The sequence below is a fragment of the Sphaerodactylus townsendi genome, linkage group LG16, assembly GCF_021028975.2.
Source record: "Sphaerodactylus townsendi isolate TG3544 linkage group LG16, MPM_Stown_v2.3, whole genome shotgun sequence".
NCBI classification, from domain to species: Eukaryota; Metazoa; Chordata; class Lepidosauria; order Squamata; family Sphaerodactylidae; genus Sphaerodactylus; species Sphaerodactylus townsendi.
In genome coordinates this window covers 7171096-7314294 of record NC_059440.1, presented here as the reverse complement: position 1 = coordinate 7314294, position 143199 = coordinate 7171096, and the positions used below count along the sequence as shown (strand labels likewise).

At 48.5% G+C, this 143199-nt stretch overlaps 2 protein-coding genes across 13 annotated transcripts in view; both read right to left on the bottom strand.

Moving 5' to 3' along the window:
* The window catches only part of ALDH3A2 (aldehyde dehydrogenase 3 family member A2), a 41126-nt gene extending 5582 nt beyond the window's left edge, over nt 1–35544 (bottom strand). For 2 of the 12 annotated variants that reach the window (XM_048519035.1, XM_048519038.1), the window contains exons 1-11: nt 35390–35544; nt 35156–35206; nt 24029–24203; nt 22452–22683; nt 20230–20315; nt 18119–18327; nt 12107–12224; nt 10478–10619; nt 7207–7373; nt 5715–5814; nt 1948–2129 (exon numbers count right to left, since the gene is read on the bottom strand). In XM_048519035.1, the coding sequence (XP_048374992.1) occupies nt 1948–2129; nt 5715–5814; nt 7207–7373; nt 10478–10619; nt 12107–12224; nt 18119–18327; nt 20230–20315; nt 22452–22683; nt 24029–24190 (1398 nt within the window). In that variant the 5' untranslated portion in view covers nt 24191–24203; nt 35156–35206; nt 35390–35544. Of the gene's footprint in view, nt 1–1517; nt 1604–1893; nt 2130–5714; nt 5815–7206; nt 7374–10477; nt 10620–12106; nt 12225–18118; nt 18328–20229; nt 20316–22451; nt 22684–24028; nt 24204–24845; nt 24942–29430; nt 29546–31504; nt 31626–35155; nt 35207–35389 lie in introns of those variants that run through there. The other 10 variants (XM_048519028.1, XM_048519034.1, XM_048519030.1 and 7 more) reach the window with 10 other exon arrangements.
* A 15287-nt stretch (nt 35545–50831) lies between these two features.
* Nucleotides 50832–140492, bottom strand: ULK2 (unc-51 like autophagy activating kinase 2). The gene is made up of 27 exons (XM_048518821.1): nt 138984–140492; nt 136483–136575; nt 130397–130438; nt 111390–111422; nt 109303–109339; nt 106412–106585; nt 104629–104702; nt 101965–102066; nt 101160–101218; nt 99445–99527; nt 87913–87963; nt 87305–87393; nt 85382–85553; nt 83742–83802; nt 79425–79562; nt 77314–77459; nt 76144–76224; nt 72126–72406; nt 71658–71857; nt 68865–68974; nt 66094–66246; nt 64532–64740; nt 62590–62768; nt 60089–60207; nt 57015–57172; nt 53279–53414; nt 50832–52732 (listed from the first exon to the last, which is right to left on the bottom strand). The coding sequence occupies exons 1-27, from the start codon at nt 139074–139076 to the stop codon at nt 52665–52667; spliced, it is 3141 nt and encodes a 1046-aa protein (XP_048374778.1). The 5' UTR covers nt 139077–140492; the 3' UTR covers nt 50832–52664.
* Nucleotides 140493–143199: the final 2707 nt, after the last annotated feature.

Below are 143199 nucleotides of genomic sequence, written 5' to 3'. Positions count from 1 at the left end.
TTGAGACTGTGCCTTCAGAAATATGCGCCTTAAACCCCATTGACAGCAATGCAGAAAACTCACTGCAGAACAAAGATATTCTTAAAGTGTAAATTTCTGGAGCAGATGGATGCACACACCAAACTTAGGCATCTGAGACTGCCGGTGATGGTGCATTTCTCAGTTTGTATTAGGTTTCAGTCCATGGCTGATCCTGCAAAGGGTAGCCCCCATCTCCTTAGCAAAGAATGGGGGATGGAGCACCCCCTTTGAAGGTCTATAACTTTGGACTCCCTAAACCAAACTGCACCAAACTTGGGGGGTCCCATAAAGACAGTTTCCAGATGATACCCTGAAATTTTGGTGCTGATACGTCCAAAAATGCGTCCTGGTACAAAAGAAAATTTGGTCGTGGTGGAGTGACCACCCATGGGGGGGGGGGGGGGGGCGGCAGCATCCAATTCAGGTTTTGCCCAGGGCTACAGTTTGCCTTGTTATGCCCCTGGTGCTTCCAGAAGACACGGCGCCTTCTGGAAGAACTCCCTGCCGCTGCTCACTGTCCGGCTGTGGAAGGTGGATGCTGGGGGTGTGTGCGTGCGTGCGTGTTTGCTCTCCCCTGCCACCTCCAGTTAGGCCTCTTTAAATTACCAGCCCTCCCACGCCTGCACTTGTCCATCTTTCCTTCCAAAGCCCATCTCCAGAGCTCGTGCAGGCGGCCCACGCAGAAAAACAACAAAATCGCAAAAACTGTACAACATCACTAAAATTACATTTAAAAAACGCAGCCGGGGCATAAACACGGGGCATTAAAACTTTTAGCAGGCTAAAACGATCCTCGTAAAAAGAGTCCACAGTCCAGAAGCAGACTATAGAAACAGTTGGCAGGATCTAAATCTTTTTAACTATCAGCCTGGGTTAAAAGAAATGTTTTGGCTTGCTGCCTAAAATGGAGTCGAGTAGGTACCAGACCACCATCCATAGGGGAATGTTTCCACATCTATGGGGCCATCACTGAAAAGGTCCTGCCTCCAGTGGCCACCAGTCTCATCTTGGCAGGTGGGGGCACAGACAGAAGGGCTAGATCAGGGGCCTGCAACCTGTGGCTCTCCAGATGTTCATGGACTACAAATCCCATCAGCCCCTGCCAGCTTGGCCAATTGAACATCTGGAGAGCCGCAGGTTGCAGATCCCTGGGCTAGACAGAGGGATCTTAACTGGCACTGCCCAGCCCACAAGAGAAGGCCATCTTTCCCACACACCCAAACCATTTCAAGCCCTTGACGGTTAAGAGTCAGCACTCTGAATCGTGCCTGGAAACCGGAACAGATCAGCACAGGAGTGACATGACCCCTATATCCCGCTCCTAACCTGACTTGAAGTTTCCAGACAGCTTTCAAAGGCAGCCCCCCCCCCCCCCCCCCCCCATGTTGGGCACCTTCCATGGGGAGGCATTAGTGAGGAAGGCAGAAAAGAACAGTCAGCCGGTGACTTAAGGGGAAGACAGTTCAACGCAGCCCCAGAGGAATCGAGGAAGCTACCTTGCATCAAGTGGACGGGTCTAGCTCGGGGTGGTTCGCTTGGAGTGGCGGCCGCTCCTGAAGGCCTCGGAAGCCTTTCCTAGCACCTGGAATTGGAGACGCTGGGGACTGAGCCCGGGACTCCCTGCATGCACAGCAGGTGCCCGTCCGCTAGCCAAAACCCAGCCACAGAAGGCCACAAGGCCGTGACACACACCGAGCCCAGCTCAGAATCAGCCAGTCCGACCGGCTGCTGAACTCCAGGGTCCCGGGCAGCAACTGGCTTTGCCTCGCACCCACTCTGCCAGGTCCTTCGCTCGGGATTGGCGTTCAGCCCCTCAGCCCCAGCAGCTCCCCCTGCAGAGCCCCAGATGAGCCACCCCTCCCCCATGTTCACCTTGATGACAACAGCCAACACGACTCCGAGAACGGCCAAGACAACGAGGCCAACCTTGCTTTTGCCGAACTTCTTCAGGACGAAGAACTTGGCCCAGTCCACCTTTTTCTGGCTGTTGGGCGGGTAGCGGAGCTTGTTCATGGCTTCCATGTTGAGGGACCTGACGAGGCAGGAGCGCTGGTGGGAGAAGGTCTTGAAGCTGAAGCGGCCGTGGTAGGCCCCCATCCCGCTGTTGCCTGGGCAAAGATCAAGGACACGCTCCGGTCAGCAGGGGCAAGGAGCAGAGGGGCCAGGGGCAGACGGGAGGGGATTTTGCTGTCGAGTCACAGCCGACTTGTGGCTACCCTGTAGGGCAGTGATGGCAAACCTTTTCGAGACCGAGTGCCCAAATTGCAACCCAACACCCACTTATTTATCGCAAAGTGCCAACACGGCAATTTAACCTGAATACCGAAGTTTCAGTTTAGAAACGCGTACTTCGGGAGTAAGCTTGGTGAAGCAACCGTGCAACACTTCAAATGGGTGAATCACGACCCTGGGAGGGTTTACTCAGAAGCAAGCCCCATTGCCAGCAACCGAGCTTACTCCCAGGTAAACGATCGTGCCCAGGCCAGCCTAGATATGTGTGTGTGTGGGGGTGGGTGGGTGGGTGATTTTCCGCCCCTCCACATGACAGACTCTGGGCACGTGTGCCCACAGAAAGGGCTCTGAGTGCCACCTCTGGCACCTGTGCCATAGGTTCGCCACCACTGCTGTAGGGTTTTCGAGGCAAGACTTTCAGAGGTGGTTTGCCCCTGCCTACCTCTGCTTGGGCTGGGAAAGTTCGGGAGGAACCGTGAGTGGCCCAGGGTCACCCGGCCAACTGCAGGCCTCTTCCCCGTGTCACTCTCCCAGTCACCTGGGCCTGTCTGGTCCTGAGGTTGACTGGTGGTGTCCCTTCAGACTAGTTAAGAATAGGCTCTTGGATCTTGATTTTCATAATTTGACTCTTGCTGCCAAGACAACCTGTTCTCCGACTACATTATTAATCCCACGCGAGCGTGGAATTATGGCAGCATATCTTCGTCTGCTGATTAATCCCACCCAGAGGAGAGCCTTGGCTACTGCAAGATGTAATGTGCTGCCATCAGCTCTGCTGGAGGGAAGATTTAAGAATATGGAATGTGCTAAAAGAGTTTGTTCCTGTGATATGACTACGGTCAAAACACTTGACCATTCTCTGTTTCTATGCCCTAAATACAATAAGATACACATGAAATACATGAATTCCATTTTCTTGCAATGTTCTCAGTGGCATGAGTGTTATAAGATACCCAATCTCCTGAACGGCTCTGATGGGCTCTTTTGTGAAACTGTTGCAAGTTTTATACTGGAAATCAGTAGTTTTAACTGCATTTCTTAACCTTGTTTGGTTTTAAAATTTTGTCCTGTTTTATATGCCAATAAAGGCTTGTGTTGTTGTGACTGGTGGCATCCAGACTCCGCCTCCGGTCTGTCTGGGTGATCAGGGCCCTGTCGGACCTCTTGCCACCTTGCTGGAGATCGTCGGTGTTGCCTGGGGCAGTCCCGGCGGCTGCCGGCCCCATCCAGGGGCCTCAGGCGAGCGGGGCCACGGGGTTACCCCTGCGGGTGCCCAGGAGCTTGCCCGACACTGCGGCGCTGGCCCCTGAACATCCAGCCAGCCTCTCCTGGATAAGCCAGCTCTTCTCCCCGGCGTCCTGGGCTTGCCCCTTGGCCCTGGGTGAGTTGCGGGGGGCTGGGGGGGCGGTGCCAGGAAGGCGTCCAGGGAGGGGAGGATCCCCGACCCCAGACACGCAGTGCGTAAAGATCATAGAAAATTCCAGTGGTGGGATCCAAAAATTTTAGTAACAGGTTCCCATAGTGGTGGGATTCAAACAGTGGCGTAGCACCCATGGGGCTGGGCGGGGAACGACAGGGGTGTGGCCAGGCATTTCGGGGGAGGGGCATTAATAATTTTTCTGTTACTGTAAAAAACTCTTACTGTAAAAAAAGTTCCCAATTTCCAGCTGATATCTTTCTGTCCATAATTTAAACTCATTATAGCAAGTCCTATCGTCTACTGCCAACAGAAACAACTACTTCTCCTCTAACTGACTGCCTGTCAATTACTTAATACTTTCAAATAATTTTGTTTCTAGAAATCAAAAGAAGGATACTTTCCTTACACAAGAAACTTTACCATATTTCTAAAACATGTTTTTAAAACAGCCCAACAGGGAGAATTATCCCGTTTTCTACCTTCGCTAACCAGCCACATAGGAAACAACAGGACCTAATGGAATTTCTAACGGAAAAGCGGACCCAATGAGTAACCCCCTCTCGGCACACACAAATAATTAGTAACCCACTTTCGGGAACTGGTGAGAACCTGCTGAATCCCACCTCTGGATAATTCTCACATTTGTTTGGGACTGTATCCTAATCATACAATTTTCTCGACCGCTGCACCTAAATTGTCCATGCAGACATCTTTTTCTGAGACAGAGCGTAGTACTCAACTTCTTTTTTAAAAATTAATTGTTGACAGTGTGGAAGGCAGAACGGTATGGCCCGCTCTCGCCAGCTCCAGGAAGGTAAGCAGGGTCAGAAGGGTGACCACAGGGAAGGCTCTGCAAAGGGAGGCCATGGCAAAACCTTCCTGGAGCACCTTCCTTATGAGGAGAGGCTGCAGCGTTTGGGACTCTTTAGTTTGGAGAGGAGACGTCTGAGGGGGGATATGATTGAAGTCTATAAAATTATGCATGGGGTAGAAAATGTTGACAGAGAGAAATGTTTCTCTCTTTCTCACAATACTAGAACCAGGGGGCATCCATGGAAAATGATGGGGGGAAGAATTAGGACTAATAAAAGGAAACACTTCTTCACGCAACGTGTGATTGGTGTTTGGAAGATGCTGCCACAGGAGGTGGTGATGGCCACTCACCTGGATAGCTTTAAAAGGGGCTTGGACAGATTTATGGAGGAGAAGTTGATCTATGGCTCCCAATCTGGATCCTCCTTGATCTGAGATTGCAAATGCCTTAGCAGACCAGGTGCTCGGGAGCAGCAGCAGCAGCAGGCCATTGCTTTCACCTCCTGCACGTGAGCTCCCAAAGGCACCTGGTGGGCCACTGCGAGTAGCAGAGTGCTGGACTAGATGGACTCTGGTCTGATCCAGCTGGCTGTTTCTTATGTTCTTAAGGCCATTGCTTTCACATCCTGCGTGTGAGCTCCCACAGGCACCTGGTGGGCCACTGCGAGTAGCAGAGTGCTGGACTAGATGGACTCTGGTCTGATCCAGCAGGCTCTTTCTTATGTTCTTAAAACCGCCTCTTGAAATCCCACTGATGGGGTTGCTAGAAGTCGGGTGCAACTCGATGGCACTTTAGACCAGCAGACAGACCCCACACGGAATGCCACCACTCCCTCCCTATTCTGTCCACAGCAGCCCTCTCTTCTCCCCCCACCAACTGGGGAAGGGGCTTTCTAAACATGCTCTGCTCCCAAAACCCAGCAAAATGCTCCACCAGGGACCACTGCAAGGCTCATTCCGCACATGCAGAATAATGCACTTTCAAACTGCTTTCAGTGCTCTTTGAAGCTGTGCGGAATGGCAAAATCCACTTGCAAACAGTTGTGAAAGTGGTTTGAAGACGCATTATTTTGCGTGTGCGGAAGGGGCCCAAGCTCCAGAGCAAATCGGCCTTCCTGTGGCACAACATGCAAGATCCAGGGAAGCCGCAGCTGCCGATCCAACAGGGTTTGGCAAATAGTGGGGGAAAGGTCCCCCCCCAACACTGCCCCACGGGCTGTCAACTCACCAACGCCCCCAAAAGGCAAGCTGTGCAGGGTAAAATGCATCATGACGTCGTTGGCCGTCACGCCTCCGCTGGAAGTCTCGGCAATCATCCTTTTGATGACCTAGAGAGAAGAAGAAGAAGAGTTTGGATTTATTTCCCCCCTTTCTCTCCTGCACGAGACTCAAAGGGGCTTATAATCTCCTTGCCCTTCCCCCCTCACAACAAACACCCCGTGAGGTGGGTGGGGCCGAGAGAGCTCCGAGAAGCTGTGACTCGCCCAAGGTCACCCAGCTGGCATGTGTGGGAGTGTACAGGCTAATCTGAATTCCCCAGATAAGCCTCCACAGCTCAGGTGGCAGAGCTGGGAATCAAACCTGGTTCCTCCAGATTAGATACACGAGCTCTTAACCTCCACAGAGAGAGAGGAAGAGCGGCAAGCAGAGGTCAGTTTTACATCAACAGAGCAATCGCCCTGCCTGGGGAGGGGGTGTCATGGTCCCACTGACAACATTCGGGTCATAAGAAATATCAAGTTTTGGGATGTGCAACACAAAACCCAACCAACCCAACCCCTCGGAAGAAGCGAGAGCAATTTACGACGCTGCCTGCACTCGTGTGTCCTTAAATAGCTTTAACAAATCTACACGGAGAAACCAGCAAACGTGCATTTAAAACATCCGTGAAAGAATCAGAAGGCAAATGACTGAACAAAAATCCTCCAAGCGGAAGTATTAACACCATTAAATCATCTCTCCGGCTCAATTAACTTGTCAAGCGAGTTTCAATAAAAGTTGGCTCAGTTTCACAACCATCCCTGCCAGCGGGGTTACTGCTGAAATTTGGGGGAGGAAACAAATCCAGAGGCATCGGTCATTGTCGGTGGGTCATGAGATTTTTTGGCATGGAGATCCAAGGGGAAGCCCAAGGGGGAATCTTTGCATGCGGGCGTGGGAGATGGCAGCAGATTTCTCATGCCCATTTTACAGAAGATGCTAGGAAAGTAAGTTGCCCAAGCAGAGGCGTAGCTGGGCCATATTGCACCCGGTAAGCACTTTGTGTTTTCCGCCCCCCTCCTTTGCGGCACCCAACGCCCCCCCCCAACTTATCTTAGTTCAGCGTGGAAAAGCAGCCTGTTCCCTTCAGGCTGAAAACGGCCTGGTGGGAACTACACTTCCCATGAGACCTTGGGGCTTGCAAGGTCTCCTGGGAAATGTAGTTCCCACCAGGCCGTTTTCAGTCTGAAGGGAACAGGCCGCTTCTCCAGCCTGTACTGTTTCAGTAAGGTAAGTGTGGGGGCAGAGGGGGTGCTGCGGGGGGGTGGGGGAGTAGAGTGCTGCGGGGGGCGATCCCCCCCAGGCATGCACCCAGTGCAGCGCGCACCCCTGGTAGCTCCGCCTCTGTGCCCAAGGCCACTGAATGAGTTGAGGAGAGACTCCAACCAAGACGGATGTAATTAGAACCAAAACCCTGGCGCTGGGGCAGCCCCTTGCCAAACCTGAGGCCCCAAACGTACCGCCTTGTCTTTGGCAAAGACATACAGGGCCAACGGCTTCTCCCGGTGGTTGATGAACTGGATGGCCTCGTCAATGTTCTTCACAGAGACAATCGGGAGGATGGGGCCAAAGATCTCCTCCTGCATGACCTTGGAGTTGGGATCCACATCGGTGAGGATGGTTGGCGCTAGAAGGACAGGCAGATAGTGAACACAGGATACAAAATGGGCAAAGCAGAGAAATCGGGAATGGTTTTACAGGGCCGGGGAGAGCCCTATTCAGTTAAGAACATAAGAACTAGCCAGCTGGATCAGACCAGAGTCCATCTAGTCCAGCACTCTGCTGCTCGCAGTGGCCCACCAGAAATTAACCCCAACATAATCTTTCCTTCCTTGCAGAGGATCATCTGGCCTGAGGTGTTGTGTGGCACCGTGGGCAACATTGTCAACGGGATTGCGAACTATGTCTTCCTGTATGAGCTGGAGATGGGGGCCAGGTGAGGAAGCCCCGAGACGCTTGGAGAGCATCGCACAATGGTGTGGTTTTTCTTCCTTTGCCTGTGGGATCGAGGAATGTGGAATGCATACCCTCATCTGATCAGATTTCAGAAGCTAAGCTGGGTCAGTACTTGGAAGGGTGATCTCGAGAGAGACTGCGGAGGAAGGCAGTGGCAAACTATCTCTGCTCAGGCACATGCCTTGAAAAGCCCACCAGGGGTCACTATAAGTTGGCTGTGACTTGACAGCATTTTACACACATGTGGGCTCAACGTCCATCCCCAAATCTTAAGAACATAAGAAAGAGCCTGCTGGATCAGACCAGAGTCCATCTAGTCCAGCACTCTGCTACTCGCAGTGGCCCACCAGGTGCCTTTGGGAGCTCACGTGCAGGATGTGAAATCAATGGCCTGCTGCTGCTGCTGCTCCTGAGCACCTGGTTTGCTAAGGCATTGGCAATCTCAGATCAAGGAGGATCCAGATTGGGAGCCATAGATCAACTTCTCCTCCATCAATCTGTCCAAGCCCTTTTTAAAGCTATCCAGGTTAGTGGATAGTTATGGCGCTTAGTATCAAATCTCTACATGATGCATTGGGAAACACACTGAACTTTCCATTGCTCTGATTAGAAGAAAGAGGAGGGGGGGGATTTGGATTTATACCCCACCTTTCTCTCCTGTAAGGAGGCTCAAGGTGGCTTACAAACTCCTTTCCCTTCCTCTCCCCACAACAGACACCTTGCGAGGTAGGTGGGACTGAGAGAGTTCCGAAGAACCGTGACTAGCCCAAGGTCGCCCAGCAGGAATGCGGAAACACATCTGGTCCACCAGATAAGCCTCCACCACTCAGGTGGAGGAGTGGGGAACCAAACCCGGTTCTCCAGATTAGAATTCACCTCTCTTAACCACTACACCACGCTGGCTCTCATGATATTGCCAGTAAACCTTTCTCTAGCTGTCACACTCTCCCGATATCCTTAGATGGGCCATATTGACATCTCATGCTTCCAGCCTTCTCTATGAAAACTCTCTGCCCTGGATTAACCGCCAATTTCAGGGAGTGACGGAAAACATTCTCACACATGCAACAGCAGTCTCCAAAATGCAAATTTGTGTTGTGTGAAAGTGGCCGCAGGTAGCAACAGATGGTGTTCCAAACTGCTCACCAAACTTTCAACAATTCATTCTGGGGCAATGGACCCAACCACTTGGGTCATCTTTGGAGGCCCTGATTTGGGGGTCTCTGCCACTTGAAACTAGCTGAGTGGCAACCTGAGAAAGGGTATTTTTAGTTGTGGCACCAAAACCTTGAAACTTCCACGCCAAGGAGATCTGCCTGTCTGTCTCTATGGAGCAGCGGTGGCGTAGGAGGTTAAGAGCTTGTGTATCTAATCTGGAGGAACCAGGTTTGATTCCCAGCTCTGCTGCCTGAGCTGTGAAGGCTTATCTGGGGAATTCAGATTAGCCTGGGCACTCCCACACACGCCAGCTGGGTGACCTTGGGCTAGTCACAGCTTTTCCAAGCTCTCTCAGCTCCACCCACCTCACAGGGTGTTTGTTGTGAGGGGGGAAGGGCAAGGAGATTGTCAGCCCCTTTGAGTCTCCTACAGGAGAGAAAGGGGGGATATAAATCCAAACTCTTCAAACTCTTCTTCTTCAAACTCTTCCGCCAATGGGGGTTTTGTGTGTATTTTGTTTGGACTTCCCTCACTAACTCGTTACCCCTCCTCCCGTTTGAATGTTCTGACGCGTTTATTCATTTATTTCATATACTTCATTTCTACTCTGCTTTTTTTCTCCAACAGGAGAGAAGGGACTGGTTTATACGCTTTTGAAGTGTTTCAATCATATTTTATTTAAATGTTATATATTTATTTGTCCATTCAATGCTTTTACGTTTCTCAAGCGCGTGAATGTTCATCACCTCGAGGACGTTGAGGTGGGTGGAAGCGTAACAGAGGATGTCTCCAATAAATAAAATCAATAACTTGGTGCTGACTCTCGCCACAGGGAGGCACTCCTTTCTAGCCTAGCTGCCCAGCAAAGATGTAATGCACATTTCTTGCAGTTCAGCTGGTGACCGACAAATGTTTCTGTTACCGCCCTTTCAAAAGGGCAGCACAAGGCAGACTGCAGAACTGGTCACCTTGCAAATATTTGGTCATTAAGTCAGCCGGGAGACGTCCCCAGCTGGAGTAAACACCACTGTTGTCCGATTAGACCAGGGGTAGGGAACCTTTAACACTCAAAGAGCCATTTGGACCCGTTTTCCATGGGAAAAGAAAACACTTGGAGCCGCAAATAATTTTTGACATTTAAAATAAAGATAACACTGTATATATTGGGGTTTTTTTTACCTTTTATTCCACTCATTCTGAGAAGCGCATGGATGCACCCGCCCTGCTGCCTGTAGGGCGGGCAAGGATGGGGCCAGTGGCTTGGCCTTGCCGGCCGCTGGGAAAGCGCCCGCCCCGCTTGAACGGGGTGGGCAAGAGGGGAAGCCCAGCCGGCCACGGGCAATTGGTGCGCCCGCCCTGCTGCCTCGGCTCGTGGAGCTGCAGTGCAAGGGCAGAAGAGCCGCAGGTTCCCTACCCCTGGATTAGACGGTTGGGCAGACCAGAAGACTAATCAACAAAGCCATTTCTCCAAGGGCACCCCCATTCCTTCCATTTCTCCTCCGTTTGCACACACAAAATACCATCTCAAAACACATCCCACTGAGAGAGGCGTAAAAGACTGCTTTTTCCAGCCAGCCACTCGCGATCCACAGAATACCCAACTGAGCCCGGCCCTACCTATAAACCGGGTGGTTTCATCCGCTTCCCCGCCATAGGTGATCTTCTGCCCTTCCAGCAACCCCATGAGTCTCTTGAAGTGCCGCGTGGTCACTATCCTTTCATAGTCTGGGGACTTCTTTACGTCTTCGCCGTAATATTCCTGCAAAAGGAGGAGTCGGTGATTACCGGGACCGAGTCTCCTGCTTGTTTAGTCGCATCACTTTGCTACTTGCCTTCCCTATGGGATAGGCCAGTGGTGGCTAACCTATGGCACTCCAGATGTTCATGGACTACATTTCCCATCAGCCCCTGTGCCAGCATGGCCAAGAGAACAGGGTTTGCCCTAAGGCAATAAATGAGCTTTGTCCACATTGGGTGTTTTGGCCCCGAGGCTAAATGTTTCCAGTAGCTCTGCAGGTGGCTGGTCTTTCAGCCCCTTTGATGACACCCATCCAGGGAGAACAGCACTGTCTCCATTGACCAGGAAGGGCCTCTAAGCCCCTCCCTGGGCGGGGGGGGGGGGCACAGAAAAGCTTTTCCAACTTTGGTTTCCCAGGAGCCGTTTGAAGGGTGAGAACCTGCCCCATCAACGGGAAAACACCAAAGAGACTTCCGTGCATGGACGTCGTCAAACTACTTTGCTCCTCCACAAAGGAATTTCGTCCATTATTATTATTCATTGTTTATTTGATTTAGAACCTCGTCCTCCCTGGCTAAAGCTGGACTCAGGGTGGGCTAACGTGCCTGTTTAAAACACAGCCGTGAACAACGTCGAGAAATAAACAATTAAAATGTTCCCAGAAAATATCAACGACGGCGACTGAAAACATCTTACCCACATCACATTTCCAATCCCTCGCCCTAGTTTTGTAAGATTGTGTGGGCGAGGAAGGTGGGGTAGGGTTGGACACTAGTCCAAGGGAATACGATGTTACTACAGATTAACTTAATGTGAAGCCCCAGATCTTTAGACAATCACCAAACTCTAGATCAGGGGTTTGCCACCTGCAGCTTTCCAGATGTTCACAGACTACAAATCCCATCAGCCCCTGCCAGAATGGCCAACTGACCAGGATGGCAGGGGCTGATGGGAATTGTAGTCCATGAACATCTGGAGAGCCGCAGGTTGCAGACCCCTGCTCTGGATATTGGACCAGAAGTCTTTATTGGCAGACATCGGATGGCATAGCTAGTGAAAGCCAGTTCTGTCTTTGGGTAGAACCTTTTATCACCCCGTTCCCTTCTTTCCATCTTCCCCCCCCTTCTCACGCCATATCAAAGACAGTGTGAAACAGAACTGGAATGTTACAGCCACTATTCTCCTCAAGGCCAGCGTGAAAGAAAAGAGCAGTGTCCAACACAGCTCTTCCTGACACAATGTCAATTATAAGTCCGGCAGAATAACTCGGTCTTACAGGCTCTGTGAAATTGATTTATATCTCACAGGGTCCTGACATCTACCGAGAGTGAGCTCTACCGATGGGAGCCAGGGCTGAAGAAGCCCCGGCTTTGGTGGACGACAGCTGAACGTCCTTGATTTTATGGACAAGCCCCACACGGTATATGCTAGAAAGGCACAGGCCGGCCAACCTTCACAACGCAGACCCCCATGGACACCAGCAACGGGCCTGCTGAGCTGACACTCACCGTCAAGGCCTTCTTTACCCCCTCCACTATCCGGCCTTGAAGGGACTGGTCGCAGAGGACGTAGTCGGGGGCAATGCAGGTCTGGCCACAGTTCATGTATTTCCCCCACGCGACCCGTCTGAAAGGGAAGACAAGAAAACAGGAAAAGGGGATGACATTCTGCAAACACAGAAGGAGTCGCCAACTTGGGTTCTGGAGGGCCAGCCCGAGACTTACCACCTCCGGTGGGCACATAAGAACACAAAGGAGAAGAAATGTTAAAATACATATTTGTGTTTTTTACTCATGTATGTCGTTTGCGCGCCAAGTCCCGTCAAGCCACTTCCGACTCACAGTGACCTTTATGAATATCAACATTTTCCAAACGTCCAATTATGGACAGCCTTGCTCAGGTCTTGCAAAGTGAGGGTCGTGGCTTCCTTGAGGGAATCAATCCGTCTCATGTTGGGTCTTCTGCTGCCTTCAACCATTCCTAGCATTATTGTCTTTCCCAGTGACCCTTGGTCTTCTCATAATGTGACCACGGTACAGCAGAAGGAGAAGAAGGAGAAGAAGGAGAAGGTGAAGGAGGAGGAGAAGAAGGAGGAGGAGGAGGAGAAAAAAGGAGAAGAAGAAGAAGTGTAGTAGTAGTTTGGATTTATATCCCCCTTTATCTCCTATGAGGACACTCAAAGGGGCTTCCAATATCCTTTCCCTTCCCATCCCCAAACAAACACCTTGTGAGGTGGGTGGGGCTGAGAGAGCTCCGAAGAGCTGTGATTAGCCCAAGGTCACCCAGCTGGCGTGTGTCGGAGTGCACTCTAGTTCCCCAGATAAGGCTTTACAGCTCAAGTGGCAGAGCGGGGAATCAAACCTGGTTCTCCAGATTCGAACGCACCTGCTCTGAACCACTATGCCACAGTTGGAAGTTTCAGGAAAGAGAAAGGTGAGGCGTTACTTGGAAGTCCAGCCAGCTGGCAAGGGAAGCAACTATAACCTGACCGATCTCCTGGCCCCGAAGGGTTGGAACCCCATGCAATATCTTATAGGCCTCGTTCACACTCAAGCCCCCTCCCCTGAGCAGCAGAAGGGTCTGGGCATAAGTAGAAGGCTGTGGGGAGGGGCTGCGAAATTCATTTCTCCCTTTCCTTACACAGCATTCTTTTCCCCTGTTTAATCATCACAACAGGAGGCAGGCTATGCCAAGACATGGGACGAGCCCAAGGTCACCCAGCTGGTGTGTGTTGGGAGTGCATAGCCTAATCTGAATTCCCCAGATAAGCCTCCACAGCTCAAGCGGCAGAGCAGGGAATCAAACCAGGTTCCTCCAGACCAGAGTGCACCTGCTCTTAACCACTACGCCGCTGCTGATCTCGAGGGGTTAATGGGTCCCCTGTTGGGGATCCCTGCCTTAAAGTTTGATGTCTTCGGACAGCACATAAGAAATGTGCTTTTATCTTCCAACAGTAATTTAATATCTAAGCTGTCACTGGCCACAGTGAGATTAAAGTAGCCAAAGTGATGCATCCAAGGATCGATGGTCAACCTTCTAATGTCAGAACTGAGCACACTGATCAGGCATTGGCCAGTAGAGCCAGCACGGGTCAGCCAGTGTCCCCAGACCCTGCTGCTACAGTGTCCCAATCGGAGCCCCTTGATGAAGAACGTGTGACCACGAGAGCTGATCTCATGAACCGAGCGCCTGTTGCAGAAGAGCTGAAAGTGATCCCAAAGTCTTAGCAGAAGCGGGGCCTTGAGCTGCTGGCCAAAGAATTCAGGTGGCCTCAACTGAACAGCTGCGAGAAGAACAACCCGGCTCCTCCCCTGCCTGGCATCGTTGGCAGAGATAAGAAGGGAGAAAGAGGTGCTTTCTGGTGGCGGAGTGAAGACGTGGTTCTCGGGCGGGGGCCGGTGTTCTCTCGTTCCAGATAAAGAGCCAATGATAAGAGCAGCTTAGAAACTACAGAGGGAGGCGAAGGATTAGCTTGAGGCAACCGACAGCCACAGAAGGCAGCAGCTGACATGGAACATGCCCAGAACTGTTGCAGATGACGCCTTACTGCGAGGGTCGCCAAGAGATTTCTTTCGAGCGATCAGCAGAGCGTGCTTGCCCCAAAAGGTCCATGAAGAAGAATTTGAAGAAGAAGAATTAGAAGAAGAATTAGAAGAAGAATTAGACTTAGAAGAAGAATTAGAAGAAGAATTAGAAGAAGAATTAGAATTAGAATTAGAATTAGAAGAAGAGGAGGAGGAGGAGGAGGAGTTTGGATTTATATCTCCCCTTTCTCTCCTGTAGGAGACTCAAAAGGGCTTACAATCTCCTTTCCCTTCTTCTCGCATCCCAACAAACACCCTGTGAGGTGGGTGGGGCTGAGAGGGCTCAGAAGAACTGTGACTAGCCCAAGGTCACCCAGCTGGCGTGTGTGGGAGTGCACAGCCTAATCTGAATTCCCCAGATAAGCCTCCACAGTTCAGGTGGCAGAGCGGAGAATCAAACCTGGTTCCTCCAGATTAGAATGCACCTGCTCTTAACCATTATGCCACTGCTGCTCATCAGATTTGGATCTATACCTCGCTTTTCTCAACTGCAAGGCCTCTCAAAGCGGCTTACAATCCTCTCCCACAGCAAACACCCTGTGAGGTAGGTGGGGCCGAGAGAGTTCTGAGAGAACTGTGACTGCCCCAAGGTCAGCAGGCTTCATGTGTAGGAGCAGGGAAACAAAATCGAGTTTGCCAGATAAGAGTCTGCCACTCATATGGAGGAGCGGGGAGTCAAACCCGACCCCCAGATTAGAGTACACCTACTCTTAACCACTTCACCACGCTGGCTCCACATCAGCCTCGGCCTAGGCTTTGTTTTAATGCATAAGTATCGAACTCAGGCCCTCCGGATGTTCGTGCACTGCTGTTCCCAGCAGCCCCTGCTAGCATGGCCAACTGGCCCTGTTGGCATGGACTGATGGGAATCGTAGTCCATGAACACCTGGAGAGTTTGACGCCTATGTTTTAAGGCACAGGTGTCAAATTCGCGGCCCTCCAGATGTTCATGAACTACAATTCCCATCAGCCCTTGCCAATATAGCCAATACTCATATTGGGAGGGACTGATGGGAATTGTAGTCCATGAACACCTGGAGGGCCTGAGTTTGACACCTATGTTGGCATGCCGGAAGAGGAGCTCAGGGTATTTTCATTGCTGTGAAGCAGCTCTGCATAAAGAAAACCCAGAAAGCCCTTGCCTTACGAGCACAAGTCCCCAGCCCTTTGGAGCCTGAGGACATCTTTGGAGTTGTGACGCAGGTCAGCGGCTGCAAACACAAAATGGCTCCCTCAGGAGATGGCGCCGACCACAAACTATCAGAGTGCGAGGTCATGCATAACTCAGACAGCGGTCCTTCAACATTCCAGGCAGAAGCAGTTTAACGGGATGCCTTTCCAGAGGGGCAAGCTGTTTAAAAACGTTTTCTTGCCTACGCACCGCTTTCTTGCAGTTGCGCAACCAAGATCTTTGTGCTGTGATGGCAGCTGCCGTCACAGCAACGTATTAGTGAGCCAGTGCGCTACAGTGGTTAAGAGCAGGGGGGCTATACTGCAGAGAACTGGGTTTGTTTCCCCACTCCTACGCCTGACGCTTGCTGGGTGACCTCGGTTAGGCACAGTTCTCTGCAAACTCTTTCAGCCCCACCGACCTCACAGGGAGAGGAAGGGAAGGAGCTGGTAAGTCGCTTTGAGACTCCTTACAGGAGAGAAAGGGGGACATAAATCCAAAAAACTCCTCCTTCTCCTCCCCCCCTCCTCCTCCTCCATCTGCCCTGACCATCAGAAACCCTGCTGGGCAAAAACTCTACTACTTCCCTCCCACTTTCTAAAAACACTTAATGGGCACCAGGAGAGGTGTTAGGGTGTATCCTGTTGGGCATCCCTGCTTTGATGTCTCCAGACAGCACATTAAACAAACTGGATCTGCCTAGACAGGCCTTCCCATCACGCCTTCCAACTCAGCATTGTCTGTGCCCTAGAGCACAGGTGTCAAACTCGCGTCCCTCGAGTTGTTATGGACTACAATTCCCATCATCCCCTGCCAGCGATGCTGGCAGGGGATGATGGGAATTGTAGTCCACAACATCTCGAGGGACGCAAGTTTGACACCAGCGCCCGAGAGCATCTCTGCTTGGTTTTCAGAAGCAGAAAAAGAAGAGTTGGATTTATCTCCCCCCTTTCTCTCCTGTAAGGAGACTCAAAGGGGATTAAAAACTCCTTTCCCTTCCCCCCACAACAAACACCCTGTGAGGTGGGGGGGGGGGGGTTGAGAGAGCTCCCAAGAACTGTGACTAGCCCAAGGTCACCCAGCTGGCGTGTGTGGGAGTGCACAGGCTAATCTGAATTTCCCAGATAAGCCTGCACAGCTCAAGCGGCAGAGCGGGGAATCAAACCCGGTTCCTCCAGATTAGAGTGCATCTGCTCTTAATCACTACGCCACACCTGAGACCTTTGGGCCGGGGACTGAGCCCAGGGCATCATGGGAGGGAAGGGTGTCCTTGTTTACAAGTCAAACCACTGGGCCTCTGGGCCCAGCTTGGTCCCCTGAAACTGGCAATCACCATCCAGGCTCTGAAGCAGGCCTTTTCCAGCACCTGGGAGCCAAGATCTAATGGGAAATGTCAGCAGCCAGCGCTGGATGGCCTGCAGGCAAAACCCAAGTTAAATTTACCTTTCACAGTGTATATGTATCTGCAGATAGGGTTGGGCACCATTTGCAGAGGGGCCAGAAACCACCCTTCCTTTGCTTGCTGCCGGGGTTCGCGTCCTGTTCAGAGCTTGTGTATCTAATCTGGAGGAACCGGGTTTGATTCCCAGCTCTGCCGCCTGAGCTGTGGAGGCTTATCTGGGGAATTCAGATTAGCCTGTGCACTCCAGCACACGCCATCTGGGTGACCTTGGGCTGCTTATGCCCAGACCCTTCTGCTGCTCAGGGGAGGGGGCTTGAGTGCGAACGAGGCCTATAAGGTGTTGCATGAGGCCTATAAGGTGTTGCATGGGGTTCCAACCCCTCGGGGCCAGGAGGTCGGTCAGACTATCTTATAGTTGCTTCCCTTGCCAGTTGGCTGGACTTCCAAGTAATGCCTCACCTTTCTCTTTCCTAAAACTGTTAACTGTGGCATAGTGGTTCAGAGCAGGTGCGCTCTGATCTGGAGAACCAGGTTTGATTCCCAGTTCTGCCACCTGAGCTGTGGAGGCTTATCTGGGGAACTAGAGTAACCTGTACACTCCCACACACGCCAGCTGGGTGACCTTGGGCTAATCACAGCTCTCTCAGCCCCACCTACCTCATAGGGCAGTGATGGCGAACCTTTTCGAGACCGAGTGCCCAAATTGCAACGCAAAACCCACTTGTTTATCGCAAAGTGCCAACACAGCAATTTAACCTGAATACTGAGATTTTAGTTTAGAAAAAAACAGTTGGCTCTGAGGCATGCGTTACTCAGGAGTAAGTTTTGTGGTAGTTGGTGGCTCTGTTTTGAAGCAACCGTGCAACTCTTCCAATGGGTGAATCACGACCCTAGGAGGGTTTACTCAGAAGCAAGCCCCATTGCCAGCAACCGAGCTTACTCCCAGGTAAAGGATCATGCTTTAGTTTTTCGCGCGAAAATCAGTGGGGTTTAACAGTGCTTAACAGGGTTACCTACATTACTTCCCCAAAACTAGGTCTTACGTTTAATGCTAATAATCGAGCCCAGCAGCCCAGGCTAGCCAAGATGTGGGGCGGGGGGACTCTGTTTGCACGTGCCCACAGGGAGGGCTCTGAGTGCCACCTCTGGCACCCGTGCCATAGGTTTGCCACCACTGTCATAGGGTGTTTGTTGTGAGGGGGGAAGGGCAAGGAGATTGTCAGCCCCTTTGAGTCTCCTGCAGGAGAGAAAGGGGGGATATAAATCCAAACTCTTCTTCTTCTGCTGCTTAGCACACCTGAGGTTTGACTCCGTAGGCTGGAGACCAGCTCAACTCCGGCCTGAAGCGCCAAACTCATCTCACCTGCAAGCCAGATCGACGTCGCAATCTTTGTCGATGTAACAGGGGCTCTTCCCGCCCAGCTCGAGCGTGACAGGCGTCAGGTGCTTGGCAGCGGCCTCCATCACTATCTTGCCCACGTTGCTGCTCCCGGTGTACAAGATGTGGTCGAATCTCTGCTTCAGGAGCTCTGTCGTCTCGGGGACCCCTCCGGTGACAACTGGATACAGGTCCTTCGGAGGGGGACGAAACAGAACGAGGGTCGTCAGGCAGTTCGGCCCCGGCGGGGAACACGGGAAATCAAGAAGCTACAATTTGCCCTTGAGGAAATTCTGGGATTAGGATGGGATTTATGGGGCCCCAAAGAAGGAAACCATCGACTCTTTCGGTGGACCCAGGAGATTTGGAAACGGCTGACAGAGATGCAGGTAGGGCTGGGGGTATCTGCTCCGAGGCCAAGAGAACATAGAACAGTGATGGCGAACTTATGGCACGGGTGCCAGAGGTAGCACTCGGAGCCCTTTCTCTGGGCACGTGCGCACAGAGTTCGTCGTGGGGGGGGGGGGGCAGAAAATCATCCCCCACACACACACCTAGGCTGGCCTGGGCCACTGAGCACGACATGCGTGCACCACATTGAGCAGGGAGGACTCGGCTGGCGGGCCTGGTGTCTGTGCTCCAAGTGGCTGCTGTCCGGGTGGGGGTGACGCAGAGGAGGCAGTGATGCTAGGGAGGCACAGAGCGGTGTGCGGGGGACTTGATGGCTAGAGCAGGCTGGCCCCTGCTCGAGCAGGTGGGGCGGAGGAAGAGGGAGCCAACCAGTTTTTTCTAAACTAAAACCTCAGCATTCAGGTTGAATTGCCATGTTGGCACTTTGCGATAAATTAGCGGGTTTGGGTTGCAATTTGGGCACTTGGTCTCAAAAAGGTTCGCCATCTTTGACATAGAATATAACATTTGACGGCTGACCCAGCAAGGTTCTGTTATGCTAATGTCATAAAAGGGGTTGAGGTTCAGAGGAAGAAGCAGCTGAGTTTGGATTTATACCCCTGAGTTTGGATTTATACTTAACTCAATCATAAGGAGTCTCGACAGGGGCATTGGTGCCTGCAGGGGGTGAATTTTTAGACATATCAGCACCAAAATTTCAGTGTATCATCAGGAGACTGTCCCCAAGTTTGGTGAGGTTTGGTTCAAGGAGTCCAAAGTTATGGACCCTCAAAGGGGGTGCCCCATTCTTTGCTAAGGAGATGGGGGCTACCCTGTTGAGGGTCCATAACTTTGGACCCCCTGAACCAAACTGCACCAAACTTGGGGGGGGTACCATAAGGACAGTTTCCAGATGATACACTGAAATTTTGGTACTGATACATCCAAAAATGCACCCCCTGCTGGAACATCCCAGAAATTTGCCCAAGAAATCTTTGTTTTCTGAGTTTTCTGTATTGCTGTCAATGGGGGTTGCAGGCTGGGGGGGGGGGGGACATTTCTGAAGGCACAGTCTCAAAACTTTCAGGGTCTCATCAGGAGACTTCCCTAATGATAACCCCCAGGTTTGGTGCAGTTTGGTTCAGGGGCCCCAAAGTTATGGACCCTCAAAACTGTAGCCCCCATCTCCTATTAGCTCCCATTGGAAACAATGAGGGATGGGGGCACCCCCTTTGGGAGTCCATAACTTTGGACTCCTTGAACCAAACCTCACCAAACTGGGGGGTCGCATAAGGACAGTCTCCTGATGATACGCTGAAATTGTGGTGCCACTAGCCTAAAAACTGCACCCCCTGCAGGCCAAAAATGGAAAACCACTAAAAATACCCAAAAACGAACCCTGCATTTTGATGCCCCCCACAAGATGGTGCCCTGGGCAGCTGCCCACCTTGCCCAATGGGCATTACGCCCCTGAGTCTCAAAGCGGCTGACAAACACCTTCCCTTCCTCTCCCCACAGCAGACACCTTGGGAGATAGGTGGGGCTGGGAGAGTTCTGAGAGAACTGTGACTGGCCCAAGGCCACCTGGCAGGCTTCACGTGCAGGAGCAGGGAAAGAAACCCAGTTCGCCAGATTAGAGTCCACCACTCTTAGCCACTACCTGAGGCAGGAGAGGGGAGACCTTTGGAATACCCCGCCACACCCACCTTGTCCAGGTACTGCGGAAGCAGTTCTGCGATCAGCTTGGCGGCGTGTTCGCTGACCTCGGAGGGCTTGCAAATGACAGCGTTCCCTGAAAGAGAGCAGACAGCAATTCCAACTCCCGCCGTTCCATCCTCCTCATCCCCACGGTGCTCAGGGCACGGTGCACAGATCTCCCCGCTTCCATTTTAATCTTCACATGTATCCCTGAGATATCAATTAGGCTGAGAGAAAGAGAAACGCTCCAGGAGCTTGATGGCAGGACAGAATTTGAACCCGGGTCTGCTTCGATCCTAGTCAGACAAGCTTGCTGCTGCTACACCACACGGGCTCTTTATTATGCGCAGCCGGCAAGACAGGAAAACCAGAGGCTGCGAGTGTGTGAAGAAGCACGGCATATCCTGCAGCTGGGATAAAGAGAAGGGCCCCGTAATTCCGAGACGAAACCTGTGTCTCCCCCTCCTCTCGAATTGTGTCCCGTCGCCCCAATAAATACACCTCCTTGAAGGCAGCATCTCCTGGTTCCCCAAGAGGTGCAGTTTGCAGTATTGGATGCAGAGCTCAAACTCAGGAGCATCCTGGCTTTCGATCATTTGTACAAGAAATGAAACCAAGCTCCCAGTCCTCATGGTGGCAGAGCGGCGACTGAAAGCACGTGAGCCTGCTGACATCTCAGGTTTAAGGAGTTGGTCTAAGGCCGTGGTGGCGAACCTTTGGCACTCCAGATGTTATGGACTACAATTCCCATCAGCCCCTGCCAGCATGGCCAATTGGCCATTCTGGCAGGGGCTGATGGGAATTGTAGTCCATAACATCTGGAGTGCCAAAGGTTCGCCACCACTGGTCTAAGGCCATTAACGGGCTGGGATCTTCATATTTTAGGAACCGCATCTCCCGATGCTGCCCAAATCAGAACCTCCGGTCCTCGCAGGCAAATCTCCTGGTGGTCCCTGATCCCTCGGAGATACATTTAGCCTCAACAAGGGCCAGGGAATTTATTACTCTGGGGAACCTCCGCTTGGTGGAATGCTTTACCATCTGCTATCAGGGTCCTGCAGGACCTGAAAGAGTTCAGAAGGGCCTGTAAAACTGAATTATTTCACCAAGCGTTTGGTTGAGGCCAGCCTCGCTTCCATCCAGCTGTCATCCGCACCTTTTCCGGACTCTCCTAGGAGGGCGGGAGTAGATGAGGATTTTGTTCGGTCGCATGTTTTTAATCTGTTTGTGGTATGTTCTTGTTGACTAGTGGTTAGCAGTTTTATTAAGTCAGTTATTAGTATTAGATGGAATTGTATATTCATATGAATCTTATCAGCCGCTCTGAGCCGTTTGGAAGAGCGACATATAAATCGGATAGATAGATAGATAGATAGATAGATAGATAGATAGATAGATAGATAGATAGATAGATAGATAGATAGATAGATAGATAGAGAGAGAGAGAGAGAGAGAGAGAGAGAGAGAGAGAGAGAGAGAGAGAGAGAGAGAGAGAGAGAGAGAGAGAGAGAGAGAGAGAGAGAGTCCCTTCTCGGCAGCAGACTTACTGAAGCCCTCTCTGGGTGGGGAAAATGGCGCCGTGGCCATGACCCCTGAGGGAAAGGAAAAATTCCTCTTGCTGAGGAGAAGGGAAGACGGGAGGTAGGGGAGCACACACACTAGGGAAAAAACTCACAACAATCAAACAATCCACAAAGGGAAAGGGACACACAAAGGATCCACAGAAAAAAATGAGAAGCTGCAAGGAGCCTGACGAAATTGCTGCTCTCACTAGCGAGGCAGGAAGATACTGGGGCAGTTTGGGCGCCAACAGGAAGTCATCAAAAGCTCTTCCTGCCTCACTAGCAGTTGGTAAAGAAGTACAACCCATCAAGATGGCCGGAACCACCCTAGGAAGGAAGGAAGGAAGGAAGGAAGGAAGGAAGGAAGGAAGGAAGGAAGGAAGGAAGGAAGGAAGGAAGGAAGGAAGGAAGGAAGGAAGGAAGGAAGGAAGGAAGGAAGGAAGGAAGGAAGGAAGGAAGGAAGGAAGGAAGGAAAGCTGGAAAGGGGACTCAACAAGGTTTCCAGTGGCCAGGTCCCCCCCCCGTGTCGCTCGTATAACTCTGCATAGGTGAGGGCCCAGAAGATTTTTTCATTCATAATGACGGGTGTGAAGAGGTCCTCAGCAAACCTGGGTTGGCCCATTTCCTCCGCTTGCGGGGAGGCCAGTACTCAGAAGGGACCGGGTTACCTGCCGCGATGGCCCCAACCAAGGGCTGCAGGACAAGGGCCACAGGGTAGTTCCAGGCTCCAATGATCAGGACCACACCCAGGGGCTCGTAGTGGACATACGCCTCGTCCATCATCACCATGATGTTCTTATCCATGTGCTGCGGGGCGGCCCACTGGGAAAGATTGCTCACCGCTGCCTCGATTTCCGACAGCACGCCCATCATCTCGTAGGTGAAGGAGCTGTAGGGGTTCTATGGTACAGCCAAGAGGGCAAAGCGTTGAAGAGTTGAAGAAGAGTCTGGATTTACAACCCCCCCCCCTTCTTTCCTGTAAGGAGGCTCAAAGGGGCTTACAATCTCCTTTCCCTTCCCATCCCCAAACAAACATCTTGTGAGGTAGGTGCGGCTGAGAGAGCTCCGAAGAGCTGTGATTAGCCCAAGGTCACCCAGATGGCATGTGTTGGAGTGCACAGGTTACTCTAGTTCCCCAGATAAGGCTTTACAGCTCAGTGTAGGAAGCGGCAGAGCCGGGAATCAAACCTTGGTTCCCTCCAGATTAGAGCTGCAAGACTTGCTCTGGAACCACTACGCCTACAAAGTTAGCAGTTTCCAGGAAAGAGAAAGGTGAGAAGCTACATTTGGAAGTCCAGCCAACTGGCAAGGGAAGCTAAACTATAACCCTGCAAGCCGCATCTCCCTCCTTGGCCCCCCCCGAGGGGCTGGTGAAACCCCATGCAACACCTTATAGACCTTGTTCACACTCAAGCCCCTCCCCTGAGCAGCAGAAGGGTCTGGGGCATAAGTAGAAGGCTGTGGGGGGAGGGGGCTTTGAGAAAATTCATTTCTCCCTTTCCTTTCTTCCCAGTGGAGACCCTAAGTTCTGTAGGGGAGGGTTCTTATATCTCCAGAGTGTTAGTGGACCTGAATACCTCATCAGTTTTTTTCTAGCATGGCCAATTGGCCATGCTAGAAGGGGCTGATGGGAATTGTAGTCCATAACATCTGGAGTGCCAAAGGTTCACCACCACTGCAAATGGCTTACACAGGCTATGCCAAGACATGGGACAAGCCCAAGATCACCCAGAAAGCTTCCACGACGAAGCAGGGATTCAAACCTGGATTCTCCCGGATCCTAGTTCGACGCTCTGACCACTACGCCACGCTGGCCACTGAGGACCTCCCACAGCTTCTCCTCCCTCCAATCGCTTGCCTGCATTCCACTGAGAAAGGGCAGGGCTGGGCAAATCAAGGGGAGGGCCTATGGCAGGGGTCTGCAACCTGCGGCTCTCCAGATGTTTGTGGACTACAATTCCCATCAGCCCCTGCAAACATGGCCAATCTGGGAGACCTTACAGGGTCCCTCCTTAAGCAAGGTCCTGTTTGCTGCCTGGCTTGCTCCTGGGAGGATCACAACAGACATGGCCAATTGGCCATGCTGGCAAGGGCTGATGGGAATTGTAGTCCACGAACATCTGGAGAGCCGCAGGTTGAATATCCCTGGGCTATGGAGAGAGAAGCGGATGGTGTCCAATCCAGCCGGGGGACAACCCAAAAACAGGGAATGGAGGACAGAGAACGGAGGAAGGGGTTCACCAACCTTATTCAGATCTGCTTTGAGGGCCTCACTGAATTCCTTCTCTTTCTCTTTCACCATCTTCTCCACAGCCTTCAGCTGCTGGATTCGAAACTCCAGAGGGCGACTTTTGCCGCTGTTAAAGGCTTTCCTGGCCCGCTCCACCACTGATTTGACGTCTGCCATGGCTTCTTAAAGTCTGCCGGGAGAAAAAAGCAGCAAGCCACTTGAAACCTCGGTACGCACCAACGGCAAGCTCCACTCCGCCCTTCCGGAACGACTTTTATTCCTTGAACGTGGCCTTCACTACACCCCCCAGAAAGGACAATTTGAAATAAATCACGTACAACAACAACGACGAGGAGGAGGAGGAGGAGGAGGAGGAGAAGAAGAAGAAGAAGAAGAAGGGGAAGAGGAGGAGTTTGGATTTATATCCCCCTTTCTCTCCTGCAAGGAGACTCAAAGGAGCTTACAATCTCCTTGCCCTTCCCCCCTCACAACAAACACCCTGTGAGGTAGGTGGGGCTGAGAGAGCTCCGAGAAGCTGTGACAAGCCAAGGTCACCCAGCTGGCGTGTGTGGGAGGGTACAGGCTAAACTGAATTCCCCAGATAAGCCTCCCACCCAGCTCCAGGCCAGTAGCAGAGCTTAAATCCAAACCCAGTTCCTCCAAGATTAGGAGCCATAGCTACACTTAAGCTCTTTAACCTCCTGCACCACTGCAATATTAAAATTAGTTCAGTCGCATGATAACCAGGGTTGCATTTAACCCTAACCCGCACGACAGCTGGGGTCGATTCACAAGGTGGGCCGAACAGCAAAACGAACTGAAGTTTTCTTACCACTTCTGGTGAGAAAGTACTAAGCGGGAAACTACAGCACGACTGTAATGAACAGTTCTCAGCTCTTATCAAGAAAGCAGCACAACGAACCTCCACCTACAAGCAAGACAGGTAAAGGTGCAAATACCAGGTGTCAAGGATGGCACTCGATTGATTGATGTGCTACCTGGCTCCAGACCAGGGCTGTAAAGAGGAGGTGATAGTATCTAAATGATTGAGATGCCACCCTGTCAACAAGACAGCTTTAGATATATGTTCCTTGCCTACTAAACCATTGTGCTAACCTATGGTGCTCCAGATGTTCATGGACTACAATTCCCATCAGCCCCTGCTAGCATGGCCAATTAGCTAATGGGAACTGTAGCCCACAAACATCTGGAGCACAGTAGGTTGGCCACCCCTAAGCTAAGGGGACATTCTTACCTCGATCTCTCTATTACAGTGGTTCTCAACCTTCCTAATGCTGCGACCCTTTAATACAGTTCCTCATGTTGTGGTGACCCCCAACCCTAACATTTATCCATTTTACAGATGGAGAACACCGATGCAGAGAGTCTTCGGCGACTTCCTCTGAGATCGAACTCGCGAGCAGAGTTTTGACAGCAGTACTGCAGTTTACCACTCTGATCCATGGAGCTCATCACAGGCAAGGTAGGGGTCTCTATATACTCAAGGGATTCTCCAGGTGTGCAGAAAAACAGGACTGGCAGGTAACCAAAAGATAAAAGAAAAACACACACATTCCAAAGGGGCGAGATTTTGACTGAGTATGTCTCAAGTTCCCCAGAGGAGGCGAAGAAGAACAAGAAGAAGAAAAGGAGGAGTTTGAATTCATACCCCCCCACTTCTCTCCTGTAAGGAGGCTCAAAGGGGCTGACAATCTCCCACCCCCCAACAAACACCCTGTGAGGTGGGTGGGGCTGAGAGTGCTCGGAAGAACTGTGACTAGCCCAAGGTCACCCAGCTGGCGCGTGTGGGAGTGCACAGGCTAATCTGAATTCCCCAGATAAACCTCCACAGCTCAAGTGACAGAGCTGGGAATCAAACCCGGTTCCTCCAGTGCACCTGCTCTTAACCACTACGCCACTGAGGCTATATCATTGAAGGCTTTCATGATCAGAATCAACTGGCTGTTGTGGGGTTTCCAGGCTGTGTGGCTGTGGTCTGGTAGTTCGGGCCACAGATAAGAGTTTGGATTTATATCCCCCCTTTTTCTCCTGCAGGAGACTCAAAGGAGCTTACAATCTCCTTGCCCTTCCCCCCTCACAACAAACACCCTGTGAGGTAGGTGGGGCTGAGAGAGCTCCGAGAAGCTGTGACTAGCCCAAGGTCACCCAGCTGGCATGTGTGGGAGTGCCCAGGCTAATCTGAATTCCCCGGATAAGCCTCCACAGCTCAGGCAGCAGAGCGGGGAATCAAACCCGGTTCCTCCAGATTAGATACACGAGCTCTTAACCTCCTACGCCACGGCTGCAGGTGAAACGTTAAGAGCAAAAACTACCAGGCTACGGCCACACAGCCTGGAAAACCCACAACAGCCAGAGCAGAGGGTGTTCAACTGGTCGAGCCTTTGCAAATTTACAGAATCCCAGAGGGGGGGAAACTGGGATTGCCAAACTGCTTCCCTCCACCCCAAGCACCACGCCTTGCCATAATAACAAGGCTGCCATAAGGATAATGAACGCTGAGCCCTTCAAAGGCCGAGAGCGTTGTGCAAACACTTTTTATCATTCATAAAATAATCTGCAGCTAAGCAGTAGAAGTTCCACCGCTCCCTCTGATGGCTCCCAGGCCCTCTGGAGCCCCAGCTGGCAAAATAAATCCCTTCTTGGCACACCCATACTTACGCCTCACCCTTAAATTAATCTCCGCCAACCCAAGCCAATATTCAGTGTTCTGCTTGCCACATCTGTTTTTGCAACTCCTCCTTCTGACAACCCTGATCCTTCTCTCTGTACGATAGTGGCAGACTTTCTCCTGGAAATTACCAAACGCCAGTAGATTTCCTTCGACCTAACATTTTATTTCCTGTTTTGTATATGCTTTTTAATCCGTTTTTTTAATTATTGTGGTACTGTTGTCTATGCCAATAAAGGCTTGCTTCTATTAACTCTTCCTTCTGAACTGATGGGAGGAACTGGTTGTGGCGGGTTCTCCGGGCCGCGTGGCCGTGGTCTGGTAGATCTTTGTTCCTAATGTTTCGCCCGCATCTGTGGCTGGCATTTTCAGAGAGAAGTCTGTCATACACTGTGTCCAGATGCCAGTCACAGATGCGGGCGAAACGTTAGGAACAAGATCTACCAGATCATGGCCACACAGCCCGGAAAACCCACCACAACCAGTTGAATCCGGCTGTGAAAGCCTCCGGCAATAGATGGAAGGAACTCGGCTCCAAAAAGCACAGCCGCCTGCACGGTTCAGTTCGGCATGCAAGCCAAATCGGAAAGCTGGTGTTTCCCACCTGTCTTCTGCAACCAGGACCCCACAATGAGAGGTCTTCTCCTTCTGTTGGAGAGCCACACTAGAGTCGCAGCCAAACACGGCAGCTGCAGGATCAGAGCAACCACCCTTGGGTTGATTTTCAAAGTATCAGATTTGAGGGCAAGACTGGAGAAAGTAGAAACGTTTAAGGAACTTCCTCACCAACACCACAGGAAGAACCCTGCTGGTCTGGGTGGAAGTTCACCTCATCCTACCCCCCAACAATGGTTTCTGGCAGCCCACGGACAAGGCATGATGGGAATGCTCTTTCCTCAAGTTCTGTCCCCAGCATCTGGAGGTAGCTTGCCTCTGAATATGGAGGTTCCGTTCAATTATCGTGGTTAACCATCACAGACACTGATAGTCCAAAAAAAGAGGGAATGGACTAAGAGCAGGATGAAAAATGTTCTGCATGCTTGGTGATTTGTTTACAATCAAGGACAAAGTCTGGTTTACGTGATTTACGATCAAGGACAAAGTCTGTTGGATTCAGTTCCCCCGGGCTGCTTTGGCTTAACTTTAGCCCGCTAGCTAACAAAAAGTTCGTTTCTCTGGTTTTCCAAGTCTCACTTTCCAAAGCTGTTTACTTTCTGGTCTGAAATGGCTGAATATGACTGTTAAGCTATTTACGAAAGCCTGCCTACACCTGCACAAACGCAAGCCGGCCTTTAAAAAAAATGTATTCCCTGCCATCAGGGAAGTTCCTTTTGCTCCACCCCAATGCGCAAAGGGAGCACTGGGGTTGTAGGAGAAGCAGCTAGGCTGGGTGGCGTCTTGGTCCCCCAACCTGGCATTTCTCCTTCTGAACAGAGCAAAGAGCCTTCTATCCAAGCAAAACGGCCCCCAGCTTGCCCGTGTCTAATTTCTTGTTAGGAGACCTTCAAAGGGCCTGACATCACGTTTTTCCCCAGATCTACAAAAATCTTCCTTTTAAAAATATATATATATTTATTTTACACATCTAAATAACACATACATAGAAAGATAAAGAAAAAAAAATTCCGATCTAGTCCCCTCTCCCCCTTATAATAATACTAAATGAAAAGAAAAAGAACATATACACAAACACCTGCACATATGTGGTGACTTCCAGCTACCTCACTAAGGATCCAAGCATAAATCTAACTCTGTGCTTATAATTAATGTCTACATTTTTTCACTTTTAATCTTTCTTATAAAGTTGTCTTAATCCAGTGGTGGCGAACCTTTGGCACTCCAGATGTTATGGACTACAATTCCCATCAGCCCCTGCCAATTGGCCATACTGGCAGGGGCTGATGGGAATTGTAGTCCATAACATCTAGAGTGCCAAAGGTTCGCCACCACAGTCTTAATCCAATACACTGTTTTCATCTAAGTCCCGAATCCTGCCGTTGTTTCTCTGTTTGTGTATGTTTTGAATAAGTAGACCGCAAAGGATTTCCAGTTCCAGAACAGGGGGGAGAAGCTAAAGCCGCCCTCTCTATGCCTTGGTCCTGATCCAAATCGAGCTCTGACAAGCCCCAGGTCTATGAAATCAAGTGGGTATTGCATGCTGGGGCTTGTGAGGGCTCAATTTGGATCAGGACCAAGGCATAGAGAGGGGGGCTTTAACTTCTCCCCCCTGCTGTTCTCCTGCCCTCAAACAGTCCAGGATGGTCCGCACGTAGCCCACTGATTCTCCACATCCCTCGCTGAAGGGCTCCACATGCACTAATGGGGTCCTTCCCGGTTTCTCAAACATTACACTTCAGGTAAGGGCAGAGGATAATGCCCACTTTACCTGCATGTCACCATCCTGATGGGAATCGGGCCCGCATAAGCTCAGGATTAGGTAACCAGCAAACTTGCAACAGACATTTCATCGTGCACAGATCTGGCAATAGTTAGAAGCTGCGATCTTTCAGCCAAAGGTTTGCAAAATCCTGCCATTCCCTCCCCAGAATTTGGCACTTTCATTCACTCATCCAGAATATGCTACGAAAAGATTGAAGGATCAAAGAAACCCCAACTCGCTTCCCCGATTCTCCAACTATACTCCCAAACGGCCCCTTTTTTTACATCTCCAAAGTGAGACCTTGAACAATGGGGGTCCCAATCCCCCTCCTCCTGACAGTTCTCTTACCCCGCAGACAGCACAGCATCCACAGAGGGGTCACCTCCCAGCTCCACACAACGCAAGACTATAAGCCGCTGTATCCGCCCCAGAGGCTCTCCCAGCTGTTATGATTCAGGCAACCAGATGCAGAATGAATTGGATCCTTTTAACAACTGTGCAGGGAAAGGAATTCTTGGACGACGCAGATTTCCCCACCCCTCCCTTGGAACTGCCAACAACATTCCCTCTTTTATATCTCTCAGCCTTTGAACCTGGCCAGACTAGCTGTGACAACAATACTTCAGTTCAGCAAGTTGCACAACGGCCCTGTAAGGCGGGCCAATACGATCATGCCCTGTTGCAGGTGAACAGATGGGAGGAAAAGGCTAAAAAAGCAACGGTTTGGTTAACACCACTCCATAGGACCAGATATGAACTGGGTGCCTATGGCTCATATCAGGTTCTTTTTTGAAGACCTACACAGATTGGGACCGGGGGACCTGAAGGGTTATCTTCTCCCATATGCTCCTGTCTGCATGCAAAGGTAACAGTGAGAGGTACTTTTGACTGCCCCAGTAATCACATAAGTTCCTCTGATGGACATTCAAGAGGCAGGGCCTTTTTGGGGGGCCACTCCCTGGTGACGGAACCACCTCTGCCAAGAGGCTCACCTGGTCCCTTCACTTTCAATCTTCAGAAGACAGTTGAAGAAAGGTTTATTTAGGGCAGCGTTTGACTAAAGTGACTATTTACTGGCAGTCTTCAGCTGCGATTGTAAATTGTGGATTTTATGCACTCCATGGTTTTGTTTACATTTTAATTATTAAATTTAATATCCCGCCCCCCCCTTTTCAGGCCCAAGACAGCAGACACCAATTATATAATGTTAAAAAGACATAAATGTCTAATAAAATCGGCAAGTGGTGATTAAGTTCAATCAGTGCTGACGCTGCCACACCGATAGGATCTTTACTACATGCAGAACGGCTAGTCAAGGATGAGATCAAGATGTTAATAATTTGTTGGGCAGGTGATTAATGGAGGGGGAGGCCAGATGTATAACCACAGCTGCTTTGGCCACAGGCCTGGCGGGAGATGGTTGCAAGCTGTTTTGTAAGATTGAAAGGTAGCTAATAAGTAAAATGATCAGTAAAACAACCCTAGTTCCGGCAAAGTTTCCAACGCTCTTGAAGGAACCACGTGCCTCTTCTCCCTGCATATCTCTGCCTCCAGTCTCTTCCCCATTCTCTCCCAAGTCTTCCCCCCCTCCCCATGCAACTGCTCACTGTTCAGATTTTGCACCCCTGAGCACACAAACTCATCCCACCCCATGACACAGAATTACAATTTCAATATTCTCATTCATGCCTAGGGAAGGTTTTTTGGAATCTCCCCATTGCCTTTTAGGATTCTCAATTTTTAAAGTGTTTCTGGGCCAGCAGGGACAGGCAGAAATTCAACAGCTGATGATTTTAGAAGCATTGACAAAGGTGGAGGCTTCACGAACTGAGTTTCAGGCTACGGCTAAAGAAGACAACTGTAAAACCAGATCCTACCCACCTAAACATAACCTTTCTTTCTCTCCTCTAACAATGCACTTAACTCTCGTTTTAGACTCCCAATTACTCAGCATTCTGGCAGCCATTCGGTCTGTTCACCAGCTAGGAAGGAGGCAGAAATCCAACTGGTTCAGCTCACACCACTGATAGGTCTTCTCAGCACCGGTTGGATTTCTCCCTGCATACAGGGTGTGGGGGGAAGGAAAGCTGTTGGAAAGCATTTCCCATCGACCCGAAAACCCTGTTTAACCCCCTTGTTATTTAAACACCCATCATACACATTCCATGCACAGTGGAGGGGGAGTCCTAGCACAGAAGATGCACGGCAGGCAGACATCCACCAGGTACATCTTGTCTCATCCCCCCCCCCCCCCCCGCCCATGATTTTCAACCAGGACCGTTCTGCAGCTGCATGGAAGGCAACCGTTCAACATGCGCGGCGTTTGCACGGGAAAGCTGCACCTGACGAATGCCTGCCTGGGAAGGGGTGCAAAGTCTAGCAGGAAGCCCCCCGACCAAGGACATAAAGAGCGCTCGCTCACCTCCACAGTCGTCACGGCAACCCTCGCACCCAACCGACCACTTTCACTTTCACCTGCCACCTCCCCCCGCTTCCGGTCAGGCGACAGCCTCCCACCGGAAGATGGGCAGCCCAGCTTCCGGTCCCCTGTAAGTCCCTCCTCTACGCTCAAATAGATGGGGGATGTTTCCATGGAGACTGACTCTTTCCTCTCCCCCAGCAATGGGTGAATGTATGGAGGGCGTCCATACATTGATGGGCTCCAGCCCATCAGTTTTAAAGAAAAAAAAACCCCCTTAGATTTAAAATAAAGCAACCAAATTATTCTTACAAATATTACCCAGCCAGGAGCACGTCCATACACGGCCCTCCAGATGTCATGGACTACAGTTCCCATCATCCCCCGCCAGGAACTGTAGTCCATAACATCTGGAGGGCCGCGAGTTTGACGCCTGTGATTTAAGAGCTCCAGTCCATAAGATTTTTTTAAAACTTAGTTTTAAAAATAAAGCAAGCAAATTACTCTTAAAAATATTCCCCGTTGCCAATAAAAGGATTTGATATGCACGCGCCTCTGTTAAGAATGTCATACTGAAACAAGACCGCTTTCATAAATAATGCTTGTCTTTACATCGTGTCAAGCTGTGATTACATTGAGTTAAAGTGACAAGGATGTGGTTCATCATTTCACCCTAGACAGGAGTTATGAAATTATCCTAACACAGCGACTTGAAAGTGCTGTGCCGTTCTCACAATAAATTCACATATTACCCATCAAAACGAACAACCAGGAAGCATCTTTGTTTTCGGATGGGCCAAGGTTGTCACCGTCCCCTCCCTGCTCTGATTTCGGGTTGCGATGCCAAAATGCGTGTGTGTGAAGCACTGTCCAGTCAGTCATAGCTGACTTATGGCAGCCCGACAAGGTTTGCGAGACAACAGATGAACCCCAATGGTTTGCCGTCACCCACCTCTGCACCACAAACCTGGACTTCCTCGATGGTCTCCCATTCAAATACAACACGGGGCTGACCCTTTTGAGCTTCTGAGATCTGACAAGGCTAGTCCATAAGATTTAAAAGAACAAAACTTAAGATTTAAAAAAAAGCAACCAAATTATTCTTACAAATATCACCCAACCAGGAGCACATCTAAGTACTTCAGTCCATAAGATTGTTTAAAAACGTAGTTTTAAAATAAAGCAAGCAAATTACTCTTAAAAAATATTCCCCGTGCCAATTAAAGGTTTTGATGTGTATGTACCTCTGTTAAGAATGTCATACAGAAACCAGATTGCGTTCATAAATAATGCATGTGTTTGTGTCATGTTAAGCTGTGATTATATTGACTTCAAGTGACAAGGATTTGATTCATCATTTCACGCTAGAAAGGAGTTATGAAATTATCCTAACATGATGAAAGTGCTGTGTAATTCTCACAATAAATTCACATATTACCCATCAAAACGAAAAACCGGCAAGCGCATTTGTTTTTCGATCATTGCCTACCTCTGCGTCACAACCCTGGACTTCCTCGGGTGGTCTCCCATTCAAATACAATACAGGGGCTGACCCTTTTGAGCTTCTGAGATCTGATAAGGCTAGTCACCAAATAGCACCCAGTTAAACATTTTCTAGCACGGAGACGGTGATAAGAGAGCGGGTGTGTAAACCTGACCTACTTGCTGGCCACTGCTATGGTTCACCAACATACAGGAGCAGAGAGATTTTTAAAAAGTGAGCTCATAAGCTGGAGGAGAGCTTCCGCCCAAATGTGCATGAGAAACGTGGCTCAATGTATTGTCGAAGGCTTTCACGGCCGGAATCACTGGGGTGTTGTGGAGTTTCCGGGCTGCAAGGCTGTGTTCCAGTAGCATTTTCTCCTGACATTTTGCCTGCATCTGTGAAACGTCAGGTGAAAATGCTACTGGAACATGGCCTTGCAGCCCGGAAACCCCAAAACACTCCAAACTTTTCTGAGTCTAATGACACACTTTCTAGGGTTGCCAAGAGCAAGGCTCTTGGGCTTAGAACTCCCACATAAACAGACAAATTTTGCCCACACAGAACACGTCAGGGGAGAAAGCTGCCAAACGTGAAGTTTCACCCGTCATGCAGCTCCTTTGCCACCAGGCAGAAAAGAACGACTGGGAGATCTTCAACAATTGTCTCGGGATGTTGTGTTCTTCTAGCATTGTCAAAATGCAAGGGAGGCTGCCAAGTTTTAAAACAGCTGGGCTTCTCTGCCTTTAAATTGCACCTCTGGCAGTGATGTGCAGCGGTTGAAAGAGGATGGGTAACAGAGTGTCCTGCCAATGGGTAACAGAGTGTCCTTCCTCTCGTTAAAGGATTTGGGTGGAAGAGACTCCCTTGCTTGCGCCTCCCAGAGAAAACACGTGAGCCGCTCACAGTATCTGCCGCAGCAGGGAAAGCATCAAAAGTGTTTGTTCGGAGGTGATGAGTTTGCAGTTGTGCGGCGCTGCTCTTAGGAAATCCGGCCTTTGCCCCATAAATGCAAGAGGCGAGGCAGGCCCCCCACCACCGGGAGGGGGGAGCTGCCTACAGCGGCCAAGTCATAAGCAGAGCATGACTCACTGATGGTGCTGACAAGGCCATTCGTTCTGCCCTGTCACCAAGGGGGAAATGAAGCTGGCCAGGTGACGCGTAGGCGGGATGTGGGGATGGCAGACAGGCCAAAATGGAAGCCAGAAAAGACAATCCTAGAAAGAATGTGAGGAGTGGAAGAACCGGAGTAGAGCTGACAGCTGGAAGCAGGTTTCGGAAGCCACAGAGGAACAGGGCGCGCAGAGAGAAAACTGAGATCTCAGCGGATCCCAAATGTAACCGCAGTTACACTGGAAACAGTGATGGAGGGGAAGAGAATCAGCAGCAGAGAGAGCCAGCCACGACAGGAGAGCAGAGCCAGAGAGAGTCACTGAAGGGATCCAAGGCAGCAGAGCGGCCTAGGAGAATGAGGAAGAAGTGGGGTGCTAAGAAGGGAGTGAGAACAGAAAAGCTGGAATAGCCTTCAGATTGATCCAGCAAGGTGACAGTTCTTGGACCTTTACTAACATCACACTCTGAAACAGAATTGGCTTCATCTGCTGCAGCATCACACCTCTGGCTTTCTTCGGCCTCATTAATAGTTTTCATAGCAGCTCTGCTTCTGCTGCTTTGCCAAGTGCCTCCTCTAAGGCATTGCCCTTGAGGCTTATTTCTCTCTCACCAGCACTGTCACTCCCCCATGTTCGGTCCGGTCTCCAAGGGCTGCACCTTCATCACCTGGGCGTAGCGCCAGGGTTTTTTAGACACTCAGCTCCTCGACTTGCAAATTGGCCTCTGTGCTTCAGCGGCCCAGGGGACACAAGGCTGCCCTTAGGGGGCCCAGCCCGAGGAGCCCCGGCACTGGCTGCTGTGCGGACTGTGGCTGACGCAGTTCGGGGCGGTGGGCACCCCAGGCGATGCGGCACACCAGCCTGCCCCGATCCCGCATCTCCAGGTGCAACCTTGCTTTTTCTTCCAAGCAAACTTTGAGGCGGTGCAACCACACTGAGAGGGGTGGCGGGCATGTGGGGGGGAGGGGGGCCACCCACAGCACATGACACCCCAAAGCCCCAAGAGTCTCCCCACCCTCCCACCTGGACAGCAAAGGGAAGGAGGCGGCATTTCTGTACCTGGCTGCCTGCAGAGGCCAGATCGCCGAGCAGCCGCTGGAGAGGAAGCTTCTGCGGGTAGAAAAAGGGGTCAGAGGCGGCGGTTCGATCCCCCAGAGCAGCCTTTGGGAGCGCGCAGGCTGGGCGGGAGGGGGGATCCCGGGCAGCCCCTGGCCGGCCCCCCCAGCCGCCCTCCCCCGGCAGGCCAAGCTCCGCTGAGTTGGCTCCTCCAGCCCAGCTGTCCCGGGAAGTTACCTGCTGCAACTTGGGCGCAGACGAGCGCGCCCTGCCCGGAAGGAACGAGTTGGATGCGCGCCCAGGCCCCGCAGCCGCGATCCTGAGCGCGCCCAGCCCCGTCCTCTCCGCCGCTCCTCCAACAGCCAGCCAGGGGCGGCCCCGCTCCGCCCCACGGAGGCGCGGCGGGGACGGGGCTTGGCAGCCACCCAGGCCCGCCGCTGCTGCTGCTGCTGCTGGATGAACAGATCCAGCCCAACCCACGACTCTGCAAGGTCGCAGCCAGGGGCGCAGGAGCCAGAGCCTTCCCTCCCCTGCACGGGCCAGTCAGAGGTAGACTGCCTCTGCGCGGGGAGGCTCGCTTCAGCCAGCAGGGCTAACAGCCAGGAAGGATTCTGTAGGAATGTGGCTGAGCCTCCTGGAAAGCAGGAAAGGGCAGATCACCTTTCCATGCGCAGGTTAGGTTTACGTCAGTGATGGCGAACCTTTTCGAGACCGGGTGCCCAAACTGCAACCCAAAACCCACTTATTTATCGCAAAGTGCCAACCCGGCCGTTTAACCTGAATACTGAGGTTTTCGTTTAGAACAAAAAAAAAAACAGTTGGCTCTGAGTTACTCGGGAGTAAGCTAGGTGGTAGTCGGTGGTTTTGCTTTGAAGCAACCGTGCAACTCTTCCAACAGGGGAAATGGCCCTAGGAGGGTTTACTCAGAAGCAAGCCCCATTGCCAGCAACTGACCTGACTCCCAGGTAAAGGATCGCGCTGTAGTTCTTCGCATAAAAATCAGTCAGGTTTAACAGAGCTGAACAGGGTTACCTACACTGCTTCCCCAAAACTAGGTCTTAGGTTTAATGCTAATAGAGCCCAGTGGCCCAGGCCAGCCTAGATAGGTGGGGGTGGGGGTGGCGCGTGCCCACAGAGGGGGCTCTGAGTGCCACCTCTGGCACCCGTGCCATAGGTTCGCCACCACTGGTTTACATGCATAGGGACATTTCGAGGTCCATACTGCACCCCTGGATGACAAGTCAGGCTGGGGAGCTCCTATCTCCCCCCCCCCTTTGAAAAGCTGCAATGAGAGATCACACTTTGGATCAAGACCATCAGGGCAAAGAGGAGGGTCCCCTTCACTCACTCACTCACTCACTCACTCACTCACTCACTCACTCACTCACTCACTCACTCACTCACTCACTCACTCACTCACTCACACATACACACACACACACAAACATAAGAACTAGCCTGCTGGATCAGACCAGAGTCCATCTAGTCTAGCATTCTGCTTCTCGCAATGGCCCACCAGGTGCCTTCGGGAGCTCACCTGCAGGAGGTGAAAGCAATGGCCTTCTGCTGCTGCTGCTCCTGAGCACCTGGTCTGTTAGGGCATTTGCAATCTGAGATCAAGGAGGATCAAGATTGGTAGCCATAGATCGACTTCTCCTCCATAAATCTGTCCAAGCCCCTTTTAAAGCTATCCAGGTTAGTGGCCATCACCACCTCCTGTGGCAGCATATTCCAAACACCAATCATACGTTGTGTGAAGAAGTGTTTCCTTTTATTAGTCCTAATTCTTCCCCCCAGCATTTTCAATGTATGCCCCCTGGTTCTAGTATTGTGAGAAAGACACACCCATGCAATTGTTTTGTTACCTGGCACAACTCCCTTGTAGGCGTGCGCACTATTTGAGGGTACGGTGGATTCACCCGCACCCGTTCTTACCGGTAGCTATGTCACGTTTTGAGACCTTGTCCCACAAGCGAGAAACAAAATGCGTTTTCACATAGCCAGCACGCCCCTTTCCCGCCATGCAGTCCATTCCAGTGTACAACCCCCTAGAGATGAGGTCGTTCCACCACTTTATCAGGTATCCGCTTCGACAGGTATCCTGTTACCTGCGCGCACACACATACACACGGTTCATCGCCACCGCTTCCCAGCCACGTACCTGCCAGACCTGCCCACAACCGTCTTCTGCGCCAGCCGAGGAATTCTTTTCTCCAGTTGCCAGACAGGGTGGTTCGCATAAATAGATGAGCACGATTATTACAACAGGTGGGAGCAGCACAATTACGGGCTGCCAAATCCAACCGCAAGGTTGCCTCCCTGTTGGTTTCTATAAACAGCTTTAGGGCAAGGACCGGCCCAACTGGATCCCCCAGCAAACTGACCCAGCTGCTGCAGAGTTAAGTTCAAAAAGGCATTTCAAAACCTGCTCAAATCTCTGCATATCCTGGTTTGCTGTGGTCCCCCTTTTCCAACACTGAATGGTGGTCTTGGCCTTCTCGGGTTGCAGACAGATCGGGTTGCCAGGTATACACAGGGCACTGTTTTGCACACAGGATGCGAAATCTGTGCATTAAATGCGCAAGTGGCATTTCCCTCGCCTCCAGGACAGAGAGGCATGTTTAATTTCCGAATGAAAACCAGAAATATTGTGAGGGAAAGTCCGCACGCAGCCTGTCCTCCGTTTTGTTTCTGTGACCCAGGTTTTCGTTTCGAGAGCCCTTAGACTTCCATACAAGAACATTTCCCAGTAACAAAGAGGCAATGAGGATCCCAGGCAGTTGAAAATGGTGGCCAAGTTCCTGCTCGATATTGTGAAATAAGTCTCTGTCTCTCCTTTTATCCACTTATTTTCTTGAAGTTTGTACTGTATGAACTACGAGCAGTTGTTTTACTCCGTTAAACTCTGGATCATACCACTGCACAGTTTTATCTGTATTTTCTCTTGATGCCTAATAAAGGTTTTTGAACTGAATTGAATTGAACAAAGAGGCAGTGCTCTTATCTATGCATTTATCTATGCTCTATCTATGCTCTATCTATGCATTATCAGCGCATTTCCCAGTAACAAAGAGGCAGTGCTCTTATCTATTACTTACTGTTCTTTTGGTTCAAAGTTCTTCGACCAATTGAGATTCATTCAACCCTCTTACAGGCAATTGACGCAGCTCAACAGTTAGCAACCGCTAAGGCAGTTTTCCAGTCCTCATTCACAATCCTCATTCCAGTCCTCATTCACAATCCTCATTCCAATCCTCATTCACAAGGAAAAACTGGGTGATTTGTTGAGATGCTACATTCAAATAACTTATTAAAGGGGAGGACAAATTGTTTTTTCTCGAATCAGTCCAGAATTCACACTTTAGTAAACCATGTTTGAAGGACTCAAGCCGACCAGATCCACATTTACAAACTCTGTCCAAATATATTACGCCTGCAAATACGCCTTCCGGTATGACTCGCTTTCCAAAAATTACGTGACCCCAAATGTTAGAGCCACTCAGATCACCCAAAATGTTAATACGTGTCCCAGAAAGTCCTTTGTGATAAATGCATTTTGAGCTAGAATGTCTTTTATGGTACCTTGTGCTCTGGCTAGCCCGAGGGGGAACTTTGGGAAAGGAATTCACAGGCCCTGGAATTTGCTCTTGGCTAGAGCAGCATGTCTTTGAGAATTTCTAGGATGTAATAAATGCCCCTTTTAAGTTGAATTTATGATGTGCCTGCAGTTTAGGATGTTAGTTTAGTTAGGTTCTTCAGTTAAAGGTTTTGTTATTGTTACATTTAAGAAAGCCATGCCAATAAGTATCTGTAAAGTCTTGCCCATAAGTATAAGTACATGTGTTTATCCTTTAAGGTTTCCCTAACGTCTAAGTTTAGAAATGTTATTTTTGAAATTTGTGTCTGATGGCCAAAGCAGTGGCCAGAAAGGCTGATATTAAGGGACAAGGAAGTTAGTCCTGGAATTCAGTTTGGACCGACGCCCAAGTAATCCCATCTTCACCAACAAAAGGGCCTTTTGACTAACAAAGGATGTCACCCTGTTTTGCTATTGGACTGTTTGAAGTTTTACTCTCAGGATCCAGAAGCTCATTGGACTGTTCACATTCTTACTTTCAGGATCCAAGAATTCATTGGATCATTTAAACTTGTCTCTGTCTAACACTCCCAAGGAACCACCTCAGGCAAGAAGGTGCAAGCTTTTCTTCTGGGATTTGATCTCATCAGCATGTGCAAAGGGATTGTTTTCTCCCTTTGGCGTTCTAGGATATTTTCTCTGTATTAGATGGAAGGAGACTGCCCCCTTCCTGGGTTTTGCACTATGGGGGTGGGACTGCCCTACACCCCCTTTCTGGGTTACTGGGGAAATGTATAAAAGGGGCTGATGCACTGCCATGTGGGGGTCCTTTTTGCTGAGCTGTGCCAAGAAATCACTTGCCAATAAAGAGCCTTCCTGCTTTTGAAGAAACTCTGGTCTCCTGCGCCTTTCCTCCTTGCCTTGCTGTCACGAGCTGAAATCACTTGAAATCACTCCTAGAAATCACTTTATGTTACCGGGGTTGCGGTAACAAACATACCTGCACATATATCCTGCCCAGCATCTAGGTAGGCTAAAGGGATGGAACGGAAACTTGCAAGCAGGTGCTTCAGATTCATCTATTCCAATTCATTTTGACCGCTACTTCGGCTAAAGGGATGAGACGGAAACTCGAGGGACTTCTGGCATTCCACGCTGGTTGAGGCCCTCGGATGCTCCCAACCTTACTTGCTAACAGGAACAATTGTAATGCCTTGTCGAAGGTTTTCATGGCCGGAATCACTTGGGTGCTGTGTGGTTTCCAGGCTGCATGTGTTCTAGCAGAATTCTCTCCTGACGTTTCGCCTGCATCTGTGGCTGGCACCTTCAGAGGATCTGTGCATTCAATCTGTGCATTCAATCTGAAGATCCTCTGAAGATGCCAGCCACAGATGCAGGCGAAACGTCAGGAGAGAATGCTGCTAGAACGCGGCCAGACAGCCCGGAAACCACACAGCACCCCAGGAACAATTTTGCTGGTTTGCGGAGCAACCTTTTGTTCGGCACTCACCTCCCCAGAATTGGCGACCTTAAATTTGACAGGTGGACTAAAGCACTGGGATACAGACTCACTAGTTCTGAGAAAATCTATGACAGCGGTGGCAAACCTATGGCACGAGTGCCAGAGGTGGCACTCAGAGCCCTTTCTGTGGGCACGCATGCACAGAGTTCGTCATAGGGTGGTGGTGGAAAATCACCCCCCCCCCCACACACACACACATCTAGGCTGGCCTGGGCATGATCCTTTATCTGGGAGTAAGCTCAGTTGCTGGCAATGGAGCTTGCTTCTGAGTAAACCCTCCTAGGCTCGTGATTCACCCATTTGAAGCGTTGCACAGTTGCTTCACCAAGCTTACTCCTGAGTAACGCGTGCCTTGGAGCAAACTAAAACCTCAGTATTCAGGTTAAATTGCCGTGTTGGCACTTTGCGATAAATAAGTGGGTTTTGGATTGCAATTTGGGCACTCTGTCTCGAAAAGGTTCACCATCACTGATCTATGATCAGCAAGTGTGAGTGAGCCAGGAATATTTGGAAGCAGGGCTCCCCCCCTATATTCTTCTTTCCCCTTTCCTTTTTTTGTTCATTTCTTAAATTAGGTTTGGTTATTTTATACTTTTAACTTTTTGTTGTATTTCTTTAGTTGGAATTTTTAAAAAAAATGGTTAAAAAGAGACGGAAACTTGCAAGCTGGTGGCTTCAACGTCATCCATTCCAACCTCTGCTGCTTCCCTGCAAGAAACAAACCCACAAACCTCGGTTTCCTGTTCCTCCCGCCACCTATAGCTTCTGTTGCAACCAATGCCCTTTTCACATTACGTTTTGCTTTAACTGCGTTCGAACTGCGTTCGAACAAAAGAGATCGATCAAAACAAGAGACAATCCCCAGCAGCAAAAACAAGGTGGATCAGTGGTCTGCCCAGGCAGCACGTGGAATCTAAGAGAACCAAAAAGACACATAGGGGCTTTCCGCACTACAGAAGGGAGCTAAGGTCGACTCGGTTCCCTTCAGTAGGGAGCAATTCCAGGCTGTCCGCACAGCAACTTACTTGGCCCCCTGGAACCGAGCTAAGTGGGCGGGATCATCTTGGTGCCTGTTTCGCTCCTCGATCGTGATCGATGGGAAACGGGAGCATTCTTTTTTTTTACAGTTTACAGTTACATGCCCGCCACAACTCTCCCATTCTGCGCATGCCACAAAAGCGGCTCCTGATTGGTTGAACGGATGAGGTGTCGTTTCAATGCACCCGCACTGCGAAGCTTCGAAGCGGTATCGACCTTGTTCCAGCAGAAAGGAGCAGTTCATAACTGCGACAGGGATGTCGCAGTTCTGAAGGGGGGGGGGGAACTGAGACAAAACAACATTGAGCTCAGTTGCAGTGCGGATACACTGAGGTGAACCTAGATAGAAACCAGTACAACTCTGCCAGTGCGGAAAGCCCCATAGAATCATAGAGTTGGAAGAGACCCCAAGGGCCATCCAGTCCAACCCTCTGCACTGCAGGAACACACAATCAAAGCACTCCTGACAAATGGCCATCCAGCCTCTCTTTAAAAACCTCCAAAGGAGGAGACTCCACCATACTCCAAGGTAGTGCATTGCACTGTCGAACAGCCCTTACTGGCAGGAAGTTCTTCCTGATGTTTAGGTGGAATCTCTTTTCCTTCACCTTGAACCCATTGCTCCTGGTCCTAGTCTCTGGAGTAGCAGAAAACAAACTTGCTCCCTTACCAACATGATATTCCTTCAAATATCTAAACATGGCTATCACGTCACCTCTTAACCTTCTCTTCACCAAAGTAAACATACCCAAGCCTCTCCCTGTAGGGCCGTGGTGGAGAACCTTTGACACTCCAGATGTTATGGACTACAATTCCCATCAGTCCTTGCCAGCATGGCCCATTGGCCATGCTGGCAGGGGCTGATGGGAATTGTAGTCCATGGCATCTGGAGTGCCAAAGGTTCGCCACCACTGCCGTAGGGCATGGATTCCAAACCTTTTACCATTTTGATTGCCCTGCCCTCCTCTAGACACATCCTGCAAGGACTATTCACTAGCAATAAGTTAGAAGATTAACTGTAGAAAAACTGCGGAGTCCAACAGTACTTACAAAATTGTCCCAACGCAAAGTTTGAATTTGCTAGTCCTCACTTCAGTGGATGGAATGGCCACCTACAGCAGCACTGTTTGCATTTAAATACTACAGTAAATAGGAAAATGTGCGTAGGGCTGAGTGGGGAAATATTACAAGGAGAGGCCGTTTGGTACCAGAAACACTGAAAGACTAATAGTTCAGAGTGGGAAAGGATCCCACAGACAGCCAGGGCGAGAGCAACGTAAAACATAATTAGGAAAAGTATAGTGTGATACATGGTATGTAAATGCAAGGTGTAAAGATACAGAGGAACTAATTAACATCCAGAAAGGATGAATTGTTGAGAAATTAGCACCTATAGTGAGTGAGAAAACCAAGGAGATAAGGCAGTGATGGAGACCGAGTGCCCAAATTGCAACCCAAAACCCACTTATTTATCACAAAGTGCCAACACGGCAATTTAACCTGAATACTGAGGTTTCAGTTTAGAAAAAACAGTTGGCTCTGAGGCGTGCGTTACTCAGGAGTAAGATTGGTGGTTGTCGGTGGCTTTGCTTTGAAGCAACCATGCAACTCTTCCAACGGGTGAATCATGACCCTAGGAGGGTTTACTCAGAAGCAAGCCCCGCTGCCAGCAACCTAGCTTACTCCCAGGTAAAGGATCGCGCTGTAGTTCTTTGCATGAAAATCAGGGGGTTTAACAGGGTTACCTTTGCATGAAAATCAGGGGGCTTAACAGGGTTACCTACACTGCCTCCCCAAAACTAGGTCTTAGGTTTAATGCTAATAATCAAGCCCAGTGGCCCAGGCCAGCCTAGATGTGTAGGGGCAGGGGTGGGGGGGATTCTGTTTGTGCGTGCCCACAGAGAGGGCTCTGAGTGCCACCTCTGGCACCCGTGCCATAGGTTCGCCATCACTGAAATAAGGAGATACTGAATTGTTAAGAGCACTCAAAACTGTAATACATTTTGAATGCTCACTGGCTCCCCTTTGTGGGCATTTGATAAAATACAGGAAACAGGACCATCACTATATTCCTGGCCAAGGTGGGACGCTAGTGCGCCTTTATGACAGATGCAGTTATGGCCAAATGGGGCTCGTGTATTACAGAAATCCTTGGGGAATCTCGTTTGTTTCTACACTGTGCAAAGAGAGATTGCACACCAGTAGCCTCCTTTATCTACTTGCAACAAAAGGGAATCAGAACTTCCCATGGTTTAATTATAATATGATATTTTAGTTGGTTCTAATGAACCAACTGTTTGTTCATCTAAGTAGCTGAACAAATCCATTCCCTATATGAGACACAATGTATATACAAAAGCAAAAGAAGAGGGGGAAACTAAAACTTAAAAGAACACATTTACCGTAAGTACCAGAAGGTCAAAAATAAATTCACTTTAAGGGCCAAAACAAACAAAAACCTATTATGAAATTTATACAAATAATAAAAAAGTTATAACATGAAGAATAACATTTATAATACAAATAATAAAAATTATAATATATAACTATATAACCTTCTTGTTGTATTTGTATGCATTTCTTGATATTTCCAGAGCCCCTAGGGGATGGGGCGGTCTACAAATCTAAACAATAAATAAATAAATAAAATAATATAAATTTTGGTCACATTAAGGGCCCAAAAATATTTATTTATTAATTATTGGATTTATATACGGCCCTCCCTCTCCCGAAGGGCTCAGGGCGGTGTACAAGTGGAACATAAACAGACAGAGCTTAAGTTAAAACTAATACAAACATAATATGAGCTCTGTGGTATTACTAAAACCATTAAAACAGCATTATGTTAGAAAGATCGAAACAAACCTGCAGGTACACTTCAGAAGTCCACTATCTCCTGGTCTCTTTCCTCCCCTCTTGCAACCTGGAATGCTTGTGTGTGTTAAGTGCCATTACATCATTTCCTACTCATGGTGCCTCTATGACTTAACGTCCACCCAAATGTCCTATTGTTAACAGGTTTGCTCAGATCTTGCACACTGAGAGCCGTGGCTTCCTTTACTGAATCAATCCATCTCAAGTTTGTTGAAGCAGCCGTTTTACTCGGAGTAGACCACCTTGCAGGACGCAATGTAGACAAGAACCGACAGACACACAGTCACCTGTGCAGTTCTATTTATTGCTATCTACTGACAAAGCGCTTCGCCAGACCACAGGTGTTTTCAGGGCACACATCACTCTGTTGTCTGTGCTATCTATATACATATGTGGTACCAATCAGGTGCCCTCTACCTTATCAGGTTTTGCACACGGTACATGTTGTGCACTCAGCCCTAATTTGCACACGGCACCTGCCAGAAGGAGGGTCCAGCTGTCATTTAGATTTTGCTCATCTAAGCACAGGTTCTGACAAAGTTGGATCTTCTTCTTGACCGGCTACCAGAGGCGTATCTAAGGGAAATGTAGCCCAGTGCAAAATCTGAGTTTTCTGCCCCGCCTCGCCCCATGAACAAAGAATGTTTTTGCACCGTTTTTTAAAAGTCAGCGTATGGACCCAGGGGAAAGGAGGAGGGGCCTGGGGGCAATTTTCTGCCCCCTTCATGTGACGAAATGGCCATAACCCAGAGACATTTGACCCCTTATGTCCCCCTGGGCGGTACGCCCCTGCAGACTGCTGCCTTCAACTTCTCTTAGCGTCATTGCCTTTCCTACCATCCTGGCCTTTGCCTTCTGCTTGTCTTCATTTATGTAGACCGGTGATTCCCAACCAGGGTTCCGTGGTACCCTGGGGTGCCATGAGCACGTCCCAGGGGTACCATGACAATTCTACCACCCCTGCCCGCCCCCCCCGGAATCAAATGGATTTTGAAGGGGGGGGGGGTTGGGAGCCTCATGGGCTCTCTTTAAACAACACTGAAAAACAGCATTGTTCTATTTGCCTGAATTTGGGGCGGATTGTGGAATAGATTTAAAGGGAGCCCCCAATCCACGCCGAATTTAGGCAAACAACGCGGCTGTCAATGCTGCTTCCCCTCCCCTCCCCTCCCCTCCCCTCCCCTCCCCCTGCTTGCCACTCTCCCCACCTACAGGCCAAAAACGAAAAAACCCTAAAAAATACACACACAAAAAAATCAAACGAGCCTCAAGGGTACCCTGAGATATGAAGAGCGAGGTCAAGGGTACGGCGACATCGAAAAGGTTGGGAAACACTGATGTAGACTAAAGGACGATAACCTCAGTTTAGTCATGTTAACTTCTTGGAGAGTAAGGGACAAACTAGTCAAGACACCGGCTGCGAGGCCAAACCACGGTCACCAATGTTGTTTCAGAGAAGAACGTAGGCATTGAAAAATCCCCGCGAGGCACGGCACAGTGGTAACATTTTTCCCTTCTCTGCATTATGAAATTTATGCAAATAATTTAAATTGTAATACAAATAAAAGTTATAATATATAAAATATATGTAAATGCAATATAAAATATACATTTTAACTGGATATATATCCAGATAAAAACAACATGAACACAAGTGAGGCCCTTTCTAGCCTACCTCTTTCTAGCCTATCTCTACACAGTGGTGTAGGAGGTTAAGAGCTCGTGTATCTAATCTGGAGGAACCGGGTTTGATTCCCAGCTCTGCCGCCTGAGCTGTGGAGGCTTCTCTGGGGAATTCAGATTAGCCTGGGCACTCCCACACACGCCAGCTGGGTGACCTTGGGCTAGTCACAGCTTCTCGGAGCTCTCTCAGCCCCACCTACCTCACAGGGTGTTCGTTGTGAGGGGGGAAAGGCAAGGAGATTGTAAGCCCCTTTGAGTCTCCTACAGGAGAGAAAGGGGGGATATAAATCCAAACTCCTCCTCCTCCTCCTCCTCTTTCCCAGCAGCCTCCATTGCTTCTCTACCACTCCTACTTCCTTCTCTTACTGCCCCCAAACACCCAACCTACCTTTAGCTCCAGGGAGTTTTCCATCATGAGGCATGAGGTTGGACGAGGGTGTGTCAGACTTCTTCCAGGGTTGTTTTGGCCTTCTGGGCTACTTCTGCCCCAGCCCCGCCCCCCCCCCCCCCCGTATTCAGTGACATTATTTACTTCCGTTCCACCCCACCCTTTTCAACAATGGGGATCCAAAGCAGCTTACCTCAATGTCCTTTCACAGCTAACCTGTGAGGTAGGCTAGAGGCTGAGAACACATGATTGGCTGAGGTCAGCCAGTGAGCATCCACCACAGAGGGGTGATTCAGACCTGAGTCGCCCAGGTCCTAAGTCTGAAACTCTAACCACTACGCCATACTGGCTTTCGTAGAGTGATTGCTACTTAACAGTAGCAAGCAGCCGGGCCTGGGTGAGCGTTGCCTATCATGTGGTAGGAAGACAGTGGCTGTTGCCAAGGGGGAGGGGGTTCCACATGAATTCCCCCCTCAAAACAGCTCTAGGACCTCCCCCCCTAACTGAACCAAGGCTTGAAAGCTGGCAATACAATTGTGGAGGCCTAGCGACAGCTACAGGGGGCGTTTGTTTCTGAAAGGTGCAGGTGCTCCTATTATTGCGGGGGGGGGGAGTGTTAACCCCCAATTTTTCCTTTCTTTTAGATTTCAGATTTTCTGCAAATCTAGGGTGTTCTTCAGGTTTATACAACATTATATTTTGTCTGTTTATGACTCTACTGTCTGGATTTATGTATCCACATATTGGTCAGGTTGAAGAAGAAGAAGAAGAAGAAAAAGAAGAAGAAGAAGAGGAGGAGGAGGAGGAGGAGGAGGAGGAGGAGGAGAAGTTGTTTGGATTTATATCCCCCCTTTCTCTCCTGTAGTTGACTCAAAGGGGCTTACAATCTCCTTGCCCTTCCCCCCTCACAACAAACACCCTGTGAGGTAGGTGGGGCTGAGAGAGCTCCCAGAAGCTGTGACTAGCCCAAGGTCACCCAGCTGGCGTGTGTGGGAGTTTACAGGCTAATCTGAATTCCGCAGATAAGCCTCCACAGCGCAGGCGGCAGAGCTGGGAATCGAACCCAGTTCCTCCAGATTAGATACACAAGCTCTTAACCTCCTACGCCACTGCTGCTTGAGAATTAAATATAAATATATGGATATGGTCATTTGTTGCTTTTTCAACAGATTGATCCACTAACATATTCAAATTATTGTTGCAAAAAATGTCAGCTTGGTATCAGTTTTCTTCAAACAATAAAGGTAGATAATTACTTATTTTCCAGGGCAAAGCTTCTTAAACCTTGGCACTTGTAAGATTTATTTCCAAGTCTATATCAACTTCCTCGACCACTGCTACCAATTTGTTAACAAAGTCACTTGGGGACTAAGCAGTCACTGCTCTGACAAAAAGCTGTATCTTTCCAAAACTGAGCCAAGTCCTTTTAATAGACTCTTAACAAATATGTTTGTTTATGTGTATGCAAGATTTTTTTATGCAGAGTAACATATAATTCATCCTCTAAGAGAAAATTTCCCCTCCCGATCCAATTCAACTCCTCTTCAACAACTGAATAACCAAAATCTCTTTCTTTTGGATATTATCAGGTTAAAGACAAGAGAAACATTTGATTAGGACCTTCATATTTTCAATTCTTACCATATTTTCAAAACAGTCTTAACCTGTAATTTACTTTTCTGATGTAAAGATACTCTGATGTATCTCGACTGGAAATCTTGAAACATCAGAAACTGTTCACAGTAAATTACATGTTTATTTCTCATAAAACTTGATATATTTTTTCCTACTCCTACTGTGTTATATGACAAGCAGGAAAAAGATTGTCACAGTATTATATAAAAATCCATCATTATGGTGACAAGCTGAGTTTACCGCTGGCTTTAATTTATATCAAAGAGACAAAACCAAGGCCGTTTCCTGACCTCCAATTATACGCCCGCCAAGAGTTCTGGCGGGCGTGAAACGTTCTGCTTCCAAGACGCATAGCGGCGAGCAGGCGAAGCGGAGGCCGGCAGACAGCTCCGCACGGAGCCGCCTCTTCCCCGCCCCACTCACGGTGTCCTCGTCGTCGCCTGCTGGGCGTCGCAGCCCAGCCCATGCGCTGCCCTCCGACCTGCTAATTGGGAGGACAGGCTTAATTTACGAGGACACCTTTGAGGGCGGAGATTTGACAGCGCCGTTTCCGGGCGGGCGTTACCACCGCCAGGAAGACGCCTCAACAACAACCCTTTAAAGGGTTGTTGCTTGTATGCCTGAGGTCAGCCTCTGGGGAGGGAAACGCATTCAGGTCGCCACTGCTGCATTGCAGCAGCGGCGCCTGTGTGAATGGCGGCCTGGGGGCGGCGTTTTTACAGCCCCCAGGCCGTCGTTAATGGGCCGTGCGGAAACGGCCCAAGCTTAGTGGTTCAAGCTTCACTTTTCTAAATCTACTTTCAAACTAAATCATTTAACCTTTTTTTGGGTGGGGGGAACTCTGGCTATGCATGGCTGTTAACAGATTTATTTATTTATTTATAATTTTATATACCGCCCCTCCCCCGAAGGGCTCTGGGCGGTGAACAGCACAATAAAACAACAATTACATTAAAACCCCATTAAAACAACAAATTAACAAAATTACATTGGCGTCCAGCATAAAACTTCATAAGCCCACCCTGGAAGGAAACAAGATAAGAGAGCGGAGGGCCCCCATAACTATTAAGACCCAGAGTGTAAAAGGGGAAGGAAAGGGGGGAAAGGGGCGCTCATCAGATACTAATTAAACTGCTTGATAAGATCACAACCATGTCATGGTGTCCCATAGCATCTCTCTGTGCAACAAGTGCCAATATTCTGGGTGGTTATTGGTCTAAATAAATTTCTACTATCACGTTCTATCAATAATCCAATATCCCTGAATCTACCTTCAAAGGGATTTTAATGCACAATTCTTGAGGAGGTAGGCAGGCACCGACCAACACTTTTGCTTTTTCTAATGGACCAATGCTGCAAGTTATAATTTTTCTTGGTCTTCTTTGACTGGAAGGAGCTCAGAGGTAGTATACTTACTTTGCATACTGAAGGCCTCAGGTTCAAATCTAGTTAAATGGACAGCGAGGCATGGGTGCAGCTTATGGATGTTTATGATGTTTTATGTGATTTTATGATGTACACCGCCCAGAGCCCTTCGGGGATTGGGCGGTATATTAAGTCAAATAAATAATAATAATAATAATAATAATAATAATAATAATAATAATAATAATAATAATAATAATAATAATAATAATAAGACAGAGGTTTTCCCCAGCCTTGAAAACTGAACTGGAACCCTCTGCTAGCAAAGAGGGTGCTCTGACCCCAAACACTGTGCCCTCTCATGGGGGTCTTCTCCAGCGAATTTATAACCAGCAAGCAGTGGCGTAGCGCCAAGGGGAAAAGGGGGTGCGTGACACACTGGGCGAGTGCCCCTGTGGGGGTGTGGCACTGGCGTAATGCCCATTGGGCAAGGTGGGCAGCTGCCCAGGGCACCACCTTGTGGGGGGGGGGGGATCAAAATGCTGGGTTCGTTTTTGGGTATTTTAGTGGTTTTCCATTTTTGGCCTGCAGGGGGCGCAGTTTTTAGGCTAGCGGCACCAGAATTTCAGCGTATCATCAGGAGACTGTCCTTATGCTACCCCCCAAGTTTAGTGAGGTTTGGTTCAGGGAGTCCAAAGCTATGGACTCCCAAAGGGGGTGCCCCTATCCCCCATTGTTTCCAATGGGAGCTAATAGGAGATGGGGGCTGCAGTTTTGAGGGTCCATAACTTTGGCCCCCCTGAACCAAACTGCACCAAACCTGGGGGGGTATCATTAGGGTAGTCTCCTGATGAGACCCTGAAAGTTTTGAGACTGTGCCTTCAGAAATGTCCCCCCCCCCCCGCCCCCACAGCCTGCAACCCCCATTGACAGCAATGCAGAAAACTCAATGCAGAACAAAGATTCTTGGGCAAATTTCTAGGATGTTCCTGCAGGGGGTGCATTTTTTGGATGTATCGGCACCAAAATTTCAGGGTATCATCTGGAGATGATGGCACCCCCAAGTTTGGTGCAGTTTGGTTCAGGGGGCCAAAGTTATGGGACCTCAAAACTGTAGCCCCCATCTCCTCTATTAGCTCCCATTGGAAACAATGGGGGATGGGGCACCCCCTTTGGGAGTCCATAACTTTGGACTCCTTGAACCAAACCTCACCAAACTTGGGGAGTAGCATAAGGGCAGTCTCCTGATGATATGCTGAAACATTGGTGCTGATATGTCTAAAAATGCACCCCCTGCAGGCACCAATGTCCTGGTGCAAAAAAAAATTTGGTCATGGTGGAGTGGCCGCCCATGGGGGGGGGGGGGGGAAGCCAACTCAGGTTTTGCTAGGGGCTGCAGTTGGCCCGGGGCTGCCTTGCCACTCTGGGGTGTGGTAGGAGGGGTGTGGAGGGGCGACAGGGGACGAGCGTGCCCTGGGCACAGTTCCCCCTCACTCCGCCCCTGCCAGCAAGTCTTGGCCAGGATTGAGTTTGCTGTTACTGAAGCTTCATTCCTGTTTCTGGCTTTCTGACCCCTTGATAAATACTACAGACTCACTTCAGAGTATCAGTTTGTTTATTCTTTTCTCATAATATACATTTATACAGGGCCATTGTAAAAATTATGCAACAGGATTTCTTTTTTTTCCCTTTTCAGTTATTATACTATGGGTCATGAACAAACACATGCAGTTACAAAGGAGAGGTAGTAGAAACACTGTGTTAAAGACCTCAAAATACAAACACATATAAATAAAAACACCTTTCAAATTAATTGCTGGAATTTCTTGTACAGATAAATAAGGTAAAAAGTACATTACTCTTGTCAAAGCAAAAGAAAGGGGGGGATATTATCAGTCTATGAAATCGGACAGAGTTTGGATGTCAGCAACTCCTCTTCAGCGGAAGTCTAGCTGGCCAAAAAAAAAAAAAAAAAAGAAAGATACAAAATTATTTCATTCTGAAGAATGGTGTGTATTCAAGTGTCTGAGCAGTTGTTATGATAAATTAAAAGCAAGGGGGGGAAAAAAGCTCTCAAAATTAAGAGAGAGAGAATTTCCAGAGAAACGAAGTTGCCTGAAAGACTTCATGAATTGCTACTCCATCTGAAGGGATGGCCGGAAGAAACAAACAGCTAAAATGAGCCAGCAAGGAGCAATTTCTCCAATCTCCTTGTATGCGGTAAAGAAACCTACCCTGATTTTTTTTTTGACACTTTGCTATTGGTAAGGAAAAAAACAGTCCACACCACAATGTCTAAATTCCTAACCGTCAGGCCTCTAAGAGTCTGTAAGCAAAGATTCAAAACTGTCTTTCTAACACAGAACAAAGCAAACCAAACGAAGGTGTGAAATTGGTCTGACAACAGAAGGAAGCAACAGAACCCTTATCCTGGATAGGGGGAGATAAGAAACGCCCCACCCCCAATCCACTTCTGCAAGAGACTGAGCGAGTCCACAGAGTGACAGTTTCTGAAATATTAGCTAAACTGGTATCAAGCAGGAAGGTCCATGAGAAGGCGTTTTGGACAGCTTCATCTGAAAACCTTCTAAGCTGCCACATGTTGTCATAGTGGGAAAGGTTTGGTTCTCTCTTGCTGCTGCTGTTGTGTGTATTTTCAATGTACAGTAAACTACACCCCCCCTCGAGTTGTGCCTTTTTTTATTTAAATTAATAGTTCCTCACAAACAGATGAGTTTCTTTAGTAAATTAGTGCAATATAAACTGTTTCGGGGTTAGGGAAGGGACGAGTCAAGATGAAAACATCAAGGGTGTATATCCACAGTAACTGCTAAAATTAGTTTCAGAGTTTCTCAACAGACCACACCAAAAACATACAAGAAGAAGTTTCCCAGGTCCATAACTCTCCCGTCTTTTTAGGAAGGCGCCATTTCCTCCTTTCCTCGATGGTTTTTTCAAGTGGCATTGAGGAGACCCCCGCTCAAATTCAAATCGAGCCGAGCCCCCAAATCTTCCTGTCGACACAGGTTTGAAGTCGGCATTTTCTTGTCTCTGCTCCAAAGTTTTGTTCTAGAAAAGGGATCCTTTTCAAAGAGGAAACCTTGCAGAAGAAGAAGAAAATGGCCCTCTGTCTCTTCGTCTTGTGAAGATAAATAAAGGCCTAGCTGAACGTTCACAAAGGAAGATTTGTGGAACATGCGAAGACGACGAGCCTTTTAAAATCTGGCTGCTCGGCAAAAGAGAGGGGAGATTGGGCCAGACCAGTCATAAGATGAGTCTCTTACGAAGTCGTTTTGAATTTCTTCCCTCCTCTGAATTAACTGCATTTTTCTTTGGTAGTCAACCACAGAAATGAAAAAACATTTGAACAGAACCAAGGCTGACCATTTTGCTGAAGTGAAACGTCCCCCAGTGGTCTTGGATGATGTGTTTACTGTTCATACATGGCCACTGCATTGCAGCAAAGTGCAGAGAGCCTTCGCTCAATACTAGACTTATCTGAAAGAAAGAGAAAAGGCATTGAACGCATGGGGCTGTGCACCGGAAGGAAAAGGCTCTACAGAGATGGACTGGCCTGTGCAAAATCCAGAATGGGACAAAATACATGTAATACCAACTGAAACAACATTGAATATTATACCAGTTTTTAAGCTACTCAGAACTCTTCATCAGGCAATAGGTTATAAAAATTAAAAAACTGAGGAGGAACCCCTCCCCTTTTCTAAGTTACAATGGCAAATCTGCTTTTTCCTCCTCAGTTTTTAATTGTTTGTAATGTCTAGCCTGATGAAGAGTTCTGTTGAGCTCAGAAGCTTGCACAGTGTTTTGTGACATTTCATTTGCTGATGGAAAGTATGACATGAATGCTGAAAGGAATGACTGCACCATGACTGAGCGCAGGCCGGAGGGAAAGTGAGGTTAAAGACAAGCAACCTGAGCCTAAAGAACTTGCTTGCAATCAAATGGGGCAGTTCAGGGTGCTCAGAAACAACCCACACCACGCAGACAAGGGTCTTCGGTTGGGGCTCCGCCCAACGCACTTACATTTATTGATGTTTTCTATATCGGCCGGGTCTTGCAAAATCTTTGCTAGGCCTTCCAGCAGCAGGGCTGCTTTCTGGTATCGGTATGCGATATCTTCTGTCCGCTGGAACATCTCATCCAGGGCTGCGGCCTGTACCTGGGGAGGTGTGGAAAAGTGAATGAGCTCGGGGTGGGGGACAAGAGGAAGGCAGGGAATCTTGACAACGGCTTTCAAAGAAAAGTAAGGCTCAGAGAGCCAACATTAAGCAAGCTGCCTCAGTTTCACTGTGACCGTGGGAAAGCAGGGTCCACACCCACATTCAGCCACTCACTGACCCTGGATTCCTATAGGATTGTTGGGAGGATAAAAGGAGAAGAGGAATACAAATGTAAACATTTAAACATTAGATCAGGGCTAAAGGAAAAAAGCAAGACGGGAGTCTGAATATAGGCTGTTCCATCCACTTAAGAGGGTTGCTATATTGGAGAATTGTATTGTATTTGTTGTTATTGTTGTTGTTATTACCGTATATACTCGTGTATAAGTCGACCCGCATATAAGTCGAGGCGCCTAATTTTACCACAAAAAATTGGGAAAATTTATTGACTCGTGTATAAGTCTAGGGTGGGAAATGCAGCAGCTACTGGTAAATTTCAAAAATAAAAATAGATACAAATAAAAATGTTTTTGAATATTTATTTCAAAGAAAAACAGGATGGTATCAACAATAACTTTTAAAGTTCTGAAGTGGAATATATAACTCTCACAGACAGGATCTCTTCAGAGTTTCATAGGGAAGATGCTCAACAAGATCCCTCTTTTAAAAAGTCCCTACAGGTTCCACTTCAACACGGATAGCTTATCATGACACAGTGAAGATGCTTGCGTGGTGATGGCAGCCGCTGCCCCAAAGCAAGTCTTTTTTGCAGGTCTGCAAGCTCAGCCCTTCACTCGCGTATAAGTCGAGGGGGGCTCTTTTCAGCACAAAAAATGTGCTGAAAAAGTAGACATATACGCGAGCATATAAGGTAATTCAGTTTAATAAACCGCTCTACCCCCAGGGCTCAGAGTGGTTCACATCAAATAAATCACCACATAAATCACCAATAAATAACAAATACAAACAGTCAACAATTCAGCTAAAACTCAATACAATCCATAAAATCAGTAGCAAACATTAACCCACTCATAATTTAACAGACGACGTCCGGTCCTACCCCTGGGAGGGGACTGAAAGCCAAAGACAAGGCCAGATGGTACAGTAGGTGTCAAGGTGGGGAGGTAACTCCGCGACCGCCCCCCCAAAAGCCCGGTGGAACAGCTCAGTTTTACAGGCCCTGTGGAATTCACCAAGGTCCCACAGGGCCCTAACAGCTGGCGAAAGAGTGTTCCACCAGGCAGGGGCCAGGGCTGTAAAAGTCCTGGCCCGGGTAGAGGTCATAAACAAAGACATTGACATTTACACTTAAGAGGGATAATTAGGTATACCTAGATAAGCAGTGGACTGGCTGGTTCCCATCAGCCCCTGCCAGCATGGCCAATTGGCAATGCTGGCAGGGGCTGTTGGGAATTGTAGTCCATAACATCTGGAGTGCCAAAGGTTCGGCACCACGGCCTTAGGGTCTCCAAAATACTGACTGTCCTCTTGACATCTACGCCAAAGACATGTGGTGTGGGCAGTAATGGAAGGGCAGGTGACGGGGCGGTTCAAGCAGTGACAGAGGTAGGAGAACTCATCTGACATTCGCACGCTGCCTCCTTCAAGGAGCTTACAGCAGCACGTTGTGTGGGGAGGAGAGGGGGGTCTCCCAGGTGACTCTCCCGACCAGTCATTGGCTGAGCCCAGCCTCTCAGATGGCAGTGCTGAGCTGTCCCCCAAAAGGTGTAAAGGTCTGGTACTCCAGTCAGTAATAAGACTCAAGAGCTTTGTTCAGAACAGTGTCAGCCCAACGGCCAGATAGTCGAAACTGGGGGTTTGGCTCTCTGGCCCCAGTATACAGTGGACCCTCGGAAATCGCCAATGTTGGTTTTTTTGCGGTTGCCTTGTACGCGAACGTCTCAGGATTTCTCACGGCGTAAATAGGTGTAACACGCAATTTACGACGATACGGCTGCATGCGCAAACAGCACAGTTTTGGAAATTGCTGATTTCGGATTTCGCCGATAATCGCCGGACGGATTATTGGCGAAATCTGAGGTTCCACTGTATACCTAAAGGTTAGAGTTTGGTTCAACCCATAGTCCCATAATATCAGCATTTGAAAGGACAGTGAGAAAGAGACGTTGTTTTGGGACAGGCAGGTTACTCCCTTTGAAAGACAGATAAGGAGAAACTGTCAAGCGCTATTGAACTAGTTACATGCGACCAAAGGCCTCATGGTCTTGAGCAGTAGAAATGGCCATCTGCAGCTGAGCTGCGTACGTGCGATTTGCCAGGCCAAGGATGGCGTAGGTCTGACAAAAGGCCACCTTGTCTTCACAAGACACAGGTGCATACAAACTGGTGTTCTACTTCATTGTTCACTAGATGCCTTACATGGCTTCATCTTTTGTGATCTGCCTGGTGTATCAGCAAAAAAAGGGCGGGCGATAAATGAAGCCAATAAATAAACAGAGCAAAGGAGCAAGAAAGGGTATTCTATTTCTTCAAAACGCCAGGGCTTTGGAAGCAGGCCTGTGTGGAACCGAGACAAGGTTTCCTTTCCCAAAGAGTTTGGTGTGCGCACCAACCTTTGTAGGAGCCTCCTCTTTGCTGACGCTGAAAAGCAGAGGCCGCCAGAAAGTGAGTGTCACAAGGCTGCCGTCGCGCACATATGGGTCTTGCTAGTCACCCTTCCAGAGTGCCTAAGGCATCTTGAGCATCTGTTGGGAGTACCCTTCCATTTTGCCCGGGGTTTCAGGGCATCAGCCTCCCCCTTCAGCAACACCGCATGTGGTATAGTCTCGGCTCATTTCCTCATCCCTCCCCAGGTGCAACGGCAAGCGGGACTGTGTCACATCAAGGGATCTAGAACTAATTATTGCCTCGGTAACTTCTGAGCATCAAAAAAGAGGCATGAACAAATGGAAAACCAATTTTAATTAATCCCCAGAGTTCCAACTCTCTGCCTCCTTTGTTTGGGCACCTCTCTGAACGGCAACACGGGAGCTCGCAGGCACCTTTATGAGTGAGGCAAGCAGGCAAGGATAGTCCACATGTAGCATTTCAGTCCACGAAAACAATGATGGGGAATTGGTCTCTGTGGCTTATTTACCCAAATCCCCGCCCCCCCACCCCCAGTACTTGTTTGTCCAGGATTTCTCCAAGCAGCCTGGTAGTCACTCAGACCTACCCCCCAACCCTGTGAAGCAGATGCTGAAGCCTCAGAATGCTGAGCAGCAGTGGCGTAGTGGTTAAGAGCAGGTGCACTCTAATCTGGAGAACTGGGTTCGATTCCCCGCTCTGCCACTTCAGCTGTGGAGGCTTATCTGGGGAACTAGATTAGCCTGTGCACTCCAGCACACACCAGCTGGGTGACCTTGGGCTAGTCACAGTTTTTCTGAGCTCTCTCAGCCGCACCTACCTCACAGGGTGTTTGTTGTGAGGGGGAAGAAGGGAAAGGAGTTTCTCAGCCCCTTTGAGTCTCCTTGCAGGAGAGAAAGGGGGATATAAATCCAACTCTTCTTCTTCTTCTTCTTCTTCAAGGCCTGAGGAGCCCTGGAGAATCACCCCTCCCCCCAACCCCACCCCAGCACTTGTGTCTGAGGCCCTCTTACCATCTCCACAGCACAGCTGTAGATGAGCTTCTCCGCTGTGACACTGTTGATTTCGTCGACGAACCGCTGCTTGTCTGAGAAGAACCGGTTCAGCTTTTCCGTCAGCTTCTTGCACATGGCAATGCAGAACTTGTACCTTTCGTTCAGGTTTTTGACCACTGCAAGGAAGAAACGGCCAAGTAGTTATGAGCAGAGTTTAAAGCGGAGCTATTCTGGTAAGGTGAGAAGGTCTATAGTCTTCTTGCACCCACTGCAGTCTCCTACCACACTTGGAAAAGAATACTCTCCACGCAAGATGTTCTTTCCATGGGAAGGCTTTTACTTTAGCAGTTGCAAGGTTACACAAGTCTATTCTGTACAAGACTATAAAGCTAGACAGAACTCTTTAGCAATAACAAAGTTCAACACACACACTGAACTAAACTGAGACTCACTCTCTATCTTAGCATAGCATAGCATATACAAATGCACACATCCAACTGGATACTTTTCCCCGCCCACGCAACAGCCTCTCATTGGGGTAGAGTTACAGTTGAACCCACCAATCATATTAAAGGTTAACTGCTCTTTCACCCCTAGACTGACTGTCTCTGGCCTTTGGGTTTTGCAAACCTCTGCTAACTCAGAAGATGACCTTTTTGTGAACTTTTTTTTATATATCATAAGAACATAAGAACAAGCCAGCTGGATCAGACCAGAGTCCATCTAGTCCAGCTCTCTGCTACTCGCAGTGGCCCACTGGGTGCCTTTGGGAGCTCACATGCAGGATGTGAAAGCAATGGCCTTCTGCGGCTGTTGATCCCGAGCACCTGGACTGTTAAGGCATTTGCAATCTCAGATCAAAGAGGATCAAGATTGGGAGCCATAAATCGACTTCTCCTCCATCAATCTGTCCAAGCCCCTTTTAAAGCTATCCAGGTGAGTGGCCATCACCACCTCCTGTGGCAGCATATTCCAAACACCAATCACACGTTGCGTGAAGAAGTGTTTCCTTTTATTTGTCCTAATTCTTCCCCCCAGCATTTTCAATGAATGCCCCCTGGTTCTAGTATTGTGAGAAAGAGAGAGAAAAATCTCTCTGTCCACATTTTCTACCCCATGCATAATTTTATAGACTTCAATCATATCCCGCCTCAGACGTCTCCTCTCCAAACTAAAGACAGTAGTCCCTTGAGCTACGGACACCCCAAGTTTGCCTCATTCCTGTTGCTATTTAATACATGAATTCCCTGTCATAAATAACCCAGTCAGACCAGCATCACGAGAATGCTATGACAGGACAAGCCTCATTCCCAGGTCAAAAAAACCCTGCGCCTCTCACTGGGATCCTCAAAGAAATACTGTCTGCCTAGCTGAAGATTCCTTGTGCACCTTTTGCTTTGTTCTGTTTACTCCTTCGCAGGTGAGTAGTTTTTCAGCTCACCAGAGAGTTAGGATAAACCTCCAGTGCATGAAAGAGTGAAACAGTTTAAACTGCCTAAAGGCAAGGAAGCAGAATCCAGGTGTTCTGCCTTCTTGTATTTAAACGCATGTTGCTGAGCAAGTAGAACTCCTTATTTCTGCGTCCTCATTACAGCCACTTGGACTTCCTCCAGTCTGCTTACATAGGCTTAAATGTGCCTTCCCTGTGCGCTGAGCCAATGGAAGAAGTGAAGGAGGGAGGTCTGATAAGTTAAGAGGACCAATGGGGTGGTAGCATTCACGTCTGTCACCCAATGGAATATGCTGCCACAGGAGGTGGTGATGGCCACTAACCTGGATAGCTTTAAAAGGGGCTTGGACAGATTGATGGAGGAGAAGTCGACCTATGGCTAGCAATCTGGATCCTCCTTGATCTGAGATTGCAAATGCCTTAGCAGACCAGGTGCTCGGGAACAGCAGCAGCAGCAGAAGGCCCTTGCTTTCACATCCTGCATGTGAGCTCCCAAAGGCACCTGGTGGGCCACTGAGAGTAGCAGAGTGCTGGACTAGATGGACTCTGGTCTGATCCAGCAGGCTAGTTCTTATGTTCTTAATGCAGCCGCGATGGTGGCTGAGGGAGTCTCTTACTTTCTCCACGATCAACACAACACAGACCACGTCGTGGCCTGCCTGATCCTACGGTCTGGCATTTCTCCAAGTGGGCCTGCTTGCTGGGCTCCTCCAAGTCTTCCACGCACAACCAGCCAAAAGGGATCGTTGTCTCTTAAGTGACTTCGCGCATTCTCGCCCGTGTCTGCAACTCAGCCCCCGCCACCATCCAGATTCATTATGCAACATATAACCATCCTGTGGCTCTCGCCAGCCAAGCTTAGGCTGAAAGTGACCATCTTGACCAAAACAGAAATGATGTAAACAAGCAGCCCTCCCCCGCCTCCCCCCACAGTTGTATTCCAGTGGGGTGGCATCAGAGGTGGGATCCAGCAGGTTCTCACAGGTTCCCGAGAGTAGGTTACTAATTATTTGTGTGTGCCGAGAGGGGGTTACTAATTGGGGATTTTGCCACGTGATTTTTGCCTTAGTTACACCCCTCCTCTCAGCAGTAGCGGCAGAACTTGAAGCAGTCTAGCAGGAGGTGCACCGGCGTGCGTGGCAGCCTGTGCCTGCGTGCATTCGTTTCCTGCCCAAGGACCTTCGCAGCGGCTGCGTCCTTGCCACAACCCCGCCCAGGAATGCCCGGCCACACCCCTGTCGTGCCACGGCCAGCCCCATTGGCGCTCCACCACAGTTTGAATCCCACCACCATGGGAACCTGTTACTAAAATTTTTGGATCCCACCACTGGGTAGCATGCTAGGGAAGGAGAGGGAGTGAGGGGTGGCATGCAAGGGAGGGGAGGGGTCTCGGCATCTGGACATGACCCTCCCACCCTAGTGGAGGAAGGTGGAGGGGAGGTGGAGGTGGCATGCAAGGTAGGGGCTCTCGAGGGCTCCTGGTGAAAACATCCATAATGGCAGACCAGCCTCCCCAAAAGAAACACCTGGCCGGCCCCCATGGATCCTTCCCTGCAGCATGTCAACGCACAGCACCTTTTAGCTTGTGCCCGTGGCCTTTAAGTGACCAGGAGGAGGGCCGGCAGGGCCTGGGTGCACGTACCTTGCTTCACGGCAGAGGACAAATTCAGCTTTGCCGATTTGATCTGAGCTTTCGCCAGGTGCAAGGAGGAGGCCAGCAACTGCGCTGCTTTCATGTACAGCACCAGCTGTTCGACTTGCCTGGGAGGAAAGAAGAAAGAGTTCCTGGGTTAAGGAGCACTGGGGGTCCTTTTCGGGGCCCTGGCAAGGCAGGCGGGCATGAGGGTCCAGGCTGGCAGCAGAGAGAGAAGCATCTAACACAGTGATGGCGAACCTTTTCGAGACCAAGTGCCCAAATTGCAACCCAAAACCCACTTATTTATCGCAAAGTGCCAACACGGCAATTTAACCTGAATACTGAAGTTTCAGTTTAGAAAGAACAGTTGGCTCTGAGGCGTGCGTTACTCAGGAGTAAGCTTGGTGGTTGTCGGTGGCTTTGCTTTGAAGCAACCATGCAACTCTTCCAACGGGTGAATCATGACCCTAGGAGGGTTTACTCAGAAGCAAGCCCCACTGCCAGCAACCGAGCTTACAGGATTGCGCTGTAGTTCTTTGAAGGAAAATCAGTGGGGTTTAACAGCGCTTAACAGGGTTACCTACACTGCTTCCCCAAAACTAGGTCTTAGGTTTAATGCTAATAATCGAGCCCAGTGGCCCAGGCCAGCCTAGATGTGTAGGGGTGGGGGGGACTCTGTTTGTGCGTGCCCACAGAGAGGGCTCTGAGTGCCACCTCTGGCACCCATGCCATAGGTTCGCCATCACTGATCTTGCAAAAAACTAGGGCCGTACTGGCAGGGGCGGATGGGAATTGTAGTCCATAACATCTGGAGTGCCAAAGGTTCGCCACCACTGACCTAGGGCCTAGTGGAGTGGCATGGCAAGAGAGGAATTTCCTGGACCACCTTCATTTCTCAAGAATCGGTTTCTTGGCCAGGACAGGGACTCAGAGACAGCTCTGTCGGCCCAAGCAATTCTGCTTCATTTCCTTTGTTTTCAGGAAGGGGAAAGCCTTCCTATGGATGGCAGCTACTCCAGCCAGCTAGGTCTAGAAAAAGAAGAAGAGTTTGGATCTATATCCCCCCTTTCTCTCCTGTGAGGAGACTCAAAGGGGCTGACAATCTCCTTGCCCCCCTTCTCCCATCACAACAAACACCCTGTGAGGCAGGTGAGGCTGAGAAGGCTCAGAAGAGCTGGGACTAGCCCAAGGTCACCCAGCTGGCGTGTGTTGGAGTGCACAGGCTAATCTGTATTCCCCAGATAACCCCAGTCGGCAGGCAGAGGGAGCTCCTTATTTGGGCAGTGACTCCCCCTGATGTCACTGCCCAAATAAGGAGCTCCCTCTGCCTGCCGGCTGGGCTTCCTTAAACCCCAGCTTCCCACCCTCAGCTTATACGCGAGTCAATAAGTTTTCCCAGGTTTTGGTGGTAAAATTAGGTGCCTCGGTTTATACACGGGTCGGCTTATACACGAGCATATACGGTATCTGCTCTTTTCTTCCAGCTCTTTAGTCCCAGCCCCACTGCATAGTGCTGTTTCACTAGGAATCTTTCCTATTAAACTCAAATGCTATCATCATATTGTTGAAGGCTTTTACGGCCGGAATCACTGGGGTGCTGTATGGTTTCCAGGCTGTATGGCCGTGTTCTAGCAGCATTCTCTCCTGACGTTTCGCCTGCATCTGTGGCTGGCATCTGATCCTCTGAAGATGCACCTGACCCTCTGAAGATGCCAGCCACAGATGCAGGCGAAACATCAGGAGAGAATGCTGCTAGAACACGGCCATACCGCCCGGAAACCACACAGCACCCCAGTTACCATCATATTTTGTAATCCGCTTGCTGACGGACTGAATGGCTTTGTTTTGCTAGGAATCCTTGCTGCCAGAGTAAAATACTGTCATCGTTCAAATGTTACCATATTTTGAAATCGGCTGATTAACCCAGTGATGGCGAACCTATGGCACGGGTGCCAGAGGGGGCACTCAGAGCCCTCTCTGTGGGCACGCGCAAACAGAGTCCCCCCCCCCCACATATCTAGGCTGGCCTGGGTCGCTGGGCTCGATTATTAGCATTAAACCTAAGACCTAGTTTTGAGGAAGCAGTGTAGGTAACCCTGTTAAGCGCTGTTAAACTAAAGCGCAATCCTTTACCTGGGAGTAAGCTTGGTTGCTGGCAATGGGGCTTGCTTCTGAGTAAACCCTCCTAGGGTCGTGATTCACCCATTGGAAGAGTTGCACAGTTGCTTCAAAGCAAAGCCACCGACTACCACCAAGCTTACTTCTGAGTAATGCACGCCTTGGAGCCAACCATTTTTTCATCTCAGTATTCAGGTTAAATTACTGTGTTGGCACTTTGGGATAAATAAGTGGGTTTTGGGTTGCAATTTGGGCACTCAGTCTCGAAAAGGTTCGCCATTACTGGCTTAACCGAACGAGTCCACCTTTGCCTGCCTTGAGTATCCGTGAGAAAGGCGGATGATAAATGAAAACAAACCAATCAAATGGCCGGGGAGGTAGCCACCTACCCCCAGTCCTTGCTCAGCTGGCTGATCTGATCAACGACCACGCTCTCCTGGATCTGGTAGAGAGAGACCGCGGAGGAGCACAGCTCTGGATTCCCTCCCCGGATGGCGGTCAGGTCCAGCACGCACTCGGTGAAGGTCAGCATCAAGTTCAGGTGGCGCAGGGTGTCTGTGTGCTCTCTCTGGGGGAGGGGGGGGAGGGAAGGCAGAACAGAACTGCTCACACCTTTCACTGCACATCCATTTGTCAGTAGTTGCCACCACACCCTGCTTGGTAGCTTAGACAAGAAGAACCATACTGCGGTTCACGCAGCGGGCAACATGGAGGGCCCCAAACCCCCAGGGACTTTCCCCTGCTGTCACTTCCTAGCGCTCGTATTCAGAGATTTCCTGGCCATTGGATGCAGACGTCCCCTTTAGTAGCCACCGATGAGCCTAATCCCCTCTTAAGACCACTTATTATACCCAGAGACTGCAAACTCCCATGCTTTAATCACTCACTAAAGAAATAGCTCCTCTTGACTACCAACAGATGGGGTTTGCCCAGATTAGGGCTGGAGAAATCTTGTTCTCGGAAACACTGCTCGACTAAAATCTAGCTGTTTTACTGGAGACCAACACAGCTCCCCTCTGAAACTGTCTTCACATACATTGTTTCTCGCTTGCAGCTTCCCTCTGAGGTTGGCAAATACATAAGAAAAGGTTGCTGAAAAATAGCGGCCTGCCCGAGGACGCCCACTGTGCTTGCGGCTGAGCCGGCATCGCAACTCCCACTCACTGCCAGTCCGCTTCGCTGGTGGACTCCTATTAGGGTCCCTTCTGTCTCACTGGGTAGCCCAGGTATAGGTGTCAAACTTGCGGCCCTCCAGATGTTATGGACTACAGTTCCCATCATCCCCATCCCCTGCCAGCATGATGATGGGAACTGTAGTCCATAACATTAATTAATTAATTAATTAATTAATTATATTTATTATGCTTGTATACCGCCCTCCCCCGGAGGGCTCAGGGCGGTGAACAACAAGATAAACAAGATACACAGATAGAGCACAGATAAAATCAATAAATATCAAAATTAACTAATAATAATCATAGCTCTATATTCATTAAAATGCAGCTTCTAAATACCAAGCGGCCTACTATCAAATCCCCTAAAGGAGGGGGAGGGGAGGGGGCGGTAGAGTCCACTGATGTTATGGGGGGGGCATCAGCAGCTGGCCTCCCCAAAGGCCCGGTGGAACAGCTCAGTCTTGCAGGGCCTGTGGAACTCATGGAGATCCCGCAGGGCCCGCACCGCTGGAGGGAGAGCGTTCCACCAGGCAGGGGCCAAAGCTGTAAAAGCTCTGGCCCGGGTGGAGGCCCACCGCATCATTGAGGGGCCAGGGATCACCAGCAGATTGGCCTCTGCATTCAGCAGATTAGGGACATATGAGGCAAGACGGTCCCGTAGGTACGAAAGCCCCAGGCCTTCGAGAGCCGCGAGTTTGACACTTGTGTTCTAGAGGATTGGACTGGCAAATCAATTCAGTGCTCTCATTAGCCCCGGGAAGATTTCAGGGTATAAGTTATTTCAGGGTATAAGTTTTGAGAGTCAAAGTTCCTTTTGTCACATTTTCCTCCAACAATTTCTGAGTATTCCCGCAGACAATTTTCTGAGCAGTGTCCTCATTTATTAATTTAAAACGCTTTTATCAGACTTTATAGGGCATTAAAATCTGGTATTCTTTCCAACCTTTTGGGGAAATTTTTGTTGTTTACTATTCTTTTCAATCTGGGTCCCCCCCCCCCCGCCCCCCCTTAAGAGTCAAGGAAGCTGATGAAACAACATGACCAAAGTCTGGGGTTTGCAGCCCACGAGGTCCAGCCGACAAATTACCCAAGACAGATTTTATCAGAATGGAAAAACAAAACAGTCAAACGAATTCTTCCTCCCGTCCTTCCGTACCTCCATCAAAGTTTCTTCTGGCAGCTCAGGGGCTTCGAAGGTGATAAACCCCTCCAAGCTGGGTGGTGAAGTGCTATAAGGCATGTACTTCAGGCACGGAGCTGCCTCTGGTCCGGGAGGAGATGCGCCCAGGTATGCCCCAGGTGGGGAGCCCATGTGGATGCGGCCACTGGTTGAACAGAGAGACCCTCCAGAACTGCTGGAACCAACTGAGGGGGAGGGGGGGAAACAAAGAGATATGTATTTCAATCTAACAGATTAGTCTGGCTCTTGGCCTTGGACTGAAATCCTAAAGCACAAGGTAACATCTTTTAGTGGCCAATAAAGACCTGCACAGGCTCAACAAGGACTTCCGCTCCCAAATGCAGCCCTGGAGGAACCGACACGGGGTTGGCAGTAAATCAAACAATGAAAACATCCTTATGAGGAGAGGCTGCAGCGTTTGGGACTCTTTAGTTTGGAGAGGAGACGTCTGAGGGGGGATAGGATTGAAGCCTATAAAATTATGCATGGGGTAGAAAATGTGGACAGAGAGACATTTCTCTCTCTTTCTCACAATACTAGAACCAGGGGGCATCCATGCTGGGGGGAAGAATTAGGACTAATCAAAGGAAACTCTTCTTCACGCAACGTGTGATTGGGGTTTGGAATATGCTGCCACAGGAGGTGGTGATGGCCACTCACGTGGATAGCTTTAAAAGGGGCTTGGACAGATTGATGGAGGAGAAGTCGATTTATGGCTACCAATCTTGATCCTCTTTGATCTGAGGTTGCAAAGGCCTTAGCAGGCAAGGTGCTCGGGAGCAGCAGCAGCAGAAGGCCATTGCTTTCACATCCTGTAGGTGACCTCCCAAAGGCACCTGGTGGGCCACTGCGAGTAGCAGAGTGCTGGACTAGGTGGACTCTGGTCTGATCCAGCAGGTTCTTTCTTATGCTCTTAAGGCAGGGGTCTTCAAACTATGGCCCTCCAGATGTTCATAGACTACAATTCCCATGAGCCCTACCACTTGGCCATGCTGACAGAGGCTGATGGGAATTGTAGTCCGGGAGCTCCCAAGGGCACCTGGTGGGCCACTGCGAGTAGCAGAGAGCTGGACTAGATGGACTCTGGTTTGATCCAGCTGGCTTGTTCTTATGTTCTTAAAACCTCACTGCTGGTCTTGTGTCTATGCCTTCCTGCTGGCAAGTGATTTGACCTATCAGCACGGTGGTGTCTTCCACCAATGTAGATGATCTTTTACCCATGGAAGGCTCCAGGAGTCACAGGAAAGGGTTACTGGCTACCCCTAGTGGCAAAGTGTCCTAAGATTCAAATGGTGAACCAAAGCACACTTACGTGCACCTCTGCAGCAGACAGAAGGCTACCATTTGCCATAAATGCTGCTGTTCAAAACTCCCCAGTTATTGGCAAAGTCTGAGAACGGGGCTGTCAATCTGCCTTCCCTAACACTGGAAAGGCATTCTGGCTCTGAGATGTGGGAGAGTCGGAGCAATCTCTTGTGACCTCAACGTTGCCTCACAGCACCACAGCAAGCTTCTATCCCGGGTGACAGCAGCCTCACCTGACGTCGTCCTGGCTCTGAGGACCATGTGAGTGCAGGTCGGAGGAGTGGAGCTGTTCGGAGGGGATCCCACGGTAAACATCACGGCTCTTGAACACGTCCCAGCTCCCATGGAAGGAGTCACCGCTGCAAGGCCGCAGGCCCCTGGAGGAGCTGCAAAGGAAGGAAAGGTTCTTGTGAAACTAGCTTGAGGATCCCCAAGTAAAGCTGAAGTTGAATGCAGCCAGTTGGGGAGAGCATAAGAACATAAGAACATAAGAACAAGCCAGCTGGATCAAACCAGAGTCCATCTAGTCCAGCTCTCTGCTCCTCGCAGTGGCCCACCAGCTGCCTTTGGGAGCTCACAGGCAGGATGTGAAAGCAATGGCCTTCTGCAGCTGTTGCTCCTGAGCACCTGGACTGTTAAGGCATTTGCAATCTCAGATCAAAGGGGTCAGGCCCACTGGGGCCTGAGCAACACACGGACCTTTCTTAGCACCTGTGATTCTCACTGGTTGTACTTCCTTTTTCCTGACCTTCCTTCCTCGCTTTTTCAGAGAAGCCTTCTGCTTAACCCAGGAATTGGCCAGCCACCGGATGGTTCCTGGTGCAACCCTCTCTGATCCTTACCAACCTCACAATGTTTATTTAATGATTTGGATAGTTACGCCCTGCTTTTCTCTTAGCAGGGACTCAAAGCAACTTAGAATATCCGGCTACCCTCATAACCTCTATCCTGCAAGGTGGGAAAGGCAGAAAGTGTGTATGTGACAGGTCCAAGGTCACCCAAAGAGCTTCCACAATAGAGTGGGGATTCAAACCCAAGTCTCCCAGATCCTACTCTGACACTAACTACTATACCACTCTAACTCCTCTTGATTCAAATCTGGCTGAACTGAACTTTGAACTAAGGTCCAGTGGGACCGTTGCTTACAATTTTGCTCTTAGTGAAAAGAAACGTTTTCCAGTCATTAGCTGTGTGCATAAGAGTCCAGATGCATGTTTACATCTCTGCTTTTAATTCGGTAACTTGCCAGCAGGACATCTGTGAGGCGTTACTCATCAACACACAATGCTTCGCCCAAATGCATGTGGTCCACAACCGGGAAACCCCCTGCTGTTCCCTGAAACCAGCTTCATTGTGAAGGTTGACTACTTGGTCGGGAAAAATACCCTTATGGTACTCCGCCATCCCTGGAGCCCTCATGAGTAGGGTGCTAGCTCTGGATGAGGAGACAGGTGGAGATTTTGGGGTGGAGCCTGAGGAGGGTGGGGTTTGGGGAGGGGCTTCAAAGGGGTAGAATGCTATAGAGCCCACTTTCCAAGGCAGCTATTTTCTCTAGAGCAGGGGTGGCCAACCTATGGTGCTCTAGATGTTCATGGCCAATTGGGGCTGATGGGAATTGTAGTCCATGAACATCTGGAGTATTACAGGTTGGCCACCCTTGGCCTAGGTCAGGGGTCCCCAAACTACGGCCCGGGGGCCAAATGTGGCCCCCTGAAGGCATTTATCCGGCCCGCCAGACATGGCGGCGATGGCTCCATTCATGTGCAGTGGGGGCTCGAGGGAGAGGAGGAACCGGCCCCAACGGCTGTTGATTGCAGTTACATGATGGCACCCCCAAATCTCCATGAACTTTCTGACCCAGAGTTGGAAACCTTACATGTGGCAACGCCTGCTCCGCCCTTCCCTCTCAGCTACTCCATGTGTTGCTCTCAGGCTTTCTGTTCCGCCTCACTCCCATTGGCATCAGCCAGGCTGGCGAATCACTCGCTGGCTGCTAGGGAGGAAAGAACCCAGGAAGATACCTGATCCTGGGTTAGATGGAATGTTTCATTGGGAAAGTTCTGCTTTTTTTTTTACAGGGGAAGGTATTCCACAGCCTCCCCAACAATATTTGGAGCCCACCCTGTACTTGACATACTTTGGTAACTGTTCTAAAAATAGACCATGACAGAAAGGCTGAAAGGTGAAATCAAACATTTTACAATCATTTGTGCATAGGAATTTGTTCATAGTTTTTTTTAGTCCGGCCCTCCAACAGTCTGAGGGACAGTGAACTGGCCCCCTGTTTAAAAAGTTTGGGGACCCCTGGCCTAAGTGAATTGATCTCTGTTGCTTGGGGATCAGTTCTAATCTCAAGAGATCTCCAGTCACCACCTAGAGCAGGGGTCTGCCACCTGTGGCTCTCCAGATGTTCATGGACTACAGTTCCCATCAGCCCCTGCCAGCATGGCCATGCTGGCAGGGGCTGATGGGAATTGTAATCCATGAACATCTGGAGAGCCACAGGTGGCAGACCACTGACCTAGAGGTTAGCAACCCTACTCAAGATCCATCCCTAGCGCAGACACTAAACTGTCACGCGTGTACCTGCACTAATTCATATTCCTCTCTCACTATGCTTGCCCCTCTTCAAGACTCAAAGCTCCCAGGGTGTAGAGACCATTCTGCTTGCTAGTGAAACGCTGAATTGCTACAGACAGTGGTTGTATCATACAAATGGTGACAGCCTTGCTTTGAACTGCGCCGGCAGGCTTACCCAAATCTTAACTTCCCGCCACTTTGGTTCACTGCTAACATCCAGAAGTGAAAGAAAACAGCCAACCCCCCCCCCCCCGAAAATACGACGCCTGCCAACAGTCCTGTAGCACTGCTTCAGACAGAATAGTCAAGCAGGGATGGGCAAACGATGGCTGCCAGACGGAACAGAAATTGAACAAGTGCTTCTTTCTGTCCACCTCAGCCAATGCTTGGATGTGCTGAGAGCTCTGGTGGTCTGTCGGCTTACCTGTATCCATTGGCCGTTCAGTATTAAGGCTGTCTGTGCTGCCCTGGTAGAGCTGGCCCCCGAGAACAGTTTTTGCCTGCTGATCTGACAACTTGCCCGTACTTACAGACCTAGATGAAAGAACAAAGGCCTCAAAGTGGCAAAAGAAAACGGGGTTGGTGGGGGAAGGGAGGTGCTGTGGCTCCTGGAGAGGGTGGGGAATCAAGGGGAATGCGATGGGAAAAACACTGGGCAGAGAATCCGGCTGTAACGTCTGCCCTGAAGGTAAGGTCAGAGGATAACCATGTGGGTCTGTAGCACAAAAGCCAGATTCCAGTCCACCTGCACCTTAGGGTCCAACAAGAATTTCAGGGTATGAAGCAAAGAAGAAGAAGAAGAAGAAGAAGAAGAAGAAGAAGAAGAAGAAGAAGAAGAAGAAGAAGAAGAAGAAGAGGAGGAGGAGGAGGAGGAGGAGGAGGAGGAGGAGGAGGAGGAATAGTAGTAGTAGTTTGGATTTATATCCCCCCCCTTTCTCTCCTGCAGGAGACTCAAAGGGGCTTACAATCTCCTTGCCCTTCCCCCCTCACAACAAACACCCTGTGAGGGAGGTGGGGCTGAGAGAGCTCCGAGAAGCTGTGACTAGCCCAAGGTCACCCAGCTGGTGTGTGTGGGAGTGTACAGGCTAATCTGAATTCCCCAGATAAGCCTCCACAGCTCAGGCGGCAGAGCGGGGAATCAAACCCGGTTCCTCCAGATTAGATACACGAGCTCTTAACCTCCTACGCCACTGCTGCTCCTGAGAAGGGAGATCTGACCTTTGAAAGCTCAAACCCCAAACAACTTGTTGGTCTAAGGTGCTACTGGAGTGAAATGCCCAGACTGCCCAGTCTTTCCTGTGAACGATTCACACCTTTTCAACACATCTCCTCTCTGTACTAACGTACCCCAACGCACGCCCCTTTCTGCCACCCACTCACATAAGCAACACAATCCACAATGCACTTCAGGGGTCACAGTTAAACACTGTCAGTGGAAACCAGGCCCACAGAGGTTGCGACCTATCAAGCTGGAACGCGTTGTGGCTCTATGACACAGCAGCTGTGTGGCATATAGGTCACTGCCCAGCACCTGCAGTTTTGACAAGTGCTAGGATCCACTTTTCTCTGCCTGAGATCCTAAGACAACTCTGAGCAAGAGGGAGCAATAGTCTGACTTTGTATAAGCCAGCGTCCCGTTCATTTCAAGCCCTGCAGCCACGGATCGTGGCCTGCCAGCTGCCCAGTTGGCAGCGAAGGCAAAAGCTCTGGTGGGCTGCGGGTTTCTTGTCTTGTCTCAAATAAACCCAAACAGAGGGGTGGGTTGTAGTTCCTGGCTAGTCACTCCAACTGCACGCCACATTTCTGATTACCCATTAACTCACCCCTGAACGTTCCCTCAAGGGGGAAAGAACCAACTGGAGAGACCCTCTTATTTGTTAGGTACTTCCCAAGACAGAAAGAAGGAACTAGAAAAACAGCCGAAAGCCCTCCTCCTTATGTCAAATAGGCACCCGATAAAACCCAGTTGTGTCTGTCGCCGTTTGAAAACAGCCGACTGCGTGAGAAAACGAAATGCAAATTGTCAACATAAAGGAGAACTGGAGAGAACCGTGGGAAAGCTCTACCAGGAAACAAGGGTTATATTTAGATGCCCCAGGACTGGCCGCAGCAAAAACCACAGAGACCATAATCCACTGGGCCCTTTTCCTCTGCAAGCCCCACAGATGTCAACAGGAGCTCCTTTTCGTTTGAAGTCAGCCAGCAAAGGGACAAGCCTTATGAGACGTGCAGCTAAATCAACAGTGCCCAAGGCAAGGGTGTCAAACATGTGGCCTGGGGGCCAGCCCCTTGAGGGGGCTTACCTGGTCCACCAGCCAGCTTAAGCAAACCACCCCCCACCCCCGTTCCCGGTGAGCCAGGAGCAAGGGGGAGTTGCCTTAGCTGGCTTGTGGGCCTGATAAACCTCCTCAACGCAGTCACGCCACGCTGCTGCAGGCTTGCCAGTCCAGGCACCCCTCGGTGCTGTACTGGGATCAGCCAAGGCAGTCGCCTCCCTAGGGCCCAGCCCAAAGAAGTCCCATTTATGTCACATCCTGCCCTCGTAATAAATGAGTTCAACAACCCTGGCTTACGGTGTTTAAGGACTTTGGGAGCTGTTTTAAGCTACCGTGTTTCCCCAAAAATAAGACAGGGTCTTATATTAATTTTTGCTCCAAAAGATGCATTAGGGTTTATTTTCAAGGGATGTCTAATTTTTTCCCCATGATTTTGCGCCCCCCACGTGACCAGATCAGCTGCGCCGGGGAATTTGTAACTAGGGCTTATTTTTGGAGTAGGGCTTATATTTCAGGCATCCTCCAAAAAAACCATGCTAGGGCTTATTTTCAGGGTAGGTCTTATTTTCGGGGAAACAGGGTACCCTGTTTCCCCGAATATAAGACATCCCCTGAAAATAAGACTTAGTAGAGGTTTTGCTAAAGTGTGAAATATAAGGCATCCCCCAAAAGTAAGACATAGCAAAGTTTTTGTTTGGAAGCATGCCTGACAAACAGAACACAGAAAAATACGACATTCCCTGAAAATAAGACACAGCGCATCTTTGGGAGCAAAAATTAATATAAGACACTGTCTTATTTTCGGGGAAGCAGGGTAGTATGCCAAGCTAGCCTTGCAGAGAGGAGATGCTGCCTTGGGTATTTGGGGTGTGTGTGTGTGTCCTGCAGGTGGCCTCCCTGCTTAGAAGGCAACACTGAACGAAAGGGAGGGCAACTGTTACCTGCCAAAGAGGGCCTTGCCATACTGTTCCGCCGCATGCCTCTCGCTTCCCTGGGTCAAGTGAAAATGCGAGAAGTCCCTCATCTCGCTCACGTCCTTCAACGGCTGCAGTGGGGCATCGGCTGCGGCCCCCTGGCGGCTGACCAGGCCCACTAAGTTGGAAGACGCCTGGGTTTTCGGGATCTTGAACGGAGCAGTTGCCTAGAACAGAAAAAAAAATTGGATGCCCTGATGAATCGGTGTTAGCAGCTTTTCCACTGAACTGGCATTAAGGCTTTTTTAGCCTTGAACCCTGTTGCCGTCGGGTCCAATGGCGATGCAGGGGGGGGGGGGGGGCTCATCCTGAGAAGGAAGGATGCGTTTCCATGGACACTCACTGGCTTTTGAACCACAGCCAAGAGAGCAAGTCTTGGCACCGCTCTGAAGCTTAACAGCCAAGTGACCGAGTCCGTCCCGTCCAGGTGCTCACCTTTGTGGGAGAGCCGATGATGGTTGGCAGGGGAGTTTTGAAGAGCCAATCGGAGCTCCTGGGGGAGGAGCCCATGTGCTTGGTGGGCGACGTCCCCAGGCTGACGGGGCGGGCGGGCTGCGGAGAATGGCCACAGCCGGCGTACGACGGGCAGACGGGGTCCGAGTGCTGCTTCCGGAGCTTCTGCTTGTTTTGGTAAATGTCGGTCAGGGTCGGGGCGCTCTGCAGCCGGGCTCCGAGCAGGAGGGACTGTGGAGACTGAGACTGGGGAGCTGGGGAGCCTGGGAGGAAAGGAAATAGGAATGCAGCACCCAGCAAGACTCTCTCTCCCTTTCGAGATCCTCCGGGTTCTGGCTCCTAGAGAGCACCTACAGAGCTAAGAAACCTCTCCCCGCATTCCCATGGCTCTTTTCTTCCAGCACCACCTCAAATGAAAGACTTGCAAGGCCTGGCTTCTTTGTGGGCACGTGTGTGGAGAACACTCAAATGCAGCACTGGGCACAAAATTCATCTCCCTGAGATATACTTGGAAATGTGTACTTGGCAATACCTAAGAGATCAGCCAGATGGCTCAGCAAGTTTTATAATGCTGAGGGAAAAGGAGGAGGAGTTTGGATCCATACTCCACTTTTCTCTACTTTTAAGGAGTCTCAAGGCAGCTTACAAACTCCTTTTCCCTTCCTCTCCTCACAAGGTGAGCACCTGACAAGGTAGGGCTGAGAGTTCTGACAGAACTGTGACGAGCCCAAGGTCAGGTGGCAGGCTTCACATGTAGGAATGGGGAAACAAATCCAAATCCGAAGAAGAAGAAGAAGAAGAAGAAGAAGAAGAAGAAGAAGAAGAAGAAGAAGAGGAGGAGGAGGAGGAGTAGTTTGGATTAATATCCCCCCTTTCTCTCCTGCAGGAGACTCAAAGGGGCTTACAATCTCCTTGCCCTTCCCCCCTCATCACAAACACCCTGTGAGGTAGGTGGGGCTGAGAGAGCTCCGAGAAGCTGTGACTAGCCCAAGGTCACCCAGCTGGCGTGTGTGGGAGTGCCCAGGCTAATCTGAATTCCCCAGATAAGCCTCCACAACTCAAGCGGCAGAGCTGGGAATCAAACCCGGTTCCTCCAGATTAGATACACGAGCTCTTAACCTCCTACGCCACTGCTGCTCCAGATCAGAGTCTGCCTGCTTTTCACCACACCAGCCCTCTGCTGGTGAAGGATCTGGAAGGTCCAGGTTTGAATCCCCGCTCTGCCACAGAAGAATGCCGGGTGAATCCGGGGCCAGTTCCATACTCTCAGCCTAACCTTCTCCACAGAGTTTTTGCAATGATAAAATGGAGGAGATGAGAATGACGTAAGCCACATTGGTTCTCCACTGGGGAGAAAGGCAAGGGATCGATGATGTAGGTAATATAAACCTTACAAAGTTGCTCCATTTGCAAAAGGCTTTACCCCAGTTGTATAATCCAGCTTTCGTTGGTGTGGGATCTGGATCGTATCAGCATGGAATTTAATTTAAAGCGCAGCGGAAACATGACACCCATGAAAAACCAGGGGGCATACATGCCAGGGGGAAGAATTAGGACTAATAAAAGGAAACATTTCTTCACTCAACGTGTGATCGGTGTTTGGAATATGCTGCCGCAGGAGATGATGATGGCCACTGACGTGGATAGCTTTAAAAGGGGCTTGGACAGATTGACAGAGGAGAAGTCGATCTCTGACTACCTATCTTGATCCTCCTTGATCTGAGGTTGCAAATGCCTTAGCAGACCAGGTGCTCGGTAGCAGCAGCAGCAGAAGCTACTGCTTTCACATCCTGCATGTGAGCTCCCAAATGCACCTGGTGGGCCACTGCGAGTAGCAGAGTGCAGGACTAGATGGACTCTGGTCTGATCCAGCAGGCTCTTATGTTCTTATGAAAAGTTGGACGCTTTTTGTAATTTCATGAGGCGGGTCGTGCCTCCCTTATCCACCCCTCTCCACAACGAATGCAAGCCAGCCTCTCCTATTTGACCAGGTCAACAGTTCGCGAAGCATCCAGGCATTGCAAAGGAAGCTCCTCTTCCCTGCCTCAAATCCTCCTCAGCAACACCTGGGGCTTCCAACACAAGCTTGACAGAGGTTGGTCAGCCCAAGGGGCAACACACCTAGAAGAAGCATCAATTCAGGGCAGGGGTGGCCAACCTCTGGTGCCCCAGATGTTCATGGACTACAATTCCCATCAGGAATTGGGAATTGATGGGAATTGTAGTCCATGAACATCTGGAGCACCATAGGTTGGCCACTCCTAATTTAGGGTGTACTGTAGATAGAAGTGGCAGAAGGACCTTCCACTTATATGACGTCACAAAATGACTTCAACAGAGAGACACCCCCCCCCCCAAAAAAAAACCCCTGCAGAGATTTTTTTTCTGAGCCACAATAAAGGATAGCAGAATCTCACGGGTTCTACAGCAGAATGTCCAATGCTCCATAAGCAAAGAAAGCAAAGGAGGACATTTGAGGTCAGAGCTTTGGCTGTGCGCCTCCTGCCCTGGAGGCAAGAAGTTCTAAGAAAACGATGCACATGTGCCAAGTATTTCGACAAGAGTCATTTTCTCAGTGTGTTAGAAGGTTTAGAGCCATGGGAACCGATCCAACATGGGCTCCAGCAAGCTGTCTTTCTTTTAAGGGAGTCCACGAAGCCAACCGGAAGATACCGCCTTACCCTTAAAAGGTTGCCTTCCCCCTCTCAACCAAACTACACAAGTCATGGGAGGCCTGTGATTAGATTTCCCCGACAAAACACTACTGAAGGCGACATGGGGACCTGATCAGGGTCGCAAAGGAAAAGACACTGCGCTCTTTCCCCACTGCCAGGGTTCCTTTATCCATCCCATTGCCATCTCCCCTGCCCCTCACAATGATGCCACTAGTCTTTGGAGGAGGGGAAGTCTGAGAGCACACAGGCTCCTCTTTGAAGAAGAAGAAGAGTTTGGATTTATATCCCCCCTTTCTCTCCTGCAGGAGACTCAATGGGGCTTACAATCTCCTTGCCCTTCCCCCCTCACCACAAACACCCTGGGAGGTGGGTGGGGCCGAGAGAGCTCCGAGAAGCTGTGACTAGCCCAAGGTCACCCAGCTGGCGTATGTGGGAGTGTACAGGCTAATCTGAATTCCCCAGATAAGCCTCCACAGCTCAGGCGGCAGAGCGGAGGATCAAACCCGGTTCCTCCAGATTAGATACACGAGCTCTTAACCTACTACGCCACTGTTGCCCCCGTTGAGGGCAACAAAATGGAGTGGGGGGGGGGAGTCCATTCCAACCGATAAAGTTGCCACCGAGTGGGGCAATCAAACACCTCCCCCACCCCCTATGGGTCAAATCAGACCCTCACATAGCTTCTATTCACCTTCTGCTGGAAGGGCCAGTGCATGGATCTTGCTGAGCCCCATTTATTTTGGACCGGGGCTACTAAATTTGTAGTAGGCTGTATTGACAGCTCCAGGAAACGTTTTCCCCATTTGACAGAGAACTTAGAAGTCAGCCTCTCTCTCACTGTGTGACCCGATACAATTACTTTGCCTCTAAAGGCTCTTGGCATAAGCCTTCTGGATTCCATCAATGATTTCATCTGGAACGGGAGGCTGAAGTTTGCCCAGATTCAAGAAGGTTCTGTCTGCTATTTTGTTATTTAATAATAACGCTCAACACTTAAATTATACTCTTGAGAGTGGGAAAGACTTCATAGAGTCCTGCTGCAGTCCTTACACTAGGGGTGGCCAACCTATGGTGCTGCAGATGTTCATGGTCATGCTGACAGGGGTTGATGGGAATTGTAGTCCATGAACATCTGGAGCACCACAGGTTGGCCATCCCTGCCTTACACCAACCCAGTTTGGGTAGACTTGGGTGCGGCAGATGGAGGGCTGGGGGCTCCCCTAACGACCACCAGATGAGTCCACAGCAGAGATGACCTCTGAACCAGGAGGCTTCCTGATTTGATGCCCAGTCTCGATGCAACATAATCCTCAAAGTTCACCCACCTGAGGAGTTCCGGCTCCTGGCTTCATGCCCTTGCAGCTGCCCACAACAGCAGTGCCCAAGTTGTTCAGGTATGGTGCCAACTGAGGAGACGCCAGAAAAAAAACAACAGAGGTACGTGATGGTTTTGTCCAACTTAGGGAATGTGCAATAAAACAAAAATAACCACTCACCACTACCTTCCTACAGCACCTTTTCAACATGACTTTTGTAAATGGGGAATTCATGCCTCCCTCTTTTTCAAAATCCCCACTCTGAGAGAGGAGCTACAAGTCCAAAAAGATCTGAGTGTAACATCTATCTACAGTATTCAAAACTTCCTGCCCTCAGGGAACATTTTAATTTTATTAAATTATTATTAAATTAAATTCATATCCTGCCCTATCTCCGTAGAGGATTTCACATCCCTTTACTGACCGCAATTTCTGGGCGGCTCTCAGGGAACAGTGGGACACTGTGGAGGATGCCAAGACGTGTTCGCAGCTGGATGAGAAGTGGACCCCAGGATGCGCCCAACATGTGACATGCATCAAACTTGCTATCTTTCAAGAACATCTGACCATCATTACTGATGGTCAACAAGGAGAAGGCTCTGGATCAAGGCAGGGTTGGGGGGGCGAAGCTCTCCCCAACATCGTGCAGAGCCCCAATGTCACATGGAAAGACAACAGGCCACCTTACTGCTCTTTGAGTGCTTCTGAAGCAAAAATCAGTCGGTTGAGTTCTCGGCTTCCCTTGCCCTGGCAACTAGTGCTGGATCAGGAGATGTTCTGAGGCGCCTTCCGCACATGCAGAATAATGCACTTTCAATCCACTTTCAATGCACTTTGCAGCTGGATTTTACTGTGCGGAATAGCAAAATTTACTTGCAAACAGTTGTGAAAGTGGACTGAAAGTGCATTATTCTCCATGTGCGGAAGGGATCTTGAATGTTTGAAGGGGCTGGAGTGCCTCTTGGAACTGGAAGAGAGGAGCAAGGCCAGCCTCTGCTGAGCCTCGAAAACTCAGCATGACATCGCAGACCAGACACAAACACTTTATTTCACACCTGAGAAACTGGCTTGACAGACCCTGGAAATACAGGGGGGTTGGGATTTCAGTCTCCACCAGTTCTTGGGGTGGATCATTCCCATCTCTTCCCACACCCTCGCCACGTTTATTGACAGGTTTACCTAATGGTGAAGGGGAATACGGCCTCGAGGAGCCTGTGGACAGCCTGCGTCCCACGCCTTGCACAGCATCTGCCGGCGATGGGGAAGAAGAGCCTGTCTTCAAGAAGCCCATGGGGCTGGTATTCGACCGCCTGACCACAGCAGATCTGAAAACAAGCCCAGAGGGAGAAAGCCATGCCGGTTTAGAAGGAACAAATTGTTTTATAAAATTAACCTGCAGTTATGTATCAGAATCCCTTCACTAAACTTTCAGTTTTCGTTAACATCCTCTCCAGCCCTCTCTTTCTGTTTTTCTTTAAGTACAAGAGAGAAAACACACACACGATTGCCTCCAAATACTGAGGGGGAAGTAAACCTGCTCCCACAATTCTGGCAAAGGAGTGAACTGGGACGGCTAAGAGGCACTTAACACACACGGAATCATAGAGTTGGAAGAGACCACAAGGAGCATCAAGTCCAACCCCTGCCATGCAGGAATCAAAGCACTCCTGACTGTTGGCCATCCAGCCTCTGTTTAAAAACCTCCAAGGAGGAGACTCCAAGCCCTTACCATCAGGAAATTCTTCCTAATATTCAGATGAAATCTCTTTTCCTATACTTTGAATACATTACTCCTTGTCCTAGACTCTGGAGCAGCAGAAAGCAAGCTTGTTCCCTCACCAACATGACATCCCTTCAAATATTTAAACATGCCTATCATTTCACCTCTTAACTTTCTCTTCTCCTGACCAAATGTATCAGTTCCCTGAGCCACTTCTTATAGGGCAGTGATGGTGAACCTTTTCGAGACCGAGTGCCCAAACTGCAACCCAAAACCCACTTATTTATCGCAAAGTGCCAACACGGCAATTTAACCTGAATACTGAGGTTTTCGTTTAGAAAAAATGGTTGGCTCTGAGGTGTGCGTTACTCAGGAGTAAGCCTGGTGGTAGAAGGTGGCTTTGCTTTGAAGCAACCATGCAACTCTTCGAACGGGTAAATCACAACCCTAGGAGGGTTTACTCAGAAGCAAGACACATTGCCAGCAACTGAGCTTACTCCCAGGTAAAGGATCGCGCTTCAGTTCCTTGCATGAAAATCAGTGGGGTTTAGCAGCACTTAACAGGGTTACCTATACTGCTTCCCCAAAACTAGGTCTTAGGTTTAATGCTAATAATCGAGCCCAGTGGCCCAGGCCAGCCTAGATGTCTGTGTGTGTGGGTGATTTCCCGCCCCCCGCCCTACATGATGAACTCTGTTTGTGCGTGCCCACAGAGAGAGCTCTGAGTGCCACCTCTTGCACCCGTGCCATAGGTTCGCCATCACTGTTATAGGGCATAGAATCCAGACCTTTTACCACTGTGGTCACCCTCCTCTGGGCCTGTTCCAGCTTGTCAATATCCTTCTTGAAATGTGGTATGCAGAACTGGACACAGTATTCCAGGTGAGGTCTGACCAATGCAGAATAGAGTGGTGCTATTACATCCCTCGAGCTAGAGTAGACACTATACTCCTGTTGATGCACCTCAGAACTGCATTGGCTTTCATTGCTGCTGCATCACACTGCTGACTCGTGTTCAGTGTGTGGTCTACTAAGACTCCCAGATCCCTTTCACATGTACTGTTTCAAGCCAAATGTCCCCTATCCTATATCTGTGCATTTCATTTTTTCTGCCTTAGAAACTAACATTTATCTCTGTTGAAATTCATTTTGTTACTTTTGGCCCAGCTCTCTAATCTGTCCAGGTCATTTTGAAATCTGAACCCTTATAAAATTATTAGCTACCCCTCCTAATTTGGCGTCATCTGCAAATGTGATTAGCATGCTTAAATCATTACTTATTACTTGCTTGTATAAAAAATGTCATACATTAAATAACTTTAGATACAAGGATTGACACACACATCACAATTTCGCCTTTTTGTCTTACACCCCATCCCATATATCCTTAGAACACTCCTCCTCAAATTTCTGGCTACTGACCTGAACAATTTCCAACCCTGCTTGCTTGGGTATGTATCACACAAACAGTACGGAAAAGACAGTCATTAACCCCATCCCGTCTGTTCAGAAGGAAAGCAAATAAGAACACGAAAGACACACAAAGGAAGAGTGAATGCGTGTGTCTTACCTGGGTGACCCGTGAGGATTTGAGACGGGGCTGGCAGCGGAGGTCAAGTTCTGCTCGATGCGCTGGTAGTTGCGCAGCTGAGTGGGAACCGGGATGGGTGCCGTCTCGCTGCGGGGGGAGACCGAAGGCTGGCACTGCCTGCGGGCGGAAGTCAACAAGAGAGGAAATGAATGCTGGCTGGGAAGCCGCTCTTCGATTTGCACCATTGTCCAGAGTTAATGAAAATCCTGGGAGAGGCAAAGGAGATTCCAGGCGTCTGCCGTGTGGTGTGCCACCTTGCTCACGAAGCGTGACAGAGGACAACGAGAGCCGCCAACCGGCTTTCCTTTCACCCTTCGCACAAAGAACACTCAGAAACCTCAGCCTTGGCTGGGAGAATCAATCTAGCTTGGGGAAAGCAGGTCAGCTGCACCAAGGCTGGCCCCTCCCCGCCTTCCCCCAAGGCAGGCAGGCAGGCAGGCAGCCCGCCCCCAGCCCTTTATCACTTCAAAACAAAGTCGTTCTAAGAAAACCCCTGGCGGAAAGAGAACAGGAAGTTCGAGAGCAAGGATGGCCAGGCCCCCTCGTTTGTTTGCTCAAGCCACCGAAGGGACAGGGGATTGGGAAAGAAAACAGCTTATGTAAGCAGCTCCCAGACAGTCAATAAAACCAGCCCAAGAACCACACCTGGTGAGCACCACAGAAAATCACGGCTTTCCCTCAAGCGAGGAGAGTGTAAACGCCCTCTTTGGGGCTCTCGTACCCTGGGCTTGCTATCTGAACATGCAGGGAACACCCACTGATCATTTCTGCGTGCGCACACAATGGGAAACAAGTACGAAGGCAGTAGTGTAGCGCCAAGGGGACAGGGGGTGGGATGCACCAGGCGCGTGCCGGGATGGAGACATTCCGGGGCAGGGCAGGGGCGCGGGGCACATGCGTGTCCCGGGCACAGTCCCCCCACCGCTCCGGCCCTGTACTGGGGTGATGTGCTAAGTCAGCGATGGCGAACCTATGGCACGGGTGCCAGAGGTGGCACTCAGAGCCCTTTCTGTGGGCACGTGTGCACAGAGTCTGTCATGTGGAGGGGTGGAAAATCACCCACCCACCCACACACATACATCTAGGCTGGCCTGGGCGTAATCGTTTTACCTGGGAGTAAGCTCAGTTGCTGGCAATGGGGCTTGCTTCTGAGTAAACCCTCCTAGGGTCATGATTCACCTATTTGAAGCATTGCACGGTTGCTTCACCAAGCTTACTCCCGAGTAACGCATTTCTAAACTAAACCCTCAATATTCAGATTAAATTGCCGTGTTGGCACTTTGCGATAAATAAGTGGGTTTTGGGTTGCAATTTGGACACTCGGTCTCAAAAAGGTTCGCCATCACTGCGCTAAGTGAATATATATTGTAGGAATGGAAGCGGTGAAGCAGTCACCTTGCCCCCAAAAGTTGAGGAGTCTCAGGATACTGATGCCAGAGTGAAAAAAGAGTGCTGCTCCTGAGATAGAGAAGTCTGGAGTCAAAACCACAGTGGCTCTGGGAAATCCGCTATTGGCTCAACTTTTCCCACAGAGGAAAAACCACAAGGGAGGGCAGGGAGACACGAAGTGCGAAACATGCATCAATATAAAACCACAGGCAGAAGATGCTTTGATGCTTAAAAGTTCTCCAGGTCTGTTACACAAATAGAGTTTTGCGAGAACGTCTCAGAGCGATTAGTTTTTATTCTAAACGAAGGCCCCTTTGCCTCCCAAAACGTGTGTTTCAAAGAACCTTCCCAGTCTGCTGCTGATGCCGCTACCCAAGAACACACCAGAAGACCTTCTGAGGCCCCCCTGACTGAGCACGCAGTGTCTGGCAGCAGCCACTGCAATCCACATGTGAGGAATGAAGGCGAGTCCCCTCCCATGCACTGTTTCCACCCAATCTGGCAAGCTGCCATTTAAAGACCTCTCCTCTAGGAACTGGCCTCAGGCCTCTATAATTCAATTCAATAAGCCTTTATTGGCATATACACGATAGTATAAAAATACAGTTCCAGTTAAAAAGTGAATAGTAAAAAACTTTGCGTTTGTCATACATTCAGTTTACAAACTTCTGACAAAAACTTTGCCACTATAAGGCAACAATGAAGATCCTGACAATTTAAAAGCGTAACTACTTTATCTGATTCAGTATAATCAATCATAGAGTCTATAGCTTGGGATAACAGACTGGATCGGAGTTCTTGGTGCAATAAGCAGTTCAGGAGAATGTGTGGGATGGAATCCAGCTGTCCTATGTTACAGGGACAGAACCTCTTATCGCTTGGAAGACCTTTAAGTCTTCCTCTATGTAGTGGAGATGGCATGATGTTAAATCTAGCCAGCATATAGGCTCTCCTGCGTATGGGATTTGGGAGAGCTGTAATATAATATGCTGGGTATCCCTGCGTGAAAGGAATTGACATATTCGTTGGTGAACAAGATTTATTTGCCAAGCTCTGCAGTTGTTGATAGTCCATTGCTAACAGCCTCTCTTTGATGAGGGCAAAAGTTTCAGTAAAGGTTAGCATATTGAAGGAGTCACTGTCATAACCCATCTATAATACAAGCAAGGACAGTCAAGCCACAGCTTGATCAGGGCTGAGTTAAGGCCCCTCCTTCAGAATGTTTCCGCAGTTATACACCCCCTGCTAGAAAAGGGTCGACGCTACCAGTGGCGTATCACCCATTGGGCAAACCGGGCAGCTGACCAAGATGCAGGGATTTAGTCACGTGGGGGCGGCCTGATTTCTAGCCCCGCCCACTCTCTACGGTAGCCCACAAGCAAGGCGGGATGAGCAAGAAGTTTCCCACTGTTAAAGAGGACGATCCACCGCCCCCAGAGCAACCCAATCCCCAGAGGGCAGAGCAACCTCCGCCCATTGGGGGGGCATAAAACTCAGGTTTTGCCCAGGGCGCGTTTCCCTAGGTACGTCACTGGACGCTACCATTTATGCCCATAGACACCCCTTTTCTTGCCACTGTGCCCTGCTCCTTTTCCTAAAGGTACAGGACATTTCCCCAACTTTTGGTGTGGAGAAAAATGAAGAAAATGGGATTCAACTCTGCTGCCCCAAGGAACTGCGAAACATGAACCACCGAGAGTGAATTCATTTAAGCAAGGATGCTGATTTAGAGGAGGAGAAGAACTGGCCATGCCAGCAGGGGCTGATGGGAATTGTAGTCCATTAACATCTGAAGCGCCACAGTTGGACACCCTGGTCTACTCAAATTGGCAGGGGCTCTCCAGCATCTTGGTCTCCCGTAAACGTCTTTCCCAGATCTGCTACCAGAGATCCATTTTAATTAGAGACGGCGTGCAATGAACCCAGAGCCATTCACATGCAAAGATCGTGCTCCGCCAATTGACCTTCGGCCAAATCATAGATCGCACAAATAAAAAAAGTTTAATCGCAGCTCTTAAAAACAATTCCCCAGAAATGTTCCAGATCACCCTTTGGCATCTGGGTAAAACACCTGATTCATTTCAAAAGTTCAATATCGCCTGAGCTGCCCATTTGGAGGCTCTCAGTGTTTGCTCTGCTGACTAAGCACTCGCTGAAAAATTCTTCCCAGCCAGAAAGCAGCCCAGCTCTGTCCCAGAGAGTCCCTGTGGCAGAAAAAAGCAGTTTTTGCCAGAAAAGAGATTACATCTGGCTCTGCATTATGTACTAAAGCAAGAAAACTTGGTCAGCACTTTTCCAGCAGAGTCATTGTCAACCCCCACTCCTTCAGCACAGCTTAGAAACAGTCCAACTGGGGAAGTTTTGGAGATTCAATGCTGCAGGGAAGGACTGAATTTGGAACAGATGGGAGGTAGATGAATAAATCCTGAGATGTTTTGGGGCACAGGGAGGCAGGTGGCCCCTGAAGGATGAGCTCGCAAGATCTCCGGTTGCACAGCCAGACGAGAATGAAAGAAGGAGAGAGTGGCACTGAATTGAGGTTGAGTTGTGGTGGAGTTTTCCAGGGAGCCAGCAATTGTTGGTCTGGTAAAGATCTGTTCCCTGAAGTTTGCGGCTTCTGCATCTGTGGCTGGCATCCTCAGAGGTGCATCACAGAGAGAAGTGTGTTACACACCGTGATACACCTCTGAAGATGCCAGCCACAGATGCAGGCGAAACTTTAGGAACAAGATCTACCAGACCACGGACACGCAGCCCGGAAAACCCACCACAACCAGTTGAATCCGGCCATTTGGTCACACTGGTGCTTTTAAAAAAACCAATTAAAGAATCACGCCTCCTAACCAAGATAATTTATTCCTCCCGCATCAGCTTTAGGGTGATGGTGCTAAAATCCAACACGCTTACCCTCCACACATCAAGAATTCACTTGAGGCCCGTCTGCCAGCAGCTGCCAGAGGCATATCATCTAGAAAGAAAAATCACAAGCGTTAAGCACAAGAGGAGACCACAGACAGCGAGCGCGCCAGAGAATCAACTTCAGCTAATGCCAAATATTCAAGGAATACTCCACAAGAGCTTCTCTTAGGAAGCTGGCCAAATCAGCGTTCACTTTGGCCTATAACCATCATCAGGAGGATCCAGCAACAGATGCTGATATAAAGAAAACAATCCTGTAGGTGTGACAACTTCCCCACGTTCCCTTGAGCATTCAGAATGGGCTACAAGGCAGAACATAGCAGCTGGGATCCACAATCCAAAGGCAAGAAGCACGGATCAGATGAAGAACTTCCCGGGAGAATACTAGAATCAGGAGGCATGCATTCAAAATGCTGGGGGGAAGAATTAGGACTAATAGAAGGAAACACTTCTTCACGCAACGTGTGATTGGTGTTTGGAATATGCTGCCACAGGAGGTGGTGATGGCCACTGACCTGGATAGCTTTAAAAGGGGCTTGGACAGATTGATGGAGGAGAAGTCGATCTATGGCTACCAATCTTGATCCTCCTGGATCTGAGATTGCAAATGTCTTAGCAGATCAGGTGCTCGGGAGCAGCAGCAGCAGCAGGCCCTTGCTTTCACATCCTGCATGTGAGCTCCCAAAGGCACCTGGTGGGCCACTGCGAGTAGCAGAGTGCTGGACTAGATGGACTCTGGTCTGATCCAGCAGGTTCTTTCTTATGCTCTTAAGGCAGGGGTCTTCAAACTATGGCCCTCCAGATGTTCATAGACTACAATTCCCATGAGCCCTACCCCTTGGCCATGCTGGCAGAGGCTGATGGGAATTGTAGTCCGTGAACATCTGGAGGACCATAGTTTGAAGACCCCTGTCTTAAGGAAAGCAATGCTGGCTGCTCTCCCCGCCAGCTGCAACCTTTGTGCCACTCTGGATGGTCCGCCAACTTTCAGAGTTAAGCACTTCTGCGTGGTTGGCGTTTAATTCAGGGGCAGGTGTTTTATTTGTTTTTAACTACTAACCCACACGCACAAAGCACACATGCAGGAATATTCAAACCAAAGAAGAAGCTGTGTAGATCATTCCTCTGATTCCTCAGGAGGAAGCCAGCTCCTTTTCAATATTTAGGTTTTATTAAAATGAAGTTAGCTGGGTAAATACAGGACATATGACGGGGGTAGGGGTGAATCTCTTATGTTAAATGCTGCTTCAGGAATGCTTGTGTGTTGTGATGCTCTTCCAAGGGAATCCTCCCCCCTACTTCCCTCCCACTATAGCGTTTAATCTTTTGAAACAACTGGACAATCTTTGCTCTTTGAAAACTGAAAATGAAGAGAAAGTCAGAACGAAAAAGAACAAAAGACAAGAATGAATGAAGAACAAATGAAAGAACAAAAAAACCAAAATCACTCTCAAACGAAAGAACAAAAAAACCAAAATCACTCTCAAAACCAAGCTTCCTGACCCTTTGCAACAAACTAAGTGCACATTTGGACTAAATAATACTTTAATTTTGGGGAAGAAAAATCAGAATTTCTCTCTCAAACTAAGAGCGGCTAAGAGTTGCACTCGTCAGTATCCAAGTCTTACATGATTGGTCGGAGGTGATGTTGTGCGGGACAAGGACAAAGTCGTCTGTGTCACAAGAGGAGTTCTTGCTACTGGTGCTGGCAGAATCTTTGGAGACCTGAAGATAGTTTGGAGGCCCCAAGGGAGGTGAAGACAGGTTGTCTTCTTGGATGTGCTGCATATCTGGGAGAGACTGAAGAGAAGACAGCAAGTCCAGGAGGGTTGAGGACACAGATTGATGCTTGCACACATGTAAAGGTGCCCCTGTGCTAGACATGTGCCTTTCAGGCACACCCGACCCCTTGCTATGTTGCCTGGCCATTAAGTCAGCAAAGAAATGTGCATCTTCTTAGTACTAATATCCAAAAGTTGGTCCAGGACAGAAACAGTTTCTATACTTTTTTTCTACAGGCTTCTGTCCCCACCCCCCCTAAAATTCACCACTGACTCCATCCCCAAAAAAAGAGTTGGGTTTTTTACCTATTTTTATCTACCAAAAGAAGTCTCAAAGTTGCTCACAATCATATTTATTTTATTAGATTAGATTTCGCAGACAGCCTCATCCCCAAAGGGCTCTAGGCGGTTCACAATACGGTAAAGACCAATACATTACTAAAAAAACATCTAAAACATTTAAAATTCAATATGCAGCAATAATAACAAACTAAACCCATGTTTGTGTTTGTGGCGCCCGGTCTTAGGGCCAGTCTTACGGCTAGGGAGGGGCTGGCAGCGCCCAAAGATGTAGCCAGCATGGGCATTTCTGGATGACAAACCATGGCGGGGGCTCACAAGGGGGCAGCCAATCCGTGGCCAGCCTCACCAAATTCCTCACCAATCCCCGGCCAGCCTCACCAATTTCCCTCCTCTCCCCGCAACGGACACCCTGTGAGGTAGGTGAGGCTGAGAAAGTTCGAAGTGAGCTATGACAAATCCGATTCAACAGATAAGAATCGGCCGCTTATATGGAGGAGGATCACTGTCCCTGCTCCTTATTTAATTTATCTGGGTAACAAAGAGCTAAGGAGAGCTTTTACTCTTGCAAGAAGTGCACATTTACCTTCTGCTGTCTTAGAAGGGAAATATCAAAAGATACCTTACACTGCAAGGTTATGTTCTTGCTCTCTGAATTCTGTAGAAACTATAGAGCATATGTTATTAAAGTGTCCCCTTTATGAGGAGGTAAGGAAAAAATGCCTGTCACATCTACTACACAAAACGACATATTGTCCTGATAAAGATGGTTGTGAAAAACTATTACAAGATAAGAAGGAGAATATTACTAAATGGGTAGCAAAATTCTGTCTATTCATTATGAAAAAGAAAAAAATGATCTGAATATGGTATCCCCCTTAGATATTTTTGTTTTGTTTAGTATTTTTATGCTGTTTGGTGTGTTTACAAAGTATAATGATATATAGATGGATAGTGCTGGAATACGGGAGAGAGATCTGCATTCTTGTTTTGTTGTAGATATTTTGGAGATTTGTGATATATCTGGTCATTGACTGTAAAAAAAGTCTTCTTCTTCTATATGGAGGAGGGGGCAATCAAACCGGTTCTCCAGTTTAGAGTCTGCTCCTCTTAACCACTTCACTTGACCACCGGACAGCTGCAGCCTTGGAGGCAGAGAACGCTCTCCAGTATTTTGTCAGAGTGATTGACGCAGAGGCGAAAGGCAGACAATCCAGACGGGAAGCTGGGCTACCAAGTCGCAGGGGACAGCAAAACAACGCCAGCCCCAGTGCAAGCAGGGAGGAACCGGTCCAGAAGCCCCCGCTGCACGTCCCACTGTGGCTCATCCAGGCAGAACGGCTGCTCAGCCTGATCATTAAAAATTAAATGCGGGAAGAAGAAAACCTTTACAAAACTGCTAGGCTCAGCAATCGCAGCAAGGGTGGTGCAGAGAACCCACAGCCTTTTCCAAATCAAAAGAGCACTTACTGGGGGGGAAGCAAACCGGCATGAAGGAGAACTACTACAGGAACTACCGGAAACGGAGCCGGTGTACGTCGGCACCGGCACGGGGCAAGCTGAGGAGAGAAAGAGGGAGTGGAATAAATACTGAGAAATTAACATTTCAACACGCACTGACAAACCCCGAAGAGACTTTCTCAATGGACGTGTTTCCCGATTCCGCCCTCTCCCCACATGCAGCACAAAACAGGCTTCCAGCAACTCTTAAACACAGGGAACCCAGGATCTGCATCGCATTCTATCTGTTGAGCATATTTTAAGACTCAGAGCAGAGGGCCTAAATTCTGGCGCTTGGGGTTTTCTGGGTATTGTGGGTTTTCCAGGCTCTGTGACTGTGGCATGACAGTTTTCGCTCCTAACGTTTCGACTGCAAACGCAGGCAAAACATTAGGAGCTAAAACTACCAGGCTACGCTCACACAGCTCCAGAAAACCTACAACAACCCAGAAAACCTACAACATTTCGGCCATGAAAGCCTTCAACAATCCATTGGGCTTTTTCGTTTGTTTCAAAGAACTCATCCCCCTCCCCTCCACCAAAAAAGGAGGGAGCCGAAGAAACAACTCCAGACTTACATTTTTTGACAGTTGAAACCTGATCGAGGAAGGGGTGGCCGAAGAAGGCATCTGCAAGACAGAAAACGCAAACCACAAGATGTATCAGCCTTCAGGGTTGCAGACACGGCTGGGAGGCAGGGGACGGCCGCTGCTTGTATTTGCGCCCAATCAATACCCTTCGCAGCCAGGACCTCAAAGAGCTTATGAAAGATTAAAGCCTTCCCGAGTACGTGTTGCTATTATCCTTGGCAAAGACGCGCGATCCATCATTTTAAAGATGCAGCTAACTACAGCAATCCAAGACAGGTACTTAAGAGTCATCCCATTCCGCCCCGCCCCACCCCCTCTTTAAAGAAAATAGCTTGGCTTTGGGTCAGAGGCGTAGCTAGGGAAAATGGAGCCCGGTGCAAAATCTGAGTTTTTTGGGTTTTTTTAGTGTTTTTTCCAGTTTTAGGCCTGCAGGGGGTGCAGTTTTTAGGCTAGCACAGGGGTCTGCAACCGGCGGCTCTCCAGATGTTCATGGACTACAATTCCCATTAGCCCCTGCCAGCAATTGGCCATGCTGGCAGGGGGTGATGGGATTTGTAGTCCATGAACATCTGGCTTTAAATTCTGAACCTCAAACTTCTTCTAGCTATCCTAATTTCAGGGTATCTTTAGGAGACTATCCTGATGATACCACCCAGGTATCTTTTAGTAAGCAAGTGTACTTTATTGTTTTATTGTGTATCTGAAAATGTACCTTATGATTTTGTACTCACTGCATGCTTTTAAAGCTATTGTTTTACCACCTTTCTAAAAAAAAATTTTTTTGTTTGCTTTGTTTTGAGAATTTGTTCCAGAACCCAGGATTGGCATTGCTACAGGGCCTGAATAGGGCTTTGACAGGCTGTGATCCAGTGAAGGTGGCGTTCTGTACTCTGTTCCACATATAGAAGAAGAACAGTTTGGATTTAGACCCCACCTTTCTCTCCTGTACTGAGACTCAAGGTGGCTTACAAGCTCCTTTCCCTTCCTCTCCCCACAACAGACACCTTGTGAGCAGTGGTGGGATCCAAAAATTTTAGTAACAGGTTCCCATGGTGGTGGGATTCAAACTGTGGCGTAGCGCCAATGGGGCTGGGCGGGGCACGATGGGGGTGTGGCCGGGCATTCCAGGGGCGGGACATTCCTGGGCGGGGCTGTGGCAAGGATGCAGCCGCTGCATCGGTCCTTGGGCGGGAAATGAATGCACGCAGGCCCAGGCTGCCACGCACGCCGGTGCACCTCCTGCTAGACTGCTTCAAGTTCTGCGTGCTACTGCTGAGAGGAGGGGCGTAACTAAGACAAAAATCCCGTGGCAAAATCACCAATTAGTAACCGCCTCTCGGCACACACAAATAATTAGTAACCTACGCTCGGGAACCTGTGAGAACCTGCTGGATCCCACCTCTGCTTGTGAGGCAGGTGGGGCTGAGAGAGTTCTGAGAGAACTGTGACTAGCCCAAGGTCACCCAGCAGAAATGTAGAAGTGCAGAAACACATCTGGTTCACCAGATAAGCCTCTGCCACTCAGGTGGAGGAGTGAGGAATCAAGCCCGGTTCTCCAGATTAGAAACCACCTGCTCTTAACCACTACACCACACTGGCTCTTGAGACATTTAGGCCCATATACAAACATATCTCTAATGAAAGGGGGGAGACTCCCCATCCCACAAAGAAACAGATTTTTTGCATTAATGTCACTCAAGTTTCTTGATGCTGGCATCGAAGCACAGAAAACACACACATGCACAGCCCAGCCCCTTGGACAGGGATGGGTGAATTTCCTGAGCTTTAAGAAAACACAAACAAAATTCTTCTCCTGAGTAGGGCCTGGTGCCAGAGATGGCCAGCAGGAACTAACACTTGAGCAATTCCCACAGCCGCCGTCAAACACCCTGAACCCTGGAAGGCGGGGTGCTTCCCTCCCTCCACCCCCAGAGGTTATGTAGAACTTCCTGGGAAAGTCACCAAGGACCAAAGCACAAGGGGGGTGGAGAAGTTACAGCCTCCCACATACCACCCTTTACAACAACAGCCTGTGTTTGTACACAGCTCGCGCAGGTACTGATACAATCAGCATGGAAGCGTGAAGCTCTGAGCAAACAGTAGCTAGTGGCGAACAGAGTACACACATCAAGCTCAGCCAGCTCATGAGAGTTCTTATTCTCAGAGGAGGAACCAAGGATCAACAGCTTCGGCATGCTGGGGCAGAACGTGGTGTTCTGCGACCCAGAAGGGTCAGTTCTAGCCCCAGCCCCGCCTGTCTCCTGGGGTTAGAACATGCTGTTCCGTGGCCACAAGCAGAGTGCTGAACGGCCAGAGGCAAGCACAACAAACCTGCTTCAAGGAGCCACAGCCTTCTCCCGAGTTATTGATTAATTTCCACTTGGCAATCAACAGGACATGTTGCCAAATCCTTGCACGGATACCCAAACCGAGTGTTAATAGGACACAAGGAAGGGACAATGAGGTGTCTTGTTCTGGCTTTCCAAACCACTTCTGGCTTCCTTAGAATGATCGAGAGTCTTTCCTTGTCCTCCCAGATACATGAACTCTGTTCTCATTTTACAGGTGAAGAACTGAGGATGAGGAAAGCTTGGCTCAGAGCCAGTCAGCAAGCACACCAGGGCTGTTCTTAATCCGTTCCATCCAGAGAACTGCACCCATTCACATTGCTGAGCTGATCCCAGAGCAATACAGAGGATCCCAGGGCATCCCTGGGATACATGGACAGTTCACACGGGAGAATCAGCTGCTCTGGCCGAGGCTTATTCTCATCTATGCGCATGCATGCTGCAACACTGCCACTGCCTTGTGGCTGCCCCCTGCAAAGGAAGACCAGGAGTGATTTATACAGAGAGGTGTCAAAGATTTTCTAGAAGGCAGCTTGAAAACCTGTTCTGGGCAATTCCCCAGGTCAGAGGCGTAGCTGGGCCAAACTGCGCCCAGTGCGCAGTGTGTTCCCCCCCAAATGGTTGTGAGCCCCAAGGTCTCCTAGGAACTGTAGTTCCTCAGGCCGTGTTTGAGCCTGAACTGTAAATAGGTCGCTTTTTTCAGCCTGAAAAAATACTAGAAAAAGAAAAGAAACTAAGGTAAATGTGGGAAGAAGGGGGGGGTGGCCCAGGGGGTTGCGAGGAAAAGTGGGAGGGGCCAGGGGTGATTTTCCGCCCCCCCCAGGCGTGCGTCCAGTGCGCAACACCCCCCCGGTCCCCTTGCCACTCCGCCACTGCCCCAGGTCAATGAACAAGAAGCAGCAAAAGTTCACAGACAGAAGGGCTACTGCTGAAGACCCTTGCACTATAGTTAACAGTATCAAAACTGGATTTGGAAAGGCCAGGTTAAAAACCACGCCACGGAGCTATGAAGCTCACAGGGCAGTCGTAGGCAAGTTACACACATTCTTCCTCCCAGGATAAAATGGGAAAGGAAAAACCCCACGCACGCCAGCTGGAGGCTTCCTATCAGAAAGGGAGATTATAAACTCAGCAGCTAAAGGCAAAGCATGTACAGGCCCTCAGAAGGGAACAGCAAACATATCTGTACAAAGTAAGGTCAGGGAAGATAACGTATTTCTGGAAAGCCACGCAATCCATCAGAAGCTGGAAAGATGAAGCAAATCTGTCTCTTTCCAGGGAAAGCCCAAGAGACAGTGGCTGTAACGGCACAGCACCAATACAACGTGCTTGTGGGAAGATCCCATCCTGGTGCAATGCTGCAGCACTTCCATGCACCACCGCTGCCCCCGCCCCCTCCCTCGGCAGCAAGCACTGCAAGCTGGTCTTGTGAGGGCCTTTCGAATCGAAGCCTGCTAACGGGCGATCTGCAAATGACAGAGGAAGAGCCCGCTGGAAGCGCTAACGGTTGTCGAAGGATCTTGCAAGGGGAAAGGAAAAGGCATCGATGGGATTTTTTTTTTTACACTGGTGTTAAAATGAGACCACATGCACAAAAACAGAAACACTACTCTGAACTTTAGCAAATTCAGAAGGGGGAAAAAAGGGGGATAATTCTGCACCTAGTATCTGTGGTGAGAAAAGCCCTAGTTTGTAAACCACACAGGTTCTGCAGAAAATTAAGCACACTTCCATGGGAAAGCTCACACTTACTTTGCATACATTTGTGCAGCTCTTTGGCAAAAAGCTGTGAAGCCCTGCCACTCCCACCCCCAACCTGGTGATTCTGCTCCAATGTCAGGGGGATAGTATCTCAGTGATGGAGATGCAGTCCTAACTGAATGTAACTGCTTGCAACAACAAATTAGTTCTGCTGAAAGATATATGTAACCAGCCTGCTACGTGTAACCAGTAACCATTGCCATTTGGGGCATTCTTTCCTTGATCTTTCCTTTACGGCTTCACATGCTTTGCAGACAACTAGGCTTTCCCCTGACACCCCGGTCCTGTGAGAAAAGAGTTACATTTGTTATCTCGTGGGGCAGGAAGCCAGGTGGCTCTCTATCACTACCTGCTTGTGACCTTGGGGCGCCTTAGTTCCAAAGATTGTTTTTCACAACTTCTTGGGGAAATGAGAGGGGGGCTCGCTTGAGGGGGCTGTGAATGCCAACTTCACCAGAACTGGCTTTTCGAGTGTGGTATTTCAACGCTTGCTCAATAAACACTACTGATCAATAACTCGTTTGTTGGCTAAAAGGTCTGAGACCTAACAGCCTATAATATATTGCAGAGTATCTCACTAAGACTTCCAAATCTAAAACTCTCCATAAAAGCCACACAGCTGCTGAGATGTAGAATAGTATGACTTGCATTGAATGACTGCAGAATCCATACAGGCCTGGCCATGATCCACGGAGCAGGTCTCCTCACGAGTTCCCCACACCCACGTTTTTTGCCAGGAAGCAGAGCTTGATCACACACCTCCCCCATTTCAACGATGATGCAAGGATAAATTTCCTTCAGGAAGGGGGGATTATCATGGTACCCCAAGTCCTGATTCTAGGGTATACAATCATTCATGCATAATCATTCCAGTAAGGAACTATCAAACAGAACCTGTTCCAAGGGGCATGTCACTTAACCCTGTGTTTTCAAAGGTCCCAACACATCCTGGCGAGCTTATCAGGGACTGAGAAAACCTGTTCTGGTAGAGAAGCTATCCCAAAAAATATCAGGAGCAGCAGTGGCATGGTGGTTAAGAGCAGATGCGCTCTAATCTGGAGAACTCGGTTTGATTCCCCACTCTGCCACCTGAGCTGTGGAGGTTTATCTGGGGAACTAGATTAGCCTGTGCACTTCAACACATGCCAGCTGGGTGACCTTGGGCTAGTCACAGTTCTTCGGCGCTCTCTCAGCCCCACCTACCTCACAGGGTGTTTGTTGTGGGGAAGGAAGGGAAAGGAGTTTGGAAGCCAACTCTTCTTCTTCTAGCCACAGTTGGGCATGTGACAGATTAACTCAGGGCTCTAGTACACTCCAAGCAACCTCTGAACACGCAGAACGTTCTAGAGATAAACACAAAAATCTGGAGTACCTTTAAGGACTAACAACTTTGTTTTCAGTAAGATGCTTTCGCAGGTCCAACACATTTTGTCAGAGAGTTATGGGATGGAAAACTGTTCTGGGGATTCTTTATGGAGGCAGGGGGGAGCATCAGTGTAAATTACACTGCAAATCCTCCAAGTGTAATTCTCAGCATTTGGAGAAAAAAAGGCAGAGCTGATGTAGAAAATATAAATCCCATCATAAATCAACCAAATTAGCGGTTAACATAAACTGAGTGGCGAGGGAGGTCAGAAGTTCAGAAAGATAGGGAAATGGTTTAACTGATACTGGTACAGGGTTATAGCCTAATAAAACACGATAACAGCAGCTCCGCAGATGTGCAAGGTATCCTCAAGAGACAACAGCCAAGACACACCTGGAGGGCAGAAATAACTGAAACTCACTACACCGGCGTTGTCAAACTCTGACAGTCCTCCAGATGTTTATGGACTACAGTTCCCATCAGCCCCTGCCAGTAAGGTCATGCTGGCAGGAGCTGATGGGAATTATAGTCCATAAACAGTTGGAGGGCCAGAGTCTGACACCCCTGCACTACACTTCTGGCCATTCTGTTATCCTTTCGGCTCTTAGCAAAGGTGTGCTTTTTCTGGCCCACTGAAACTGCTTTCCTTCCTTTGTCTGTCATCTTGTATGTTTTCTCTAACAATACCTACATGAAAGAGGAGGAGGATCCCAATCTTTTCCTAAAGACATGTGTGGCAAAGAGGGCAGCAACATCCTACTAAAGATAAAGTAGCATATGAACTGAAGAAGAAGAAGAAGAAGAAGAAGAAGAAGAAGAAGAAGAAGAAGAGGAAGAAGAAGAAGAAGAAGAAGAAGAAGAAGAAGAAGAAGAAGAAGAAGAAGAAGAAGAAGAAGAAGAAGAAGAAGAAGAAGAAGAAGAAGAAGAAGAAGAAGAAGAAGAATTGTACCATAATTTGAAAATCCTTTTTCAGTTGGGTTATATTGCTGAGTAGCTTTTCCTCACCTGTGCTGCGGTAACTTCTATATAGTGATCGTATTAAGTTGTTAAATTCAATACAGTAGCTATCAAACCATTCTCTATGACCGTTTACAGCCTTAGATTTGGTCGAGGAGACGGCTTGAAGTTCCCCTGCTAAATTTAAAACTAGTTGTTCAAAGTGATGTATTCCACGTTCTGGTGTGTCAGCCTGTAATATATTCTCTTTTAATTTATTAAATGTAGAAGAGCTAAGTAGTGTTTCTGTAGCAGCTGCCACCTGAGGTGACCATGTTATTTTCTGATGCCTAAAGTTGGTGGGGTCCTCTGTATTAGTCTTTACCTCAAATGAAAAAGTTACACTGAGTGGCAGATGATCACTTAGCAGTAAGTCCCCAACGCTAAAAGATGTGACACACTGGTGTAGATAGGGGGATATTAAGATGTAATCAATCACGCTAGCACCGAGCGAGTTTACCAAGGTAAAGCAATCTGCATTCCTATAGCACTTGAGGCCGTTTAACCATAATTTGTTAAATTTGATGGCAAATTTGATTAACTGGATTCCTGCCGCATTCACGAGAGAGTCCTTTGAGGAGCGAAGAGCTGGGGTTAGAAGAAGCTGTACGAGATCATCCTCCTGATTCAAATGGGCCAAAGTGGTAGAAAGATCCGTACCCACTCTGGCGTTAAAATCACCTACCAGGATCACCTCCGTAGATGGTTGTTTATTTTCTAAATTTTCTACAAATGATGATATCCTACTCCATGTGTTGATTAAGGAGTCTCGTGTCAATCCAGCAGGTATATACAAGTTCACTATAATCATGTGTAGAGCTTCCCCCTCTACCAAAACAGCCTGTGCAAGAGGTGGACATGAGTCAAGAGGAGTTGCTTTGATGCTGTTGGCTACAAATAGTGAAAGTCCTCCAGAATAACGACCAAACTTAGATACTCTTGTAGCAGGAAGAGAGTATTGTTGGTAGCCATTTAAGGAAAGCTCTGAATTGGACCAAGTTTCTTGTAAGGCTATAAACGTAAATTTTTGTAGATAAGTGAAGAAATCACGATTATCGCATTTCTTGATCCATCCGGCTATATTCCACGAGATGAGGGAAATCACATCTCTTCTCTGACTTGGAGATACTTCCCCCCATGCTGTGTTGGTCCCAGATTGGCTAAGAGATTTTGATAAGGGTTGGCGTCACTGAGATTGGTCTATGGTTGTAATTTCGTGGTCATCTTGGACCACACATCCATTACCTTGTAGCCTAATCGGGTCTGGCATGGAGGTATGTGTATCTGAAGCCGTGGAAGAATAGTCAATTATAATCTCTTTGGTGGGGCTTGGCTGAGTTGTATTATCCAAGAAGCTCTTAAATGCATGTATTTCAATCGGTACTTGAATGGAGGTCCCAGATGATCTGTTATTATCTATAACCTGATCTGCCTTCTGAGACGTAGTAACCTCCTTTGACAGAGGGATGCTGATGTTTGGGTGGGCTTCTGTTGATTGAAGTGGGGTCATCCTCAGCTCTTTCAGTTCCTCGAACCAAGATTTCTTTGGAGTTTTTAGGAGAGGTCCTCTTGTCCAGTACATTTGTGGACCTGAGGTCTACCCACCACTGTAAGGGGAGGGTTTGATGATATACATTCTCGCTAGAGAGGTAGTCACTGGATAGGTGTTGGAGTAAGATCAGTATTTGTTGGGAAACAGTGTGTTTCACCGTGAGCTGCTGTGGGTGGCTTTGACACAGGCTCTGGCATTGTAATAGGGTGGTCTGTGTTCTTGGCGAGGTGCAGCCTCAAGGCCTTTGTAGTAGGGCTGGTTGAATAAGGGTTGCCTTTAGCCTGACTGGCGGTCCCCCCTTTACTTATGGGCACACAAATTGCTTCATTAGGAGAGTTATCTGGAGAACAGTAACTTTGAATTGCAGGATTATAGGCAAGTAAGGTTGGGCAAGAAGGGGAATTTCCAGAGCATAATACATCCCCCAAGGCCTCTGGAACAGAATTGGGAGCAGAATTGAGGCGCAAAACATCCTCCACTTCCTCAAGGATATGTTGGTGGGAAGAGTGGATTTCATTCAGGGACATCTCAAGTTGCTTCCACTCATCCGCTAGTTCTTTGATTCCTTTGGTAAAAGCTTCTGAAGAGTGTCCAGTTTTGTTAGGGTTTCCAACAGCAGTCCCCACCTCCCTCACAGGGTGTTTGTTGTGAGGGGGGAAGGGGCAAGGAGATTGTCAGCCCCTTTGAGTCTCCTGCAGGAGAGAAAGGGGGGATATAAATCCAAACTCCTCCTCCTCCTCCTCCTCCTCCTCCTCCTCCTTCTTCTTCTTCTTCTGCTGCTGTTAGAAGAAGGAGGAGGAGGAGGAGGAGGAGGAGGAGGAGGAGGAGGAGGAGGAGGAGGAGGAGGAGAAGAAGACGAGGAGGAGGAGGAGGAGGAGGAGGAGGAGGAGGAGGACAGTTTGGATTTATATCCCGCTTTCCCCAACCATAAGGAGTCTCAGAACGGCTTACAAACTCCTTTCCCTTCCTCTCCCCACAACAGACACCTTGTGGTGCTGAGAGAGGCTGGAAAGAACTGTGACTAGTCCAAGGTCACCCGTTCATATGGAGGAGTGGAGAATAAAATCTACTTGATCAGATTACAGTCTGCTGCTGCTCATGTAGAGGAATGGAAAATCAAATCCACTTCTCCAGCTCTAGAGTCCACTAGTCTTAACCACTACACAAGGGGTGGCCAACCTATGGTGCTCCGGATGTTCATGGACTACAATTCCCACCAGCCCCTGCCAGCATGGCCAATTGGCCATGCTGGCAGGGGCTGATGGGAATTGTAGCCCATGAATATCTGGAGAATCATAGGCTGGCCACCCCGAGGGACAGGGTGATCTCAGCTATTTGGGGGGTGGGCGGGGAAGAAGGTGAGGATGCAGGGGGCATACTGGGTCAGACAGCCAAGGAGGAAGCCAGCTGAGAGAACCCTCAGGCCCAATACGAAGCCAAGATGGTTCACCTGGCCAGATCCACAGCCTCTATGGCAGTGGTGGCGAACCTTTGGCACTCCAGATGTTATGGACTACAATCCCCATCAGCCCCTGCCAGCATAGCCAATTGGACATGCTGGCAGGGGCTGATGGGAATTGTAGTCCATAACATCTGGAGTGCCAAAGGCTCACCACCACTGCTCTATGGCCAGCTGACAAGCTGGAGGAGAATGCTCTGCCCCCTCCCCCTGTGAGGATCTGCCCCATTGGGATGAGGAAGAAGTGAATGTGCTAGAGATTAGCTTGGAGCTTACCCTCCTTCCTTCCTGGGGAGAAGCCCCCTCCCCCTAAGTAGGCAAAAGCGCAAGGCTGTGAGGCCCAACCACACACCACACATTTTAACAACCAGTTCTTCAGGAAGCCTGAAAGATGCCAGAAACTCGTTTCGGAGCGAACTGCTGCTGGAAATGCAAAAACAAAGCGAAGCGCACCCCTTCATCTGCCCATAGAACCCAGGCAAGGATAAATGATTATTTCCCTTGATTTCCCTGCCAAGCTTCGGCTGGTTAGCAACAAATCAAAACAAGCAATTTGTCAGATACCTCCTTGACTAACAATCACAGGGGCCAGATAGACAGCAAGCGCTGCCTGCTATTAATAGTCATCTGGGAAGCTATTTTCAGAGTCCCTCCTTTCTGCTTTCTTCTTAAAATCGTTAACTTGCCAAATGCCGGATTGCGTAAGAATTGGTCAGGCTTTTAATTCCTCCCCCCATGCAATCTACTTCTTCGAAATCCAGGCTTATATAAGCACCAACTGTTTGTCACTTGGCACATGCGGTTGAAGTGTCCATCAACTACCACTGGGTTTGGACCTGCCTGCAGAGCAACGATGGAACAGGCGAGGAAGAAAAAGCCAGCCTGACCACTGGCTCCCCTTTCTTTAGATGACCATTGCTTAAAGAATGTACCAGGGGCTAAAAAGCCATCCAAGAATGCATGAAAGGAACTTTGAAGAACTCTAATCTAGAAATGGAGCATCCAACCAGCTGCATCGCACTTCGAGGAACTCAATTCAAGACAGCTTGGCTGGGATTTTCTCCTACTTGCTTTTTCTGCAACCATGTTTTTTCAAGAGAACAAAGAGATCTGCTTTGCGTATATCGGGGGTTTGCAACCTGCAGCTCTCCAGATGTTCGTGGACTACAATCCCCATCAGCCCTTGCCAGGGGCTGATGGGAATTGTAGTCCATGAACATCTGGAGAGCCGCAGGTTGCGGACCCCTGGCGTATAGGAAGCTGCCTGGTACAAAGTCTGTCATGTCCAACCAGCCCAGGGCTGCCCTTTCCCAGCCTCCTGAAACGGGACATGCCAGGAACAGAACCAGGGAACCCCTGTGTGCAAAGCAGGCAGGCTAATGAGACACGATGATCTGGTCTAGGAAGGCTTGTCGATTTCTGTTCGTATCCATTATGTTTGTCTCCTCCTCCTCCTCTAGGTTAACTTCTACTGGAGTTACCCCATTCTAGCCGCACAACCACCTTTGCGGGACTCAGGACTGAGAGGGAGCGACTGACTCAGGGGTCATCCAACACACTCTGGCCTGGACAGGGATTTGAATTCAAGTGTGCCCAGGCCCTAGCCTGGCACTCCATCCATGCCAACACAGGCCCAGGCCTGGCACTCCATCCATGCCAACACAGGGATCATCTAACTAGCTCTCTGGGACCAACACGTTTTTGAAGATAATCCTATTATTTATTTATTCAATTAAAAAAAACGCTCTACCCCCGAAAGGCTCAGAGTGGTGTACAGCTCAAACAGGAAGACAATAAATGACAGAATATAGAAAAACATACCGAACAACACCATTAAAACTCAAAAAATCAATAAAATCAGTAGCAGCGATATAACCCACCCACAATTTGGTGGATGGCGTCCGGTCCTAACCCCGAGAGGGGACCGGCGAATTGCTGAAGATAAACAGGTGGTACATAGGGCATCAGGACTGAACTTTCTGTGTTAAACAGTTCACACAAAACAGCAAAAAGGCACAACTACACGGGCTTGACTCACCGAAGTCCATTCTGTCTTTCTGGTTTCTCTGCAGCAAGCCCAGCAACAGGTCAGCCAAATAAGCTGATGTCTCCCTGGGAATGCTGTACACAAAGGAGGCGGAAACGTTAGAGGAGGTATTCTCTTAATGCTAAGTATTTACTGACAATATTTATGAATAACAACAATGTCAGTAACAACACATTATAAAGAACATGACTAATACAACTAACTAAATGCAAAGGACAGATAATAACCAATAACCAGCGGTGCTCCAACCTAGACGTACTTACATCAATGAGCATTTACGGAGTCATTATCATATTGCATTTTGAGGTCTGGCAAAACACTTAAAATACTCTAGATTTTTTAAATTATCACACAGAAGTAAAAATGACATAAATTCAATTAAAACAGAACACATATAACAAAGAAGAAGAAGAGGAAGAAGAGTTTGGATTTATATCCCCCCTTTCTCTCCTGCAGGAGACTCAAAGGGGCTTACAATCTCCTTGCCCTTCCCCCCTCACAACAAACACCCTGTGAGGTGGGTGGGGCTGAGAGAGCTCCGAGAAGCTGTGACTAGCCCAAGGTCACCCAGCTGGCATGTGTGGGAGTGCGCAGGCTAATCTGAATTCCCCAGAGAAGCCTCCACAGCTCAGGTGGCAGAGCGGGGAATCAAACCTGGTTCCTCCAGATTAGATACACGAGCTCTTAACCTCCTACGCCACTGCTGCAAGTGAAATACACAATTTCAGTCTAGATTAGATCATGAGGGTGCGGGTTTCAAAGGCCGTCTGTGGATTTGCCACTTTAGACTTCCCAATAAATGCAAACAGGGATGGCTATCTGTTTATGAAATTAGTTGTACAGAACAGATTATTGATAGCTTTGAGGTGGGAAGAGATTTTGTCTAAGATCAAGAGATTCCAGATCTTTGATGTGTGTGTGAAATGCCATCAAGTTGCTTCCAACTCAAGGAAACCCTACGAATCAATGTCTTCCAAAACACGCTAATGTTAGCAGCCTTGTGCAAGCCTTGCAGGCTGGAGGCTGTGGATTCCTTTACAGAATCAGTCCATCTCAGGTTGGGTCTTCCTGCTGCCTTCCCCTTCTCCTAGCGCAGGGGTCTGCAGCCTGTGGCTCTCAAGATGTTCATGGACTACAATTCCCATCAGCCCCTGCCAGCATGGCCAATTGGCCATGCTGGCAGGGGCTGATGGGATTTGTAGTCCATGAACATCTGGACAGCCGTGGGTTGCAGACCCCTGCATGACTGTCCTTTCCAATGACTCTCAAAATGTCTTAAGATAGAACCCTTTTTTAAAACAGAAGGTACTTTTATCTTCCCAAAATGCTGCAACTAGGAGTTCAGCGGCCACCATAAATAACAAAAGACTCTTCACTGGGTGCCTGGTCCTGTTTGTTGACTGTATTTGGCTTAAGACAGGCAACCTGCCTTGAGTCTCAATGAGAAGGCAGACTACAAATTACAGAAATAAATAAATTTTGGGTACTGTTTCATGATCAAACATTCCCAGCAGAAACGGTAGGTGTCGTTATTCTTCGAAACAGTTAAAGAGTACCAAGAAAACACCAGACGCCAAAGACCATCTGCCACACTTTATCAGGTGTTAAAATCCTTGGATACCAAGAACTATTGCAAACCGTTCGCCATACCCACCGTTCACACAATATACCCACCGTTCACACAACCGTTCACACAATATACCCACCTAGGAATCAGATTCCTGTTCTTTTCGTAAAACATTCTTAGATCTTGAGGGCTGTTTGCCTGTTAAAGGAAAAAATGCAGTTTGACAAAAATGTCATTCATTCACCACCACAATTTATGCGGGGAAAAACTCACCAAGAACACATCCCATGACTTCTAGGCAAAGGCCCAGTGCAAGGTGCAAAATGCTGGCTCCTCGCAACCAATTGTGGAGTGTGTGTGTGTGTGTGGTGTGTGGTGTGTGGTGTGTTGGATCTGATGTTGCTTTCCCAACATGTTGGGATGTTGGATCTGATGTTGCTTTCCCAACATCAGATCCTCTGAAGATGCCAGCCACAGATGCAGGCGAAACGTCAGGAGAGAATGCTGCTAGAACACGGCCATACAGCCCGGAAACCACACAGCACCCAAGTGTAAAACCTATTACACTGTTTTAAACCCTTTTGCACCGTTTCCACACCGCTGTTTTTGGCCCACGCGGAATCTGCCTCAGTCTCTAATTCAGCATAAACAATCGCATATGCAGAATTCATCACAGAAAAGCATGATTGCCAACAGGGAGGGAAGAAGGAGATCACATCAGACAGCCAACGCAAGAAGGAGCAAACATCTCCATGGCAGCCTCCCAATTGGCAAACAATGGCTTGCTGCGAACTGCTGTCACGCCTGCACTGAGCCAGTGAAGGTAGGCCAGGAAGCTTCCTGCCTGCTCAGCACCCTCTTTTTCAGAGAGACACTCAACTGGGCTCTACCCCTCACGTGACAGGACACCATTCAGCTGCTCACAGAGGTTGACCAGGAAATACCTGGAAAGGTGGCTTCCCAACCAGGCACTGATAGATCACCGTTCCTATACTCCACAGGTCGGCTTTAGCATCATAGTGCTGTGACATGATCACTTCTGGAGCCTGGAAAGAACAAACCATTTACAGCGGGTTAATGAAAGGGACAATAACTTCTTCTGTGACAGCAGGATCAGGAACCCAACTTGAAGACCCCTGGAACTGTGCCTTGCCACTTAGTCCCAGCACACAGACTTCAGAAACCATTACGATCAGTTCATTTTCAAGTGTGGAATTTTAGAAGAGAAGAAGAAGAGTTTGGATTTATATCCTCCCTTTCTCTCCTGCAGGAGACTCAAAGGGGCTGACAATCTCCTTGCCCTTCCCCCCCTCACAACTAACACCCTGTGAGGTAGGTGGGGCTGAGAGAGCTCTGAGAAGCTGTGACTAGCCCAAGGTCACCCAGCTGGCGTGTGTGGGAGTGCCCAGGCTAATCTGAATTCCCCAGATGAGCCTCCACAGCTCAGGCGGCAGAGCGGGGAATCAAACCCGGTTCCTCTAGATTAGATACACGAGCTCTTAACCTCCTACGCCACTGCTGCTCTGCAACCTTTAGAATAAAGGTTGTCTATTGGGTCAGAAAAAAATATAGACAATATGTAGATGTTCAGGGCTAATTCTCACCCACCCCTTTCTCTTCTTTTTCCCCCACAGGCTACTTTGCCATCCGCTATTTGTCACAAAACAGAGCGCCTGCCAAACACATAACTGGCCAAGCAACACTATGAAAGCAGTAAACGGGCCAGATGGAACACCTGAACCTACTCAAATGTGTGAACCAGTTCAGGGGCAATCCCTCCCCAAAACAGATGCATGGCTGCATGAACTGGCCTAGAGGTATATCAAGTTAAAGGGGAACAGCCAGCCATACCACACAGGCATTCAACCAGCCTCACTTCCAGGACATGGGTCTTTCAATTCTGGGGAGGCCAGGAGAGAAGAATGCTCCTCTTGGAGGAAGAGCAAATGTAGCCAGCTGTGCTCCATACCCTGTCCAAACAGACATCTCATGAGATAGACCTGCTGATTTGAAAGAGCTCCAGTAAGCCTCCTGAAACAGAGCCCTCCCCCAATCTGCAAATGTGCTGACTGGAACAAAGACTGGTGTGGAACTTATAAAGAAGAAGAAGAGAAGAGCTTGGATTTATATCCCCCCCTTTCTCTCCTGCAGGAGACTCAAAGGGGCTTACAATCTCCTTGCCCTTCCCCCCTCACAACAAACACCCTGTGAGGTAGGTGGGGCTGAGAGAGCTCCGAGAAGCTGTGACTGGCCCAAGGTCACCCAGCTGGCGTGTGTGGGAGTGTACAGGCTACTCTGAATTCCCCAGATAAGCCTCCACAGCTCAGGCGGCAGAGCTGGGAATCAAACCCGGTTCCTCCAGATTAGATACATGAGCTCTTAACCTCCTACGCCACTGCTGCTCCTTTAAAGGTAAAGTTTCTCCTTCAGTCCCATCCGATCCTGGGGTACCATTACAAGTAATGATTTTATAGGCAAGCTTCTTTTGTGGGGTAGTTTGCCATTGCTTTCCCCGGCTATTCTTTACCCCCTAGCTATGTGCTAGGTACCCATTTACCGACCAAGAAATGGATGGATGGCTGAGTTGACCATGAGCCAGCTGCCAGGATATCTGACCCACAGGGGGCTCAAACTCCTGACCGTGTGAGTGGCAGTGCAAGCACTTAACCACTACGCCATGCGGCTCCTGAGGAACTTATACATAGCTGTAAAACAACAAAGCGTTCTTTTCAAAGATAGCTCATGTCATTTAATAGTTAATTGTTACGCCTGCTTATTTTACTCACTACAGACCACAGCAAGATTAAGATATGATCACCTCACTAGCTGGTGCAACACAGTTAAGAGACGGAGCAGCATAACCGGAAACTCCCATTCAAATCTTGCCTCTCACAAGGTGGCCTTCAGCCTAGCCCCTGTTCTTTCCATTTCAGTTCCTGCCTGCAATATGGGATCATACTGACATACCTTATAGTACTGCTGTAAGGGTTAATGATATTTATTTATGTTCATGTCTATCCCACTCTACACCTGAAGGTCTCAGGGTGGGTTACAACATGGATATGAACCACTCAACAGTGTCTCCTGTGAGATCGCTAGTTCTAATAATTTGGGGGCAATTAGGAAAGCAGCATAAAAAGCTCACTGAAAGGAAAAAAAGAGGACCTTCTTCCATGCACCTGGGAAATGAAGAAAAATATGATTTTGCCAGTTAACCAAACTGGCAAGGGCAAAGCAGAACAGACTCATAAGGACTGGGCATGCTCCAGGAGACACAGAACGTGGAGAGTGACTTAGAAAAAGACAACAGAGAATTAATTTGCTAAAGCCTCTGAGAGCTTATAGAAACCTAGAGGGGGAAAAGCTCAGGGTAGTGTCTTTGAACCAGAGGTGTCCAACTCTGGAGCTTCACACGTTCATGGACTACAATTCCCACCAGGGGCTGATGGGAATTGTAGTCCATGAACATCTGAAGCACCAGAGTTGGACACCCCTGCTTTAAACTGTTCCCATACATGTGATTCCTTGAGAACCCTTAGCGTGTCAAAGGTAAATAACATTATATTATACCAGCACCAGTAAAGGAAAAATTACAATTCACCACTCACCATATACATAGGAGACCCACAGAGGGTTGCGGCCATCATATTGCTCTGGAGATACCGAGCAAACCCAAAGTCAGCTGATGGGAGAAAAGAATGCAACAGTGATTTGGTTGGATGCCAACAATGCTTAAGCCAAGAACTCTCAGCTTAGCCTACCTCACAAGGTGGTGGTGAGGATAAAACAGAGAAGAAGAGGAGGATGTAAGCTGCTTTGGTCAGCTTAGGACAGGGGTAGGGAACCTGCGGCTCTCAATTGGCCATGCTGGTAGGGGCTGATGGGAATTGTAGTTCCTGAACATCTGGAGAGCCGCAGGTTCCCTACCCCTGGCTTAGGAGATCTCTACCCTCACTTCCTTTATTGTCAATTAGGGAAAAAGAGGTGGTGCTTTGTCAATGAATTCCAGAAATTTAACAAGAATTAAAAGCTATACCCACCACTACCATAGCGGAGGGTCCCACCCACCACCCCAGACATCATCCAATCAAGCTGCTCCTTCCACCTCCAAGCTGAAACTTAAATGACTTGGAATTAACAGGAAAGGAAGCCCATCGGAAGCTAAACAGGTGATGGAGAAAGATGGAAATAAGCCCCGTCAAATTTGCAGAACTCACATCAGGAATGAAATGGGTACCTGAAGCCATTTTACGTGCTAGGCAGGAGGCAAAACCTCCGCTAGCAGACAAACGGCCCAGAGGCGTAACCCAATCACAGCCCTCCAATAAGCATACGTGGCCCTTGCACCTATTTCTCTCATCCCGGTTTTATGCTGAAATGTATGCCGAAATAATGTTATACAATTCAAAGACCTTTATTAGGCATCAAGAGAAAATACAGATAAAACTGTGCAGTAATATGATCCTGAGTTTGACAGGGTAAAACAACTGCTCATAGTTCGTACAGTACCAACTTCAGGAAAATAAGTAAATAAAAAGAGAGCCAGAAACTTATTTTACAATATCGAGCAGGAACTTGGCCACCATTTCCAACTGCCTGGGAACCTCATTGTTCAAGAGGCGGTTCAATTTGGAATATGGAGGGCACAAGTAAGTCGGTGTTGAAAAGAACAAGCTAGGTCTGAGATCTATGAATTTCGGGCAGACTAATAGAACCCAATCACAGCCCTCCAATAAGCATACGTGGCCCTTGCACCTATTTCTCTCATCCCGGTTTTATGCTGAAATGTATGCCGAAATAATGTTATACATAGCAGCAGCCAGAGTGCATATCCATCGTGTCTGTGTATGCTTTGTGCAAACTATGCCATGGAAGTTTGCAAATGAACCGCAACTTTTCAACTTAAAGTGGGTTTCCAAAGTAGAAGAAGAAGAGTTTGGATTTATGCCCCCCCGTTTCTCTCCTGTAAGGAGACTCCAGGTGGCTTACAAGCTCCTTTCCCTTCCTCTCCCCACAACAGGCACCTTGTGAGGCAGGTGGGGCTGAGAGAGTTCCAAAGAACTGTGACTAGCCCAGGGGTCTGCAACCTGTGGCCATGCTGGCAGGGGCTGATGGGATTTGCAGTCCATGAACATCTGGAGAGCCACAGGTTGCAGACCCCTGGGCTAGCCCAAGGTCACCCAGCAGGAGTGCGGAAACACATCTGGTTCACCAGATAAGCCTCTGCCACTCAGGTGGGGGAGTGGGGAATCAAACCCGGTTCTTCAAATTAGAATCCACCTGCTCTTTAACCACTCCAACATGCTGGCTCTCAAGTAGCTTTTGGGGCTGAATTGCCAGTTCTGCCAAACCAGCTGTGGTGAAACAGACAAAAAAACCCCCCTGACTCACCTATCTTGACCCGGATGCTGCTGATGCTGGACTTCCTGCGGTTCGTGTAGGACAACAGGATATTCTGCGGCTTGAGGTCCCTGTGAATGATCCCTTTGCTGTGGAGGATGCGCATGGCGGCGGCAATCTGCTGGAGGAACACCCGGATGGTGTCCTCGCTCAGGGTTCCCTTTGCTGAGAAGCAGGGGGAGAAACGGGAATCTTTTGCGATTCTCACGGTGAAACGACCAGCTGGTTCAGACAATGGGGAGGTGCCACAGATCTGTGAGCTCCTTGCGAGCTTGAGCATACGAGGTTAAAAGAATGCAAGCTCAAAGCTCGGCCATGACCCCGCAATGGGGACCGTTGGACAGCTGGCCCTGATGGGATTTCGAAGCGGCTGGATCGTGTCTCATCTTTTTAGCCTTGAATTCTCAGCAGAGGCCACATGAAATGAAAAGTCAGGAGGACAGGAAAGCATACAAACCAGGCCACCAAGAGGCAACTTAAAAGTTGCAGCCTTCCTAAAGCAGCTGTCAGGAGGATGTAGGACAGTGGTGGTGAACCTATGGCACTCCAGATGTTCATGGACTACAATTCCCACCATGCTGGCAGGGGCTGATGGGAATTGTAGTCCATGAACATTTGGAGTGCCATAGGTTCGCCACCACTGATGTAGGAGGAGTGGCTTTTTAACATCTTGTACCAGAGTGCGCCCGGTCTGCACTCTGGCTTTTTCGTGGGCCCACCCCCTGCAGCGCCCCCTTCCCACGGCGCACCCCCCCCCCTTACTGTAGCAAACCGAGCAGGCTGGAGAACAGGCCTGCCTGTTTCCTTCCAGGCTGCAAACGCCCTGGTGGGAACTACATTTCCCAGGGTTTCCTACGCTATAGCATAACAACATTCTGACCTGTCACAGCAGTTTGTTAGTTCCCAGCTTCAATCTTTTTAAAGTCTCTATCCCTTTTTTCCAACTAAGTTACATGTGGAAATGTGCAGTCCCTTTATAACTTCCCAATAAAAAAGAGCAGAGGCTTACTTTTAAATTTTAAAAAATGAAACGTGGGAACTAGTACCATTGTTGTGATCAATTATAACGTTGAGGCATTATAATGAAATTTTTTTAAAAAGAGCCCCCACAAGAACATAAGAACGAGCCTGCTGGATCAGACCAGAGTCCATCGAGTCCAGCACTCTGCTACTCGCAGTGGCCCACCAGGTGCCTTTGGGAGCTCACGTGCAGGAGGTGAAAGCAATGGCCTTCTGCTGCTGCTGCTCCCGAGCACCTGGTCTGCTAAGGCATTTGCAATCTGAGATCAAGGAGGATCAAGATTGGAAGCCATAGATTTGACTTCTCCTCCATAAATCTGCCCAAGCCGCTTTTAAAGATATTTAGGTTAGCGGCCACCACCACCTCCTGTGGCAGCATATTCCAAACACCAATCACCATGGTGGGCTGAGGCAAGGAAAGTGCCAGGGAAAATGACGTGTGGACGGCTCTGTGCACAGTTCTGCATTTGGAACAGCAACCACAGCTCCACCGACATTGGCCTCCATGGGGAAGCAGCCACACAGAAGCCCGCTGTCCTTACTGCCTCTTGGGAGACTATAACATCTAACATTGGCACTGACTGTTACACCCCCAAATCACTGGATATCCAGGTGATGCTCTGAAGCTCCCACCCCACCCCGATTTGCATAGATGGTCCTTTCCTAAAGAGAGCAACAGGCTCAAAAGGGCTGGATTGTCACCTATTAAAAAAATCCCCCCAATATTCTGTTGCACACAAATTAGACCGCAACAGATAATATCTGCCTTGAGCCTTCCAGAGAAAGGAGTTTCAACAAGTGTTGAAAAAAGGTGGTTTTTTTAATCTTTAAAAGTTGAATGGCAGATAGGAACATAGTTCAGTTCTCAACAGCTGAAGTTATCAGGACAGAGGGCAAGTTTCCCCAGAGTGCACCTGCTTACTTTCTCCCATATGAGTTAATGATCGATTTTCTTTCTGATGGGAAAGTTAAACGCTCTCTTTACCAACACTGCTACAATAAGGGCAACGTCTGCCCTTGGCCCAATGCTGGGAATAGAGTTGCCCTCGCTGCAAGATGTGTGCCTGCGTAATGGATCTTCGCTCAGGGCCCACGCAGCCTTTGTTCCCATCCCTACACACAGAACCTAGTCAGGGAAACAAAAACCTCGAGCGGCAGCCGCACTTCACAGCTGCACAGAGAAGCTAGGAGAATCATCTCTCTCCACATGGAGCTCCCACCAACAACAGCAGCTGCTGCTCCCACTGCTGCAGCCTTCCCAAAAGCTCCCCTTGTTACTCTGAGACGTCATGTGCCTTTCACAAATTTGAAGGTGGAAGAAGCAGCCTTCTGCGTTCATTTTTGAGGCAAAATGCACGGTGCTTCCCGGTGGCAGTTGAGAGGCACTGTCCAAAATCCCGAATTAGCAGGATTACAAATGGCCCATGATTTCCCTGTTCCTCTCCCCCAGCTTGTTTGGACATGCCCAGCCCCAAGAAGAGGCATTGCTCCCTCCGGGTCGGCCAAGGTTTTTTCCTTGCCCTCCAAATAAATCAGCCGGTGTCTACAACCAGCTTCCATCAAAACAAGTACTGTATCTTGCAGACTCAATTCTACAATCCCCCTCCCCTGGTGCTTTTTAAAAAGAAATATTGCTCACTCGGCTGGTCTACGGAGAGGAAACTGCACGGCAGGAAAAGAACTGTACAGATATCTTTTATGGTACCCCATATTTCAGCTCACTTGAAGTTTACAAAAAATCCTTCAAGGCAAACGGAACCGTAAGAGAAAGTCTCCCACCAAGTCATAAACTAGAAAGAAAACAGGATTACCGAACAAAACACTTCAAGCGGTTTAACAAAGCATCAAAAGCAATCCATTACCTTGTAAGTAATCTGCCAAGTCTCCACCATTGCAATACTGTCCGAGAGAGAAAAGAACAAATTAGATACATGCTGTAATATCTGAATACTTTATGCTGTTTGTCAAAAGGTCCAGTGCAGATTTTACACTCTCCGTCCTCCTAACTATGGTTAAGATCATAAGAACAAGCCAGCTGGATCAGACCAGAGTCCATCTAGTCCAGCTCTCTGCTACTCGCAGTGGCCCACCAGGTGCATTTGGGAGCTCACCTGCAGGTTGTGAAAGCAATGGCCTTCTGCGGCTGTTGCTCCCGAGCACCTGGACTGTTAAGGCATTTGCAATCTCAGATCAGAGGATCAAGATTGGTAGCCATAAATCGACTTCTCCTCCATAAATCTGTCCAAGCCCCTTTTAAAGCTATCCAGGTTAGTGGCCATCACCACCTCCTGTGGCAGCATATTCCAAACACCAATCACACATTGCGTAAAGAAGTGTTTCCTTTTATTAGTCCTAATCCTTCCCCCCAGCATTTTCAATGTATGCCCCCTGGTTCTAGTATTGTGAGAAAGAGAGAAAAATTTCTCTCTGTCAACATTTTCTACCCCAAACAAAGGTCACAAACAAAGGTTAAGGTCACAAGCATCCTTTCAAGCTCACGTGGTCCCTCTATTTTCCTTCTCACCCCTCCCTTGAACGCAGATGCACCTTTTAACTGCATTTCTGAAATTAAAGCATGAGTTGCCTGTGAGGACCCAATTGTGGCTGGCTGTGGTGAGAATGCAGCTTCAAAACTGAGTCTTGTGTGGGACTGTATCGATTGAATTTTTAGGGGAAAGCATTTGTCGTTAAGTGCAAACCAAAAACTGCACCTTGTTCTCTTGCTTCAAAACCAGAGATCTAAACCACGTGTGGCTTGGAAGAGAACACTAGAGCAGTTTGCTGTCTGGAACCCATTTTCCACAGACGTGAACATTCCTGGGCTCCACAGTGGAAAGGAGATGGGAGCCCCAAGACTTCCAAGTTTGTCTTGTCACGACAAACCAACTCTGATGCCCTTCTCTGCACTGCTAAGCCTCTTAGATCTCCTTCTCCTCCCCCTTTTCTTTCCATAGCCTGAGACTGCGGAAGAACATATGGAAGCAATGTTTTAAAATAATACTGCACACTCATATAAACGTGTGAAATGCATGTTGTATAAAGATAGCTAATTTATATGTTAAAAGTTGGGATTTCTGAGTGCAGATTTATTTATTTAACTGGAGGAGGGAGCATTATCAAATATTTCCAACAGCACCTGCAGGCTTCGACACATTTATACAGGACTCGAGAACCATCTGCTATATTACCGTATTTACTTGCGTATAAGTCGAGTTTTTCAGCCCTTTTTTTAGGCTGAAAAATGCCCCCCTCAACACCTATATCATAGAGTCAGTGACCCCCCCCCCCACACACACAATGTCAATTCTCTACTTTAACAAGCGGGGAGCAGGCTTTCGACGGCTTATACCACGAGGTCAATAAGTTTTCCCAGTTTTTTGGTGGTAAAATTAGGTGCCTCGACTTATATTCAGGTCAACTTATACACGAGTATATACGGGTATTTTTCCTTTTACCCTACCCTTCAGCCTCCAAGATACTCAGCGGCATGCATGGTTCTCTCCTCCTCCATTTTATCTTTACAACCACCCAGTGATGCAGATGACTGAAAGGGTAACTGACCAAAGTTAACCAATGAGCTATCGGGGGGCGGGGCGGGGGGGATAGTTGTGTTGGTCTGAAGCAGGAGAAAACAAGTTTGAGTTCAGGGACATCTTTTAATAATCAACAAAGTTTTATTCTTGGTACAAGCTTTTGTGTGCATGCGAGCTTCTTCAGTGAGCTTTGTGGCTTAGGGAATAGCACTCAGGACTCCCCAGTCTCACACTCTAATTGCTTGACTGGAAGATCTTTGGCGCTGTCTGTGCCTACCTACTTCTGCAGGGTTGTTGTAAGGATAAAACAGAGGAAGGGGGGAAACATCAGAGAAAGTGCAGGATGAATTGTGAGAACCACACTGGATGAAAACAGGACTTTACTCAAACCCAGAAGAAGAAAAATGAATACATACCTCCATTACCAGAAAGACGGAGTTGGGCATCTCCTGGAAGAGAAAAGTAAAGAAAAGGGTTGTTAAAGAGGAGAGCAGAAAGGATCCTCCAGGTCACAAATTCTAACACGTGTGAAATTTTACTCTTGAACAAAACAAAGCTTTAAAAGAGGAAAAAGCCACACCATGGCCCGATTCATGCATTACAGGAAACCACAGTCCACTATGGCTAGGTATGATGTCTGAACTGACAAACCATGGTTTATTTATTTATTTCATATACCACCCTCCCCCAAAGGGCCACAAAGTTGAGACCTTGGCTAGCAGACCATGGTTTGTCCTATGGCTAGGCATATTGTCCAGCTTAACAAGCCAAAGTTACAGCAGTGCTCCGCCTTCAGAAAGACAGGAAAGAAGCAAGTAAAGTACAAGAGGATAGGACAGTGGTGGCGAACCTATGGCACTCCAGATGTTCATGGACTACAAATCCCATCAGCCCCTGCCAGCATGGCCAATTGTAGTCCATGAACATCTGGAGTGCCATAGGTTCGTCACCACCCAGATAGGAAATAACAAATGCCTCTATACTATGACTTCCCGGGCTGGCCTGTACACCCTTGGAAGCCCAGACAACCAGCTGGCATGATGTTTGAATTTATTTGGGCAAGGACACGAACTCGGGCATTTAAAAAACAAAACCATCAGCTGTCATTCTGAGTTAGTGTTTTGGCACACACTTGAACCCTGTGGCTGCACAATCTTTCATTAAAAAGCCTGTCGATCTTTGCAGCTTGCTCCTTGGCTACCTGTGCCACTTGCAGAGAACAAAAGGCGAGGGAAGCCCTTTATCACGGCATCCTGGACTCCCTGTGTGTGTGTGTGCGTGAGCAATTGCACTCAAGCAAAAAATGTGACCTTTTCTTATTGGTGCTGCTCATCTTCTGGAAGGAGGGCCCTGTTTTTCATCCCTCCCTGTTTTACAGGCTTTTTAAAAAAAGTATCACTGCTCTGTCAGTTTGACGATTCTCTTGCTGGTTACGTTTTACTCTTGTCAGATTATTAGTAATGACCGTGATTTTAAACTTTTGTATGGTATAGGTATGGCATATTTAATTTATATACCGCCCTCCCCTGAAAGGCTCAGGGTGGTGCACAACAATATAACAACATCAATAAACATAACATCCTGCAACAACCATCAATGAACACATCAATAAACGTGGGATCAATAAACACAGCATCATAACATCATAAACATAATATCATAGATATAATGACATAGACATAGCTTTATAATATCACATATTAGCTACTAGAAAAACTTCCAAAAAAGCCAGTCTGCACAAAAAAAACCCCAGATGTGTGTGTGTGTGTGTGAGAGAGAGAGAGACAGACAGACAGACAGAGACAGAGAGAGAGAGAGACAGAGAGAGAGGGGGGGAGGGGTAATCTGGACACATCTGCCACCCAGCGTCCAGACATTCCTTCATCAGCTAAGGAGAAGAAACACAGCACACCATCACCCACATGGCCGACTGCCACCCAGCCAGGTATGGGTGGTCCCTATGATGGAACAGGTGGCGTCTGGACCTAAGAATAAAACACTAAAAAACGACACTAACCTAGGCTCATTCCGCACATGCAGAATAATGCACTTTCAAACTGCTTTCAGTGCTCTTTGAAGCTGTGCGGAATGGCAAAAGCCACTTGCAAACAGTTGTGAAAGTGGTTTGAAAACGCATTATTTTGCGTGTGCGGAAGGGGCCCTAGATCCACTAACAACTTTACTTTAGCTTAAATGAATTATGTTGTGAATTATGTTGTTCGTTCTTTTGATGAGGGGCTGAACGTAATGGAAAAATCTGGTGCCCTCGCAGAGTTTAGAAGGATCTGGTTTCTCCTCAACCTCTGGGGGAATCTTTTCTACCCATTGACATATCTCACGGTAGCCGTGAGCACATAAACACACGAAACTGCCTTCCACTGAATCCATAGTCCTTCAAGGTCAGTATTGTCTACTCGGACTGTTAGCTGCTCTCCAGGGACTCAAGCAGAGGTCTTTCGACATCACCTGGACTTTTTACCTGAGACTGAACCTGAATCCTTCTGCATGTCAAGTAATCCCACTGAGTCATACCCTTTCCCTGGAAATATAGCAGCATCTTTCCCAAAAATGATAGATTTCTTTTGCATGCCTTCTTAGGTACTTTGTAGAAATACCTTTTTGGCCTAGCCGAAATGGTGTGTGTGTGTGTGTTGCCGTCAAGTCACAACTGACTTATGGGAGTGACCTGAAGAATTCTTCTGAAGAACTCTAACGTGCAAAGCTAACAGACTGGAGTGAACAAAATCCACTGGTAGAACTTGGGCCTGGAGTCTTAGCATCCCAGGAATTTGAAAACAGTGACCAAGGCAAAATACCTCTTGAAAAAAGTCGCCGGCATCCGAGCCGAACAGGAACACGAACCCCTTGGGTAGCTCAAGGTCAGAGAAGGGGACTTCCTATCAAAAGCTGCCGAAGGCCCAGAAGAAATCTGGAAGCCCCAACTACCCAGTTCAATGGGCAAAGGGAGTTAAATTCAAGCTCCCTGCGGATTCTGGAAATCAGCTGCCCAGCAAATGGTTGGCAGAGCTGGGCTCCTGGCATGAACGCCTCATGGGCCGGCAGAAACCTGATACAACAACACAGCCGAGATCCTCCCAATGTGCTTGACCTCTCCTGACTTGTCTGGAATTCAGACTGCAGCTTGGGAGGAGGGAATGAATCATCTCAAGGACAAAGACGCAACTGTGTAAGGTCTTGTAGCCGTCTAGAAATCACATAGTGACCTTTGCTTCCCAAATGGGGAAGGGACAAGGGGAGAGAGAAATCAAGAGACCACATGGAGCAGATTTTCTACACATATAAAGAGCAAGAACCTCCAAGAGCTGCAAACCGCCTGTGAAAACAAAGGGTATGAAGAACTGGATTCCAATCCGGTTTTGACTGCCATTTTCATCATGAACTAAATAGCTGGGTCTAGTGTAACATCTTGAAGGTCAAAAGAGTCCATGCCTTCCCTGACATTGGCAATAAATCTGTTGGGGGCATCACTGTAAAGGCCCAGCAACAGGAAATGGAAGTTCTTCTATGTCTCATAAAGAACATGCCATTTACACTTAATTTATGGAGGAATGCTTAATTTTTTTTACATTTAATAGGAAAATTTTGGCACAAGGAAACAGAAAATGTTGTGAAACACAGTCAAGAAACGAGCAAAAATGGAGAGGGGATTTTGGAGTTGAAATGGCAGGGGTGCAAAAGTGAGCAGCATTTGTAAAGAGCTCCGCAGGGATGCTGGCACCTCCTCCCCCAACACAATTGCAACTGCCATTTTAAATATAATCCTGCCCCCTAAACTTAAAATTGTGGCACGTTTCAAATCCATTTCGCAGCTTTGAGATGTTTACTGGAAAAGAAATGTGCGCATGATGTACATACATTTTTAAAGTTCATAAAAGTATAAATGTGTGCAAACCATTTCCCTAATCAAAATGAAAACCCACAACAAAACCACAACTCAATAATCACAAGTAATCTTATCAAACATATACAGCTTGCGTAAGAGCTCTGGATAAGAACCGGAGGACTCTACTCTGGAGGGGTTTGATTCCCCACTCCTCCACGTGAGCAGCAGACTCTAATCTTGTGAACTGGATTTTGTTTCCCTGCTCCTCCGCATAAAGCCTGATGGGGGGACCTGGGGCGAGTCACAGTTCTCTCAAAACTCTCTCAGCCCCCACCTATCTCACAAAAGAGCTTGCAATTGGACTTGTAGCTACTTGCTGACGGGACATCACTTTGCAAGATTGTTCCTCCTATGAACATGAATTATATTCCCAATTCTGTGATTCCAAGAAAATAGTGGGCAAGAACTAATTGCCAATACTGAAAAAGTGGATTTAATATTTCCACAAAACGGGCACAGACCCTGGGGCTCACCAGAGCGGCCCATGCAGTAATAGCATTGGGGTGGAAAGACAAAAAAATATGGACAATGAAGAAATGGTTGGAATATATATGGGAGCAAATACAATTAGAAATTTTTGACATAATGTCAAGAAATCAAATATGGCAAGAAAAACAAAAAGATATGAAGTGGATTTGGATGGAATTCAAAGACTGGCTAAACGAAATTGGAATTACAGAAGAAAAATGGACAAGAAGATTGAAAAGAATGGACCTGCTGCTGCGCATCTAAAGAAAAGAAGAACAGGGGGGAGGGGGGAAAGGGGGGAAAGGATATGGAGGATGAATACAGAATATACAATATAAATCTGTAATAATTCCGAAATATCAATAAAAATATTTTTTTTAAAAAGAACCTGGGGCTCATCTACTTGGAGGTTCCATGTTTGGATGCTTAAATTGCTTCGAAGGGATATTTCCTTCCGCATGAACTTTGGGTTCATAATGCATGTCTATCCATTTAGATGTGTACATTAAACATGCGCTGCCTCTTTGCATTGTTCCTTAAGTTTATTTTGAGCATTAATGTAGCCTATGGTACAGTTTGTACAATTTTTCAGGGTCTAATTTGACAGCACTTCACCTATCTTCAGAGGCATGTCATGGTTAAGATGTGTTAGAAAAACAACTTACCATGATGTATCTCTTAAGATGACAGCCGTAGGGGTGGGCAAAATGTTAGGAGCAAAATTACCCCATCATGGCCACACAGCCTGGAAAACCCATGACAGCTAGTTGATTAAAGTCGTGAAAGCCTTTGCTGGGTGCTGGGTGACAACCAGTGGTGGAATCCAAAAATTTTAGTAACAGGTTCCCATGGTGGTGGGATTCAAACAGTGGCGTAGCGCCAATGGGGCTGGGTGTGGCATGGCGTGGGCGTGGCCGGGGCATTAATAATTTCTCTGTTACTCTAAAAAACTCTTACTGCAAAAAAAAGTTCCTAATTTCCAGCTGGTATCTTTCTGTCCATAATTTAAACTCATTATAGCAAGTCCTATCGTCTACTGCCAACAGAAACAACTACTTTTCCTCTAATTGGCTGCCTGTCAAATACTTAATACTTTCAAATACTTCATTTTGTTTCTAGAAATCAAAAGAAGGAGACTTTCCTTAAACAAGGAACTTTACCATATTTCTAAAACATGTTTTTAAAACAGACCAACAGGGAGAATTATCCCGTTTTCTACCTTTGCTAACCAGCCACATAGGAAACAACAGGACTTTATGATTTTTGGACCTAATGGAATTTCTAACGGAAAAGCAGACCCAATTAGTAACCCCCTCTCGGCACACACAAATAATTAGTAACCCACTCTCGGGAACTGGTGAGAACCTGCTGGATCCCACCTCTGGTGACGACCTTGGGCCAGTCATATATTCTCTGCCTTGACCCCGGCAAGTTATTTGGATGGGAGACCTCCAAGGAATACCAGGGTCACGACCCGGAGGTAGGAAATGGCAAACCATGAACGTCTCTTGCCTAGAAAAAATTATGGGGTCGTCATAAATCAACTGTAACTTGACAGGCAAAAATAAAAGTGCTTTCTCCCACGCAAACTTAATGTGTGCATCTTTGATCTAAGGGAAAACGGGAACAAAAACACGCCATGTTCAGCTTGGTATGTAAACTGCACTCCTACCTGAGGCTTATATATTCCTAGCACTGGAAGAATATATAGCTTACAACAAATGGTCAAATCTATTAAAAAACAACTCGCTTAAACTTTTTAGATGTTTGGCAACTGCTTGTTTATTACCTACAAACTGAAGAATATAAAAATTTACGTGTATATCTGCAATGTTGACTATTTAGAGAACAATGAATTGTAACTGAAGATAGAAAGACTTCTGTTGACACTAAGAGAGCTAAGAGGAAGTTCTCTTTGTGTCATTTTGCTTTCGATGAGTTCTTTTTATTCTCCTTTGAATTTCTTCATTTCTTTGTTTTTTGTTTCCTTTACTCCTTTAGCACTGTAATAATTCTCTTTTTTAGAGTTCTTTATTTCTTTTTTTCTTCTTTTCTTTTTGCAACAATTTCTTAATTGTACATGCATTTGTTTCTGTTTTCCTTTCTATGATACGTTTTTTGGGTAAGAATGACTTGATTAAATTTCTTACTACTCAATATATACATATATTCCTAGTACTGCACTACCGAGTATCTGTGCAAGTTGAAAAGTTGAGTCAGGATGAGTCCCATGGGTAAGTATTTGAAGACAGATAGTGGTTCTAATGGTAGGGGGACTGGATCATTTATTTACTTATTTATTTATGATTATACTTATAGACCGCCCTTCCCCGGAGGGTTCAGGGCGGTTTACAACAACAACAAATAATAACAAGTAATACGGCGGCACAATAAGTACCGGTGCAAATTAAAACAAAGCATTCAAATCATAATATAAAATTTCAGAATAGCAAACAGATGGTGCCTGATGGCTAAAACTCCTCTAAGAGGGGGACAGCAGGGTCCCAGCTGTTAAAAAGGAGGGGAAAAGGGAGGGGGGAGGGGGTATCAGCGGCAGGCCTCCCCAAAAGCCCAGCGGAATAGCTCAGTCTTACAGGCCCTGCGGAACTCATTAAGGTCCCGCAGGGCCCAGACAGCTGGTGGAAGAGCATTCCACCAGGCAGGGGCCAGAGCCGTAAAGGCCCTGGCCCGGGTGGAAGCCAGCCGCATCATGGAGGGGCCAGGGACTGAACCAACCCCTCCTCTGCTCTTTACTCCTTCTTTACCCTTAACTCTGCTAATTTCCTACACTGTCATAGCAATACAAGGAATCAATGGAAATTATTATGGAGAAACAGCACTGCTCCACCTTAACATGGAATTACAATCACTCAGGGTTCTTAGCTGAAACCTTATTCTCTTCCCGTTGGTGTAACCCAAGGATAAGCTGGCATTTAACTTGGGAAAAAAAATTTTTCCAGTCCATAAACCTTTTCTTCCTCAGCTATACAGAAGTGAACTCAATGGGACTCTGTTGGGCTCCAAATGTCAAACTATTAGAGTTATGTCCACTTTGCAAGGTTCATTCCAAAGGAGCGAAATTTCTAGGAAAGTGGCTCTTTTGGGCAGTTGAAGGCCAACTTTCTACTAACGTGGCTGATGATTAACCGCCAGGCCCTTCCCACCCCCCCACCCCCACTCCCCACAGCGCCTTGTCCAGAGCAGATGGAGCCTGCACAAACTGCCTTCAGCCCAGCATCCTCCCAAGCAGTAAATTACAGGGCTATTGACCAGAGAATAATCCATTTACCTTTGAAAAAGCAAGTGCATTCCTCCCTGGCACTCTGCTTTACCCAGATGATTACGTTCTGATGACAAAATGAGCTGGCTTAGTGGCACTTTCTCACTACTTCCTTCTCTTGTCTGAATGAAGTAGTGCAACAGGCTTTCGAAAAACAAACTATTCAGGATACCCAGACTACAATGCTTCACTAGTCTCCGCACCACAGGCACAGCTGTGTCCGTGCCTAGGAGCCAAACGGGCAAGTTCTAAAGAGGAATTGCGAAGAGACCATGTATTTTAAAGCCACACCCATTCAGATCTATACTCTGTGTGGCGTAGGAGGTTAAGAGCTCGTGTATTTAATCTGAAGGAACCGGGTTTGATTCCCAGCTCTGCCGCCTGAGCTGTGGAGGCTTATCTGGGGAATTCAGATTAGCCTGTACACTCCCACACACGCCAGCTGGGTGACCTTGGGCTAGTCACAGCTTCTCGGAGCTCTCTCAGCCCCACCTACCTCACAGGGTGTTTGTTGTGAGGGGGGAAGGGCAAGGAGATTGTCAGCCCCTTTGAGTCTCCCACAGGAGAGAAAGGGGGGATATAAATCCAAACTCTTCTTCTTCTGTGTGTTTGTGTGTACGTGTGTGTGTGAAGTCACAGTTGCCTTACTGCAACCCTGCATGGTTTTCAAGGCAAGAGAGAGATGGTTTGCCATTACCTGCCTCTTCATGGGCCTGGTATTTCCTCAGAGGTCACCCACGCAGATAACAGCCAGGGCCAACCCTGCTTAGATTCTGAGATCTGAGGAGAGTGGGCTAGTTCAGGGGTCTGCAACCTGTGGCTCTCCAGATGTTCATGGATTACAATTCCCATCAGCCCCTGCCAGCATGGCCAATTGGGAATTGTAGTCCATGAACATCTGGACAGCCACAGGTTGCAGACCCCTGGGCTATGTCCATTGCTCTCCTGGACTTCCCTGTGCCCCACTCAGGCTCAGACACCTGGAGCACTGCCTACCCTCCCCACTCAGCACAGCTGGGGAAGCAGGTGGCCACCCAAGCAAGCAGCACCCAGGGAAGACCATCCCTCTGGAAGAAGGGCAAGCCTGCTGACCAGATGTTCGAGGAACTACAATTCCATCAGCTCTGTCAACATTATTCAATTGGCCGCTGGTAAAACTGATAGAATGGACCTGGTAATCTGAACACCCATCCCACAGCAAGGCGGGGAGAAGCGACAATGCAAACGGCCCGGTTGCAACCCGGTCTAAATTTGCTGTGTGGAAAGGGCCTCGATGTATGCTCGCCCTGAAGAAAAGTGTCAGGAAAACGTGGAAACTAGTATGAAGTGCTTCAGCCGACTCTTTGTTCTGATGCAAGCTACACCTCCTCTTGTTTTCATTCTGATGAGGAATAAGAAGCAGGCAGATAGCCCCAGGTTCAAGCTCTACTTCAGTGTTTCCCAACCTTTTCGAGGTCAGGGTACCCTTGACCTCACTCTTCATATCTCACGGTACCCCTGCCGCCACCCTCCACCTTCCCCTCCCATTGCCCCTGCTTGCCACACACCCCACCTTCCCCTCCCAGGGTGAAGGGAAGCACTGGGGGTGGGGTGGCTGCTGACCTTGTGGCAGGCCCTGCCCCATGGGCCAGCTCCATGTCCTTGCTGGCACTGGTGGGAGACACCACAAAAATGAAGGGGGGGGGCGCGGTAGTGTTGCTGCGTTACCCCTGGGACATGCTCACGGCACCCCAGGGTACCACGGAACCCTGGTTGAGAATGGCTACGTCTACTTAAATAATCTGAGCAAGCCCATCCTCTACCTGAGGCCCCAGAAAGAGGTTCGTCACAATGCTGAGCTACCTGGATGGAACATTTGACACTTTTAAGCCAACTTCATATAATGGGAAGGGCCCACTAACTGAATGAGAGAGCCCGTTCTCTCCTGTGCTCAACCCCTGGCAGCTCGTGTGCTGGGCTAAGAGTCAGCGTGGGGTAGTCCTTACAGTGCCAGAGAAGGATTTGAAAGACCAAGGTCAACATTCTCAGCGGGTGACTTCGAGCAGCCTCACCCTCTTGGTTTAGCCAAGCTCAGAGAGTTGCTCAATTGATGAAATGCTGGTAAGGAGAACAATGCAAGCTGCCTCGGGAAGAAGGTGGAGCATAAAAGGAGTAAATGAAATGAACAAAACTCATATCTGGATGAAGCTCTAGAGCACAGCAGGGGAGCATGCTGGCAGGGGATGATGGGAACTGTAGTCCATCACATCTGGAGGGCCGCGAGTTTGACACCTGTGCTCTAGAGAGCTACTGCATTACTAGGCTACACGGACCAATAACTGTAACCCGACACCATATGTTGCTCCCACACTGACTCCTTTTTAGAAGAGTTACTTTTCGTCTCCCCCCACCCCCCAGGGGCCAGAGTTGTACTCTTAGTCTCTGCTGAATGAGAAAATACATAATGACGGGACTTCTGGGGCACTTCATTCCAGTCGAGCTTTTGTGTGCTCCTGACCGTTCTTGCTGAAAGGAGCATTTTTGCTGGCTGTAGAGTGAGGTTTTTCCCTCAGCTCTCGCCTACTCAGATAAGGGCAGAGGTGGGATCCAGCAGGTTCTCACAGGTTCCCAAGAGTAGGTTACTAATTATTTGTGGGTGCCGAGAGGGGGTTACTAATGGGTGATTTTGCCACGTGATTTTTGCCTTAGTTACGCCCCTCCTCTCAGCAGTCTAGCAGGAGGTGCGCCGGCGTGCGTGGCAGCCTGCGCCTGCGTGCATTCGTTTCCCGCCCAAGGACCGGTGCAGCGGCTGCGTCCTTGCCACAGCCCCGCTTAGGAATGCCCCACCCCGGAATGTCCGGCCACGCCCCCGGCGTGCCCCGCCCAGCCCCATTGGCGCTATGCCACAGTTTGAATCCCACCACCATGGGAACCTGTTACTAAATTTTTTGGATCCCACCACTGGATACGGGGGACCTAACATTTGACAAGTGGACTAGAAAGGGTTAGATACAGAACCACTAATCCTGAGAAAACCTAGGATCAGCCAGAAGTGGCCTCCCCCTCCTCCTTTTTCTTTCCGTTCTTTTACTTTTTATAATCTTTTACTTTTTACTTGTCTTTTTTAAAATTCTGTTTCCTTATGTTTTTCATTCTTGTTATCTTTCTTTTCTGTAAATTCCGTTGGTAAAATAATTATTTTTTAAAAAACACACACACATCAAGACAAAACAATCAAAATGCCAATCTGGCTGGAATCACTAAGGCAGGGGTCTGCAACCTGCGGCTCTCCAGATGTTCATGAACTACAATTCCCATCAGCCCCTGCCAGTATGGCCAATTGGCCATGCTGACTGGGGCTGATGGGAATTGTAGCTCATAAACATCTGGAGAGCCGCAGGTTGCAGACCCTTGCACTAGGGTGTTGTGGGTTTTCTGGGTTGTATGGCCATGTTCCAGTAGCATTTTCTCCTGACGTTTCAGAGGATCCCTGAAGATGCCAGCCACAGATGCAAGCAAAAGGTCAGGAGAAAATGCTACTGAAACACAGCCATACAACCTGGAAAAACCACAACACCTAAAATGACAATCCTTATGGATTCACAAACCCCTTGAAATAACTCTGTAGTTACTGTCATGGATGGCAGAGTATCTGCTTTGCAAGCAGAATGTCACAGGTACAACCCTCAGTCTCTCCATGTTAAGCAAGACCTTTGCCTAGACAAATGGACTCCACTTGTATAAAATAATCCAACCTACAAATGCTCTACATAGCTGCCTTATGGACACCAGCAGCAATTATTGGTACTGCTTCAACATTCACATATGAAGCAACGTGCCTATGTTGATAGCTCAAAAATGGGGAACGTGTCCAGATAAATGAATATTTTCCTGGTACTGTGCAGAAGAAGAAGAGTTGGATTTATATCCCCTCCTTTTCTCCTGTAAGGAGACTCAAAGGGGCTGACAATCTCCTTTCCCTCCCCCCTCCCAACAAACGCCAGGTGAGGTAGGTGGGGCTGAGAGAGCTCAGAAGAAGCTGTTACTAGCCCAAGGTCACCCAGCTGGTGTGGGGGGGGAGTGTACAGGCTAATCTGAATTCCCCAGATAAGCCTCCATGGCACAAGCGGCAGAGCAGGGAATCAAACCCGGTTCCTCCAGTACACCTGCTCTTAACCACTATGCCACTGCTGCCTCGAATAATACCAAATAATCTCCCGAGAAAGGTGGAGGAATTGTTTTGATATCAGATAATGGCAGCCAGAGAGGTACTAGCAACTAAATGGAAATCCGTAACATAGAGAACAGAAAACAAACTGAGAGAATATGCAATAATGGCAAAACGAACAAGCTTGGTAAACAGACGAGCAATCAAGTATTTCAAGAGAAACAGAAATTGTACTTTGTATACTATTTGCATACTGTTTCTTGAAAAGAGGAATAAGAAAAGTGATGACCATGGTAGATACAATGCAAATAAATTGATACTTCTTTTTTTAACTGTATTAAGCTCTTTTATATTGATGAGATTAAAACACGAGGTTTAAAAATAAAAGCTTAGAAGTCAACACAGAATAACAAGAATACTATTACTACAGAGTAGGATTCATAATTAATGTGATGAGCTTAGAAAATAATATCAATATTGGTATATTAAAACGCTTTGTAGTGAAAATATCTACAAGACAATTTAATTTAAAAACTGCAGATATAATCAAATGTCTGAAGATTTTGTGAAATGCTACTTATAAAATTTTAGAGGCTCTTTTGAGTTAAGGAATGTCACTAAAGTTAAGATCCAGTCTCAAAAAGCAATACTTGGCGGGCACTAGGACAGATTCTGGCGGGCACCGTGGCATCCACAGGCATTATTCACAACTTCAAGAAGTCTTTCAAATAGTTTATTGGAACTGCTTTTTGGACAAACTTTTAGTTTAGAGTTTTGTTTTGGTTTTACACTGGGTTTTTCGGTATGTATTGCTGTGCTGCCACATCGTGAGACTGCTAAAATGGGTCATACTGCTGCTATTTTAATTAATGGATCCCATGGTTTTTAATGATTATTCAATTGTCTTGTGCACTAGTGGCTAAGAGCAGTGGCTAAGAGCAGGTGCACTCTGATCTGGAGGAACCGGGTTTGATTCCCAGCTCTGCCGTCTGAGCTGTGGAGGCTTATCTGGGGAATTCAGATTAGCCTGTACACTCCCACACACGCCAGCTGGGTGACCTTGGGCTAGTCACAGCTTTTCGGAGCTCTCTCAGCCCCACCCACCTCACAGGGTGTTTGTTGTGAGGGGGGAAGGGCAAGGAGATTGTAAGCCCCTTTGAGTCTCCTACAGGAGAGAAAGGGGGGATATAAATCCAAACTCTTCTTCTTCTTCTACACCGCTCTGAGCCCTTCGGGGGTAGAACGGTTAAGAAATCGAATAAATTAATTTATCATCATCGTCATCATCATCATCATCATCATCATCATCATTATTATTATTATTATTATACTGGGTTGGAGTATGATACCAACTAACATTTGCCTTTGGGGGAGCAACCTTTGGAGAAATTCCTTAGAGAAAAACCACCACTGGATCAGATTATTCAGGTACCTCCTGGCTTTCCAACAAGGCATGGCTGGGTTTCCACATTCAACCTGGCTGCAGATCAGTCCACGAAGATAGCTCAACCCTACCTTTCCCCATGCCTTACATCTCAGACTAACAGCGTAATCTGTGAGGTAAAGGCGAAAGAGCTGTGGACCCAGCGTGACCCCGGGCCTGGTGTCATTGCCACTCCACGTGATGCAAGTGGAAATCACACCACCATGGGAGCAATTTAGGCTAGCACTGGGCAGCTGTGTGGCTCTGCAGTGTCTGGGCGCCATCACAGCCCCTGCACCGGAACTCCTCTGCCACAGGAGCTCACGCCAACAGGGGCATTCCTGGAGGTGGAGCCAACTTTATTCAGCTTCCTAAGGGCTTCCGCTGGCAGCGACTTACGCCAGCAAAAATGACAGTAGGGTAGTACATAGGGCAGTGGTGGCGAACCCATGGCAAGGGTGTCAGAGGTGGCACTCAGAGCCCTCTCTGTGGCACACAGAGTGCATCATGTGGGGGGGAAAGCACTGTTAAACCCCACTGATTTTTATGGGAAGAACTAAAGCGTGATCCTTTACCTGAGAGTAAGCTCAGTTGCTGGCGATGGGGCTTGCTTCTGAGTAAACCCTCCTAGGGTCGTGATTCACATGTTTGAAGAGTTGCACGGTTGCTTCAAAGCAAAGCCACTGAGTGCAACCAAGCTTACTCCTGAGTAACGCATGCCTTGGAGCCAACAGTTTTTTCTAAACTAAAACCTCAGTATTAGGGTTAAATTGCCGTGTTGGCACTTATTTGGGCACTCGGTCTCGAAAAGGTTCACCATCACTGACATAGGGGGTCTGTAGCAATGCTGGTAGAATTTATATTTATTTTTCTTTTCCACGCCACAGGGAAACCTCTATGGAGGTGGAGGGGCTGCACCGTCCCCAGCTGCCCCAAAACTATCCCGCTCGGTGGATCGGCTGCCATTCTACAAAGCACTCCTATGAAGACCTTTGTTCCATTTTGGCCAAAATAGGATACATGTTTGATAAATGCCAGCAGCATTTTGCTCCAAACGATATAGCAGGCTCACTGATCTGAGCAAAAAAACTATTATGCCAACATTTAACACTCGCACCTGCATTTTATCTGCTTATCAGCTTTCCTACCAGAAGCTCTGACCAAAAAACAATGAGGCCTTTCAGTGCAAAGTTAATGAATCTGTCAAAGAACTCGCTTCAAGGAGAGAAAGGCATTTTGTGCTTCGGACTACACCCTGAAGTTCAGTTTGTCAACTGCTGCCTCCAGGGATGTGAAAGTAAAAACAGTCGGACAGCACGCCGCAAGCCACATTCCAAACCAGAAGGTCTACCAGCTTCAGGTCTACCTAATCTTCAGGTCTACCACCAAGGACTGTTGTGAGGATAACGAGAGAAGTGAGACTCATGCAAATGGCACTGAATGTCTCCAAAGGCAGAATAAAAAAGGAAGACAGAAACAACTGATGTCGCTCTGGAGCAGCAGTGGCGTAGGAGGTTAAGAGCTCGTGCATCTAATCTGGAGGAACCGGGTTTGATTCTTGGCTCTGCCGCCTGAGCTGTGGAGACTTATCTGGCGAATTCAGATTAGCCTGTCCACTCCCACACAAGCCAGCTGGGTGACCTTGGACTAGTCACAGCTTCTCGGAGGTCTCTCAGCCCCACCTACCTCACAGGGTGTTTGTTGTGAGGGGGGAAGGGCAAGGAGATTGTAAGCCTCTTTGAGTCTCCTGCAGGAGAGAAAGGGGGGATATAAATCCAAACTATTCTTCTTTTTCTGCTCCGCTGGTCTCCTGAAACTAGCTTCATGACGTAGCAGGTCCTCTCCCTCACAACTGGTGTGCAAATGCCTCATTGAGTCATCACAGCTAAGAGCTACTGATGGAGCAGCCCTCCATGAATTTGCCTGACCCCTTTAAAACCACCAATCCTAGTAGCCACCGCGGCATCCGAAGACAACGAGCTTCACCAGGCGATTTCACACTGTATGAAGAAGCACTTCGCCTGGCCCGTTCCACTATTGGACCTTCTCTGAAAGAGTCAGGTGAAAATTCATTCCCTAAAGACAAGATACAAACGAGGCAGGTCAGGCTAGCCAGCCCAGACACAGACATTCCTGTTCTTCGAGGCTTATAATGTAATACAGTCTTGTTAGGTTAATGATGCAGGACCTGGTGTTTCGTAAGCGCCTGGCACAAAAAAAAAGGTTCGCTTTATTTTTGTCCGCTGCCATGCTCTTTCACACATATTTTGCAGAGACCAATTGCCTCAATGGAATCCCACATCCTGCCAAGTTTTACATTTCATTCTAAACACCCTTGCAATATATCCAAAAGGGATGACATTCACATATCCTCCCCCCTAGCACATAGCCAGGCTTTTAATTAAGTGAAAGCTGAAAGGAATGCAAACATGCCCCCCCCATCCAACTCCGCCTTTAGGCTCTGAGCGACAAGGCATTTTACAGCTCGCCGTTTCTGAGTCAGAGTCTTTCCAAGACGGTCCAGGGAAATATGAGCGTCGGGTTCCCAAGCAGCTTTCTTGTAAGGGAAGCTGGTTCTCTCCCTCCTTCCCTCTGAGAAGAGAGTTTGATGAGCAAGTCAGAAAAAGCAAGACCGGCCAGGAGTGATGACAGGATACCGGGAAGGCTGCTAAATGGCAAAGCGATCACTCAGAAGCTCAGCAGAAGAGCACGGCTACTGCGCTCAGCGCCTAAGAGGCTGCCGCAGAGGGACCAGAAAGGAAATGCACACGAATCCTGTTGGCTCACAAACCAATATGCAAGGCTCCGCAGGACCGGAAGACCGTTATTCTGCAGCGATTCCCAACCAGGGTTCCGTGGTACCCTGGGGTGCCGTGAGCATGTCCCAGGGGTACCGCAGCAACGCTACAGCCCCCCTCACTTTTGTAGTGTCTCCCGCCGGCGCCAGCAAGGACATGGAGCTGACCCAGGAGGCAGGGCCTGCCGCAAGGTCAGCAGCCAATTCCCGCAGCCCCCCCTGCTTCCCTTCACCCTGGGAGGGGAACGTGAGGGGGTGGCAAGAAGGGGCACTGGGAGGGGAAGGGGGGATGGCAGGGTTACCATGAGATATGAAGAGTGAGGTCAAGGGTACCGTGATGTCGAAAAGGTTGGGAAACACTGTTCTACAGCTTAGTTCTCACAGATACGATGGTCATCTTGTGCCAGCAGCAGTAGCGCCAGTTTAAATGGTGTGCGGACACAAAAATCCCCTGCATGCAGAAAGTTATGGGAAGAGTCTCTCTCCTCAAGTAGCTTTCCATATGGAGGATTTTTTTTTAAAAAAAACTAGCATTTCATCATCAGATTCCTTCGCAGTAGCCCAGAAACAGGCTGACCCACGTTAGTTATGAATGCAGGTGCTAGCTACAGCAAAACACGCAACAGACAACCAAAACACCACCCTCCCTTTCTGCTTTTCAACACAATCCAGCTGCCAACAGCTGTTCTGTTTTGCTTGAATGTTGTGTTACATCCATTACCTAAAATATTACATTGTTTTCTTCCCTGACCTTTCGGCAAAGCAGCTGCTAAAACAAATCTCGAATGTACCAAAACTACAGAGGGTAGGAGGCTGGGTTAGGACTAACCAAGGGCCAAAAGGTAAGGGGACCCAAACGGATCCTTTTAGCACACCAACTAGAGCTGGAAAAAATCTTAAGCGTGAGGCCAGCCGGGCTCTGAGATAAACTGACCCAGCTACACCTCCCTCTGAGACATCTATCATACAGAGACTGGGCACGCAACGGTTGGCTGCAGCTCTCCCAGATGGCAAAAGGGAAAGCCTTTCTGTCGGGATTTTACGGCCGCAGCCCCCACTGAGCCATTACAAATCTCTAGCGCTGATGCCACGTGTGGCGTCCTGTGTTCAGGAAACAATTTCTGGCACGCTGGAAAGGATGATGAGCGCCAGCTTACCTAGGGAATGTTCCAGCCAACTGCGATGACGACCGGGGACGGCTGGCATTGCCGACAACTCTGTCTCTCTCGCGCTCGCGCAAAAAAACACACACTTCAATGTTCTGGAGTCTGCCGTTTCGCAATGCAACGTGCATGTGAAAACCCTGAGCACTGAAAACATGAACCGGTGTTTGGAAGGGGCGCAGGGGGGAGAGAGATCTGATTTGCCTTCTGGGCTCCGAGGACTTTCCCCACTTGCCAGGGACAGAACCGGCTAAAGCCTGGATTGCAGATAATCTCACTGCAACAGATGCCAGATCTCTGTGTAACAATGGCAAGCATTCAGAAGCCTGTGACCTGTGTCCAGCCTGCAACTGACTCCTTACCCAGCACACTGTTCACATGCTCCGTTCGCTAATCAGACAGGGGCCGTGCATCTTCACCATTTCTCTGGCTTCAAAAAAGCTCCCATGACCAGCGACCAGGGGATCTGGAGCCCTAAAACTCATCTGGCTGATATGGAAGATGCACATTTAACAGAGCAAAAGGGGGGGGGGAGGCGCGTCACTCCACTTGTTCTCCACCCCAAATGGCAAGTTTATTTTATTTATTTATTTATTAGTTTGATTTTTATACCGCCCCATCCCCGAGGGGCTCCGGGCGGTGTACAACATAAAATTTCCAGTACAGCATAAAATCCTAAATTCCAAAACCTTTAAAACACCAATAAAATTAATAATAATCAGAGGCGTCCCGCAAAACCCCATGTTTAGTTAGATCCTCCCTAAGAGGGAGGGATGGCGAATCCCATCAGATGAAGGGCTTGGATGTGAAAAGCCAAGGGGGGGGGGGGCACCTTCAGCGGCTGGTACCTCCAAAGGCCCGGCGGAACAACTCCGTCTTGCCCAGTGACTGAGCAGCACTGTACAGGTCCAAAAACACCAAAGCAAGCAGGACTGGGGCCTCACGTTCATGAAGTCTGCTAATTTGCTACCGTAACAGAAAGAGGTAGAGGCCCAAGGACAAGGCATACAGGCAAATCCACCCAAAGAGGTGAAGATGGAAAGTGGGAGCCAGCAACTCGTCTGCCCGCGGCTTCTTCCTGCTTCTCGTCATTCTGGGACCAAACAGGACGACCAAATATATCTCATTTCTACCCCATTCCACAGCCTGAAAATTGGGGGATCAGAAAGAACCCCAACAAAAGGCTGCCCCGTTCGTGATGTGCTACCCATTCCCCTGGAGCTATGGCACTGCTTTTATACCAACTAGACCACAGGTGTCAAACTTGCGCCCCTCCAGATGTTGTGGACTACAGTTCCCATCATCCCCTGCCAGCCTCATGCTGGCAAGGGATGATGGGAACTGTAGTCCACAACATCTGGAGAGTTGCAGGTTGCAGACCCCCGAACTAGAGAATTAAGGCAGCTCAAAGGAATGAGTTTGAGGGATCCTGGGTACCAGAAGCTAGAAACTAACCTGCGCAAACCTGCCCTGTCATAAATACAGCTACGCTCAGCCACTGCGATCCACAGCGGACGGCATATGCATCTCCCTCTCCAAGAAACCCTGACAGAGGGAAACACACCACCCTGAACGTTTTGAACAAACAGCCTTTTCCTCCTGACACCAGGAAGCAGAGACTCTGGGCACCGATGGGAGTCGGAAAAGCGCCCAACTGATATATACTCTTATATCCATATTCCCACGCCAAAGAGCACACAGATTCCCAGTGGTGGGCCTTGCAAATGCTGTGGTCATATGCACTGAAATCCACACAAATGTTTCGGCAAACGCACATTTAGGATGCAGAAGGGACCAGGCCCAACTGACCAGCAGCCAGTTCCATTGTGACCGTTGTTGGTAGCTGTCGTGATCCAGTCCACAATCGGAAGCACAGCAGGCCTAACTGAAAAAGCAGGCACTGTTTCAGCTCTTAGGCCAGGCACCTGGGAACGCTCCCCAGAGACCCGTTCGTCCAGCCCAAAAAGCACACCCATGTTTTTCAAATTCCATGGCTTGCGGTACTTAGTGCTCTTTATAAAGAGCCCAGCTGCGTATATCTAATCATACAGTTCTCATCACAAATGCCTAGTTCACAAACCAAACCATTATTTCTCCTTAAAAAAAAAAAACTTTTCCTCCTGGAAGGGCAGAAGAATTTCACATCACAGCACAGTCCGATGGGTGTTTTTTAACAAGTGTATATGGTAACATACATATTTTAAAATTCTGTGAGAACTACACACCAGAAAACAAGCTTACCTGGACATCATAGAGAGCGACGATGTTCTCATGTTGAAGTTCCTGGGGGAAAAAAATAAAACAAGCAATTCAGAGTCCTGCGGCAAAAAACCAACCCTGTGAGGTGAACCAACACTCAGCAAAGGTTTCTTCATGGGTGACGGTCTGGATATGGGAAGCAGCCACCGGTTTTCAGAAGTCCAATCACTGTCCTCCGAATGCTTGCGGGATTACACAGTCTGCTTGTCTTGATTTCTGAAAGATGCGGAAGAGTTTGCATCCTGGGTAACATGGAGCACAAGAGCCACTTCTGAAAAGGCCCCGCACCCCCTGCCTCCATCAATCTAACTAAAGACAAAGGTGGGCAGCATAATAAGGCCTCTGCAGATGCTCTCCAACAGTTCAAGATGCTCCCCAAGACCTCCACAGCTCAGACCACTAGGGATTTCAAAGATTAAAACCAGCACTTTGCATAATACCCACAGTTAAATATGGAGCCAATGAAACTCTTCAACTCAACTGTTATGGTATCAAAAACAACAGCGCCCCCCCCCCCAATTGGGAGGGACCCAGGGCTCCATGGTATAGGTCCGTGGTGGCGAACCAATTGGCCATGCTGGCAGGGGCTGATGGGAATTGTAGTTCATGAACATCTGGAGTGCCATAGGTTTGCCACCACTGGTATAGGGCCACGGCTCAGTAGCAGAGTATCGGCTTGGCATGCAGAAGGCCCCAAATTCAATCCCCCAGTTTCTTCAGTTGAAAGGATCAGATTGCAGGTGACTATGACAGACCTCTGCCAGGGGCCCTGGAGAGCTACTTTCAGTCTGAGCAGACGAAACCTACCCTGATGGACCGACGGGCTGATTTTATGCACGGCACCTTCACGCGTGGCCCTCAGCACGCCTGCCTCTCAAGGCACCGCAGGAGCCATCCCCAGCTGCCTACAAACCTTTAATGGAAAACTTGATTTGAAAGTCACTGTAGCAGAAGGCTACGGTGTTTTAAAAGGCTTGCCGCAGATGCGCTCGCTGCACTTCACACGGGGCTGGATAATGCTGAGTGCCATCACGGCTTCGCTGCTTGTCAGAAAACCCCAGTGATGCTCAAGCAGCTGCTGAGCCAATACTGGGACGTGTCAATCCTGAGAAAGCCTTACAGCTGCTTTCAAAAAAAGGCACAACGCCACCCCTGGTGTGCGGGGGCGACTTCTGGAAGGCTCCAGCGTGGCAGGTTACAACCCTACAAAGAGGAGGATAGCAAAGGGAGAGGTGGGCACAAAAAGCCGCCTCCCATAGGAGAAACCTGGCACCCACAAAACTGTGCGATCTCGCTGCACTTGTGAGTTGCATGGACTGACAGCGAAATGCTGTAACTGTGTGAACTCTGCTGCATTTGTAACTTGCAGCGACTGACAACAGGTGAGGGGGGCAGGGCAACAGGAAGAAAATTAATCGGGAGAGAGCAGAGAATGCTGGTACTTCTGCTTCCGAGGTTGAAGGAGCTGGGGTGGGTATGCAATAGGTGTCAAACTTGGGGCCCTCCAGATGTTATGGACTATAATTCCTGTTATCTCCTGCCAGCATCATGCTGGCAGGGGATGATGGGGACTGTAGTCCATAACATCTGGAGGGCCGCAAGTTTGACACCTGTGCAATAAAAGCTGCCAGAGAGGGCCCTCAGACATCTCTCTAAACCAGGGGTGTCCAACTCTGGTGCCCCAGAAGTTCATGGACTACGATTCCAATTGGCCACGCTGGCGGGGGCTGATGGGAATTGTAGTCCGTGAACATCTGGGGTGCCAGAGTTGGACACCCCTGCTCTAAGCTATGTGGCTGTGCCCAGACCCCTCTCTCCTCCTCTTAGGCACAGACACAATAAAACCTTCAATGGAGCTCCAATTTGGAAATGGTGTCCAGCTGAACGGACCTCAGGAAATGGCTTTCCCACTCTACACGCCAAGATATAAAACCTCAGTTAAACCCCAATATTAGAGCACCAGCTTGAGGGACTCAGGGGCTTGAATTAATGGCTTGCATTTGGAAGTCACAGTGCACTAGAGCTAGATCAAGTCGGGAAGTGTTCAATCACAGGCTGAATGCAAGAGGAGGCTGAAGGAAGCCAGCCAAGGCACAAACCCGGCAACAAGCTGAGCTTGCACCCACCTGGGGTTTACCTGCAGCCTCCCATGACACCAAATGCAGCATCAGGGAGAAGTCTGCTGACAACTGCAGAAGCACCACGCTGATTTTCTGAAGAACATGGAGGCACCTCACTATGAACTTTATGAGGGATACCGCTATGTGCACACATGCATGTTTCATTTTTTTTATATTAACGACAGTATTTTGATCCAGCGAGAAGTGGGAAACTGTAGAGAACCCTACACATTATCCAGACATTCTACATATGTCACATAATATAGAGGAGTAGAAACACCACGACTCACGTTACTAACATTTTTTAAATTTTATCACACACGATACCTGCCACTGAGCCAAATGAAACTCACCAAGCAGTATTCGGCGGTCCTTGGCTGCTAATACAGAGGAAAGTGGTAGGAACGTGTGGGAAGCAGCACTTCAATCTATTGACCGGGTCACTCACTACCACCCCCTTCAGCAAACCTTACCGCTGCTCTGGGCTACCTGCCCTGCCCTCAGAAGCCACAGACCAACAAAGTTTAGGAAAGGAACACCACCAAGGGCCAAGGATGGCGCCAGAAGAGGCGTGCTGCAATCCAGCACACAGGGCATTTTGACAGCCCAAGCCAGCTGTCTCCAAGTGCCACAGCAACGACAAACACAAGAGAACACTCACCTGCATTCTTGCTTCTCAACCTTACTAGCCAACTGACACCAAAGGCCGCAGCACCTGCACACCACAGTACTCTCCAGCCTTATACTTGGTGACCAATTAGGAACAAGAGGTGGGGCGTGACATCACCTGGTCCAGCTGACTGTGTGGTCTGACATGTCACACAATTGCTGGGATGGCAGAAGCAGGATTCTGGTCTTGTTGAGATAGGGCAGGGGTCTGCAACCTGCGGCTCTCCAGATGTTCATGGACTACAAATCCCATCAGCCCCTGCCAGCATGGCCAATTGGCTGATGGGAATTGTAGTCCATTAACATCTGGAGAGCCGCAGGTTGCAGACCCTTAAGATAGGGGAAGCAAGGGGGCTGGCCACCACTGGCACAGAGTTCCAACCGGTATATTCTGCGACCTTTCCTCCCCTGAGTGTCTTTAAGAACACAATGATTTTGCGGGAGGAAAAAAGAACTATGAACAAAACCCAGAAGTCAATTTTTTTTTGTTTTCCCCCTGCAAGATCCGCAAGTGCTCTGAATTTTGCACACAGAAATGCAAGAAAGTATACAGGTCACTTCTGATTTTCAGAAAACCAATGTATCTACTCAAAATTCCCCCAGTTAATTTTGCTTCTCCCTTGCGAAAACATGCATTGTGATGCCCTTTTATTTCCCCAAATTTCCCCAAACAGCATCAAAACCAAACTGGGAACACCAATGATGAAAATGGTCATGTCTTTGGCCGTGCTGGCAGGGCCTGATGGGAATTGTAGTCCATAACATCTGGAATGCCAAAGGTTCGCCACCACGGACATAAGACTCTCAACATCAACGTATAAAAATCAAAAACTTAAAAAAGGGCACCTTTGTTCATTCCTGCCAGAAATGAGTGCTGCCACCAAATCTATTTCCCTATAGCTCACATCTTTAGTTCACAAAAAAACCACAGCTAACCACAAACTGTTCATTCTGGATCCATTCACATTTTACTTAAGCCTCTAAGTCAGGGGTGTCCAACTCTGGCGCTTCAGGTGCTCATGGATTACAATTCCCATCAGCCCCTGCTCTAAGTTATCCCAAAGCACAGAAGCTAGGGCAAATTTCATCAGCCTTCCAAAGCTGCCACCCACACTATCCCAAGTCAAGAATAGGAAGAGATTTGGGTTGGGTTGTTTTGTTTTTTTAAAAAACCACTCACTACAGTCACAATAAAAATCAAACTGCACAAGATGGTGTTGGCTCTATGACTACACAAGAGACAAATACAGACAATGTGCATTCTTCGCTGTGACACCTGCCCCTCCAAATGCTGCACAAGTAAATTCAAAATTTTTCATCCAGAAACACTGGTTTTTGTTACTGGTGTGTGCATATTGCAAACAAGTTCACCAAGCTTATGCACGTTTGCTTATTTCACATAATGATTATTCTGATTATCAGAGACTAGCATTGAAGAGCTGCAAGGCATTCTTCCCCCAATGGCTGGAAATCTTATTCAACCAGCCCACTGGTTTGGGAATTGCAGCGGAGATTGACAATCTACTTACAAACACTGCAGCCTCACAGAATATAAAACAGGAAAGAACACTCTTGCTGAAGCTAAGTAGGTTTGGATCTGGTCAGTCTCTAGATGAGAGATTTCCTGGGACCTCCTCCACCCCCATCTTGCGTTCCATGACAGAAGAAATATGTAAATATAATAAGAATAAACACTTAGAAACATGTTGTGTTTTAGAGGTTGACTTTGGGTGCATGTGAATAAAGAAAGCATACAACATTTTTACTGAGATCTCTCAAGGCAGACAAAAGGACCAGAAACTTGTCTGTTTGTGTAACCCGGGGGTCTTCAACTCCCATCAGCCCCTGCCAGCATTGCCAAGTGGTAGGGTTCATGGGAATTGTAGTCTATGAACATCTGGAGGGCCATAGTTTGAAGACCCCTGGTATAACCAATAAAGGCAAAGATTCTCACTGGATTTTGCATATGGTACCAAAGTCTGGGCTGCCTGCTATCTAACAAGCTCTCAATTTGCTCCACAACTTTTTATTTCACTACTCATTCAACCAAGTTGTCACGAACAGCCATTAGATTCTGTATGAGCAACTGATGGAAAAGTCCCTGCTTTGCAAACAGTTTATGCATTTGCCTCTGAACTTTCCCACACTTGTACAATGGCAACAAAAAGTCTTCCCTTCTCAGGAGACTATAGTAGTTTCAGCAACTAGAGAGGCCGAACCATTACTAATTTTTTGTTGGGGGGGGGGGGGGGCAACTCCCATCTTAAGTTTTAAGGCTTCAGGAAAACTCAGGGGGAGGAATTGGAGGAATTCCAACTATAAAGGTTAAGCAGACTGATTGTTATGGGCTTTCCGGGCTGTGTGGCCGTGGTCTGGTAGATCTTGTTCCTAACATTTCGCCTGCATCTGTAGCTGGCATCTTTAGAGGTGTATCTCAGAGATAAGGCACATTTCTCTCTGTGATACACCTCTGAAGATGCCAGCCACAGATGCAGGCGAAATGTTAGGAACAAGATCTACCAGACTACGGCCACGCAGCCCGGAAAACCCACCACAACCAGTTGAGTCCAGCCGTGAAAACCTTCGACAATACGTTAAGCAGACTCTTCTTGCCCTTATTGAAGTACTAGTGCAGCTATTTCAGGCAGATGTCAGTCAGATGTCTCGGCTCATCAATTTTTGCTTTCCACACCTGGTCTGCTGATATCCCTCTCATTTACTGAGTTAGATTGTTCAGTCTTACCGTGTTTCCCCGAATATAAGACAGTGTCTTATATTAATTTTTGCTCCCAAAGATGCGTTATGTCTTATTTTCAGGGGATGTCTTATTTTTTCTGTGTTCTGTTCATCGGGCGTGCTTCCAAACAAAAACTTTGCTATGTCTTACTTTCGGGGGATGCCTTATATTTCGCACTTCAGCAAAACCTCTACTATGTCTTATTTTTAGGGGATGTCTTATATTTGGGAAAACAGGGTATTATTAGAGCCCCTTGGGGATTAGGCAGTCTATCAAATATATTAAATAATTGTGATTATGATGATTAGACAACAATGAGAGCAACTGAGGTGAACTGGTGAAACAGCTACTTCTAGAACTGGGTGAGCAGCTCAGCCTCTGCTTCCAGTTCTTTGGCCTTTGCAAGGAATAAAAGGCATGAGTGCTGGGAGCGTCTGTGACTACTCAGGGATGAGTGGCGAGCTCCCCGTCTCCTTCAGAAATGAATCAGGAAGGATGACAAAACAGACCTCCGACGCAATCACGAACGACGACAAACATACCTTTAAAATTTTTATCTCTTTCCCAAGCAGAATCTGAGACTTCGACAAGTTCTTCTTGTTAATGCTTTTAATAGCCACTTCCCAATCCGTTTTCTGGAAAAGAAAGGGACAAAAGAATGGCGTTTTAGATTTCAGCTCCGCAATGAAAGGGAGGAAGCCAACACCTGGACCCATTCACTTTCTTATTGGTGTGGATGTAGGACCAGATTTCACTGCCAAGTGAGGCCAGGAAAGGAAACTTAGATGACGACATGCAGCTAGCAGGGACACCAGCCGGCTTGCGCGACAGTCATAATCGATCATTATCTTCAGTGCAGTGGATGGGAGGGACCACTGGACCCCTGAGGGCCAAATCAAGTGCACCAAATGGAACTTGAGAGCAACAGTGGCGCAGTGGTTAAGAGCAGGTGCGCTCTAATCTGGAGAACTGGGTTTGATTCCCCGCTCTGCTGCTTGAGCTGTGGAGGCTTATCTGGGGGGATTTAGATTAGCCTGTGCACTCCAACACACGCCAGTTGGTGACCTTGGGCTAGTCACAGCTCTTCCGAGCTCTCTCAGCCCCACCTACCTCACAGGGTGTTTGTTGTGAGGGGGGAAGGGCAAGGAGATTGTAAGCCCCTTTGAGTCTCCTGCAGGAGAGAAAGGGGAATATAAATCCAACTCTTCCTCTTAAGAGGTTAACCCAGAAGAGGAAGTGGCATTTGTTCAAAAGCTCTTTTACAGTGTAACTTTGAAGTCAACACCCGCCATCTGCCATCCCCTTCTCCTCTGAGGTCGATGGCACAGGTGTGTTCTAAGTCTGACCACTGTTAAAGCTAGAATTCAAATCCCTGCTACGAAAAAGTAACCCAACGATCCTTATTCCATTTTTAAACGTTCACCAAAGGTTTCTTAGGTGACCTCTGCAATATTATCAAGGCTTTCAAGAGGAATATCTGGACTCGCACGTGATCACAGATTACAAATGTCCCCAAGCATTTTATTCCACAGCAGCTAAGGTCTATACTCAAGAGACTTCTCTCCAACCAGACATAAGAACAAGACTTTTTTCCCCCCAACTCTCTCACATTGTTACACTTCAGGTCTTCCACCATTTCAAAGTTTGATTTTCATTTGCTTGGAAGCGTAACCAGCACAGCTAGTCATGTTTTCGTTACACAACACTTTTTCTTTGTATCAGTCAGTCGGTGCTGTGATCTTTGAATCACAAACATTTCTGAAGAACGCAGCGAAGAAGGAAAACACACACACACACACACAGAGCTATTTCAGAAAGCAAGAAAATTCCAAACAGCCTGTTCGAGTTCCACAAACACTTGCAACTCTTTAATTTTGTTAATAGTCTTTTAAAGATTTCTATAAGCCAATTATGCACACACACAAATCAATGTACAAGGCATAAGCAAAGCTGAACAAGACCCCGCCCCAAATAGCTTATAATCTACCTTTTGAGTATGGGTTGGGGGAGAATAATAAGGGATTCTCTCTCTCTTATTCTCCCAGTGTTTGGCAGTACATGCTATCCAATTTAATCTGATCTCTTGACACTAGGAAATGCCAGCTTGGCCCAGGCCGCTTAGTAAGCCTGCGCCAAAACAAGTTTACAAAGACTCCAGCACAAATATGCCACTGAGGCATACATTCATAAAAGCAACCTTTTTTAAAAATAAAGAACTAAAGAAGTATGGAAACCACAATTAGGCTGTATGAAAGGTAGACTTTCTTTCCCACAAGGGATACAAAACAGATGCTCCCTTCCTTTTTAAAAAAATTCCTAAGAACGCCTTGCATAATAAGGGAAGTGATGGGAAAAGGAGACACTTATGAAATCAGAGAAATTTCAACCAATCTGAACAGCGCCAGTTTCCCAATAGATCCGAAGTACCCACGTCAAGGGAGCGGGAAAAAAACCAAATCAACAAAACGCTGATGCAAAAAATAATCTTCTCTGTCCTAAGCTGACGTCTCCTTGGCTCCCACCTCCCCCACACTTCAAGCCTGAAGAGACCTATAAGAAAAGGCAGAAAAGGGGGTGGAGAAAGAGCCCCCCCCCCAGCTAACATTTAGCAAAACACTGCAGCTGAACAAGGAAAAACAAGACAGGAGCCCAGCACAACAGACTGACATCACGCCTTTTTCGATATAAACAAAACAGGCGTGGATCTTACAGAAATGCAGACTCCGTGGCCGCCCCATCCGTGCCACAAAGCAATCCCCAAAGGTTGGCAGTTTCTGCTGGAACACACAGACCTCAGCAAGCTCCCCGGAAAGCTCAAAGATGCCTTTAAGCAGCTGCAAACCATAAATGCAATAAGGAATTGCTGTATAGAAGTGGAGAGGAGGGGGGGGGCAGTTAAGGATAAAGGAAGATGCTTCCTGGTTGCACTGGGATCAATCTATCGATCCCGATCCCTCCTCCAATATCAAAGACACACGGAGCCCAGTCCCCGCTCTCTTTGGGCAGGTGTCCAGCCACCAAAGACCTCCCCGGTTGCTTTTACCTTGCGGTGCCGACCTTTGAAGACCACAGCAAAGGCTCCGTGTCCTATCAGGTCCTTCTTGCTGTATTCAAAGTCCCCCACCACCTCCATCATCCCCAGGGGGGCATGAAGCCCTTACAATTCAGGAGAGGAGAGGGGGGAGAATCAAGGAGAAAAGGGGGGGGGCGGCCAGAGGAAGCTAAACCAAGCTCACATCAGCCCCCGGCCAGAGGGTGGGAGAGACAGGATGCAGGAGAAAGGGGGAGTCTGCGCCTCTCTTTCCTGGCTGGCCCCAAGGGAGAAAGGGGGGGCAGCTGCCATCGTGACGCTCAGGGAGGTGCAAGCCGCCCCCCCAGGCAAAGGGAGTAAAGGGGTGCTGGCCGTCGGCTCCGGCTTCCCAATAGCAACCTCCTTTTCCGGGCATGGGGAAAGGAAAGGGGGCAGGTGGGTCAAGACGTGCCTGTGGGGGGGTCAGGCTTCCTTGGGAAAGGGAGGGGCGGAGAGCTAGCTGCAGAAGAGAGGGGTCGTGAAGAGTCCCTCTCTGGGCTTTATCAACAACAACAGCAATTGCTGCTATTATTATTATTAAAGGCAAAAGGCTTGCGATAAAGGAAGTCACCAGGCAATGGCGGTACATGGGGATTTTTAAGGCTACCTAACATTGACAGGGGGGCGGGCGGGTGAAGGGCAGGGGGCTATAGCACCTTTCCCAGGGGGTGAAGAGTTTCAAGGGAGGGGCATCTTCAAAAGGTAGATGGGCTGCTACGCCAAGTCCCTTTATATGCAACAAAGCCACCCCAGGAAGGGGACAGCGTTAAGGGAAAGGGGGGGTTCAAATAATACAGCGTTTGCAAAGAATAAAAGCGATTATCCTTCTCAGTGAGAGTCAGAAAGGGGGACTAAGGTGGGGATGGGGGGGGTGTTGCAATACAATGTTGCAGACAGAGCAGGGGGCATTAAAGACGGTTGCAAATGGGGCGGGGTATTAAGACACCTCCACAGGGGGGGGCAGAAACGCACCCCTTGAAGCTGGAGCGCTGACCCTGAGTACAGAAGAGGGGGGCAGAGGCGGGAAGACCCCTTAAAGGGGGGGGAATCTAACAGCCTCGACTAGCTGACCTCTTAGGGGATCAAAGCAAGGCACGAGACACTTTGTGGGGGTGTCCCCGAAGGCCTTTTTGGAACTGGGGACAAAGGGGGGAAATGGGGGGGGGGGCGCAACCCCCCTCAGAGGTGCCTCCTCACGTCCCACTCACATCCTCGCCCTCAAGTTCTGGTCTCATGACTATGATAAATATTGGGGGGGGGGATCCTCGCCCCCACCTCTTGACTAGGCTGGGGGCTCCCCAGACCCCTCTCCTCCTCCCCCGCAAAACTAAATAAAGACCGGGCCCGACTCCTCCCACCCCCCAGGCGGCTCCTGGTCCCAAAATCCGGCTATTTCGGAGGTGGGTGGGTTGTAGCTCTGCAGGCCGCCGCCTCTGGCTTCTCGGGCTTCCTCTGCCTCCAAGACAGCCGCCCTCACCGGCGTCCAGCTGCGAATGACGAGTCCTCCGCGCGGACCCGCAGTTCTTATAGGACGCATCGCGCAGGCGTATGACGTGGAGCTTCCTCCGCCAAAGAAAAAAAAAATAAGCGGACCGAGGAGAGGAGGAGGAAAAGAAGTGCGCGCGGGAAACTTGGCGCCGCCTCTCGAGGGTGGGAATTGTGGAAGGTCGAAGATCGTATGGAGGGGCTGTTGTGTTTTACCGTTAAACAGAGATTTACAATAATCTTAACGAATAAAATAGTAAATAATGAAAATATAAATGAATGATACTTAAATAATAATAAAAAAGCAATACACAAATAACCTCACCAGCCCACACACAGATCCCCAATGGTTCTGTTTGAGAGGCAGTAGACCTCACTGAGGCAAAACAGCCATATGAAAGCTCATACATGCAATATAACAATGCAAAAAATATAAATATGCTCATCTTGGTCTGCAACCTGCGGCTCTCCAGATGTTCGTGGACTACAATTCCCATCAGCCCCTGCCGGATGGGAATTGTAGTCCATGAACATCTGGAGAGCCACAGGTTGCAGTGCAATAAACTACTAAAATCAGTGTCTGACCTTTTTTCCCTTATAAACTTTTTCCTTATAAACTAAAATCAGTGTCTGGCTTTTCCCCCATAAAATCGCAATTTAATTGGTTGACTGACTTTGTGAAACTTAATTACGAAATTTAAACATTTTTTCCAAGTATAAAGTGCAGCTCATGAACGTACCCTGTTTCCCCGAATATAAGACATCCTCGGAAAATAAGACGTAGCAGAGGTTTTGCTGAAGTGTGAAATATAAGGCATCCCCCAAAAGTAAGACGTAGCCAAGTTTTTGTTTGGAAGCATGCCTGACGAATAGAATACAGAAATATAAGACATCCCTTGAAAATAAGACATAGCGCGTCTTTGGGAGCAAAAATTAATATAAGACACTGTCTTATATTCGGGGAAACATGGTATCAAGTTTTGGAAATGCAATTGCAGTCAGTTTCTCACATACTCTGGAGTTGTAAAAAGTCTGTTTCTGTAATTTATACTGGAAGCTGCAACAACACGATTGCTCTTACACACGCGCTAACTATCAAGTTTCTCTCATTCAAGAGAGGAGGCTATGGATTCTTCTAGGTCTTTAGCTTTCAAAATGGGCCTCTCTCTTGACAGCAACCATCTCTCAAAATGTCTCTGACAATCAAGGCCATCAGCACTGTAAAACCATTAACACCTCTGCGAACCACCAAGCAACATCCCCCACCCCGCCATCTTTAACAGCAGAGGTGAAGCCCTGCAACAGGTTACACTTTTCTAGCACGACTGTAAGCATTATGTATTGTCAAAGGATTTCACAGCTGGATTCAACTTGTTGTTGTGGGTTTTCTGGGCTGCAGACTTCTAACAGACTTCTCTCTGAGATACACCTCTGAAGATGCCAGTCACATATGCAGGTGAAACGCTAAGATCTACCAGACCACTGACATGCAGCCTGGAAAACCCACAACAGCCAGTGTAAGCATTATATTTGCCAGTGGTATCAAACTGCAGAGGTGCAGGCCTGGTAGAGGAAGTTGGCTCTCCCTTCTCCCAGGCTCTTTACTGCTCAAGCCCTTGAGAAACCACATTTTAATTTTCTTACTTAATTACCTTCCTGGCTGCATAGATGTAGTTTATGGACATCACAAGATATATCACCTGTGGTTATTTCCTTGGACCTATTACACCTTCCATACCTTGGTGTTATGTGAGACATTCGTTTCGTTCCCTATTTTTGGGCCGTTCAACAATATTCAAACCACCTTCAACGGGGGCAGAAAGAACCTTCCTCTCCACCATTATTTTAATCTGTGACTGCTTGTTATGATCTGATTGTCTGTGCATGACAGGATGTTATTAAAGCCACATATTGCTCTCCATTGGTTTGTATCCTTGAAGAATGCACTTCTAATAAGCATAGGCAGGGCTAAATTGCTTAAGGCTCTTTGGGAGAGTTGCTCGCTCCTGCTGTCCTGGAATCCCTCTTCAGTAATCCTGAATATGCAGAGCTGGCTAGGATTGTTTGTTATAAGGAAAGAATCTCTACGTGTATTCAAAAACACTTGACCTTTTCACATAAGCAACTGGGACACTGTCATATGTGCAGCCTGTACCTTACATCTGTGGGTAGGGAAAGCATGCTCCCTGCAATACAAGAACATACTACTGTTACCGATGGGAAAATAAACAAAATATTTTCCTGAAGTCAGGTTGCCTGGCTACACTGGCTCCCTGCCCGGATACAGAGACCTGTGTGGTTCAGAAGCCTTCATAAGGTTCACAAAGAATGTATATGCATGATTGTGCCAATGGTATATGATTTCCCTTGTGTTTGTGTCATTCTAGGATGTAGTAAAAGCTCCTCTTAGTTAAGTTTATGCCTGCAGTTTAGGATTTTAGTTTAATAAGGTTCTTCAGTTAGGTTAAGGTTCTATTAGTTTTAAGCGAGCCCTGCCAGTAGGTAGATGTACAGTCCTGCCTATAAGTATAAGTATGTGTGTTTATCCTTTAAGGTTTTCCTAATGTTTAAGTTAGAAATGTTATTTTTGAAATTTGTGTCTGAGAATAGTAAAAGCAATAGCCAGTTAAGGTCTGATATTAAGTAACCAGGAAGTTGGCTCTGGAATGTAGCTCAGACCAACGCCCAGCCGACTCTTTGATAA

Coding starts and splice junctions, on each gene's coding strand:
- ULK2 (XM_048518821.1), bottom strand. CDS start 139,076: ATGATGGAGGTGGTGGGGGACTTTGAATACAGCAAGAAGGACCTGATA. Junction 101,219..101,964: donor TTGGGAAGCCACCTTTCCAG/GTATTTCCTGGT, acceptor TTCCTTTAACAG/GCAAACAGCCCTCAAGATCT. Junction 68,975..71,657: donor GGCAAGGCCCTCTTTGGCAG/GTAACAGTTGCC, acceptor TCTTTCATCTAG/GTCTGTAAGTACGGGCAAGT.